Genomic DNA, 144,179 nt, shown 5'->3' with positions numbered 1-144,179 from the left:
TTGGGGAATACTTGCTTTAAATGATGGACTTTGGTAATGTCAAGATATTAGGAGACACCCTGTTTTCCAGTGCTAAGGACCAGCAAGCAAGCTGTGTCCTGACCTTGGCATAACAACAATCCATTGCACTTACCCTCTGGATGATCTCACCCTCTGGCAAAATCACATAATTATTGTATTGTTTTGACCAGCACCAGATGTTCTCTGAGCTTGAACAAGCACTGGACAAGCTCAGACAAATACCCATGTTCTGGTCATGAAGTCCTGCAATGAATCAAACTTGTCTCATTATTACTGTTACCCCTCATTGTCAGGCCTACAGCTCACTGCATGGCCATTGGTATAAGTATTGAGATCTTCCCACACTGCCTCAGGTTCCCCTACTAAGGGCAGTGCCCTTGCACATGTGCCTATAGTCCCTTCTTGCTTGCAAGCTGTTTCCCTCACTTTGAAATTAAACTTCTGTTTTGACCCTCCTATCTCTAGCCTGCCCTGTTCCGTTCCAGCCATCCACAGGTGAGAGGCCGAATTGGTCCAGTTGGCAATAATGACAACATCTAGGGATCACTAATTTCCCAATGCTGATTCAGCATGCTCACCTCCTGTTATTCATTTCTATGTGTTGTTTTCTGAGGGAACATGACCATAAGAAACTGATGAAACAAAAATATCTCAGTAAATCACAACTTCTTTCCTGGTTCTTCACTCCAAATTCCTTTCTTGGAATTCAGGGTTAACTCTCCTCAATAGCCCCATGAGTTTCTCATCTTTTTTCCCACCTTGTTTGTTTGTTCATAGATTACTATAGATTTTAATCTGGAAGGAGCCTTAGAAATAATCTAGTCCAATTCCATTTTACAGATGAGGAAACTGAGTAAGACAAAAGATTTGCTCAGGCTCACACAGCTGGTAAGTGTCTGAACTTGAATTCAAGTCTTCCTGAGCATAGGTTCAGTCCTCTATCCACTGTATCACCTAATTGCTTTTGTGTCTATATCATAATAGTTTACATTCTTATAGTGCTTTAAAGTTTACAGAGGAATAAGACAATAACTCTGGGTGGCATAAATATTATTATTCTCATTTTGTATTGGGGAAACAGACACAGAGAAGCAAAAGGACTTTTCAGGATCACAAAATTATTAAATGTTTGAGTCAGGATTAAATCCATATCTTTTGATTATATACTACGTGTCTATATCACATACTACATTACATGGCCTCTCAATCAGAGAGTAAAAATTTTAGTATATATGTGTACTACATATAATACACATATATGTATACTATATATACTATATGAGAAAATAATTATTAATAATGAGTTTTGGAGGACCTAGTTTTTTCAACCTATTCCCAATTTAGAGGTAAATTTTTAGGAGAGAAAAATTCTAATCTTTTTCAGGGTCTAATCCTGTGCAGGGTGCACAAAAAATGGAGATAGAAACCACGCATATCAGAATGCACCTTTGCTCTCAGGGAGTCTGTCTCCCACTAGACCTTGATGTCATCATTCTAGAGCTCATTTTAATATGGACCACTCTCAAGTCACATCAATCAATGGAATTGAATGATACTGACCAATTAGCTTTGATCAGTGTGTAAGAGCCACCTCTATCAGAAGATAAAAGACACTGAGATAATGAGGTGAACACCATTCTGGGTCACACTCTAGGCATGGAAGGTTCAGTTGGTGAGCACTCTCCTCTTAGTACTGAATAGGTAATGTAGAGATAAATATGGCACTGGGGGTTTTTGGCTTGCTTTAAATGCCACATGGTCAACTCTTTACTAACATTTACTAAGATTTAATAATAAATGCTTAATGCCCAAAATAGGTGCAATAGTTATTAATTTATAAGTATATATATATATATATATATATACATACACACATACATATATAAGCTAGTCTGGTCCCCAATAATTTAGCTAGAAGTAAATAATAATTTTGGTTTCTGGGGCAAGTTGCACAAAATACTTCTAAGGTAAGTAGCATGAAACTGTCCTAAAATCATCCTTGTAAGTCATTATTTAAAGATACTAAAAGAAGTAATGAAGACAAATTCAATTGAACAGGAGAGGGGAATTCATTACTGTAGAGGTTTCTTTTTACAATAGATGAGTCAAGTGTTAAATTTTTGCACCCTCTAAATCAGTGCCTGGGAAAACTTCAGGTTGCCTTGGCCTAGTTATGACTCTTGCTTTGAGTAGTTTCTTTAAATTCATTCATTCATTCATTCATTCATTCATTCATTCATTCATTCATTCATTCATTCATTCATTCATTCACATTTACTGAGTGTCTACTATGGGTCCAGCCAGTCCTGTGCTAGGGGATACAGAACCCTGTCCTCAAAAAGCTTATAGTCTGGTTGAGGTAACAAATCTAATCAACATGAACAGAGGGAAAATTAAGTACCTAAAATATAAAGTACTGACTATAAACTGTAATAAGAATTTTGAGAAGGGCTGGGATTAAGTAATCAGGGAAGTCTTCTTGGAGGATGTAGGACTTAAGTTGAACCTTGAAGGATGGATAAAATTTATTTCAGAGGAGGTTGGGGGGAGGAGGGAAGGCAGTGCAGGCAGGGGAAATGGCATGACTAGTGTAATAGACAACTTCTCTGGCCTAGGAGTGAAGGGAACACAGCTGCAGGGTCTGACAGACCAGGAAGCATCGATGGGAAGATTCAGGTTAGCTGAGGACTTAGGCAAACATTTTCTCTCCACTCCCTGGAAAAGTCAGCAAATTCTGACTCACAGCTCTTTATATGGTAACTAAATATTTCTGCCTTAGTCAGAAATTCATGGATTGTTAGGTGGGTGGGAGGGAGTCAGTGTAATATCACAGATTCAAAGACTGCTACAGCATTGTCAACTTTAAAAAACCCAACCTCACTGTATTATTCATTTATTCAAACTTAAAAACAGTTGGAAAGAAGCTCAGTTTGTTGAGGACCTCTGGAGGGGTAGCATGGGGTTGCCGACTATTGCAATGTCACATTTCAAACTTAAACTTCTTTTACATAAGGTGATGTCACAAGTAACTGTTATTCGTGTGAGTGCCAAGGGAGAAAGGTTGGCACTCCAGTTGATGGAGATAGAAGAAGTCCTGATAGTTCTAAAAATGTTGCAAGGTGTCTGACCAATTCTTTTTTCCTCTCACTTTTTTTGGTACTTCCTATAATACTTAATTGTCAGTACCTCTCACTTTGTTACTTATTCAGATACCATTTTGTTGGATGAAAACCTTTGCGATGGCATTTGTCTCTATCAAATCTAGTGTTTTTTAAAATAGTCAACAAATGATAAATTCAGTGAGATTTTTTTCATTCCAGTTTATTGCATGACTATAAAGATGTGGTCTCTTGGCTAACTGTTTTCAAAAGCCTGTCCATGTCCCTTTCAAACTTTTATCAAGGGTGCTCTGGATGTGTGTATAGATTATTTTTATAGATTTCTTAGATATAGTAAAGTAGATATGTAGATTAGACCATCTGATACAATAAAATTAAACAAACAATTATTAAATACTTAGTGTATCACAGGTATTGTGCTAGATGTTGGGCACAAAAAGATGAAAAACAACATAAACCTTGTCTGTCTTCAAGGAGTCTACAGTCTGATAGGGAAGGGGTGGAATAGGGGAATGACATTCACAAATAGGTATGATATAAGGTAGACTGTGATAGGGCAAAGGAAAGGCAATGATGACTCTGTGAAAAATTTAATGCGGGAGAGATCACTTTCACCTAGGGCATGTGGATGAGGTGGCATTCAATTGAGTCTTGAAGGAATGAAGGGATTACAGAATGCTGTGGGGTACATCTTTAACAAAGGCACAGAGATGGGAAATGGCAGGACAAGAATAGAGAATGGAGGGTGAGAAATATCAGATAAAGCTGGGCAGGTGTGTTAGGTCCATATTGTAATGGATCTTGAATACCAGTGTCAGGAATTTAAGTTAAATTATTTATGTGGCCAATGGAGAGCCACTGAAGGGTTTTTTTTTTTTTTTAGTAGAAGAGTGATGTGTTAATAGCAATGCATTAGACAAATAGATTAATGTGGAAAACTGATTGGAGAAGGGATAGATTGGAGGCTAAAAGACCAGTTAGGAGGCTATTATGGTAGTCTAGGTAAGAAGAGATGACTGAACAAGGGCAATTGCTGTAGAGATGGAGAGGAGAGCCTGTATTTAAGAGGTATTGTAGAGGTAGAAACATAGGTTTTAGCACTTGCTTGGATGAATGGGGTGAGAGGCCAAAAAGAGTTTCACAGATGACTTCCAGGAATTGGAAGGAGGTACCATTAACAAATATAGAGAAATGAATTGCTATCTATTGCTCAGTTGTTGTTCAGTTATGTCCAACTCTTGGTGATCCCGTTGGGGTTTTCTTGGCAAAAACATTGAAGTGACTTGCCATTTCCTTCCCCAGTAGATTAAGGCAAACAGAGGTTAAGTGACTTGCTTAGGATCACATAGGCCAAATTTGAACTCAGGTCTTCTTGACTCTAGGCCCAGCGCTTTATCCACTGAGCTATCTAGCTGCTTAATTTTCTTACCCCCTTCCATCAATGTCTAATGTTGTGCTGAACATAGTAGGTACTCAATAAAATTTTAATACATTGAATTATTTACTAAGCATCTATGTGTGCTGTAGTTAGCTTCAGACCCAATAGAAAGACATCTCTCTCTCTCTCTCTCTCTCTTTTTGCTGGGCAATGAAGGTTAAGTTACTTGCCCAGGGTCACACAGCTAGTAAGTGTCAAGTGTCTGAGGCCAGATTTGAGCTCAGATCCTCCTGATTCCAGGGCTGGTGCTTTATCCATTGTGCCACATAGCTACCTCCCCTAACCAATATCTCTATTTTTTTTTAGTGAGGCAATTGGGGTTAAGTGACTTGCTGAGGGTCACACAGCTAGTAAGTGTTAAGTGTCTAAGGCCGGATTTGAACTCAGGTACTCCTGACTCCAGGGCCGGTGCTCTATCCACTGCGCCACCTAGCTGTCCTGCAACCAATATCTCTTAATTTAACAATAGAGTATATTGGTTTCCATGAAGCCATCCACATTGTCAGGAATTTAGGGTGTCATAGAACTCAGAAGGAGAAAGTGCATGCAAGTGTAACACAGAACATCATAGGGAGCTCTTTCTCCCTAGAGAGGTGCTGATATGAAGCAGGACTTCTTCTTTTTAATAATAAACATCTTTATTTATAGTTTTGGGTTCCAATTTTTATCTTTCTTTCCCTCCCTTCCCTCCTCCTGAGGAGGCAAACAATCGGATATAGGTTATACATGTATGATTATGCAAAACATTACCATATTTGTCATTTTGTATAAGGAAACTTGATTAAAAGAAAAAAAATGAAAGAAAGTGAAAAATAGCATGCTTCAGTCTGTTCCATTAATATCAGTTCTTTCTTTGGAGGTAGATGGTATGTTTCATCAATAGTACTATCTTTTCCCTCTTGTGATGCAAATCATGATTTGCAAAGTGATCTGGGGCTAGAACTGAAGTTTGTATCTTTAAAAAAAATTTCCTCATTGCAACATTAACACATCTGGATGTAAGTCAAGCATAGGTCTTAGAGATAGGAGTTAGGGTAGACATCTGTCTAGGAAACAACATGGATGGGAGTGAGGATGGAGGTAGCAAAAGCACTTTTTATAAATGTGCATATTTTCATTCCAGGGAATTACTCTCTAAATAGTTTGTGTATGTGTGTGTGTATTTATGTATGTATATTTATGGGTATGTATGTATGCATATACACACATATATGTCTAGTTGTACAGCAAAGTCTCAAAGTAACCAGTGTATAAAAACATACAGGGGATCAATTTTAGAATCTTGCTTAGGGCACAAAATGCTTTCTTCAGGACTCTACCAGGATCTTGATCTGATCAGCACTGAGCTAACTCCATCAAACTCAATGACAATGTTTGTCCATGCTGGCTGTTGGAGACCAGAGGGGTGATGCATATTGTTTTAGTGGACTAAACCTTTGCTTCTGGTACTCTTGACACAATCCAAAACAAAAGATCATTAATAAGAATTTTAGTACTGGTATTCTTTGCCTTTGTGACTTTAGGCAAGTTTAGAAATTTCTGTGTATTTTAATTTCCTCATCTGTCAAATGGGGATAGTGATACTTGCCCTGCTTGTTGTGGAGATCAAATGAACTAACGGATAAGAAAGCACATTGAAAAAAATGGAAAAGATGTATTAATTGCCAATGAAAATTAATTGCCATTCATTTGCTGTTTTAGAGACAATGGTAGGAAAAAATGAATGGTTCAGACTTTTCTGAGAATAGGAATTAGAATCTTGGAGGAAGTCCTAACATCTATCTCATGGTTAGAGTTTTTAGCTTGGCTATTTGAGTCTTCCCTAGAGAAGATCTATAATTCCCTCTATTGGCAAAGAAAAGAAGAGAGTTAATGTTTCCCTTCTCAGATTTTCCTCCTTTTCTGAACTCACAGCCATTATTGGAGGGAATGAGCTAGTCTTTCCTATCTGCAGACTTGCTGTATACACTAAGCATATGGAAATACATTCTCACCTTTCTCCCACTACCACTTTGATAGAGGCATGCAAGGATAACTACAGACAGCTGTCTCTGCAGCTTTCCCCAAATTCCCATTGCTACCACAGAACAGTACTTGTTGCTTTTTGGATTAGTTCTCAGGCTGTGATTTTACTTTAGCTTTCTTCTAGAACAGTGACTTTTGGTCTTTTCTCCTTGTGACACCAAATGGGAAACTAAGCAGATTTTCAAATTTTGTGTTCTAAAAGGACTTGGAAATAGTTCATATCTAAACTGATGAAATTCACAAATAACAGTGACAATCAAGATAAAGAAATACCTTCAAATAGCTCTTTGGGCTTCTCCCCCAAACCCACTCCATTCACTGATGGTCCTGGATTCCCTGAAAGGTAGATAAGAAATAAAGATGATGGTTAACATTTACTTTTTTTTGTGAGGCAATGAGGGTTAAGTGACTTGCCCAGGGTCACACAGCTAGTAAGTGTCAAGTGTCTGAGGCCAGATTTGAACTCAGGTCCTCCTGAATCCAAGACCGGTGCTTTATCCACTGTACCACCTAGCTACCCCCTGGACCATTTACTTTTTTTTTTTTTTTCAGTGAGGCAATTGGGGTTAAGTGACTTGTCCAGGGTCACACAGCTAGCAAGTGTGTGTTAAGTGTCTGAGGCGGGATTTGAACTCAGGTACTCCTGATTCCAGGGCCGGTGCTCTATCCACTGTGCCACCTAGCTGCCCCTGGAACATTTACTTTTGAAGAGCTGGTACATCTCTTGGGCCGTATTGTTGGTAGGAGACTCTGCCTTGTTCTTACTGTGCGAGCTACTTATGTCCAAAAAGAACTCCTTTAACTATCCCTTTGTTTAACTGGAAGGTTGGGGAGCAGGATTTTTTTCTAGATCTGTAGCTCTTCTAATTCAGAACCAAAGTGATAGAGATTTATCATCAAAGGCTAACAGAGGGGCAGCTAGGTGGTGCAGTGGATAGAGCACTGGCCCTGGAGTCAGGAGTAGCTGAATTCAAATCCGGCCTCAGACACTTAACACTTACTAGCTGTGTGACCCTGGGCAAGTCACTTAATCCCAATTGCTTCACTTAAAAAAAAAAGACTAACAGAATTCTAGCTTGCTTTTTACTTTAGTTTACTGTCTAAGGACTAAATCCCTCACCAACATATATAGAGTGTGTCCCAAAAGTTTTAGTTCAGTGTTAAACTTTAGTAGCATCTTTCTGGTGTCTCAGTGATAATACCTTTCTAGTGTCTCAGAAATAAATTTTTAAAAATTAGTTTATTTGGGGGCAGCTAGGTGGCTCAGTGGCTAAAGCACCAGTCATAGATTCAGGAGGGCTTGAGTTCAAATCTGGCCTCAGACACTTGTGTGACCCAGGGTAAGTCATTTAACCCTCATTGCCCTGCAAACAAACAAACAAAAAACAACAAACAAAACAAAAACAAAAAAAATTAGTTTCATTGTCGCCTTTTATTTTTATAGCACTCTCATTTCCCTTAATTTTTGTGTGCCTCCCCCTTTGCTCCCATCCCTCTTCCCCTCTGTATTGGACCCTTCCTGTTTGCAGTATAGATCAATACCACATGCCTTATACCAAGAGCTCAAAATATATATATGACCTAGATATAAAGGGTGATGTCATAAATAAATTAGAAAAACATAGAAAAAATTAGTTATCAAATTTATGAAGAGAAGAAAAGATCATGACTAAATAAGGGATAGAGATTACAGAAAATAAAATGGATAATTTTTATTATATAAAATTAAAAAGGTTTCATACAAATAAATCTAATAAAGCTAAAATTAAAAGGGAAACAATTAATTGGGAAAAATCTTTGCATCAAGCTTTTTTGATAGAAGTCTTATTACCAATATATATGACATATGTATAATATAATAATATATATTATTTATGAAAATAAGAGTCAGAGGTACCACCTGACACCTATCAGATTGGCTAATATGACAAAAAAGGAAAATAATAAATGTTGGAGAAGCTGTGGAAAAATTGGAACACTAATGCATTGTTGATGGAGCTGTGAACGGAACCAACCATTCTGGAGAGCAGTTTGGAACTATGCCCAAAGGGCTATAAAGCTGTGCATACCCTTTGACCCAGCAACACCACTATTGGGTCTTTTACCCAAAGGGATCATAAAAAAGGGAAAAGGACCCACATGTACAAAAATATTTATAGCTACTCTTTTTATGGTGGCAAGGAATTGGAAATTGAGGGGCTGCCCATCAATTGGGGAATGGCTGAACAAGTTGTGGTTTATAAATGTAATGGGATACTATTATGCTGTAAGAAACGATGAGCAGGCAGATTTCAGAGAAACCGGGAAGGACTTGCATGAACTGATGATGAGTGAGATGAGCAGAACCAGGAGAACATTGTACACAGTATCAACAACATTATGTATTGATCAAATGTGATAAACTTGATTATTCTCTGTAATACAATGGCCCAAGATAGTTCCAAAGGACTATGATGGAAAATGCTCTCTAAATCCAGAAAAAAAAAAGAATTGTTGAATCTGGATGCAGATCAAATTATACTGTTTCTATTTTTTTTTTTTGCTGTTGTTTTTCTTTTTTGAGGTTTTTCCTTTTTTGCTCTGATTCTTCTCTCATAACATGACTAATGCAGAAATATGTTTAATGTGATTGTATATATATATATATAACCTATATAAGATTACTTGCTGTCTTGGGGAGGGGGCGAGGGAGGGGACGGTGGGAGAAAAATTTGAAACTAGAAATCTTATAAAAACAAGTGTTGAAAACTATCTCTAAATGTAACTGGAAAATAATAAAATATTTATATAAAAAATAAAAATAAGAGTCATACTCTACAGACATTAACAGGAAGTTCTCAAGGGAAAAAACCCAGGCTATCTAGAGCCATATGAAAAATAATGCTCCAAATAACTAATAATTAGAGAAATGCAAATAAAACAATCCTGAGGTTCCCCCTTATACTCACTAGGGAATTTGTTTTGCTTGACTATACATATTCATTATAAGGAACAAGTTTTGTTATTGGAATGTTTTTCATTTTTTTTAATGGGATGATGGGTGCTAGGGAGAGAAAATAGATTTCTGTTAATTAAAAAAACACATTAATAAACAGGACATAGGGGATGGAGAGTAAAGCCAACCAACTCAGCAACCAAATCTGACAGTGTTTACTATACTCTAAATCCATAGTCTTTAACTTTCTATTGATAGGAAGAAGGTATATTTTCTTATCAATTCTCCAAGACTGAAATTGTTCATTGTGATTTATCATACTTCAATTATTTTTTAGAGTTGTTGTAATTTAAATTATTGAAATCATTGTATATGTTGTTTTTTAGAGATAATATTTTGCTATGATGGCTACCTACCTCACAGGGCTATTGTGAAGAAAGTGCTCTGTAAACCAGTAAATCTGTGAACTATTATTATTATCGTGATTGGTAAGATCCCAGGGCCCATTCATCTTCCTTATGGTCAAGGCTTCTGAAAGTCTGTGGAGAGGTTATTGAAAACAAATATCATAGGTTTATTGAGAACCTTGATGACAGTATAATTTTATGAGTAGAATCTTGGATGGACTGTTGGCTTGAAAATTGGTTTTCCTTTCCTTCTGCCTCTTCCTCCAACCACCATGATGTATTTAAATCTATAATGAGTGTTTTGGATAAATAACAAGGTTAGGGATGGATTGATAGACAAAGCTGACTAAAGCAATGACTACAATGGTCAAACATCTAGGTGAAAATAAATCACTTTCAGGCCACCATGTACTTGGTTTGTATGATAGGTTCATGGAGTTAGAGATGGAAATGATGTTTGAGGTAATTTTATAGCCAAGGAAACAGATATACAAAGGGGTTAAGTGACTTACCCCAGGTTACACAGCTAGGAGGTAGCAGACCATGGTCCTCTGAGTCTCATGATTTCAAGTCTGGTGTTCTTTCCGCCATGCCTTTTGCCCTGGATATTTGAATAGTATTTTTTTGGTGGGGCAATGGGGGTTAAGTGACTTGCCCAGGGTCACCCAGCTAGTAAGTATCAGGTGTCTGAGGCTGGATTTGAACTCAGGTCCTCCTGAATCCAGGGCCTGTGCTTTATCCACTGAGCCACCTAGCTGTCCCGACCCCTGGATATTTGAAAAAAAAAATCAGATTTTTCCCTAAACTCTGAGAGGAAAGAACACTGGACTTAGAGGGTGTGGGTTCAAGGCCTGGTTCTGTTACTTATAATCTGCATGATCCTAAGGAAATCTCAACTTCTTTGGATCTAAGGATCCTCATATGTCAGAGATCATAATTCTAGACCTCTCTACTTGGCAGGGTTGTAGTGAGGGTCAGGCAGGGTAATCTAAAATACTTTGTCAAGTACTATATAAATATACCCTATTGTTAGTAGTAAGCATTTTAGCATTTTTCTGGATATTTGTTTCACACACCCACAGGTCCAACTTTATACATAGGCAGAGGACACAGTTGCTTATTTAATGTGATAGAAATGGTATCACCAATCCTCTGATAGAGTTGTAAAGTCATAGAATGATAGAGCTAGAAAGTACTTTTGTTGAGGGGAAAGGAGGCAGAGTTGGGGACTGGGAACCCAGGTCACTCAGTTCCTATATTAGTGTTTTTTCCACTGTGTCAACAATGTATCCCTCCCTGTATCCCTCCTCCTATGCCCCTCTTGAACATAAACACCACAAAAGTCCCTTGACACAGAATGATCTTGGAGGTTGTAAATTACATTTCCATATGGCCTGACCATGACCTCACTCCCTCCTGTTCCAGCAGATGCTAAGCCCGTTAGCACATATGGCAAGAGGAATCTATATTCTAAATGTAGAGGCTCAGCTCCGTAATAATAGAGAAGAAAGTCTTTTTCCTTTGGGAATCTGTTTTAAGTGCACACTGCAATGAATATTTGCACATGCCACTTTCCCCCCTTTGTTCCTATCCCTCCTTGGTCAATTAAGATAAAAAAAACCCTAACAGATTTATTTAGCTTTCTACATACATTATCTCATTTGATCTGTGATAGTAGCTCCAGTGTTCCTCACCATTTTTCAGGTGAGGAAACAGGCTCAGAGAGGTTATGTCTTGTCTGTGGTCATATAACAACTCCAACTCCAGTCTAGATCTCTTCACTTTAGGTCCAGAGAACTTTCAAGTAGTATGAAAGGAAAGACAAATTTAGACTAAAAATGCACTGACGTTTAAGGCTAGTGGTCCAAGGCACTAGAATTTTCACCAAAGATCAGAAATAGATCATAAATATGGTCAAGTAGTCCAGATTAGTGGATTGTGATGTTATAGAGAGTTCAAGATAGGATAGAAGTAGACAGTCTAAGGTCTGAGTGGTTTAAGGTAGTGTTTGGAATTGGAATTGTCCAAGATTTATATTAAGTAACTCCATGATTAAATTGGTGTTGGTGGGGATGAGATACTATTCTCTGCCCTTCTGGGCTCCTTATCTTCCTGAATTCTTAGATCTTCTTCATCCTGCCAACAACTCAAGACCCATAGGATGGGAAAACTCCCTTTGACTCTTTCTGTGTCAGACTTCCAGTCCTGTAGCTGTTCTCAATCGATTGAGCTTACTATGTGCCAGGCACTGTGGTAATTTCTGGGAATACAAATACAAATAGAAAGACTGTTCCTGCCCTCAAGGAGCTTACATTTTAATGGGGGAAGACAACACATGAAAGGAAGGTGAAAGAGGGAATGGGGGTGGGGGAGGAAGACAAGGGTACCCAGTGGGGTATGGTAGAGGAAGTCTGAAGTTCAGAGTGAAAAGAAATGAGACAGAGCTAGCTTGAGGGTCCTTCTTAAATGGAGGTTCACAGAGGAGCCATACAATTAGAGGGAGAAGTCTGCAATGAGGAATACTTCCAATGTATGGATTCCAATGAAGCTTCAGGATGTATAGCTGGGACATGGTAGAGGAAGTCAGCAGTGTGATCCAAAGAGGAATGAGATAGTGCCAGTGTCTGTCACCCCTCTGTGTCTGCCAAATGCAATACATATAGACACTAATGAAGTGTGGCACACATCTGTGTTTTTGTTTTGTTTTGTGGGGCAATGAGGATTAAGTGACTTGCCCGGGGTCACACAGCTAGTAAGTGTCAAGTGTCTGAGGCCGAATTTGAACTCAGGTCCTCCTGAATTCAGGGCTGGTGCTTTATCCACTGTGCCACCTAGCTGCCCCCCACACACCTGTTTTTACTTCTGATGGTGGATAGGTTAGGGTACTCAGATATGTACTACTGAAAAACGACTTGCATTGGTCCCATTTCTAATACTTTCTTTTTCAGATTCAGGACTTGTCGGGACAATAAGGTCATTGGACTTAGTCGAAACACCTCATTTTATATTTGAAGTCACAGGCCCAGAGATATGAACTAATTATCCTAGGGTAGAAAGTAGAACAACCTGTGTTTGAACTCAGGTCCATTCTATTTATTATACCACCATTCTGGCCTTTCTGACATGGGCCAGTCATTGGGTCTTCATCGTATTCCCCCCGCTCCCCACTTTCTCATTCAACACTAGACTCTGTCCTCGTCATCATACCCCGGATGGCTAATTCTGCTATTTACCATTTTCTCTTTCTCTAGCCTTCTCTTCTATTCAGATTCTCAGGCCTAATCTTTCCTGTCCCTCCAATATTGGTTCTTCATCTTTTTGATCCAGTCCTGGTCTTCTCTTTTGATGGACTCTATCCACTGTGGCTCAAGTTTGTAGTAGAGTCTGAATATGGTTTCATTTGTTGTTGTTCCATTATTTCAGTTGAGTCTGACTGTGACCACATTTGGCATTTTCTTAGTAGAGATACTGGAGTGGTTTCCTTCTCCAGCTCATTTTATAGATGAGGAAACTGAGGCAAACAGGGTTAAGTGACTTGCCCAAGGTCACACAACCAGTAAGTGTCTGAGACCAGATTTGAACTTTAGGAGATGTGTTTTCCTGACTTCAGTCTCAGTGCTCTACCTAGTGTACCATCTTGCTGCCCTAAACATGACATCTGTTCAATGTCAGATGATAAGCTCTTTACCTTGCAGTACAAATGACTCCAGACTATGGAGGAGGAGAAGGGCATTTCCTTTTATTGTCTAGCTCTCCTACTTCCCCAAAGTGCTCATCCTGACAAGCAGAATATGTTCTAACACTCCTTGATTCCTTTTACAATGTGTGGGACAATGAAAAAAAGCGCCACTCTTCAACTGGTTGTCCTGTATATATATAATGACAGATAATTGATTCAACTTATTTCCTTTTTCCTCCCCATCACTGTCAAGACTGACTGAATTTTAAATTGAAGTGACTGAATTGAGTGGATGGTTTGACATTGTTTAGACACAGCCTTAAGGATCTATACCTGCCCCTTGGGAAGTGAAATATTTATAAAATGAAGGAATAAAGACTTAAACACCTGATCCCCCAATCTTCTTTTCTTCCTGATCCAAAGCCTTCTCTCCCATCTTCTGCCTGTAGCTGTTTTCTTTCCTGGTCCAATGTCCAATTATAGATATCCAGGTTATTTTTATTATCAGTATTTTAAACTTCCACTATATAAGTATTTGTGTATATAAGAAGATAAAAAAAATAATGAATAGAAATATGATTATAAACAATTACATGCTTTTTCTAAACTTTCATTATGTGACTATAACATGATAATAACCAAATAGTTCTGTTTGTCTCCAGGTTTCCTTTTAAAATGCTTTTTTGGTGTGTATTTAATGTGGCTTTGTTACTATTATTATTTTCTGTAATTACATAACCGTTGTCCTGCTACCTTCTTGTTCCTTTTGTTCCATAGCAGTTCATGTGAGCCTTCCTAGGTTGCTGTTCTATATTCACTATTTCTTATGTTGCAATAATGTTTTTTTTTTTTTTTTTTTAGTGAGGCAATTGGGGTTAAGTGACTTGCCCAGGGTCACACAGCTAGTAAGTGTTAAGTGTCTGAGGCCGGATTTGAACTCAGGTACTCCTGAATCCAGGGCCGGTGCTTTATCCACTGCGCCACCTAGCCGCCCCTCAATAATGTTTTATTACATTCATATGACAACATTTATTTTCCCATTCCTCAGTCATTGAATACATCCTTTATTTTTAGGTTTCTTTCTGTACTTGCTATTACAAATATTATTTCTAGGAATTTTGGGGGAGTATATTTTGTCCACATTAATAGACTTTCTAAGGGTAGAATCTCAGTACTGGGACCAGTGGGTAACACATTTTATAACTCATTGTAAAATTCTACATTGCTTTCTAAGATGTTGAACCAATTCACCTGTTTTAACACAACTGTGCCTGCATTGAATTTTTTCATCTTTTGTTATCTTTGCCAATTTGATGGTAGAATCTTGAAGTTGTTATAATTTGCATTTCTCTGTTAATTAGAGATTTCATTGACAATACATGGTTCTTTCCAGAAGTGTCTTTCATATCCCTTAACCCTATTGGAGAATAGTCCTTGAACTTTTGTCAGCTCCTTATAGACATTGGGTATCAAGCTTTTATCAGAAATCTATCTTCTAGTTCTGATGGGTTTATTTTTTCCCATTTCAAAACATTCTTTCTAGAAGGTAAGTAAAATATGTGACTTTGCAACTGGTTCATTCTGTCCTTAGCAAACTTGTCCTAACTCCTCTCTTTTCTTCCCTACACCCCTCCCCCCTTATCCCCTATCAACTCTTCCTGTGGTCGTTTATATGGCCTATCCCTGAAGATGCAGCTCAGTCCTTCTTCTGAGGCTGCTCCCCCCAACATGTGCAGCTGCCTTTGATGTAATATTAATAATCTTCCCTAAATCCATTTCTGTTTCTGTTTCTCTACTCTGGGTCTATTTCAGTTTAAGGCTCCTGTTCCTTTTCAGCATTTAATCCAAGGGCTCTTCTCTAATCCTTCTGCCACCTTCCTTTTTTGAAGTCCTCCACTCAATTACAAGAAGGCTAAGCCTCACACAAACCCCTGCCATTTGTCTAGATGTTGTCATTTCTGTTTCAGTGTTTGTTTTCCTTCTGACTCTAATTAGTCTGTGCAGATTTACCTTCTATTTGATGAGTTATATATAGATGACAGATAACAACATCTGTCACTGTTACAATGTCATTGAATCCCCTTACCTTTTTTTTTTTAATGAGGCAATTGGGGTTAAGTGACTTGCCCAGGGTCACACAACTAGTAAGTGTTAAGTGGCTGAAGTCGGATTTGAACTCAGGTACTCCTGACTCCAGGGCTGGCGCTCTATCCACTATGCCACCTAGCTGCCCCTATTTTTTTCCCTTACCTTTTTAAAAAGAGTTTTTATTCTAAACATAATAACCATCAATAAAAACAAATATTACTTCTTACAAATACTTGACTGGATCTATGATTTCATCATCATGAGTTACATTCTGCAACCATGTGGCTCACATTCCATCCATGTCCTCTCATCTTGTGCCATTCTCATCCATCTTCTCCCATAAATCTTCCATAGGAGATCCACCCAGTGTGTTGGGGGTCATCCTCTAGTTCTCTTTAACATGGTATAGCTACTAAGAAAGGTGTGAGAGCTGCCCACCAGTCGTCTCCTTCTTGCCATAAGACTATGGTGATCACCATCTTTTCCAGTCATCTATCCCACTAAGTAGAGGATCTAAGCCTCTAGTCCATGAACTAGTTTTTTAAAAAATATTTTGATAACTATTTTAATATAACTGGTTTCCATTTTTATCTGGTGTATTTTATTTTATGCATTTGAAACCATTATTCTGAGAAGGAGCCATAAGCTTCACTAATGTACCAAAGGGGGTCAATGACACACAAAAAGATAAGAATCCCTCCTTTAATGCAATCCTTTATGCTGTCTCTCTTCTGCAATCCTTGGTTGATAATGTGTTGCAGACTATTTATTTGTAGTAAGTTTAGGGACCATTCTCCAATTATTTGAATCAATAATACTTGGATATGGAATTTCCCAAAAGTCTTAGTGTAGTTTTAAGCTTTAATAACCGTAGAAGTATAACTATTATAGACTTACAAAAGCAACATTTGAAAGGTCATTTAAATTGTTTTTTTTGTTGTTGTTGTTGGGTTTTTTTTTTTTTTTGCGGGGCAATGGGGGTTAAGTGACTTGCCCAGGGTCACACAGCCAGTAAGTGTCAAGTGTCTGAGGCCGGATTTGAACTCAGGAACTCCTGAATCCAGGGCCAGTGCTTTATCCACTGCGCCACCTAGTTGCCCCCAGGTCATTTAAATTAACATTTAAAAATATTATGTTTCTTATTAAAATTCAACATAATCACTATCTTGTCTTATACATCACTTTCCTTGATTTTTGAACTTTGTAAAAAACTTTCACTAGTTGCTGCTCAGTTACAGAAACTCTAGCCTTAAGGTTTTGATGCATATAAGACAGTTTCAACTTGTTGTTAGCTGTTTTTTGGTTGTGTCTAATTCTTCATGACCCCATTTAGGGTTTTCTTGGCAAAGATACTAGAATGGTTTGCCATTTCCTTTCCTAGCTCATTTTACAGATGAGGAAATGGAGGCAAACAGGATTAAGTTGCTTGCCCAGGGTCACATAGTTAGTAGAGTCTGAGGCCAGATTTGAACTCAGGAAGATGAGTCTTCCTGACTCCAGGCCCAGAACTCTATCCACTGAGCCACCTAGCAGTGACTCCATATGAAAAAGTCTACTGGAGATAGGTTAGGTGACCTAGTTGGCTAAGCAAGAGGACCTCCTCTACTGATCCCTTGGTCTGAAGAAGTGTCATACAGAAATTGTAGAACTAATAATGCATAATAACAAAGTGCCCCCATCTTGTTAAAATTCAAAAAAAAGAATTTATTATTTAAAATTTACAAAGCTAAATAAGGGTAAAGGAAATTTCAGTACTAAAACTTTTGAGGTTTTTTTTTTATAACATTTGTACTTTTGAAATCATAAAAACTTAAAACCACACTGAGACTTTTGGGAGACTCTGTATGAGGAACCTAAGTGTGAATTTTCAAGTGTTTCTGGGGTGGGATTAATGGATCCCGTTTGTGTGTTCTGGCTCTTGAAGGAGCTGTAAGCATATGGCAAATGCTTAAAATAGTGTGGTTTATTTTCTTTACATCATCTAGGTGGTGCAATGCATAGAACGCTGGGCCTGGAGTAAAGAAGACCTGAGTTCAAGTTTGGCTTAGCCTGTGACTCTGGGCAAGTCCCTTAACCTTGTTTGCCTCAGTTTCCTCATCTGTAAAATGGGTTGAAGAAAGAAATGGCAGACCACTCCAGCATTTTTGCCAAGAAAACCCTAAAAAGGGTCACAAGGAGTTAGACACAACTGAACAATAAAATGTTTTCTTTATGCAGATCACGTCTTCCTTTGGTCAGGTTATCCAGGTAACCAGTTCCTCCCTCTACAAGTGTTTGCTTTGGCTATGGTATTCCTGACTGAGATCAGAGAAAGGGGATGGTGGGAATTCAGTGTAGGACAGTGGAAAGACCCCTGGCTCTAGAGACAGAAGAATTGGCTTCAAAACTTGAATCTGGCATGTTCTTCCTGTCTGGTTTTGGGCATATTCCAAACTCCCTGAGCCCCAGATTCATCAGCTGTAAAATGAAGGACTTGGACTGAAACTGTTTCTGAGGTCCTTTCTAGATCTAACTCTATTAGTCTTTTATTATTGAAGAAAACACCATCTTTCTTGTCCCTCCTTAAAAAACACCAAACTAGAATATGGGGAAAGAGGAGCATATTCTCTGCATTTGTGAAAATAACAAGCCTAATGGTTTACAGGGGCAGCTAGGTGGCACAGAGGAGAGTATTGGACCTGGAGTCAGGAAGACCTGAGTTCAAATCTGGATTCAGACATGAGCTGTGTGATCCTGGGCAAGTCACTTAGTCCTGTTTGCCTCAGTTTCCTCATCTGTAAAATGAACTGGAGAAAGAAACGGCAAACCACTCCAGTATCTTTGCCAAGAAAACTCCAAATGGAGTCACAAAGAGTTAGACCACCTGATTAACAACAACCACCAGCACCACAACTGTTTTACAGAGATACACTGGCCAGTAGGGGACAGCTGCGGAAGGTTTGCCTGAGGGAGAAACACAGGGAATTTTTGGCTCTCGTACCTTTGGACAAAGACCTTGGTGAGATGGCACTCTTGCAGTCCTATAAAAGGAGGAAGTGTCAGGACCCTTGACGTCAAAGTAAACTTCCTGCTTCATAAAGAGCAGGAAGTTTGTTTATATAAGTTTAAAAAAGTCCTGAAACAAAATAAATGAAGGAAAGATGAAACACTAAAGAACAGTCTGAGTCTTTCTTGTGCAAGGTCTTATTTCTTGGCACAAAACCCTGAAGAAAGTGATCTTTTAAAAGTAATTGATTTGATGAAATCACAGGCGTGACTTCCAGCCTGGGAAGAATCTTTGGTGAACGATGGATAAGTTGGACTGGTGTTGGTGGTAATAGGAAGAGAAGGAAAGGAACAAAGATAAACTGCCTATGAGCAGCCAAACACAATGCCAGAAAATCCATGCACATGAGCCTGTGTACTTTAATCAGGTCCTCATTTAGAACCTATTTACTTTTATTTTTCATACAATTCTAAAAAGTCTGGCTTTTTAAGTTCATAGCAAATTAGAAGAGAGTTTGGAGGTTGCTAGAGGTTACCACACTTACTTCAGGGAGATGGTATAATTTAGTTTGATAGTAAAAGAGGCAGAAAGCAAATATAAGAACTCAAAAAGCAGAACAGTATAAGACCATTTATTATGGAGTCAAACAGTTCAACATACCCTTTATGGTTTCTGTTCATTCTATGACAGTACAATGCAATGATTTATGTTCATAATGATCTCATGTCAACTAGGGAAGCTTAAATTATTCTCAGTATGTTGTATTTGAGAAAGCAGGGAAGCATGAGAGCATTTTTTAAAAAAAGATTTTCATCCATAATATTTAAAATTTGAAAGTTTTTAAGGGCTAATTTCTCACTTTTTGAGAAAACTACTGTCTAGAATAATTAATAGGAGACGTTATGATAGATGAGATTTTGAGTTAGAGGACTTGGATTTCATTCATAACCTCTCTAGGTCTCAGTTTTCTCAGACGTAAAATTAAAGATGTTGAGTAAAAGTATCTCTAGTTTCCTTCTGGCTTTAAATCTCATGATTGGGGGGCAGCTAGGTAGCACAGTGGATAAAGCATCAGTCCTAGATTCAGGAGGACCTGAGTTTAAATCTAGCCTCAGACACTTGACACTTATTAGCTATGTAACCCCAGGCAAGTCATTGCCCCTCAAATAAATGAATAAATAAGTCAATCAATAAATCTCATGATTGGCCTCTTCTAACATAGCAGGTTGGTCCTTTGAAAAAGACACAGGTCGGGGGCAGCTAGGTGGCTCAGTGGATAGAGCACTGGCCCTGGATTCAGGTGGACCTGAGTTCAAATCCGGCCTCAGACACTTGACACTTACTAGCTGTATGACCCTGGGCAAGTCACTTAACCCTCAATGCCCTGCAAAAATTAAAAAAAAAACTGGATAAAGAAAAAGACACAGGTCAGACCCCAGCCTGTCCTTTATTCTAAAGCTTTCTAGTTTAGTAGGGCTTTCTAGATCCTGGGCATCTGGGTGGCACCACAGTGCATGGAGTGGTGGGCCTGGAATCAGGAAGTTTTGTGGTTGTTCAGTCTTTTTATTTTTATTTTTATTTATTTATTTATTTATTTTTGCAGGGCAATGGGGGTTAAGTGACTTGCCCAGGGTCACACAGCTAGTAAGTATCAGGTGTCTGAGGCTGGATTTGAACTCAGGTCCTCCTGAATCCAGGGCCGGTCCTTTACCTACTGTGCCACCTAGCTGCCCCTCATTCAGTCTTTTTAAAAATGTTGTGTCCAACTCTTCACAACCTCTTTTTGGGGTTGGCTTGGCTAAGATACTGAAGTGGTTTGCCATTTCCTTCTCTAGATCATTTTACAGATGAGAAAACTGAGGCAAACGATGTTAAGTGACGTGCAGTTTCACACAGCTAGTAAATGTCTGAGGCCAGATTTGAACTCATGAAGATGAATCTTCCTGACTCCAGACCCAGCCCTCTATTCACTGGACCACTTACTTATACTTGATTGAGGTAGAGAACCTAAAAATACATTTAAAAAGAAAGCATAAAGAGCTATACAAATATAAAGTAGGTATTTCAGTGAATCAAATATTGGGCACTTGAGTATTGAGGTTTCCTCTGTCCATGCTAATTATAGTCCCCTAGAACTTAATAGGTGGTCTTTATGAGTTGCTGTAGCCCAAAATGTTCATCCTCCTGCAGTTCACTAACCTAGCTCCAGACTGAGCTAGGCTGGTACTTGATTGATAGACATATAACCTGCCACCAGACTCATCCCCCCTTTTAAAAATAAACACTTTTATTTAAAATTTTGAATTTCAAATTCTATCCCTCCCTTCTTCCTCACCCTCCTCCCTGATGTAGTAAGCAGATATAAATTATACATGTACAATTATGTAAAACATTACCATATTAGTCATTTTGTATAAGAAAAATCGAATAAAAGAAAAAAATGGAAGTAAGTAAAAAATATTATGCTTTAGTCTGTGTTCAATCAACATCAGTTCTTTCTCTGGACATGGGTAGTATGTTTCATCATTAGTCCTTCAGGATTATCTTGGATGCTGAGAACAGTCAAGTCATTCACAGTTCTTCATTGACCAATATTGGTGTTACTGTGCACAGTGTTCTTATCAGGCCCATTCTTGAAGTTTATCCAACTGGATGGGACATTCCAGGGCTGGTATCCCACTGGCATGACCTTCAAGAACCCAAGGGCATGCCTCCACCATAACTGAAGTAGGGACGTTAGCAGAAATAAGATACAGGCATGCAGCTATGATTTTGTCAGTGTGGGAACTCCTTTTACCCATGAAGTGGGTTGATAACCTAGTACATACATCCTAGGGAGTACCCCCAACTTACTAGGAAGTTAAGTGACTTGTCTAGGGTTTTGCAGCTGGGAGATGACAGGGGTAGGATTTGAACCCAGGGCTGCCAGACTCCAAGCCTCTGTAGTATAATCTATTATGCCATGCTGCCTCTATGAAGGTACACTAAATAAATATGATAAAAACACTTAGGTTCTAGAAATCTGAGAGAAATCCCACAAGGTCTTTATCAAAGAAATTTAGAGAGTAATGGGGGCAGCTAGGCAGTGCAGTGGATAGAGTGGTGGGCCTGGAGTCAGGAAGACTTTTATTCCTGAGTTCAGATCTGAACTCAGACTCAGCTAGATAGTAAGCTAGCTGTGTGACCCTGGACAGATCACTTAACCCTGTTGCCTCGGTTTCCTCATCTGTAAAATGAGATGGAGAAGGACATAGCAAACCACTTCAGTAACTCTTCTAAGAAAACCCTAAATGGGGTCATGACTGAAAAATGACTGATAAAAATAGAGTAATGGGAGAATCTTAGACTTGAAACTCCATATTCTGAAGATCTTGGTTTAAATTACAGCTTTGCCACATATTACCTGTTTGACTTTTGGCAGTCTCCTCTAGGGCAGGCCACAAATATTAATTAAGCATTTACTATGTGCCAGGCACTGTGCTAAGGATAAAAAAACAAGCAAAAAAGAGAAAAAAAGATAGTCCCTTCCTTAAAGAAGTTTACATTTTAATGGGGGGGATACAAAAAAAAGGAGGTGAAAACTGGAGGGGTGGGGTGAGGGGTAAAAGATATTGCAGGGTGAGGAGGCAAAGCCTGGTGAGTCAGGAGAAAGGACACCGGGACTCCCATCTGTTAAATCAAAGGGTTAGACTAGGCAATTACCCTCAGGTCCTGTCCAATTGACACATTCTTTGATTCCATGCATCATCCCATCATTTATTTATCCAGAGATAAACAGGATGGATAGTCTGGGTTCTGCCATGGTAACAGTGCCCTGATCACCTGCTGGGAGAGTCAGGATTATATGACTCCCATGCCTCTTGGGCTCCTTTAGATCCCCCCCACTCCCCTGCCCTTGTCTAGCCAGGGCTGCTTTGTAATCTCTGAGCTCTCCACACTGGCAGCTTCCTATCCCCTTGGGGCACTACTTTCCCAAATCCAGATTTTAATTAATTGGAGTTGGGAGCAATGATAGGTTTTCATGACTCCAATTTCCCACTGTGGATTAGCAGTAATACCTTTTCCCCCTTCTCCTTGCCTCCCCCCACTTCTTGTGGCTTTGATAGTTTCTTCCCTCCTGCTAAAACCATTTATCTTAATTATCACCATCCCGATCACTACTATTAACATATGATGATGACTAGAATGTTGCTGCTGCTGCTTGTCACTGACACTAGGAGCTTTTCCTAAGTCTTCTAGATGAACTTGTCTTTTCAGTGACCTGCTCTGAGTCTTCTCACCTCGTTTTTGTTTTTTTTTTCTCCATGGCTGCCAATCAGGGCTTTGCTTCATACGGGCTTTCTTATCTGACCACATACTGCATCTGACTATAGACATACATTGCTGCATTTAAATTTCATGTCAATATCTTTAAGTCCCACTTCCTCCATGAAGCCTTACTTGGCAACTCCTATCTAGCTGAGTTCTTTCTCTTTTTCTTAGCATTTACTGTTGAAATGAAGCATTCTGATACTTTGTGTTGGTCATTAGCTGTTTTAGGTATGTCCCTGTTTTGTTTCCCACTGAAATTGCAAACTACCTGTGATAAAACAATGGAATTTGGCGGACACCCAGGGGTCCCACCTGATCAATCTAGTATTGTTTGAGAAACTGACTAAGTACCTACTTGAGATGATTAGATATAGGCCACACCTGGCCTGCCCTGAGTGACTATACTACTGACATCACTAGGGGGACCACTCTTGGCCAAGCAACTTGAAGGACCTCCCTTTTGGGGGAGGGAGAGAAAAAGGAGAAAAGGGAATGCTCACTCAAAGGAGCCCCCTTTTCCTGTTGGTGAGCTTCTGAGAGCAGACTGGAGAGGGGCTGCACAGCTGAAACTATGGACCCCAGGTGGTGAGTTAATGGAAATGAGGCCAGCTTTTCGAATTAGCTGAGCTGGAAACAAGTTTGGGGATTGAGTCAATCTTTGCTAGAGCCAGGGAGCTTATCCATTTTTCTCTTCCCCTATTCCCTTGTCACTGGCTTTATTAAGTTCACCTTTGTTATATATTTTATTCCCATTAATAAAACCTGATTTGTTTGTGGAAAAGAGGCTGTTAATTTCCTTTCTTATTGGCCTGGGAGAAATAACTAAAAAGGCAGTTTGGAAGGGAGGAAACTTTGGACCTAGAGGTCCCTCATTATTTTCTGAACCCCAATATTATGGTGAGCCACCCAGTTAATTCTCTTCATATTAAAATTGGCCCCTACATACCGGAGGACAAGGTCTCATGTCATTGCAGAGAACCTATCACTGAATAAATGCTTAGTAAATATTTGTTGAAAATTGACTTCACTTTGGTTTCCACATCTTCCAGTATTATCTGGCAGTCAGATCTGCAGAATGCATAGGCAGAGGACGCCTTTTGGGCTTGCTAAGTCACACACCCTCTGGGAAAGCTCAGAGAGTTGCCTTGGACCAGTGGACTAATTTCTGTTCCGAATGTGGTTGATGCTTACTAGGAAATTGTTTCCAGATTGGAGGCACACTGACTCAGGTAATTTCATAAATAACCCTTTCCATTAGGCTCAGAGAAACTATGTTGGACTGTTCTGGAATTGGATAAAATTTAATTCAACAAATGCCTATTATGTGTAAGGAACATAGGTGCTGGGGGTGGAAAAACAAAATGGAAAATAGTTCTTGTTCTTGTTATTTTCTAATAGCACAACTGAATGAGTGTGACTGCCCTAAATAAAACCATTTCTTTTTTTTTTTTTGCTGCCTTGACTGGTCTCATAAAATGCTGATGAATGGAGCCATTTCTTTTCCCTCAGTTGTACAGAGGTAGGAAGAACATTGGATTTAGGACCAGAGGACTTGGGTTTGAATTCTGGCTCTGCTTAAACTATATGAAATTGGGCAAGTCATTTAGATTACTCAAATGTATTTAACCACTTGGTATCACTGATTGCCACTCTCCACAGAAAGATAAGCACATGTTTAACTATCCATTACTTTTACTCAGAATAGGGGAAGGAGAAGCAAGGAATAAGCATTTATTAAACATCTACTAAATGTGCTGGGCATGGTGCTAAGAACTTTACAAATATTATCTCATTTTATTCTTGCAATAGTCCTAAAAGGGAGGTATTGTTATTATCCCTATTTTATAGTTGAGGAAACTGAGGCAGGTAGAGGTTAAATAACTTGTCCAGGGTTCCATAGCTACTTAGTGTCTGAGGCTAGATCTGAACTTAGATCTGACTCCAAGTCCAGTGTTCTATCCACTGTACCACCTCTCTGCCCCATGACCCATAAGCCATGCATAGACTGAATAAACAAATAAATAGTAGATGTTATCATTAAAACAATTCATTATAAGACATCTACTAAGTGGCTACACAGCCACAAATCTTGAAGAATTACAGAAACTTTTTCAAACCCAGGAGTTCTGGGAAATTTGTCCTTTGGTTTAGCCTTCCCTCTTTCCTTCCTACCAAAAGCCATTGGATAAATGAGAATGCACAATAAAGTACATTTCTCATTCAGTGTTTCACTCATAGATTCAATAGGAGGCATCCTCAGATGGAGACTCAGAAATTATGGGCCATAGACCTTAACATGGAATGTAGACTTGGGAGAAGACAGAGACTCCCTTGTACAGGGCTATTCTCAGCTATCTTACCATGGTAGGAAAGTCCAATGCTTGCCATCTCAGCTTGTTCATCTCTGAAGAGGAAGGTGAGGTGAGGGGATCCAGTGTCTGGCTCTGACAAGGAAGCCTAAAGCAGCCAAGCTTTCCCCAAGTCCCTTATTTACTTTCACTGAAGCACTCTTCTGTCACAGCCACATCTCATCTCCTCCTGTGACAAGTTCTTTCATTCCTCAGTCCCAAAGCAATAGTGGGTGGGTGGGGAGGAGGGGAAGTGGAGGGATGTTTACAAAAATAAAAGGTAGAACAAGTAAAAGTAGGGATTTCTAAGCTATCTTCTTATTCATGATCTTTATTTCTTAATTTAGGTGTTGGCAGCACAATATAAATACCTGAAGTTGGTCGCTGAGTCCTTATATATGGCAATAATGTCAGATTTTTTTTTTCTGATAAAGAAGAGATCATGGATAGCATGAGGGAACTATAGTGGCATTTGGAAGGAGAGTTGGAGAATATTGAAATGGGGTCAGAGAAAGAAAACTAAAAGTAAAGGGCCATACACACATACATACAAATATACATGCACACACATGTGCACACACAAATGCACTCACATACACAGACCTTCATACAAACACACACATATACAAACTCATCTCTCTTAGAAGAAGAGAATCAGGTATCTAAACTGGACTTAATTTGTGAATTTCCTATTTTTCCACACTGAAAAATCTACCTGGATTTTCCTCAAGCCATTTCATATACATCTATCAAACTATCAAAGGATTTGTCATAATAATGGCAGTCATCCTTCATATATGTGGTTAAGAATCTGGTTCTGTGCTTTGGAGCAGTCATCCTCTAGGTTTGACTGAGACATGGGGCAGACCTTGTGACACAGGACCAACAGTGCTACAGTGAAGTGTAATGTAATTAAAGAATTTCATTGTTCCTAATTGACCTTAAATAATATATTTGCTATTTAAGATAGAGCCATTAAGTTGAGCCATTTCCTCATGAAGTAGATCAGCAGAGAATCATAGAAGAAAAGCCATCCTGTATTGTGTCCTTTCATTACATAATGCTTCTAGCTCCTAAGTACTTTTCCTGATGGTGCTTTAGGCAATAAGGCCACTAACTTTCAAAGCACACTTCATTCCTCTCAATGACTTCCTTCCCCCTGAAATGAGGTAAGGAAGTATTATTGCTCTTTTTTTTTCTTTTCTTTCTTTTTTTTTTTAGTGAGGCAATTGGGGTTAAGCGACTTGCCCAGGGTCACACAGCTAGTAAGTGTTAAGTGTCTGAGGCCGGATTTGAACTCAGGTACTCCTGACTCCAGGGCCGGTACTCTATCCACTGCGCCACCTAGCTGCCCCTGCTCTTTTTTTTTAAAGAAATGGAAGCAATGAATTAGACAATCACAGAATCTGAGGAACTTTTAGAGGTCACTTAGTTCAGCCACTCTTGGCATGCAGGAATTTCCTCTACGAGTTACAGAGAGGGGAAGAAACCTACCTAGCCCCTCACTGTGATGTGGGGAAAGTTTACCTAGGGCAGGATAATCAGGGCTCTGCCCTGGAGTGAAAACAACTATGGGGGTGTAGGGGTGGGGACATTTTGTTTTGGAGATATGTGAAATCCAGAATCTTCAACTTGTACATATTACTTGAACCTAGAAACATGCCTGGTTTCCAAACCTAAGGTAGAGAATACACTACCAGATGAACACCACTTAGACTGCATTGAGTTTTGGCCAACTCTTCTTTTAGATCAGGTGTTTGTTTTTTTCAGGGCAATGATGGTTAAGTTAGATCAGGTATTCTTAACCAGGGGTCTGTGAATTAAAAAAAAACAATTTCAATATAATTGGTTTTCTTTGTAATCTTATCTATCTAATTTTTAAGAATTTAAAGACATTATTCCAAGAAGGGTTCCATTATACTTCACCAGACTGTCAAAGGTGTTCATGATAAATAAAAAGTTAAGAATACCTGTTCTAGATCCTTTATTTGGAGTCCCAATTTAGCCACAAACCTCTCTATAAGACTCTTCAGCTCTAATAGAAGTTGGGACTTGTGTGGCACAAACTCTTGGCACCAACCATCCTCAGGAGGATCCTAGGGCTAAGAGGACCATGTGGAGCAGTTATGACTATCTTTTTTTTTTTTTAAGTGAGGCAATTGGGGTTAAGTGACTTGCCCAGGGTCACACAGCTAGTAAGTGTTAAGTGTTAAGTGTCTGAGGCCGGATTTGAAGTCAGGTACTCCTGACTGCGCCACCTAGTTGCCCCAGTTATGACTATCTAGGATCCTCTTAAGACAGCTAACTTTTCCCTCTACATATCCTTAAATAGAATCTATGCAAATCTATCAGTTACTTTTAAGGTTAGTTCAGATCAAGACACACTTTCTCCCCTTAGCAGTTTTTGCGTCCACTGTCTCCACATCTTTTGGTCAATTTCTGGTTCATTTTACATAGCAACCCCTCCCAATCCTGTTTTCTTACCTAGTCCATTACCTCTAGAATTCTGTTACCTATGCCTGTTCTGAATGGGAGTTGGAGAATATCCTTTATGTTATGGAGGGAAGGGGCCAAACTCTTTGAATTCTGTACTTCTCCCTCTTCTAGTATAATTGTACCCCGGGCTGATAGTCATGCCCTACCCCTTCAACTGAATTTTCCCTGGGTATAAGAATTTCTATTATTCCTTCCCTCTATTAATTATTCCCTATTTATCCTATGCATAGCTTGTTTTGTATATATTTGCTTGCATGCTGTCTCCCCCCCAGTAGATTGTAAGCTCCTTGAGGCCAGGGACTGTCTTTTGCCTCTTTTTGTAGCCCCAGAGCTTAGCATAATTCCCGGTACATAGTATGCACTTAACAAATGTTCGTTGATTGATTGCTTGGTAGGGGGAAGTCAAGATAGGGCTGATGATTCCTAAGCCCTTGCTAAAGGAAGACAAAGTCATTGCAATAAAGGCATGCCTATTGTTTTTTTTTTTTTTTTTTTAGTGAGGCAATTGGGGTTAAGTGACTTGCCCAGGGTCACACAGCTAGTAAGTGTTAAGTATCTGAGGCCGGATTTGAACTCAGGTCCTCCTGACTCCAGGGCCGGTGCTCTATCCACTGCGCCACCTAGCTGCCCCAAGGCATGCCTCTTGTACACACAGAATCATAAACTCAGTGGTAGATGGAACCTCAGAAGTGAACTAGCTCAACTTTTGCTTGAAGTATGAATCCTTCCTACAAATTTCACAAATGACACCTGCCCAGTCAATCTTATAGTCTGCTAATTTTTGGCTATGTGATCATGGACAAATTGCATCACTTTTCTGGACCCCTGTTTCTTAGCTATAAAATTAGGGGCCTAGGCTGGATGATCTATAAGGTCAAGTCACTTTCAGCTCAAAATTTATGGTCCTATGAAATAAAATTGAAATCCCGGAATTTGGGTTTTTTTGTTAGTAATTATGAAGACTCCACCCTAGCCAAGAAAGGAGATGAAAGAAATGCACATTTCAGAAAACCCCAACAAGCTATCTACAGCCTCCAATATATAATCATTAGTTATGGAAAAAATTACAATGATTATCTTGAAAAACAAACTACACTGCAAGTAACTCTAAACACAGCTATGTAAGAAAGTATGATCTGAAAATTTCACCCACAAGTAGATGGGTGGTTGGAGGTGGAGGGGTGAGGGGATAGAGAAAAGAATGTATTTAGTCTGAATTTTATTTTCTCTAGGACAATGCAGAGGAGTATCAGGGATATGATCTAGGCAGACAAAAGTCTTAAGATGATTGCATTGAGTGTTTCCTGAAACAACATCTATCCAAACCTCTCTCCTTCCTCCCCTACCAGGTAGTTTCTTCTCAGGGAGCTCAGCTAGAATTCCACATTCCCTGTAATTTTCCAAATTCTCTCATTCCAGCTAAGTCCCTTCATAGAAGACCCAGATGGCTTAATGAAATCTCAGCTAAATGGGACAGACCTTATTTCTAGCATCATTTTACTTCATTAAATGACTTTCAAAGACTTTTTTCCCCACTTTGTCTAAGGTCTTCTGAATCGATTGAGCTGTCTTCTCAACTAGTTAAAGTATGAGGCTAAAATGGGGTGGAATGGTTTCAACTCTATCATTACAAGTATATACATTATTAAGTGGTAGTTTAGAAAATCTCTCTGGTTTTCTTGGCCTATACTTTTCTGGGACAACATGCTTCTGCTCTAGATATGCTCACTGCTCCTGTCTGGCACTTCTTTAAAATTTTTTTGAATAGAAACTTCTTTTCCTGGATTCTTCTGTTCCGCCTTCACCAATTAGTGCATCTTTGTGACATCAGAAGTACCCAAAGAAGGGGCAGCTAGGTGGCACAGTGGATAGAGCACCGGCCCTGGAGTCAGGAGTACCTGAGTTCAAATCCAGCCTCAGACACACACTTACTAGCTGTGTAACCCTGGGCAAGTCACTTAACCCCAATTGCCTCACTAAAAAAAAACACAAAACAATAGGCATGCCTTTATTGCAATGACTTTGTCTTCCTTTAGCAAGGGCTTAGGAATCATCAGCCCTATCTTTTGCCCCCTATCCTAAAGCCCCTTGCCCTTGTTCAAGTTACTGAGCTGTCCTATTGTATGAGAAAGGATATAGGCACTTCCTGACAAAAGTAGGAAGGTGTTTCCTGAAAGATCACCTTTCCAGTTCTTTCTATTACTATTGTCTGAAGATTGTCTCAGCTGCCAAGATTTAATAAGGGATCTCTCAGGTTCCTTCCAGATTTAAATCTATGATCCTTCCTCCACTCCCCCACCCCCAACAAACATATCTTCTTTTTTTTTTTTTTTTTAGTGAGGCAATTGGGGTTAAGTGACTTGCCTAGGGTCACACAGCTAGTAAGTGTGTGTTAAGTGTCTGAGGCGGGATTTGAACTCAGGTACTCCTGACTCCAGGGCCGGTGCTCTATCCACTGTGCTACCTAGCTGCCCCCCAAACATATCTTCTTAAGACTTTAATCTATCTTTGTATGGAATGACCTTCTGCTCCAACTTGTCAATATCTTTTCAATGATGTGGCACTGAGAACTGAACATAATATTTCATATGTGTTCTGACTTGGGTAGAATTCAGGACAGAAAGACAAACACCTTCTTCCTTGGAGCGATTTCAGTTTTTCAATGCATAAAGTCTCACTGATGTGGGCATTCCTTCTAATAATGACCCCAGTCTTCCTGTTCTGTTGGATTCTTATCCATGTCTTTATCTTAAATTTTTAGAAAGAAAGAGAAGGGAAGGAAACAAGCATTTTGGAAGCACCTACTATATTCCGGGCACTGTGCTAAGCTCTTTACAAATATGATCTCATTTGATCCTCACAACAACCCTGGGAGGAAGGTGCTGTTATTATCTCCATTTTACAGTTAAAGAAACTGAGGCACACAAGGCAGACTAGTGGCTTGCCCAGGATCGCATAGCTAATAAACTGAGTCCAGATTTGAATTAAGATCTTTATGACTGCAGGCCCAGCATTCTATCCACTGCACTACCTAGATGTCTCTTAAAAGATGCCTGTAGAAAATGGGAACAAGGGCAGATAACAGAGGGTGAATAGGAAAGCATAGCCTTGTAAGACTAGTATCAGGAATGCTGAAACAGAGTGAGCTGAGGTTATTGAGGAAAACCAAGGATAAAACAAGACTTTCTTCTTGTCGTTTTGTTTTTGTTTTGCTCTGTTGGGAAAAGAGGTATAATCAAAGAAGTGATAAGTCCTTTCTGCTCAAGGTGATAGGATGATGATAACTGACTAGAGAGAGAAATCAGAGCTGCCAAAGTATTATTTTTACTTTATTTTATTTTTTGGTGAGGCAATTGGGGTTAGGTGACTTGCCCAGGGTCACACAGCTAGTAAGTGTCAAGTGTCTGAAGCTGCATTTGAGCTCAGGTCCTCCTGAATCCAGGGCTAGGGCTCTATATACTGTGTCACCTAGCTGCCCCCCAAAGTATTATTTTTGCAATTGTTTTTTCTGCTAAGAGAATGACCTTTGGGCTGGAGAGGACAGAACAGAAAAGACCATAGAGAATATAAAAATATGTTATGGAGAAAGGAAAAGGGAACCTGGCTGCTCAGGATAAGTTTAAATTCTTAAGCTCCCATGAACTACATTCCTTGTTGAACAAAGAAGTGGGACATGTGATAGCTTAGCCTCTGTGGGTGATCTTTGAAAGATCATAGAGAATGGGGTAGGTGCCATAGAACTGAAGATAGCTGTCTGTCTCCATTTTTTAAGATGAAAAAGAATGGAATATGTAAACCATAGGCCACTGAGCTTGATTTGAATTCTAGGAAAGATTCTGGAATGGAATATTAAAGAGATGGTTGGAGAACATTGAGCAAAGGAAACAGGGCTCCTAAAGAGCCAACCTTGCTTTCATGAAGAACAGATCACGCCACACTAACTTAATTTCCTTTTTTGACAGACAGATTAAGGCAATGCTGTAGATATAGTTCTTCTAGATTTTTACAAAGCAGTTGACAAAGTCTTGGGCTATTTTTGTGGAGAAGATGGAAAGCTATGGGCTAGATCAGAGGTATGAAATTACCATATATGGTCCGCAACACTCCAGAGTGCAGCCCAAACTAGATTAAAATATAATTGGGAAATGTTTACTAAAGTAAATCAAAATGCAGTAAAACATAATGTTAATAGATAGTTTTCTAAGTCAATATGCACCTTCAGGGATCCTTACATATGGTTTAATGGACCCCATTTTATACCTGGGTTTGACACCTCTGGGATCTGTTCTTGACCCTGTGCTATTTGTCATTTTTTTCAGTGATGTATAGAGTCATAGCTAGAATGCTCATTATAGGTACTGATGACATAAAGCTGTGAGGCATATCTAACACAGAAGATGGCAGTCAGGATTCAAAAAGCTCTTGACAGGCTAGAACATTGAGCCTAGTTAAATAAGATGAAATTTAATAGGGATAAAAATGAAATTCTTACACTTTGATCTTTTTTTTTTTCTTATTTTTTTTTTAATTTTTTTTTTTTTTTTTGGTGAGGCAATTGGGGCCAAGTGACCTGCCCAAGGTCACACAGCCAGTAAGTGTCAAGTGTCTGAGGCCGGCCCTGAACTCAGGTCCTCCTGACTCCAGGGCCAGCGCTCCATCCACTGCGCCACCTAGCTGCCACACTTTGATCTTAAAAAGTCAATTTCATAAGTATGAGATGGGGATGTGTGGCTAGATGATGGTTTACCTGAAAGAAGCCTCTTGGGGGTATAAGCCACCTACAAAAGAACGACATAAAATAACAGCCAAGAAAGCGAATGTGATCTTACATGGTGTTAGAGATGGATAGGTTCTAGGAATAAGGAAATTCTTTGCTGGTCAGACCCCATTTGGAGTATTAGGTTCAGTTCTGGAACCACATTTTAGGGAGATTGGCTTCAGTTCTGGGGACTATTTTTTTAGAAAGGACATTGGTAAGATGGAGGGTATCAAGAAAAAGGCAATCAGCATTGTGAAAGGACCTAAATTTATGCTCTGTGAAGGTCTGTTGAAGGAACTAGAGATGTCTAGTCTGGCAAAGAGAACATTTAGGGGGTACAAGAAGAAGAGGAATTAGATATTTTCTATGTAGTTTCTGAATAGTTTTCTATAGATTCACTTTTCCTTCTACCATTCTTTGATATTTTTGACATAATTTCTTTGATATATGAGGTGATACTATTCATAATGTATTAGTCTATTTATATATTCTAAGTCTATATATTTATATATCATTAAGCTATTTTTTCTATTACATCTTTTAGATGTAATAACCATTTCCTAATTATATTCCCCATCTTATACTTCTACAGTTGTTTTTGAACCTATCTTGAAATTTATATTTGTCCTTTAAATCTCTTTTATCTTTATAAATGTCACTTGCTTTCTTAGTGATCTCACCAACTACTAAGGGTCCAATGATTATCGCTATGCAGATGATTCCCAATTCTGTATATTCAGCTCCAATCACATCCCTAAACTTCAGGGTTCTTTTACCAATTACTGATAAGTATGGGCATCCTAAAGGCATGCCAGATTCTGCACATCCAAAAAAAGAACTAATTTCCTGTGAGTCTTCTGAACTTCCCTCTTTCTGGTGAGGATGAAAATCATTCTTTTTGCCACTCAGATTCACAACTTTGGAGTCACCCTTCACTTTTCTTCTCCCTGAACACTCATATTCAGTCATGTGCCAAGTCTTGTCACCTCAAGCTTCACTACATCTCTCACGTTCAGCCCCCATATTTTCCATTTAGATAAGCTCTACCCAAATTTGGGCCCACATCACCTCTCACCTAGACTATTATAACAACCTCTTATTTCGCATTTCTGCTTTAGTATCTCCTCTTTCCAGTCCATCCTCCCCACAGTGATTAAATTGATATTTCTAAAATGTATATCTGACAGTGTCATTCTCCAACTCAAACATTTTTTAATGGCCCTCTGTTGCTTCTGGGATAATATAAAAAAATCTTTTCATATCTTATTTCATATTAATCCCTTCACACCTTCTCTGTTCCAGTTTACCCAGCCCATTATCTGTTCCACATCCTCAGTATTCCATCTTCTATACCTGGGCCTTTCTCTAGGTTTTCCTCTGGGTCTTGAATGCATTTCTGGCTCACTTTTGCTTTTAGAATCCTGGGCTTCCAATGAAACATAGCTCAGGTATTACTGCCTTCCATACAAGGCCTTTTTTGATCCTTTCCAGTTGATGGTATTCTCCTTTTCTTAAAATTACCTTGTGTGTATTCTGTATTTACTTTTCTATGTAAATGTTGTATCCTCCAGTGTATTGTTACCTCTTATGAGGGCAGGGTCTGCTTTGTTTTTGTTTTTTAGCTCCAGCACCTAGCGCTGTGCTTTGCACAGGGTATGTACTGAAGAATTGATCAACTTTGGGCTTTTGATCTAGGTTGTTCACAGTGGGACACCGCCTTTCTCTGGGTGGTTGCACTTCCTCCCTACATGACTGCTCTCCTGTTCTACTACTTGGCATAATGGTCTTTGGGCTGCCACCTTTGATGTCCCATAACTAGGGTGGTACCCTTCTCTTAGGAAGGCTCACCTCCTAGACCCAACTCCTTTAGTGGCATGGAAAAGATTCTCTGAAAGATAGTTTACCTCTTCTTTCAGGGCAATTTCCCACATGGTTGATCAGTTTTATGTGCCAACATCACCCTCCTATTCAAACCAAGCTGACAATTTCCAGGTAAAATAAGTCCAAGTTATAACTCTGGGTGGGAGTAGGTGAGAAGGGGAAGGGAAACACCCAGAGACACACTAGAAGCATGAGTATAAAACAAAGCAACATTCCTGAATATAAACATATTCTCGCTGGGGAATCAGCCTCTACATTTTATAACTACAGCTTACACAATGACCCTTGCTGTTCTTTACCTGCTTTTATAAGGATTTTTTTCCTGAGGTATCCAATGTAAGACTTCATTGAGCATATGGAAAGCTTAGTGTTTCCAAATCTCTTCATGTGTTTGTGCATCAGTCTCCAAATAGAAACTGTTTGAAGTTTTGATGAAGTTTCATAAAAATGTCAAACTAAAATCCCTTACTGAATATTGAGGACCATCCAGTGGGAAGTGCCATCATGGTTCATAGCCTGAAAATTCATAGCCCACCCTAAGGCAGCTAGGTGGAATAGTGGATAGAAATCTGGACTTGAAGTTAAGAAGACCTTGAGTTCAAATCCAGCCTCAGACAATTACTAGCTGTATGACCTTGGGCGAGTTTCTTTTTCTGCCTCTGTTTCCTCATTTGTAAAATGAAGCTAATAATAGCACCTACCTCCCAGAGTTGTGAGGATCAAATGCGATGATATTTGTAAAGCACCTAGCACAGTGCCTGGCACATAGTAAGTGCTATATAAATGCTAGTTCTTCTTCTTCTTCTTCTTCTTCTTCTTCTTCTTCTTCTTTTTCTTCTTCTTCTTCTTCTTCTTCTTCTTCTTCTTCTTCTTCTTCTTCTTCTCCTTCTTCTCCTCCTCCTCCTCCTCCTCCTCCTCCTCCTCCTCCTCCTCCTCCTCCTCCTCCTCCTCCTTCTTCTTCTCCTCCTCCTCCTCCTTCTCCTTCTTCTCCTCCTCCTCCTCCTCCTCCTTCTCCTTCTCCTTCTCCTTCTCCTCCTCCTTCTCCTTCTCCTTCTCCTTCTCCTTCTCCTTCTCCTTCTCCTTCTCCTTCTCCTTCTCCTTCTCCTCCTTCTCCTTCTCCTTCTCCTTCTCCTCCTCCTTCTCCTCCTCCCCCTCCTCCCCTCCTCCTCCCCCTCCTCCTCCTCCTTGATTGAGTACATACTCTATTCTGAAACATGATTGAATGGTGTCCTTTAGCCAGTAGTTCAGTGTGGATATGTATTTTCCTCTTTTCTATCTCTCTCTCCTCCAGCCCAGGGGCCCAGCATGAAGCTGAGATATTCTAATGAAATTTGCCTCACTTCCATAAAGCAACTATTTAGCAGTGATCTGTGGAACTGAATGGTGTTATTTCCTCAGTTGAATGACTTCTTAGGAGTGGATCAGCTCATAATAAGGTATGTCTCCAATGTACTTCCACTTATAAGATAGTCCCAGGGAGGCTTTTGGGGTAGCCAGCTTTGACAAATAGATTGGCTTGGTGGGGAGAACACAGGGCTAGCAATTCAGGACAGTTGAGTTCTATTCCTGATCACCACTAATTATTTGACCTTTACAAACTTATTTCATCTCATTCATTCCATAACTTTTTTTGTTGTTTATTGAGTGCCTATGAAAGTACTGCCATGAATATGAAGCTGTGTGATCCAGGACACTTATTCTCAAGGAACTTAGAATCCAGCAGAGGAGATGAGACATGTCAGGATCAGACACAGGAACAAACTTTATGCTAATGAGATTACAAACACTAGTAATGGGGGAACAAAAGGCATATCCAGTGGGGAGATACTGTCATTTAGAAATTCAGGCACTTCCAAAGAGGCCAATATCTGAAAACTCCCCAGTGTGGTTTTTATTGTGACTTGTAAACACAAGTATCTAAAATAGACAATGACTGATTGAACCAAACATCCCTGAGCCTCACTTCCTCAAATGTACATTGAGAATAATATGTCTATTTATCTCCTGGGGTGGTTGTACTGATGAAATGAGAGGATATTTGTGAAGATTCTCAGAGAAAGTTAAAACAAAAAACTACCCTGTTTACTCCCAGGGAGTGTGTCTATGAGAGTTTGGGAGGCTATCTGTTGGCAAGGCAAGAGAGTTTGGAGGAGAACATTCATGTTGTGGAATAATGGAAAGAATAATGAATAAGGATTGGGGAGGCCTGAATTCTACTACTGTTCTGCCATAAATTAACTGTGTGACTACTAGTAAAGCACTTAACCTGCCTGAGTCTTCACTTCCTCTCTGTAAAATTGGGATAATGTTCCTTGCCTTTTACATAATAAATATTATGAGTATGGCTGTATGGTTTTTAACAGATGAATGAAGGCTATAGAATGAAGAAGCAGTGTATAGTGGGTAGTATGCTAGATTTGGAAGGAAGACTTGGATTAAAATTCTACCCTTGGAATTTACTAGTTGTGTGATCATGGAAAGTCACTTAACCTTTATAGACAGACCTGTGTCTTCATCTATAAAATGGCCTGTAAGGTCCCTTCCAGCTCTAAATATGTGACCCTATGATCCATGTGTCTGCCTATGAAGGTAATAGAGCTAGGCAAATCAACCCCAAATTTCAATATTTTTGAACGTCAATAATAAGATGGCAGAAGAAGACTACAACTAGAGGGCAAATTCAAGTTTCATTTATTTATGTTGAAAGACTTATAGATGCTAGGCTTTGACCAAGGAGACAAAAGACAGAAAAAAAAACTCCTAAACATGCATAACAGCATTTTTTGGGGGGGAGGGGCATAGCAAAGAACTGAAAATAAAGCCCATTGAATGGAGAATAGCTAAACAAATTGGTGCATATATAATAGTATATTAAAATACCATAAAATGGATTTGAAGAATTCATAAAAAGCAATGGAAAACTTATTTGAACTGAAACTGAGTGAAGTAAGCAGAACCAGAAAACAATATAGTCACAATATATGTTGTGACTACAACACAAATGTAAATGACATCAATAAAAAGTTAATGTTATATAAATATAATGACCAAACTTGGCTTTAAGAAGAGTTGAGAAATTAAAAATGAAACTGGGAAAATCACATGCTACTTTCTGTGTGACCTTGCACAAGTAATTTACTTTTCTGGGCATCAGTGTCCTTGTCTTCAAAAACAGGTTATTTCTGGGGATAACATTTCATAGCTTTATGTTCCAGTTATTAAAGGATGCTAATTCTCCTAAATGAGAAATTGATGGGTTAGAATATGAAGATATTTAAAAAGATTCTTGAGATGCTGCAGACAGGAAAGAATGTTGGCTCTGGAGTCAGAGGACCTGGCTTCAGATCCCTCTTCTATCACTGTATGACTTTGGGCAAATTGTTTCACCTTTCTAGGCCTCAGTTTCCTTTTCTATGAAATGAGGTAATTGGACAAGTTGACTTCTAAGTTCACTTCTAGCCCTTACTCTATGATTCTCTGTTACTATGATTACCCAATATGAAGGATCACTTGGGAGAGGGAGAGGGCAGAGAGGATGGGAGAAAGAGATACATGGAGGACCTGGAGAAAGGCCTGTGCATCCACTTGGCTCCTCTATGGAACTACATGCATTCAGGAGCCAGTGCCAGATGGGTATGTTTAAGTGATACCAGAATCATAACAGAGAAAACAAACCTGCATTTGGACCTTCCTTTTGCTAAGGAAGAGAGGTTGTTGTGGAAGCGAATTTTAAGGAGCAACAAAGCACAGATCATGACAGGGAGAAATAAGGCCCTAGACTTTACCCTTATTGACTTCTCTGGCTTCCTTCAAGTTCCAATTGTGTGTTATGAGAGAAGCAGAATTGCAGTAGCTCAAAAGAAATATGAGATGCAAAAATTTAGAGGCCTCTCCACTACAAATGTTCGTAAGGACTATCTGTGTCCAACCTGCGATAGAGCCTTCTGACCTTGCATTGGTCTGATCAGCTACAGTCAGATATATTGTACCTTGGCCTCAACATAGTGATGACATTTTTGGTCCTCTTCTAGCACAAAGGACAACAACCAAGGTCCAACTAAAATTTCATTTTTTACAGGAAGACTTTTCCCACTCCTCTTATTTCTATTTCATCCCTCCTTAATTATTTCCTATTTATCCTATATATAGCTCATATATGTATGTGTGTATATATATCTATAAACATGCACACATATGTATATATAAATACATACACCCACACACATATATGTTTTCTCCCTCATTAGATTAGGAGCTCCTTGAGGGCAGGAACTGTATTTTTTCTCTTCTTGTTTTTGCCTGGCACATAATAGGCACTTAATAAGCATTTACTGATTGATTGCTATTAGAAAGATTAGCACAGCAGGAAAACAGGCACTCTGACATGAAACCTGGAACTATCCTTTTGTTGGCAATTTGAATCTTGTATGTTTCCCCAAAGGGGAAGATGGCACTTACTAGGAAAATGATTACTTGATACTCTCTGAAAAAAGGGAGATTTCCTTATGATTAAAGGGCTAAAGTTAGATCCTGCTCTTTCTTTTCTTTTTTTTTTTTTTTGTGTGTGTGGGGAATCACTTTAAATATAACTTGTACTATAGCCAATGATGTTAGTCTGTGTGATTCCATAAATTTGGTTTTGGAGATAGCAAAGTAAGCCAGTTAGAGACATTACTTGGGTTTACCTTGTAGTAGGTAGTACAAATATGATTCTCTCCATGATTCTTAGACTGAGAGATGTCATGTGACCTTTCCTCAGTGACATAGCTATTAAATATTACAGCCATGATTTGAAGCCAGGTCTTCTTACTCCAAGAACTTTTAAAATAGATATTTATTTAAATCTTTCAGAAACCCAAACATCCTTCAGTTTCAGAAGTTTATTCTCCTTTGTGGGAGGAGGATTTCTTGCTATTGGTTCTTAAATTATCTTCTTCAAGCTCAAATGAATAACTTGAGACAAAGAATCACTAAATGATATATACACCTATAGGCAGGTAGGTGATACAATGGATAGAGTGCTGGGCCCGGAGTCAGGAAGACCTGAGTTCAAATCCAACCTCAGACACTTACCACAGGGCACATAGTAGATACTTGATAAATGCATGTTTGCTTCCTTCCTTCTTTCTCACATTCAATCAGTGGATCATGAAGCAATTAATGTCCCTATCCCCTTCTGGGTATAATCTGTAGTCACAAAGTCCACCAAAGTTCATTAAATTGAGTTTTTTCAAGTAAATAATCATTTATATTTTAAAACAAGACAGTAAATCTAATATTCTAGAATTCAGAGATAGAAGGGGCTTTAGAGCTTATCTAGCCCAACACTTTCTTTCTTTCTTTTTTTTTTGGTGAGGCAATTGGGGTTAAGTGACTTGCCCAGGGTCACACAGCTAGTAAGTGTCAATGGTCTGAGGCTGGATTTGAACTTAGGTACTCTTGACTCCAGGGCCAGTGCTCTATCCACTGTATCACCTAGCTGCCCTTAGCCCAATGCTTTCAATTTACAGATGGGGAAACTGAGGCACTGAGAGGGAAAGTAACTTGCTGCATGACACATGGTTGAATAAGTAGCACAATTTAGATTTGAATTCAATTACTTCATCTAGTGTTTTTGTACTATGTCATGTTCCCTTTTCATTTACCCAGGGTTGTTGAGTAAATTCCCCCTTTTTATATGCTGGGGATTTGATGAGCATTACTAGGTTTTCTCTCCACATACACTTTAGGATTCGGTAAAATTCATCTTGGTCTCTGTTTTCCCAAAGTAAAGAGGCCTAATTCCAGTAGGTTAGACTAGGGAGCAATTTAACCTTGCTACCAGGGGTCATATATTCATAAATATGCCTTCATTTTCTTTTCATGGAGGATATGATCCATGCACTGTGAGCTGTGGGAGTTAAAATGAAGGTGCCTTATTTAATGAAGATTGGGTCATGGGTGTGCCAAAAGAGAGGTGGAGATAAATTCCAGCCTGTTTCCCTTCCTCTCTGGAGGTCTGCTCAGAAGTCTACTAATGACCTCCTATCATTGGACCATAATTCCACCTTAGAGAGCACTCATTTATAACTGCCCCAGGAATGCTGATGAAGCAGAAACTAGGGCAAAGGGAAAGATTGTACAACAGCAAATATATACTGGGAAAATAAAGTGGGTCTGTGCCTTTGGTTTCTTTATTTGTGAATTTAGGAGAATAACACTGATGCTGTGAGTAGCCCTGGGATTTGGTCAAGAAAGAGCATGATTTTTTAAACTTTGAATGTACTTTACAATCCTTGAAGGAAGACTGATTAAATTGGAATAGGAAAAGTAACTTGAGATAGCGACCTACAAAGCAGTTAAAAGCTAGACATAGGATACTCTGCAAGGGGAAGGAAAAGTGGGAGGAGGGGGGGAGAAATCAAGGGAAAAAACCCTGAGGTGAAGAGTTATTGAACCAAAAGCAAAATTCAGAGTGTTACCAGAGGCAATGTGACCTAGGGCAGGGCTTCTTAAACTTTTTCCACTTGCCACTCCTTTTTGCCCAAGAAACTTTTATGTGACCCCAGGTATAGAGGTATATAAAATAGGTATACATAACCTTTTACATTGCCAAATTTTTCACAACTCCCACATTCAGTTACATGACCCCCATATGGAGCCACAACCCACAGTTTAAGAAACTAGGGTCTGGGAGAAAGAGCTCTGTATCTAGGTTTAAATCCTAGCTTTAAATACCATGATTATGAAGTCAGAATAAGAGGTCAGTCATGGAAAGGCCTCGACGTTAATGACAAATAGATTAATCAAAACTCATTACTGCCTTTTGTCACCTAACCAAGAGAAGTAGGACAACAGGGGAAACCTTTTTTAATGTGTGGAATTTATTATATACTTAAAAACTTTGATTATTTAATATTTTATTTCCTCCATTAACATATAAAAAATTTTAACATTCATTTAAAAAAATTTGAGTTACAAATTCTTTCCCACCCTCCTATTGCCTCATTTAGAAGGCAAGCAATTTGATTTAGGTTATAAATGAGTAGTCATGCAAAATGTATTTCCATATTAGTCATGTTGTGAAAGAAGAAAGACCAAAAAAACCCCACTCCCCCAAAAAAAACCCCACTCCCCCCAAAAAAACACCACTCCCCCAAACAAAACCCAACAACAAGAAAATGAAAGTTTAAAAAAGTGTGCTTAAATTTGGAACTATGCTCAAAGGGCTATAGAACTGTGCATACCCTTTATCCAGCAATACCACTGCTAGGTTTATGTCCCAAAGACATCCCCCAAAAGAGAAAAAGACCTATTTGTACAAAAATATTTAGAGCAGCTCTTTTTTGTGGTGGCTAAGAATTAGAAATTAAAGGAATGCCCATCAATTGGGGAATGGATAAACAAGCTGTGGTACATGATGGTATTGGAATATTATTGTGTTCTAAGAAATGACAAGCAGGATGATTTCAGAAAGACTTGGAAAGACTTGTATGAACTGATGTATAATGAAATGAGAAGAACCAAAAGAACATTGTGCACAGAGACAGCAATATTGTTTGATGAAGAACTGTGAAAGACTTTATTCTTAGCAATACAATGATCCAAGACAATCTCAAAGGACTAATGATGAAACATACTACCCACCTCCAAAGAAAGAACTGATATTGATTGAACACAGACTAAAGCATGCTCTTTTTGGAAGTCTTTTTTTTTTCTTTGTAGTCCTCCTTCCATTTTCATCCTTGAATGTTTTTAGGATGCCTTTGCTTAGTTGGCTATCTTGTGAAGCTTTCTTTAAACTTGTTTTACCCTTCACTCCTTCTCTCTGCTTTAAAGATGATAGTGCTAATTATATATTATTCTTCTTTGTAAGATTGTACATATTAGTTTATTTTTTTTTTAACTCAGCGTTGCCTTTGCAGTCACCTCTCCATTTGGCAGGTAAGTCAAATCATAAGATCACAAGATTATAGACTAAAAGTAGAAGTGACCATAAAGGTCATTTATGTTAGCTGATTAAGTTGCTTTCTGTATTCTTTTGGTCTCCTTATTTTGAAAATTAATAGATATTTGTTCAAGTTCTGGTTGAAATAAAGTAGTTGCTTTTAATGTTATTTGGGTATCCATTTCCCATTAAAAAATTTCAATAACTTTTTAAATTCAGGTTTAAATAATTTTAATTGTTCACCATATATTTTTCATGATTATTTCTTTTTTGGGTGGCAAATTATGATACTAGTTCAAATTGCACACAGACAGTTAACTCAGGAATAATTCCCAAACCAATAACAGTTTTTTCCCTGTATGTTAAAATATAGTTAATTTCTTTTTGTGTGTGATTTTATTAAGTGTTTACCATGTCTAGAAATTACCAATTCTTCTTCTTCTTCTTTTTGTTTGTTTGTTTGTTTGTTTTTCGGGGTAATGGGGGTTAAGTGACTTGCCCAGGGTCACACAGCTAGTAAGTATCAAGTGTCTGAGGCCGGATTTGATCTCAGGTACTCCTGAATCCAGGGCCGGTGCTTTATCCACTGCACCACCTAGCTGCCCCCAATTCTTCTTCTTTTTAATAAAGAAAGTGGCCATATTAAGAGGCATGAGGCTTCAGTATCATCTTTGGTCACTCTCATTTCTTTCTCCTGAACCGAACTTTTTCATAATGTTTGTGTTTGTGTATTACACATATATGTATATGTATATATGCATATGTATATGCATATTTCCCCATCCTCACCTTTCCCCACCTTTGTACTAGGGTTATGAAACATCAGAATTATGTTGATTTTATTTGGAAGATCTTATCAAGTCCTTCATTGAATTTCTCTACAACTTCTCGGCAACTGATGTTGGTGTATAAGCTTCAATCATTTACATGATAATGTTTTCCCAAATACTTTTCATTAGTACTGTGTAGTAAGTGGTAGGTGTTTAATAAATGCTTATTGAAATGGGAGTGAAAAAACATTAAATACAACTTTATAATTTTGCTAACATAAGTATGAGTCAGCCAGCTACTCTCTCCTCATAAGTCTGGCATTTGGATCTAATAATTAGGCTGTTCTAGATAAATTCTCACTGAAGGACACTGTTGGAGAACACATTTGTCTGGACATTAGGAGGATTGATTTCTGGTCTCAGCTCTGGCACTAACTTTACATACAATCATGATCAAGTCACTTCCCCACAGTTTCCTCATCTATAAAATTAGTTGTATGTGTGAATTTGATTATTTCTGAGGTCCCTTTCAGTTTTAATATTTTGCTAAATTCTTGCTGCAACAGTAGTAGTGAAATCTAGTGAATAGAATAAGAAAATCCATCTCATCTCAACTTGGAATTCATAGTTTAACATAATTGGGCCATACTTTGCCTCTCCAACTATTCTCCTATTCATGTAATCTGTCAAACCAAATAGCTCCCAAGTCCTCCATGAAGCCTAGGAGGACTACTCCAACCCCTATTCATCACTGTATTTCCATAATGCCTCTTGCCCTGGTTGTTTCAATCACTCCCTTGGACATTTATATCTTATTCAAGTATGTCATCCCTTTCCAGCTAGATTTTTCAGGTTCTCTAGGACAGAGATCATTTGTTACTTTTCTTCTGTCTTCTACCAGTTTGCCTAACACAAGGCTAGGCACTTGGTAGATGCTCAGTAGACTTTTGCTGGAGGGATAGCCTCATTTGTGTTAACAAGCATGCCTCAGGATAGGAAAGGGAAGCAAAGAAAAATCCTGGCAGGATTTCTTTTTCTTTGGGGAAAACAGTTCCTTTTCTCAAAAGAGTGGGGTCTTTTTCACTTTCCCTACTCTTCACTCTTTCCTCTAGCCTAGGAAGGAAATAAATAAGTAAGTTTTATCACTGTTCAAACAACCATTTAAAGAGTTTGCTGATCGAGTTCCTGAGTCTGAATCGGGGACAAACATTTTTTTTTTTTTGGGGGGGTAATAATACAGTGATCACGCAGGCAACCTGTTCTGACTACCCAGTCTCCTTAGAAGATTTGTGTACTGACTGGAAGCAGTAGTCTCGATCCCCTCTCAAGGGGTTCTTGGCAATCAAACAGAGTGGGGACACCATGCATTGTCCCCACAGCAAATTCCTTCTCCAAACTGAAACTTAGGTCTGGTGTTGGAGATCGACAAGCTGGTGGAAGAGGGAGGGGGAGAGAGGGAGCAAAAGAAGAGGAGGAGGAAGGGAAATAGGAGAGCAGCTGTAGTTGACACAGATCTATTAGAGTCTAAAAGTCGCCACAAGAACCTGGAACCAAAACGACTCCAAACCACAGCAGTTCTGCATAAAGAGAGAAGAGTAAATAGAGCACTCATTTTATTTCCCCAAATGACCACCGAACGGTGAGTTGGATTTCTGGTTTGCTGTAAAGGAATTCCACTGAATGGAAATTTATCTATGGCAAAAGACTGCATCACTTCGTTTATTATTGTTAGTGCAGAATTATTTACTTCCACGAAAAGACAGCATTTCTCCTTTTCCCTCTCATCCTCCCCCTCCCCAATACCCTCCCCCAGCTCTACCCTACTCCACCATCTGATTGGATGTGGAGGCTCCTCTGACAGCAAAACCAGCGAGAAGAGCCCCTGTGCTTAACCCTTCCCTGTCTGCCACAAGAGATTACTGCAGGTCCCAGCCCTCATCCACCACTCGTTGCCTATCGTCCACAGAAGCAGTGTCCGTCCCAGTTTAGCTGGATGTCAGAAGAAGGAGCTCCCGCCAGGGAAAAGACCTAAAAGGCTTAAGGCTGGCTCTTCCCTTGGGAGGGAAAAGTGGTCCAGGCAGGGTGGGCACTGGACAGGTTTTCCTGTTCATGGAGTTCTTTTTCAGCAATAAAGCCTTCTTTCCTCCACATCCCCTCGTTGGCTGCAGAGCTGCCTGGAATTCTGGGGGCTGAGGGGATGGCGAATCACTCAGGCGAGGACCTGGGGCTAGGAGCTGGCCGTTGTGCTGAACTGAAGGGCTCGCTGGGGGAAACGTCGTTGTCTGCGTCCTTTTGCCTGGCGGCCTGCCTGCCATTGCCCGGGCTACCCCAGCGCTGTAAGTAACCAGTTTCTCCATTTCTTTCCTCCCCCACGCCCGGCGAGGCACTGACACTAGCAGGCGTGCTGGAAGAGGCAATTATACCTGCCGAACAGCTGGACGGGTTTTGTTTAAGAATCAGCCCACAGCTAGGGAGAGGAAGCATTTAGATCTCCAGTGCTGTGCCTTCTGGCACTCTCCATTCCCTTTGGGATGACTTGTTCCTTACTCTCATCCCCGCCCCGACACTCCTTCACTTCCCCCCACTCCAGGCCCAATTTCCCAAACCCTTTTCTCTGTGCATGTGTTACATACTTGGAGAATGGTTAGCATTGTTTCTTTGGTATGTCCAATGTGGCCACAATAGTTTGTTAGTAGGGGCAGTAACCCAATGTGTGTGTGTAAATCATCAGAAGCAGCTGTCTGGGGAAATTGAATAAGGCAACCTTGGCCAGGCTGCTGTTTCTTAGCCCTCTAAACTCTCCTCATATCCTACAGGTTAGTAAATCAGGAAATATATCCTATGGCTTTCATATTCCTCTCTGAGGTAAGTCAGTGACATAGAGGTTTCCTTTTTAAATAGATCCATACTCCCCAAATGAGTCCTTTGTCTCCATTCTGCTCATTTTGCTTTAAGAAATGGAACCGTGTCTCATCATTCTGCAGGCAGGGCTGGCCATACTCCCAAGATTTGGGGGTGAGAGAGGGAAGGGAGTCATTATTGACTTATACATTAAGGGTTTTAGAGGCTTTATTGACATTATGAGATTTCTGCCCCTCCTCAAAACTGACCCTCGCCCTACCCGGTGTGTTTTGGAAGCCTATGAATAAGATGGGGGGAATTGAAAGCTTTTGTTCTTAGTGTAGCCCTACTTTTGAAGGCAGTGGGTTGTGTTCTCTGCTCTCTGACAAGTAATTTCAACTAATTCATTTTCCTCAGTTTTTCCTCATTTAATGTCATTCATTATAATTATCTTACATAAAACATGAACTAAAAAGATAAAGCCTTCCTTGTTCAATATGTCTGTGTCTGAAACAGTTTCTGTTGAATTACCAATAGAAAAATGTGGTTATTTTGTGGGTTTACTTTAGAAAGGTATTCCTTGAGAGGGTTTTTTGGTTTGTTTTTCATACCACTTGATTTGGGCCCATATGAAACCAAAACATTCAGTTAGTTGATTTGGTCATCGTATGGTGGTGGTGTTGGTAGAGAGGAAGAACGAAAAACTCTTTAAATGGTGGGAAATGAATTAGTTGATCTGGAGTTTGAAATTAAGTAGACAAAAACACTTGCTCAAAACAAGCTGACAGAATGATGAAATTTATGTCTTTGTTAAGCAACCAGCAAGTTTTACGTGTAAAATACTGTGCTAGCTGGTCAGGAATGTGGTGGGATACAAAAAAATAAATAACATATTTCCTACTCTTACAGAGTTTATGGGTATAGCTACATCACAATGTTTTAGCATCATAAAGACATAGATCTAAATTGTGTCCATGGTTTTAAAAGTTTCACAATCCCAAATCTTGTGCAGGAATCTCAGGATCATTGACATCTGGCAAGACTGTCCCAAAATAAAGATACTTCAGCTCAACTCAGAAAGGATTTAAAGTGTGTCCACTGAGTGCTCAACCCTCTGCTAGGCACTAGAAGGGATTCAGAAGAAGACAGTTTCTGCCCTGATGAAATTTATAATCTTGTCAGGGAAACAAGGCTTACATACATGGAATGGTTAACTAAATCAAACCAAACAAAACAAGGCAGCGTATGATAAATGCAAACATGTGTGGAACAGACAATAAGTGCTAAAGGAATTCAGAGGAAGAAGAAACACACACACACACACACACATATATAGTTTATAGTTGGTGAGATCAGCTTCCCTATTTCATGCAGGGCTGTTTTTTGGGTGTCTTTGTCCATGAGGGACATAGGGACTAATACTAGTAACTAAAAGATATGGGGATTTTGGTGTCTCTTCTTAGAGATAGAAACATTGTAACCATTGGATGGTCATAGAAGAGATAATGGCATAGAACATGAATAAATTCTGCTTTTTCCCTTGAGATCTCATCTTGTATTGTGAATTCTTAGTCATCTGGTACGGCCAGGCAATAGGGGTTTCTGTGTAATCAAAGAGTTTGATTAATAGATTTATCACATATATCCTAAAGAGATCTAATTTAAAAATAATTATAATATAATAAAGTCTATTAAATTTAAACCCAACTAAACATAACTTAATCTGTAATTAAGACCCCTGGAAGCAGTTCAGAGCCTTTCAGGGACTCAGGGTCAGCATCTTGAACATCAGTTATCATTCTGCTAGAGGTATGGGATGGGGAAGTGCCTGATTAATTTGGAATTCCAGTTAACTGGTTGATAGAATGCCAGACAACCAAGCCCAGAAGTAAAATGCCTTCCCCAAGATCATACATCTAGAAAGCAATAGTTGGGACTAGAATTTAAGTTTCATAACTCTTGGGTGAGTTTCTTTAGAATATTCTGTTTGCAGAGGATATTGTGTTGATTACATCAAGCCCTAAGACATTGCAGAGCCTCTCTACCCACACAGGACAGAACAAATGGATGAATACTATCTACTGCCCATTTTTCAACATGCATCTGAATGGACACCCTTTAGAACTAGTCCAATATCCTATGGATCACTGGTACTGTCATCTGACCTACTGATGTAGCTTAAAGATCCCTGGGTCTTCTGTAGCTTCACTTTTTTATGTGTTATCTTTCTCAATTATAGTGTGAACTTCCTTAAGAGCCAGGACTATATTGCTGTTTCTATTTGAATCCCCAGTGCTTAGGATTCCCTAGTGTTTGGCACATAAATGCTTAATAAATGCCTTTTCACAATTCGTTATGTGTATTTGGGACAGACAGTACAGTAAAACACAGTATAATGTATTTGGGGCAGTCTTGAAAAGGAGAAGAGCAGACTGGATTGCTTTTGGGAAGTTGCAATGCATTTTTAATGACATCAAATTTCTTGTAACAACAAAGGCCTTTCTCTTCAATACAAACATTGTGCTAATGTTGCTGTTTGCCAGCAAGACCTGCAATAGACCTTTGAAGAACTGAAGATGAGCATTACACAGAGGGAAACAGGAAAGAGAATAATGGGTTTGAGCTGGCTGCAATATGTAACTAAAGAAGATCTCCAAATAAGAATAGTAACAAAGGATGTCATCAAAGAATTGTATGATAGGAAGAGAAGATGGATTGGTCATGTGAGGGTGAGAGATGACAAATAGAAAACCAGAGTGATCCACTGGTGCCTTTATGATGTCAGGTGGAAGTAAGAAAGGCCTTTAACATATTGGACCCCATGTTGTAACTTGGGAGGACACTGATAGGAGGGCATGGATGGTTTTCTATCTGTATCTTTGGACGGAACTCCAAATTGATGAGATCACAAATCCATTTGAATATTTCAGTAACTTTCAGGCAGATGCTTCCCCCACATTATGTTTCAAACAGTCTAATTCACCACAAAAAAGAAATGAATTCTCCTAATATCCAAGTGAAATAGACAGACTAACCACAAATATCATTCTTCTTCTTTTACTATGTGCAAACTGAGTCCAAATAAATTGTTCATAGTGTCAGAGTGTGCAATGGGAGAAGCTTGCCTTAGGACCAAGCTTTCCTGCCAATGCTTACTTTCTTATGTTTGGAAGGGAGAGGTGAATGGATTTAATCACTAGGAATGGCAAGGAGATGGCTCTCACTGTGTCTAAAGGACAATCTGGGGTTTTAAATTGCTAGGTTTTAGAAAACCTCCTTCTTGAGTAGTTACATTTCTGAGCTCAGAGGTATCATGTATTTTCCTATAACACTCTTGATTTTATGTTCCATTGAATAGGAGAGTAAAAGCAGTAATAGAATTTTTAAAAGGTGACATTTATATAGTGCTTTAGAATTGGCAAAGCACTTTATATACATTATCTCATTTGATATTCAGGCAACTGTGAGGTAGCTGCATGTATTGTTATCTCCATTGTACAGATGAGGAAATATAGGTGCAGAGAAGTATGTGCCAGACAGGTACCATATAAATGCCAGATTAGGGGCTAAGTGCTTTGCAAATATCAATTCATTTGCTCCTCACAGGGAGATCTTGCTTGATCCTCAATGTATGAAATAAAGTGGGAGCACAATCCTCAGGAAGGAAAAGGAGTGAGGTGATTATCTGTGATATTACAGGAAGGAGAGTAGGTTGGCATTGTTGGACAGAAAAGAAATTTGTAAAAGAGTTTCAAATCATGCCACAGGGAAGCAGGTAGAATCTTTTTGCTCAGATTTAGTGTTTTTCCCTTAATTTTTCAGTGTTTTTTTTTTTTTGGTCATATATTCCTCTCTCAGTTTTCCAAGCCAAGATTTCCAGGTGTACTGCTATTTGTGAGGGTGGGGGAGGGGAAGGCATATGCCCATGCCAGTCCTCAAGGAAAAGGCTATGCCCAATTGCTCCATGTGGCCCCTTGCATCCCTTATACCTCCAAGTCCTTTGAATTTAACTTAAATGCTGCTTTCACCTGGGAGCTGACTGTGCTCAGACTTGGCGCTTGAGAGATTCCAGAGAATGTGGTACCTATAGTGAGCAGATGTGAATGGAAGATAATTTCAGATGGGCCTGGGAGACATCTGAGGGGATTATTCTTGGATAACTTCCAGATTGACAGGTGCCACCTGCCTGAGAATAGGGCTTGCCTTTGCCTGAACACATGCCCACTTCCTGTCTCACAGTATGGGGTTGTGGTGAAGGGGAATGCTGGCCAATGGAAATGATTAGAAATTCCTTCTGAGGATAACTTCATAATCATTGCCCAAAGGGCTGCCTTATACCTAGGCAGACAAGGCAGTCATGGTGTAATATTGAGGGATGATGCCAAAAGACCTCCTTGCTCCCAACTCTCCTGATAGCCTAACTCAGTGCCAGGAATTCCTCCCTTGTTCCTTTGGTTTCAGGCACAATTTACTGCCAGATTCCCAGCCCCCCTCTCTCTCCTCTGTAAGTATGGGGTGTTCTCAGTGAGAAAACTTTCTCTATCAATACGTATTAGTATTTTGCCTGCAATTTGGAGTCTTATAGATTTGCCTGGGACACTGAGGAGTTAAGTGACTTGCCTAGGGCCACATTTTCCTTTTTTCCAAGGTGAGTATAACCTTGAAGATATAACCCTTAAAAAAAGTACCAGCACATTAATGTGCTGAAGTTGTGAACTTATCCAACCATTCTGGAGAGCAATTCGGAACTATGCCCAAAGAGATATAAAACTGTGCATACCCTTTGATCCAGCAATAAGGTCTCTATCCCAAAGAGATCAAAAAAGGGAAAAGGACCCTATTTGTACATTTACTTATAGCAGCTCTTTTTGTGGTGGCTAAGAATTAGAAATCAATTGGGGAATGGTTAAGTAAGCTGTGATATGTGATTATGATGGAACATTATTGTGCTATAAGAAGTGACAAGCAGGATTATATCAGAAAAACCTGGAAAGACTTGCATGAACTGATGATGCAAAGTAAAGTGAGCAGAACCAGGAGAATATTGTACATAGTAACATCAACATTGTACAATTAAAGGACTATGTATGACTTAGCTATTCTAAGCAATATGATGATCTAAAGACAATCTCAAAGGACTCAGGATGAAACATGCTATCCACTTTCAGAGAAAGAACTGATATTGCCTGAATACAGACCAAAGCATACTATTTCTCTCCTCTCTCTCTCTCTCTCTCTCTCTCTCTCTCTCTCTCTCTCTCTCTCTCTCTCTCTCATTTATTTTTGTTTGAATCTTCTTGTACAAAATGACTAACATGGAAGTGTTTTACATTATTGCACATGTTAACCTATGTCAGATTGCTTATCATCTCAGGGAGGGAGAAAGGGAGGAAAGGAGGGAGGTATAGACATTGTAACTCAAAACTTAAAAAAAAAACAAATGTTAAAAATTGTTTTAACATGTAATTGGGGAAAATATTCAAGCAAACAAACAAAACTATCAGCATTTTGCCATACATTCATTTATCAGAGATTGCAATAACAGATACTTAGCAAGACCCTGAAGGGTTGGGACATAGTTCATAGACAAAGGATTGCAGAATTTGAGAATTAGAAGGTACCTCAGCCACTATCTAGTCCAACCCAAACATGAAATGACTCCCTCCTCTAATATACACCACAAGTTATCATCTAGCTTATGCTTGAAGATCTCTCCAGGCAGCCAACTCTACTTTTGGATAGTTCTACTTATTAAGAAGTTTTTCCTGACATCAAGGCTAAATTCATCTTTTTGTTACTTCTACCCATCACTCCTGATTTTTCCTCCTGGGGAAAAACAAAACAAACCATCTCTCTTCCACATGACAGACCTTCTACCTCTTGAATATAGCTTTCATGCCCCTCTTGGGTATTCTCCAAGCTAAATATGCCCAGTTCCTTCAACCTGCTTTGATGTCCGACCAATCTCTAAGCCCTCCACAATGCCTGTTTCAGCTGCTTTCATGGCCATTGGAACAAATTGTTTTCATATGTTCATTCTGTCTGGGGGGTTGTCTTCACATACTTTGCATAGATATTTTTCTAACTCACTAATGGGTTTGTGGCTTGTTGGTTACCCTCAATCTAGTTTAGCCTGTCTGCCAAGATGGTTTCCCAGGTTTTGGCTGATGTTCACATTACAACTTCTTGGATCCACAGGTGACAGTTAGGTGATGGTGGACACCAAAAGTAGATGAGTAGTCCTGAAAAAGGGCTTGGCAAGCTCTCATACCAGAATTGCTAGTCCTATATACCACAAGTAGAATACAGTGGGACAATCACCTCCTGTTCCTGTTGGCTATGGTCCTCTTAATGTAGCTAAAGCCTCCTGGGGGATATTTATCCTTAGATACACATCACTGCCAACCCTAAGGAAAGGCTCTTTAATAGTAGAATTTTAGGCATCAGCTTCAGGCTGGCGGGGAAGCTGTTTTGGGTCAGGAGAATGTTTGAGGTGCTCCTTAAATACCACACAAGCAGTATCCTACTCTACTTATGACTGTGGCTGGCTCTGTCAGAAGATGATGCAATTAGTCCAGCTTTATTGGCCTAAGTCTTAGGGCCAACTCTCTCTCTAATGATGCTGCACCTGATGATTCTCAGTCTGAGAAGCAGGCCCTTTTCTGGATCCTTTCCCACCTTCCTATGAAATCTAAGAGTCAGGAAACCATATCTGACTTGTCCTTAATAGAAATCAATTCTGGAGGGAAAGCAATTCTTCCTGATACTCAGGCATGTTGATGCTGCTCAGTAGCAATCCATTGTTCTTGACATCTGCCAGTAGTTATTACCAAAGCTAAACCTGTTTTTTCATGCTCTTCTGTCTGTCAGCAATAGCCTCTCATTCTTTCTGACAATTCAAACAATATACATACTTAAAGACCCAGCTCTTGGACCTCTTTGAGAATGATGGACAAACAACAATAACAAGGCCAACCTCCTCCATGAAGCCTTCCCTGACAACTCTAACTGCCTCTACCTTATCCCTTCTTTGACCTTCAAAAGTACTTACTGACTGGTCCATAGCACTTATCATTCATGGTTTCTTGCCAAGTTGTTTCAAAAATATTAGCCTTATCTTTTTAGCTAGACTGAGGCCACAAGGGCAAGAACTATTGTTAAAAAATAGTGTTTTTTCATGAAATTAATTTTTTATTAACAAAGATGTATTCACTCTTCTTCCCTCCTTTTCCTCCATTGGAAAATTAAAGATAAAACAAGCTTCTCATAATAGATATGTAAAATAAATTCCTGTAATGGCCACATCAAAAACAGATTTTTTCAATAGGTACCTTAAGTCTATCATCTCTCTATCAGGAGGTGGGTATCATGCTTCCTCATAAGTTTCCTTTGGAATTGTGGTTAGTTATTGTATTGGTTAGAGTTCTTAAGTCTTTCAAAGGTGTTTGTCTTTAGAATGTTCTTATTGTATACATTGTTCTCGTTCTGTTCTTTTCAGTAAGTTCATACTGAAGTTCAAGTCTTCACAGATCTCTCCAAGACAATTCCTTTCATGATTTTTATAGTCCTATAGAATTATTTTATTTTCATATACCATAACTTGTCCAGCAATTCCCCAATTGTTAGGTACCCATTTGATTTCTAGTACTTTGCCATCACACAAAAGGATTGCTATAAATATTTCTGTACAGTTAGTTCTTTTTCTTTGGTCACCTTGGTGGTATAATCCTGGTAGTGGTGTTGCTGTGTCAAATGTTATTCACAATTTAATGACTTTTTGGGCATAGTTCCAAATTGTTTTTTCTGGAAAGGCTGGATCAGTTCATAGCTCCACGAATAATGCTTTAATGTGCCTGTTCTCTCACAAGCTCTACAACAGTTATTTTCCTTTTTTGTTAACTTTGCTCGTCTGATCAGGTAGAGCCTCAGAATTATTTCAATGCATATATCTTTCATCACTGGTGATTAGTAGCATTTTTTTCACATGCCTATCAATAGCTTGAATTTCTTCCCTGGAGAACTTATCTATTCATATTGTTCAATCATTTACCAGTTGGGGGAGGAGCAAGGACCATTTCTTATCCTTCTTTTGTATTTCCCATAGTATAGCTTTGCACAGGTCTGGGCACACAGTTGGCACTTGTGACTGGAACATATTGGTTGCTGAATGTATAGATTGCTTGGAAAAATGAGAAAATGCCTTTCCTTTTGCAGCAGAGATTTTCCCCTCATTAAATACCATTTTGACCATCCAAAGAAGATCTCAATGTTTAATAAGGAAGGAAAGACTATTTATACTGCCTTTTCTCTAGGTGACTCCCTTCTTTCACTCCCTATTGGTTGATATAGCCCAAGTACACCCAGAGAGTATTAGAAAACTCTCTCTTCGATGGGTACATGGTGAGGATATACCAGGGAGCCCCACTCTTTTGCAAATTGGGATAATGCATGAGTCTGCAAAATTTGTTTTTGTGGTCTGGAATTCAGTGTGGCAAGGTAGAAATGGTATCAATAAAGAGGACCTCGTTTCTTGTCACACCTCTCTGCATCATCATTAACTAGCTTAGGCAAGTTACTTTACTTTTAAGAGCTCTCTAATTATTAGCAATTTATTTTATTGAGATGAAACCTACCTCCCTTTATTTTCTACTTGATGCATTTGTCATATGCTTTGCCCTTTGAAGCCACACAGAGTAATTCTAATACCTCATTCACATGACAACTCTTTAAATATTAAAAGACAGCTATCACATTTCTTATGGGGGTCCTTCATGCTAGGTATTTGCACCAAATAGCACCAAAATTTACCAATTTTGCAACTATTTCACTAATTTCAGTACACCAATGGCCTCCTAATTGTCTATTCTAATGTAATTTTGTCAGTCTATCTTTCTCCTTGACCTTTAAGCATCATCTGGAACTATTGATCACAGCTTCCTTCTTGGTAATCTCTTCATTTTTGGTTTAGAATCATAGATGCTTACAGTTAGAAGGAACCTTAGTAGTCATGTAATCTAATATCCCACATTATTTTAAATTACTTCTATGACATCCTTGACCTGTTGCTATTTGGCCACTGTTTCAATGCTTCTGTTGATGGAGAACTATCTCAAAAGGCAATCCATTCCATTGTTGAGGAGCTCTAATTGTTAGAAAGTTCTTTTATCGAACTCAAATCCATTTGCCCATTGTTTCTACCCATTGGTCCTAGTTCTTTTTTCTGTAGCCATACAACATGAATTTAATCTCTTTCTCTTCTGATAGCTCCTTCGATTAGAAGAAAGCTAAGTTATTCTCTAAGTTATTCTCATCTGTGCTAAATATTTCCAGTTTTCCTTTAATTGATCCTTATATGACAGTTTCTATCTCAATGAGCTTCCTCTGTGAGTGATCCATTTGTAAATGTCCTTAAAATATAGCAATCAGAACTGAATATAATGCAATATGCCAGAGGTTATCTAACCTGGACAGAGGACAGTGGGATTATCAGCATCCTTACTCTGTACTTCTTTTAGTGAAGTCTGAAATCATATCCCTTCTCCCTTTTAAAGAGCAATTTTCTCACACTCTTATGGCTAGCTAAATTTCTCAGTATTTTTTTTTCAGGGCAATGAGGGTTAAGTGACTTGCCCAGGATCACACAGTTATTAAGTGTGTCAAATGTCTGAGGCCGGATTTGAACTCAGGTCCTCCTGAATCCAGGGCTGGTGCTTTATCCACTGTGCCACCTAGCTGCCCTCAATTTCTTAGTATTTTTGCACAAAGTACTGTTAAATTAGGCACTTCTCATTCCAACCCACTGACCTATGAAATTAATGCTCCCCTCTGATCATGTCACTTCTCTTCTGTAAAACCCTAATTAACTTCTTGATTCTGGCATTCAAGACCCTCTACAACATGGTTCTCATCTTCCTAATACTTCATTCATTCATGTGCCCTGTGCCTTAGTCAAACTCAACTATTACCTATTTTCTGTTCTTCTGTCTTCTCCTACTGTTGTGCACGTTGTCCATCATTCTTCCTCCTTCCTCCTTCCCCACCATCTTTTGTTTAGGTCCCATTCTTCCTTCTTCAGAACCCAACTCAGTGTCACCTCCTCTGTGATGCCTTTACTGACACCCTGCCCCACCACTGCCCAGTCCAGATATAACTGATCTCTTCAGATTCCAATTTCTCATTAGAAGACATTGTGTGGATACAGAGAAGGCATATTGTTTTGTCATTGGTTTGTAAAATCTTTGAGGTTGGTGTCTGTGCTATATTTATCTTTCTCCAAACCCTATTACAGTTTCTCACACATAGCAAGCTCAATAAAATGTTTTAATGAATGCTCTTTCCATCTACAAGTAGCTTGTATTTCTTCATGTGTATATTTGTATACCTCCAGTAAAATATAAGTTCCTTGAAGGACTCATTTTTGTCTCTTTATCTCTCATGCCTAGAACAATGTCATATGCATAGTAGGAGCTCAGTAAAATTTGTTAAATTGAAGTGATTGAATGAAATTTTAAAAATCTAGATACAATTTATTTATCCCAGTTGTATATCTTCCTGTAAACATTAATATATTATTCCCCCATATTGAGATATTTTGAGATCTCCCATTCATTATCTAATATATTGGCCATTCACCCCAGCTTTGTATCACCTGTGAATTTTATATTCACTTTAAAATGCAAATCATTGATAAATATGCTCAGTACTATAGACTGGAGGAAATATTAAGAAAATACCTACTAACTTCAATTCTCCTGGCCTAGACAAATCACAATACAAGCTACTGAAAAAATCCCAAACAAACTTGTAGGTATGATTACAGAAGACTGTCAGTAATGTTGAAATAATGGAGAATGAGATGGGACACTAGAGATCTGCAAATGTTCTGGTTTTCAATTAGAGAAAAAAAAAGATACGCAACAGACACAGGAAATTGGTAGTCTTGATATTGGTCCCTTGAAAAATTCTAGTTAAATTGGTGGTCTACGAGCACTCATAAAAAATTGTTGATACTGAGAAACCAGCATGAATTCACTAAGAACAAGCCATTCAGAGCAAACTTTTTTTTTTTTTTTTGGTATCATAGAGTTGCTATACTGGTGGATCAGTGGAATGCTATAGTCATAGCACATTTTAATTTGAATAAAACGTTTGTCAGTCTTTCATGATGTCCTTGTGGACTTTTGTATTACCTCAAAATGTATTATTTAATTGATGTGGTTACTCTTTTGATCAATGTTAGACTGTAGCACCTTAATAGATGGTTTAATAAGTAGTTATGGGGGCAGCTAGGTGGTGCAGTGGATAGAGCACCGGCCCTGGATTCAGGAGGACCTGAGTTCAAATCCGGCATCAGACACTTGATACTAGCTGTGTGATCCTAGGCAAGTCACTTAACCCCAATTGCCTCACCAAAAAAAAAGTAGTTATGGCAAAAAGCATATCATTTGGTAGTGAGATGAATATCTCTGATATTGGATGGTCTTGTCTTTGGATGATAGAGTCCATTGCCAAGCCAGTATTTAGCATAGGTTAAATTTGAATGATCATATAGTTATAGACTCATCCTTCCAGGCTGGTACCAAACATTGTACATAAAGTACTTGGAAAGTGGAAAGGGGACACTCCATGTGAGGGTCAGTGCCCCAGGGGATCACATATAATACCAATAGGAGGGAAGATAGTCACCTCCACAACTAGTACTATGTCCTTCCTGACATATCAAAGATTTATCTAGGAAAGTTTTTTTTTTTCATTGCTAATTTGAATATCTCCAAAGGCAACAGAGTTATGGCCAGCCCAAATATAATGATGCTGTTTGTTAATTTCTCTTTCTTTAAATACCTTAGCTAAATACTGCCTCTGTATGTTGGAAATGGTGGTGCAGTTATTTGTGAAAATTTTCATCTTTTCTTTTCCCTTTGTTGCTCTATTAGGTTTCTCTTGTTACCTCACAACACTGGTGTTTAGACATCTTGTTTGTTTGAAGCTAGCATGGTGCTATTACATTGGCTTTCCTTGCATCTTCTCATAGGTCCCTCTCTTTTTCTTTGTCAGGCTCCTTTTCTTTCTCTTGTTTTCTTGTGTTTGACCCTCTACTATTTTCGTTATAATCTCCTCTTTGAAAATCTTATTCATTCTCTTTAGTCCTTTTATGCAGAAAACACTCAAATTTACATATTTAGGACTGTATGCTTATCCTTTTAAAGACCAGGGAAAACCCACTATTCTCAACTCTCTAGATCCTTCTGCCATGAGGAAATTAGACCCTTAGGAATCTTTCTCATTATCTTGGTGAACATTCAGGTACTTACAATCCTCTAGCTTTTGATAGTCCATTAGAATTTCAGGCAACTCATTCAACACACCAAAATCTATCATGCAGAGTTGAAAAATCCAGTCTGTTAAGTATTTGTTAAATACCTAACAAATGTAAGGTAGAGTGATAAGCACAAGGAACATAAATACAACCTCAAGGAACCCATCCCCATTGTCCAGAGTATATCCTATTGTTCTCCAATTTGGACTTGGAAAAGACCTTCCTTCAAAACAGATCTGCTCTCTATAGGATAGAACTGTGACAGTTTTTCAAAGGATTGCACTTGACAGCAGAACTCTATTGGTGTCATTTGAATATCTGGATACCTTCTGTCTTGATTTGGGTTTTGCTCCTGTCTCACACTCTTCCAGTCTTGGAATTCTTGATACTGACTTTGGTATCTTCCCACAATCATCCTGTCTTCCCTGTGACCTATCTCCCTCAGTTTCCTTTCCACTTGAATATGTGGTATGAGAGTTTACTCAATTCATCACTGCTATTCTCTTGCTAGTTTCTCCAGAAAGGCTTGGAAAGACATGTATGAAATGATGTATCGTGAAGTGAGCAGAAGCAAGAGAACATTGCACACAGAGAAAGCAATATTGTTTGATGAAGAACTGTTAATGACTTGAATATTCTCGACAGTACAATGATCCAAGATGATCCCAAAGGACTATTGATGAAACATACTATCCACCTCCAAAGAAAGAACTGATATTGATGGAACAGACTGAAGCATGCTATTTTTCACATTCTTTCATTTTTTCTTTTAATCAAGTTTTTTTATACAAAATGACAAATATGGTAATGTTTTACATAATCATACATGTATAACCCATATATGATTGTTTGCTGGAACCCCAAACTATAAACAAAAATGTTTATTATTAAGAAATATACTAGTTACTTGGAGCCCTTAGAAACAAAAGTACTAAATTTTTTCCCAGACTTTTGGTAAAACCCACTTCTCTTAGTCCAAGTGGTTTAGCTATACTACCTTTTCAATGATACAAATACTTTTGTTATCCCTTTTATGTGTCAACATCCTATTTATATTTTTTTTGTGGGGGGCAATGAGGGTTAAATGACTTGCCCAAGGTCACACAACTAGTAAGTGTCAAGTGTCTGAGGCTAGATTTGAACTCAGGTACTCCTGAATCCAGGGCCTGTGCTTTATCCATTGTGTCACCTAGCTGCCCCCAAAATACTATTTATCTTTCAAGGCCCATGTCAAGTCCCATGGAGACTTGCTTCACCAAATCAACTCTCTTACCTCCTAATGCACTTGGGGTCTGAACCATACCACTTAGGTGTTTGTTTGTTTTTTTTTTACTATGTACTGTCTTATGCTGTTCCATGGGTTGTTTCATTTCTCTCCAATTAAGCTTCTTGAGAATAGGAACTATATCATCCCTTTCTCTTGTATCTCTGGTAGTACTTAGCAATAGGTACTTTATAATAGGTACTTAATGAATACTCCTTGAATTGAATTAAAATGACTCTAAACAAAATAGTGGTTCAGGAATGAGTAGACCTGAGTTCTAGTCCTAGCCCTTCCATTAACTCACAGTGTGGTCAAAGGTAACTCATTTAACATGTCTGGGTCTCACTTTACTCATCTGTTTTGTCTTAGAAGATCTCCAGGGTCCCTTCCAGCGCTAAGATTCTATAAGTTTTGTTGTTGTTGTTTTTGAGGCCATTGGGGTTAAATGACTTGCCCAGGGTCACACAGTTAGTAAATGTCAAGTGTCTGAGGCTGGATTTGAACTCAGGTCCTCCTGACTCCAGGGCTAGTGCTCTATCCACTGCACCACTTAGCTGCCCCTGAGATTCTATAACTTTTTGATTGTGATGTTTTGTTTTAAAACAACTATCAGACCCATCTTACTCTCTCTTGTAATTTCCTTCCACAGAAGCAGTTCTTAAGGGGAAACATGGAACTCAGAAGGGGAAAGACCTTCATAAAATCCAGTCTGCAGATTTCCAATGAAAAACCAACAGTGGGAGAGGCTGCCTTCCGAAGTAAGGAAGTTGGGGCTCTCAGGCCAAGGCTAGAAGGAACTGATGGAAGGCCCTTAGAAGAGGAGAGTCAGAAAGCAGGTTTGGCCTCCCAAAAACATTACAGGCTTTCCAGCAAGGTGACCCGTTTGACACCTGATGAAGACCTTGGGGCCTCTTGTGGGTCTTCCTATAAACTGGTGCGGAAGAGCAAGACTCATGACTGTGTGATGGGAGCAGACAAGCCTATAGGGAGGCTGGTCAACAGTATTAGCTTTTCTGGTCTAGGAAGTCACCCAGGAGCCCATGGTAGGAGAGCACCAGTGGGCAGCCCTAGCCCATCCAGTTGTAGTGGTCAGCAAATGATTGATTACCGTCACTTTGTACCCCAAATGCCCTTTGTGCCAGCTGTAGCCAAGAGCATCCCCAGAAAGAGAATTTCTCTGAAGAGATCCAAGAAGGGGTTCCGGGATATATTCCACATTAAGAAGAATAAGTCAGAGAGTCTGGCTATGCTGATGGGGAAAGGCAAAAACCTTCCATCTCCAGGATGTGAGGGGGAAATACCTGAAAGACTAAGTAAGTCCTTCTTCAAACCTGGGGAAACATTGGCTGCTGATAGCTTGGCTCAGGACTTGTCTGACAGTGAGATACAGTCTGATTCTTCCTATGACTACTGTGGGGCCTTATGTGAAGATGTAGCTTCCCTTAAAAGCTTTGATTCTCTTACTGGCTGTGGGGAGATTTTTGCTGATGAGGTATCAGCCTCACTAGAGCTGGAGGGCAGCCAGGAGATTTTGACCCGGAGACCAAGAGCCAGAGAGAACACATCTGCCATGGGCTCTTTCCAGGGTGGGGTAGAACAACTGGCCTCACCAGCTCAGAATGAGGCTACTGACTTTGCCAAGTTCTGGGACAACATCAACTGGTCAGTGAGGCAACACCAAAGTGCGTTGTTTGATCGCAAACTAGAGGGCTCCAAGGGTAGTGATGCTGGAAGACCCAAATATGAGCCAGCCATGCTGGCTGATCTTCCACTGTCTCCTGGTGGTGGCCCTGACAGTTCCAAAGATAGCTCCATAGACACTGGAACTCCAAAGAGTGAGCATCAGGAATCCACCTCCACCAGTGATGAAGGCTATTATGATTCTTTTTCCCCAGGTCTAGAGGATGATGGAAAGGAGATCCAAAGCCCAGGGGTGCCCAATGGCCGGTTCCCTCGGGATAGCTATAGTGGCGATGCCCTTTATGAGCTCTTCTATGACCCCAGTGAGGCCAAGATCAGCCCCATCATAGATGATGATTTGTGTGTGTCAGAGAGCCTTTCTGAGCAGGCTGTTGAAATTCCCCTGTCTATCTACAGTTTCCACGTAGGGGCTGAGGAGAACCTGGCTCCTCAGCCAGCCCTGGACATCATCAGCCAGAGTTTTCTGCACAGCACTTGGAAAGGGAAGGAGTGCCTCTTGAAGCTATGTGACACAGAGCTCTCCCTCACCATGGGCATCATCAACTGGCTCCGCAGAAACCCAGAGCTTGTTTCTCCCTCAGATCGGGCCCAGACCCTGCCATCACCAGTAAAGGAAAGTGGTGACCCTTCTGTCTGCTTGGGCCTCCCATTAGGCCAAGAAGCAGGAGGAGCAACTATTAGCATGGGATCTGGGAATGAGGGTTCAAGTGAGAAGGAAACTGACAACCAAGAACCACTGTCTTGCCCAGAGCAAGTAATCAACAGGAGACATTCTAACCATGAGACAGTAGAAAAACATAAAGAAGTACCTCAAAGGGAAGATCATTCTCCTGGGACCCCAGATGAAGGGAATACATGTGCCTCAGATGTGGTCAGGTCCTGGATGTCTACTATGCCTCATTTAGCAGCTGGAGGATGGCAGATGTACATGCCTGAGAAGGATCTGGGTTCCAATGAGAGCAGGACTCTGGGTGAGGCCCCTCTAGCCACTGGAGATCCATTGAAAGAGCTTCTCCATCACCCCTCACAGGTATCCACAGAGAAAGGAAAAGGTCAGTCTTCATTAGAGACTTCCTCTTGGCCAGTAGAGGCAGGAGAAGTCACTCTGGCAGATGCCTTGGATGAACACAAAGCCCTGAGTCCCTCTTCCTGCCCTAGTGCCCATGAAAAGCCAAGTCCACCCTTGAGCCTAAGATGCTTCCAAAGGCAGACCAGTCCTGTCCTTAAGAGGGGTGAGCCAGACATAATGCCTGTCCTGGAAAGCTGCATGACACAGGTGGCATCCCTGAAGATAAGCTATGAAAACAACCCCCTAGCTGAGTGGTGCCTCCGGAAGGAAGAGGGCAGTACTCTGTGTAAGAGACAGAAGGTAGGGAGCCACTGTGTCTTGCTACAAAATGAATGCAATTGTAACCCCGCTGGCTCTGGATATCCCCTTCTCTCTCCAACCAGAAAGCTTCAAGAAGTGCCCACGAGCCCAGATGAAGGGCTAAGTCCCTGGCATAATCAGAAATGCCAGGCAAGCTTCTTAAAACACATGAGACAAGTCTCATCAAATAAGATCAACTTTGAATATGCTCAGCTGAATGGTCAAACCCTTTCCTACATCCAGGATCTTCACCTCCCCCTCAGCCCTGGAGACCCCTCTGGGGTCACACAGGAGGACCAAACAAAATTCATACCTCTCTTTGCCTCCAGTGGCTCAGTTAGGCCAGGAGCAGCCTTCCCTCAGGCCTCATGTGCAGGTAGCAGCAGCTCCCCACAAAACTTGTGCCCATGTTCAGACATAAAGATACCTGGTCCTACCTCTGGGAGCTCCCTGGAATGTCATCACAACCTTCTAGCCCGTGTGGGGGCCCTCCCCTGTCATGCTGAGGTGATGGCTGCAAGCCCAGCCATGGCCGAGACCAACCTATAAGAGCCTCTCTAGCGAAAGGAGGTGAGTTTTGGTAACTAAGTTAAGTAAGCAACCTAAAGATAATAAAGGAGCCACTGAGCACTACTGTCTCTTGTCTCTGAAGGCTGAACTAGGCAGAAGATGTGGCTGTTCTGTCCATTGCCTTGGGATGAATTTAATAGTTTGAGAGTTTGCTGGGAACTTTTAAATGTGTGAATGGATCTACTTTCTCATGTGAAGACATTTACAATGAGTTGGGAAGGAAACAAGTTGTGTGTGTGTGTGTGTGTGTGTGTGTGTGTGTGTATGGGTGTGTGCAGCAATTGGGGTTAAATGACTTGCCCAGGGTCACCCAGCTAGTAAGTGTTAAGTATCTGAGGCCGGATTTGAACTCAGGTACTCCTGACTCCAGGGCCGGTGCTCTATCCACTGCGCCACCTAGCTGCCCCAAAACAAGTTTTTTTTTAAAAAAGTATTTATTATATGCTAGGTATGGTACTAAGTGCTTTACAAATATTATCTTCTCTGATCCTCACAACAACCCTGTGAGATAGGTGCTACTATCATCCCCATTTTACAGATGAGGAAACTGAGGCAAATAGAGGTTGAGCAATTTGCCCATTTGAGGGTGGGGAATATATGGGAACATTATATGTGGTATGAGCCTTTGGTAGTATTTTTTTTTTTTTAGCACCAACTGTCATATCCATCTTCTCTCAGTTGCCACCTTGGATCACTGTGAAGTCACCAGCAATCATGCAACAGCCCCCAAAAGAACCAGGTCCTATATGATTGCCTCAGTTTACCATCTATTGGTGTTGTGCATGTCTCTCCCTGACAGGCAGTATTCAGGGCAGCATGTGGGCACTGGGTGCGAGGGGGTAGCATAAAAAGGAAATGAACAGAGCACAGAAAAGAGAGCCTGGGACTGTTTAGAGACAAATTTCATCAACTTTCCAGAGTCCTGGCCCTGCTTCAACGTGTGAATTTGCAAAACAAATTCAGTTCAGATGATGTCATTGCAGACTACTGTTTGAAAGAAGCCAGATATAGAGACAGAGAAATCAGGGGGTGGGGATTATTTGCATTTTAGAAGCTGGCTTTATTATGTCATAGCTGGGTTCCTTTAAACAGAAATCTCTCTCATGCCTTTAAAGCGAGATTCAGCTGAAATCAAATTAGAATTCAGGTCAGCCTCACTTTAGGCAATAGGCACACATGTTTTGCCTAAATCGAGACTTGACTGCATTTGTTTAAGCTCCTCTGCAGTTGTCTGGAGCTGCCACCCTCAGTCTACCAGCCCTAGCAGAGTGATGTGCTGTAAGAGGACATTGTTTGCCTTTAGACAATTCCCACTGATTGACCTCCACTCACAGCTGCCTCCCTGAATCCTGCAGGGTCCTAGGCATGATGGGGAACAGCTGTTTGGGTGCTGGTAGCAGGTGAGAGGGCATCCAAGTGAATCCATCTGAGGCCTGGGGGAAAGAGACAGAAACAGGGAGGGGTTGTGTGTATGAAGGAAAACAGCTAAAGGAAATGGAGAACCAGCCAGTATGTGAGTGGCTTCTAGCCAGCATTTCCTTTATCCTTTCTCTGGTTGGTAGGAATACAATTTAAATAGCTCCTAGACATCAGGGATCTATTCCAGTGCTAGTAGCAAAAGGTTAAAGGGGCCCTAATGGAATGTTTAGGATTTAGCTTGAAAGGGTCATAAAGGTTATCTGGTTCAATCCTCACATATTATAGATAAGAAAATTACTAGAGGGAAAATGACTTGAAAGAGCTGGGATTCAGCCCATGGCAAGGTGTCATAGTACCTAGCATACAGCTGATTAGCAGCTAGGTAAATTTATATTGAATAGAATTGAATTTGATAGTCTCCAAAACTCTCACATTGGTCAATGATATCCTACAGAGACTTACTGTAGTCTAAATGGAAATGAATCTGTTAGGTGGCATCTCTGGGGGGGTACAAGTTCTGAGCTGAATTCTATACTTCATTGGGTTTATATCAGGATTCTTTGACTTTACAATTAAAAGTATGATTTATAGCAAGTTTGTCCCTACACATAGAAAGGAGAAGTGGTTGCCTACCTGCAGTGATTTGAGGGACACCCAAAGGTCTCCCAAATATCATGGAAGGGCAGTCCTTAGCAAAACTGTCTTATCATAGAACCATAGACATAGGAGGGAAGAGGGATTGACTTAGACTTTGAATACTGACTGATCCCTGCTAGGTGTGTCAACAAGTCAAGTCATTAAGCATTTGTTAAGGGCCTATGTGCCAGGCATTGTGCTAAGCACTGTGGATACAAAGAGAAACAAAAGACAGTCTCAATTTTTGAGTGGCTTATGGTCTAAGGAGAGAGACAATTATGTACAAAGAAGGTATAGACAGGATAACCTGGAGATAATCAACAGAGGGAAGATTCTAGGAAAGTCATGTTTTTCTAAGCTCAGTTTCCTCATTCATAAAATAGACATTACTTGTACTGTTGAGAAAAGAGTTGTGTAAATGACTATGTCCCATTTTTAAATTTCTTTTCAAGTTTACAAAACCTTTTCTTCACAACAGCCTGAGGTAGGTAATGTATGTTGTATAGGATGATTCATAGTTTAGAGCTAGAAGGGACCTTAGAATCATAGAATGTAAATTTTTCATTTTATAGATGAGGGACCTGAAGTTCAGGGATGAAGTGATTTACCCAAGGTCACACAGGTATTTTGTGGCAGAACCACTGTCCCCATTTTTCAAAGGAGGAAACTGAGGTACAGGGAGTTTTAAATGAATTGCCTGCTCTGCTTATAAGTAGGAGGAAAAGAATTGGAGCCTGGATCTCTCACTGCAAATCCAGGATTCTTTCTCTTAACTGTCCCTACCCATTAATTTTATATAGCATTTCATAGCTCTCTGTGTAGCTCTCTTATTCCTACACTAGCCTGGAAGTTCTCTGACAGCAGAGACTGTCTGTGTTTTATCTAAACTTTGCTTCTCTTTGATTACCAGTCACAGTCCTCTGTACACAGTAGGGCTGAATAAATATTGATGGTAGTCTGTTCACTGGGGAGCATCAGCCAGGCACAGTGGATAGAATTATGGGATTGGAATCATGAAAACATCAAGTTAAATGATATTTTGGACACCATCTGTGTGATTCTGGGCAACTTTTTGTGTCTCAGGCCATTCCTGAGGGTGAATCTCCTAAGTCAAGCACATGCCCTGGGCCCTGCAGGATTCACTGCACCAGGAGCACATACCTCTGGCCCAAGAGACTTGGAATTTTAGGTTAACAATACAGAATCACAGCATTGGAGCAGCCCAAGAAGTTGGAGTTTATTTCATTTTTGTCTTCATATGCCCAGTACCTAGCACTGTGCCTTGCACACAAGGAAACATTTGTTTGGTAAGTTGAATTGAATCTAGTTCCTCCTCCCTGCCGACTGCTATAACTAGTGCTACAGCCTCTGTTGAGACACTTTCCAGCAACAGTGAGCTCACTGCTTCATGAAGATGCCCATCCCTCTTTTTGAGAGTTTTACTTTTTCTATAGTTTGTTCCCATTGATCTGAAATCTGCCTACCTTGGGCTTAGTTATGTCCTCTGGAGCCACATAAAAATAAATGTAATCCCTCTTCCACATGACAGACCCTTCAAATATCCGAAGATACTTGTATTATTCTTTTTTTGTTGTTGTTGAGGCAATTGGGGTTAAGTGACTTGCCCAGGGTCACACAGCTAGTAAGTGTCAAGTGTCTGAGGTCCTCTTGACTTCAGGCCGGTGGTCTATCCACTGCGCCACTCTATCCACTGTGCCACCTAGCTGCCCCTACTTGTATTATTCTTACTAATATTGTGCCTCCTAATTCTTCTCTATTTTAAATACCCCGACTTGTTCCTTCAACAGTACTGATACTTTCAGAAATCACCTAAACCAGGTATAGAAAAGAACATAGGCCAGGTACCTCATGGCCCCCAAATAAATCAGAGTGGATCTATTGTGTTATCCCTTAACTATACCTTCTTCCCTCAGAGGCCAAGAATTTTCCTGGTCTGAGGACCCAGGGCCTGATCATGGACTTGGTTTTTATTGATAGGAATGTAAGAAGTAAAAAAAAAAAGTATCAGTAACTTACATTTAAAGAAACCAAATTTGTCTGTATAGTCTTCCTGTTGTTTAGTGTTGTCTCTTGGTGGATGAAGTTTCCATTGTTTTACAGTTCCTCCAGGACCTAACTTCTGATGTCAAGTTTGTGTATATATACAGGATGTTTTTCACCTTTAAATTCAGTTTAGTTTTAAGCTATTAGAAATTTTCAACCACTAAAGTTTGAGATTTTTTAACATCCTTTAAAGGTAGCTTAAAGTGAAATTACTCCCAGGGATATTTTCATTTGAAATAAGATTCATAGCAATTAAAGCTTCTGGGAGATAATTTAATCAGACCTCAATTTTATAGATAAGAAACTGAATAATGCCCAGAGCATTTAAACGAGGCAATCTCTTATAGCAGAAAGAGTGCTGGTCTTAGAATTTGGAGACCTGTGTTTGAATCTTGCCTTGTCTGCTTTTTCGCTTTGTGAGTATAAATGAACCACTTAACCAGTTTCCTCATTTGTAAAATGAAGATGATAGTCTTATTACCTCCTCCTCAGGGATTGTTTTGAGAAAATATTTTGAAAATCTTAAAGTGTTATAAAAATTGTGAAGGATTATTAACTGAACAATTTGCTAAAAGTCATACAGGGGCAACTAGATGGTGTAGTTGATAGAGGGCCAGACCTGGAGTCAGGAAGACTCATCTTGAGTTCAAATCTGGCCTCAGACACTTACTAGCTGTGTGACCCTGGGCAAGTCACTTAACCCTGTTTGCCTCAGTTTCCTCATCTGTAAAATGAGCTGGAGAAGGAAATATTAAAATACTCTAGTGTCTTTATCAAGAAAACCCCAAATGGGGCCACAAAGAGCCAGACACAATTGAAATGACTGAAGAACAACAAAAAGATAATATAAGTAGTTAAGTCTCAGAGCCAGGAAGAAAGCTGGTTCTTTGATCCCCAAATCTGGTGATCTTTTGATTAGACCAAGCTTTATTTCTGTAAGATGAAAAACTTTCCAGACCTAGAGAAATAACTCTTTTATCATAGAACTTCAAGCACAGTCCAGACTAGTGGAGGACGTTGTCTGTATGTGTATCTCTTAACTTAATTAGATTTCACTTTCCTGATCTGTAAAATAAAGAATTTTAATCCTTTTATCCTAAATTACCTCTGAGGTCAGCTTTATATCTATGATTCTGGCATAGCTTGGATCACAAAATATACAAGAAGACCTACTCAGCCTCTCTGTGATCTGAATCTTATCCTGTTTGGGTTTTGACAAGTTGTAGCTGTTGCAAAGCCTGGCACTGGTCATCATCTTCTGACCTGGGATGATAGCAGTTACTTTTTGCCTCTGGGGAAGCCTAGCCCACCTAACCTACCACTTCTCTTTGGTGGCCAAGTAATAGTCAATACATGGCTACAGTCTTGACCCTGCTCTACAGGAGGAGAAAATAATCATCAGACAAATAGCAATAATGGGGTTGCAATCAATATCTGGTCTCTGAGATCCAAATTATGTACTGTATGCTAAGACTATACTGTAGTCCCTTAGAGAACACTGTCTTGAAAATTTCTAAGTCCCGATGTTAGACAAAGAAAAAAACCAGTCTCTAAGTCAAAGAAAATAGGTTTATTGAGAGAGGGATCCTGTCTCACAATAAAGCCAGCATCAGGTCTAGGACCCAAAGACTCCAGCCCTCAGGATCCTTAAGAATTTATATCCTAAGTCTTTTATAGACATCTAAAGATAGATACAAGAAGTACAATGTTTGTTATAATGACATTTGTTTGCATGTATATTCTTATAGCACCATACTTTTTTTTTTAAGACATAAAGGAGGGGGCAGTTAGGTGGCACAGTGGTTAAAGGACTGGCCCTGTATTCAGGAGGACCTGAGTTCAAATCCGGCCTCAGACACTTAACACTTACTAGCCGTGTGACCCTGGGCAAGTCACTTAACCCCAATTGCCTCACCAAAAAAAAAAAGACATAAGGGATAAACATTTGCATCAGATATGCCTCAAATATGAAGAAATAGCATGCATTTACTCCCTTAATGGCATACATGGCACCATCATTTGTGATAACCACTTTTCACATACTTTTGTATTTTTTTTTGTTTTTAGTGAGAGTCCTGCGCCACCTAGCTGCCCCTCATACTTTTGTATTAACTTTAACAATTCTGATTGGTTAATTCCATCTATTTTTAGTAAGTTGACCTTTAATTTGATTACACATTTTTAACTAACAAGATGTAACTTGTATAAGTATGTTTCTAACATCATTAACTATTATGCATCTTGTCCCTAGTTAAAGCAAACTAGATCTACACTTAATTCTTCATTATCTAATGAAACTTCTAGAGTGTACTATATAATATAATGAAGCTATAAAATGGCTTTGTAAATTACATACATACAACAGAAGTAGATCAAAGTTTACTTTTACATCTTTTCCAATAGTCTATCACTCAAAGCATTATTAGTTACTAAAGTAAAGTCTAAAATCACTAAGAAACTTAGGACTGGGGAACAATTTCACTCACAACATAGAATTCAATTCAGCAATTATTATGTGCCTACTGTATGTATAATACTGTGCTGGACTGAGGATTGAGGAGGACATAGCCAAAGTTATGGTCTACCAGGGACTGGGCTGGTTTAAATACTAGTGAATTCTCATCACATTTCTGATATGTTAGCATCTATGATTGTTTATGGGTAGCTAGGTGATGCAAAAGATAGAATGCCAGGCCTGGAGTTCAAATCTAGCTATGTGAACCTGGGTAAGTCACTTAACCCTGTTTGCCTCAGTTTCCTCATCTGTAAAATGAGCTGGAGAAGGAAATGGCAAAACCACTCCAGTATTTTTGCTAAGAGAATCTCAAATGGGGTCACAAAGAGTCAGACATGACTAAAAATGACTGAACAACAAATGACTGTTTAAGTTAGATCATAATGCTCATGAGACCAGGTCCTATTTTCCTTTCTAGAAATATTATTTTTATTATAAAATTTAACAGAGGCAGCTTGGTTTGGTGGATAGAGTGGAGACTTGTAGTCAAGATGACCTGAGTTCAAATCTCACTTCTGATATTTAGTAATTATGAGACCCTGCTCATCAGATGATATATATATATATATATATATATATATATATATATATATATATATCAGGGGAACCCTTTATAATAGGAGTTATTACCTTTTTTGTTTTGTTTTGTTTTATAGACAGCTTTGGTGGTGTACACTCTTTTACAGAATAATGTTTGTAGTCTACATTCATAATTAAAGGAAATGGCAAACTTATTAAAAATATGTATTTTTTTCATCTAAGTTTATAGACCCCTTTATAACTATCCATGGATGGTTAAGAACCCTTTCCCTCTAGACTTTATCCATAGCAGTTACCTACTAAACCCATACACTTCCCTTGATATCTAAAAAACATGCAAACCCAACAACAAATCAACTCCATTGCACATTGACTTATAAGCTTACTGCTCAACAAATACTAAAAAAGAAATAGGGGGCAGCTAGGTGGCGCAGTGGATAAAGCACTGGGCTTGGATTCAGGAGGACCTAAGTTCAAATCTGGCCTCAGATACTTGACACTTACTAGCTGTGTGACCCTGGGCAAGTCACTTAACCCTTGTTGCCCTGCAAAAGAAAAATAAAAAAACAACAAAAAAAGAAATAAATATGGAATTAATCTCCCAATATATGTCTAGAATTCAAACTAAAGTCTAATCAATATTTTTATTAAGAAAATATCCCTTTTGATGAAACAAGTACAATAAATGTACATATATGCCATGTCCCTTTCTTCATCTGTTTGTATACTTTCTATTCCCATGTAGGTTTGTTAGCTTAGTTCTATGTGACAGGTCCAGATCAAGTCTTCCACACTGGCTAGATAAATTGTACACCAAAGGATCATTGATTTTAGTGTTTGAAGGGACCTTAGATTTCATCCAGTCCAATTCCCTTATTTTATTTATTTATTTTGCAGGGCAATGGGAGTTAAGTGACTTGCCCAGGGTCACACAGCTAGTAAGTGTCAAGTGTCTGAGGCTGGATTTGAACTCAGGTACTCCTGAATCCAGGGCTGGTACTTTATCCACTGCGCCACCTAGCTGCCCCCCAATTCCCTTATTTTAAAGATGAGAAAACTAGACTCAGAGAAGTGTGAGATTTTCTCCCAAGGTCACATGGGTAATGATAGAGCCAAGATTTGAGCCTCTGATTCCAACTCTAGCACTTTTCTACTACATCATACTTCTTGAGGTGTCATTAGTCACAAGAAAGGCTGCTTAAGAGTAGATATTTTTAGTAAATTCATCCTGACTACTAACCACACAAGTAACTACACATACTCAACTAATGAGTAGCACATCCTGCAGTTGAAGATAAAAATATGTTTAGGTTTTATTTAAAGATTCCATTTTTATTTAAGATGAAAGAGGTCCAGATCTTCTTTATGATAAGTGAAGTAGATAGGTACAGGAGGGAAATATTGAGAATTCTCTCCAACTAACCTGTCACTGACCCATTAGAAATTCATTACTTAGTTTTTGGTATAATGGAAAGAGGGTAAGACTTTGAATCAGGAAAACTGTCTTCCAGTACCAGTTTTTCACTAACCTAACGTGAAACACCAAGTCTTTAAATCTCTCTTGGCCTCAGTCTTGACTGTAAAATGAGATTGTTGGATCATGTGATCTTTCAAGTTTCTGCTAGCTCTGCTGTTCTATCTAGGATCCTTTTTCTTTAAAGAGGTTGATATACTAAGTCTGTAATAGCACAGTGTGAATGAATTTGAGTGCTTCCTTAGACTACAGGAAGGATGGGGTGAGGAAATAGGAGGTCTCTTAAGTCATGGACAGAACAGGTTGGGCAGCAGAAGGCAGGGAAGAGAGGCACCTGAAGGGGGGCTCAAAAATTAGAAACTGGAAACACAGAAGCTGAAATTTTCCAATTTTACACTTTGAACCATGACTGGCCCTGATTTCTTCCTTTGAGTTTAAGAAGCCATGCATGGATTTCCCATAAAGAAAAGCTTTATATGGGGAAAAAGGGGGTTTAGAGGAAATAGATTGTCCCGCCTCTGCTCATAGAGACCAATGTCAAACAACACCCTCCCAGATGCAAGGTCTGGATGCTAAATTAAACAATTTTCTTCTTCATTTAACACAGTTCCGGAGGACTCATGATGATGTTTTCCCTATTTCTGCTTCTCCGTGTCCATACAAATCATTGTCAATGAAAGATACAGGAAAGAGATGCCCTCCTTCTGACAAGGGCCCCACAATGCATAGTCTGCCTGGAGAGATCAGCAGTTGCATTCCCCCTAAGGAGTCTGATATATCCAATATTCCATATGAATAGGGACAAAAAGGTTTGCCACTTGGAGTGGGAATGTCTTGTATTTGCAATTTATGTGACTACAAGGGCCAGGAACTTAGTTATATTTAGGGGAGAAAAGCCTTAGCAGCCCCAAATAAATGAAGTTTTGCCCCAATAAGAGTGTTAAGTCCAGCCACTGTTCATTATTTGGGACAAGAGCTACCATTTATATAGCACTTCAAGGCTGGCAAAATGCTTTGCATATATTTTCTCATTTGATTATCATAACAATTCTCTGAAGTAGGTGCTATTATTACCCCCATTTTATAGATGAGGAAACTGAGGCTTATTAAAGTTAAGCGGCTCATCCACAGTCACAGAGATAATAAGCACTTTAGGTAGGTTTCAAACCCAAATCTTCCCAACTTCTAGTCTAAAACTCCATCCACCCTGCCATGTTGCCTCTCATTGGGGGACCACACCATTACTAGGACAAATGACATTTACAGATAAATTCTAAATCTCTTTAGACACTAAATTAAACACTAATTCAATTCATCAAGGATTTATTGAGAGCCTTTTGTGGATTCAGATTTAGGCCAGGTCCTTTGAGAGCTTCAAGGATTACAGAATTGTACAGCTCAAGGGTACCTGAGAATTGGTATCCTTACTTATAGATTAAGAAAGTGAGAATGATGGAATGACTTGTTCATGGTGACATAGAAAGTCAATAGTGGAGATAAAATTTAGCCCAGATCCGTTGATTCCTAGTCCAGTTTTCTTTCCACTAAACTATGCTGCCTCTATAAGAAAGAGGAAGAAGTCATGTCCCTGACCTTGAGAAATTTGTAGTCTAGGTGAGGAGACAAGATTCACATTATGTTCCTGCCAAACTGGACTGTTCATTGTAGAGACCCTGTCCTGTCCAAAAATATCTTCTTCATTTAATTCCAACTTCAGAATTAATTAATTCCTAATTAAATTGATCCCCAAGAGATAAGGAATGCTCTTATGACATTTTCTTTTTCAAGGAGACTTCTCCCTCTCCTAGTAGGGGTTTTAAATTTTAAGTCAGAATACATCAGAATAATTCCTGATTTCTTTGTATGCGAATATACATTGGTAAGAGATCTACCTCTCCACACAGAGTCCTGTGTGCCAAGAATGAGCTGCCCCTATACATCCACTGCTCCCTTTCATTCAAACCTTTCTCTTCCTTTTAGGCTCAGTTCATGTGCCACCTCTTCCATGAAGCATTTCTTGAATGTCCCAATAAGAAGTAACCTTTCTCTCTTTGATGCTCTTATAACCCTTTTATCTGGTCAATGCACTTACCCATATTCTAACTTGTATTCTAATTATGTGCATACATTTCTCTTCAGTTCCTTACCTTAAGCTCCTTGAAGACAGGGACTCTTCTTTTTCATTTTTGTATCTCCAGTCTATGCCACCATTTTGCAGTCAATCGATAAGTATTTATTAAGCACTTATTAGGCTCCAAATATATGAAATATTAAGTTAAGAATAATAATGCCTTAAATTCAACAAATGTTTGTTAAGTTTCTATTGTGGTCAAATCCAGCTTAATATAGCTTTGTGACCCTGGGCAAGTCACTTAACCTCTGCCTCAGTTTCCTAATTTTTTTCTGGAGCAATGAGGGTTAAGTGACTTCCCTAGGGTCACACAGTAGTAAGTTTCAAGTGTCTGAGTTCATATTTGAACTCAGGTCCTCCTGAATCCAGGACACCACTGCACCACCTAGCTGCCCACAAGTTTCCTCATTTATAAAATGGGGATAATAATAACACTTACCTCTCAGAGTTGTTATGAGGATCAAATGAAATAATATTCATAAAGTGCTTAGCACAGTGCCTGGCACATAGTAGGTGCTATGTAAATGTTAGCTATTATTTTTATTATTTTTGAGGGCCTATGCTAGGGATAGAAAGACAATAACAAAGTGGTCCCTGGCCTCAAGGACCTTAAGTTCTATTGGTTAGATAACCATCTGTAGGTGACTAAGTAAATAGGAAGTAAAGTAATACAAAATAATTTCAAGAGGGAGAAAGTGCTAAAGAGGTGGGGGAGCAGGAAAGGTTTTATTTTGGAGGTGGCCCTTGGGATGTGCTCTGAAGGAAGCTGAGAGTGCTTTGAGGTGGAGGTGAGAAAGGAATGCATCTGACCCTTGTGCAAAGGAATGGGGGCAAAAGAGTGAATGTCATGAGCCGGGAATAGCTAGAGGGCCAATGTCACTGGAGCAGAGAGTGAATGAAATGGAATAAAATGAATTATTCATATGTAATATATATTGTAATATGAAAGGTAGGAGGGAGCCAGGTTCTAGAGGGCTTTAAATGCCAGACTGAGGATTTTGTGTTTTATCTGAAAGGAAATTATATTTGATTCTATAGGCAAGAGAACCATTGGTGATTTTTGTAAGGTGATGATATGATTAGTATTTTAGGAATATCAATTTGTTAGCTGTGTGTGTGTGTGTGTGTGTGTGTGTGTGTGTTGAATTGGAGAAAGAAGAGATGAGAAGCAGAGGACCAGTTAGGAAGCTATTGGGATAACCTAGGTGGCAATAATGTAGGTGAGAGGTGATGAATTTGAATTAGGGTTGAGACTATATAAATGGAGGAATGGGGAATGGATGCAAGAGATGTTATGGAGATGTTATATTATCCTTGGATTTGATATGTGGGTTGAGAGAGAAGAAGGAGTTAAGGATGACTCTGAGGTTGTATATATGGGTGATTAGACAGATAATGCTATCAGTGCAAATTGGGAAGTTTTTTTTTGGGGGGGGTGGGTAAAATAAATTCCATTTTGAATGTGTTGAAGGTGAGATGCCAATGGAACATCTTGGAGGAGATGTCCAGTAGGTAGCTGATAATATGGAACTAGAATTCAGAAGGCAGTTGGTAAAATGGAAATAAAGTTCAGAAGAAAGATTAGGGTTGAATATACTTGATTTGGGAATTATTTACATAACGATGATAATTGTGCCTATGGAACTGATGAGATCATCAAGGGAGAGAATGTAGAAAGAGAAGAAAAAAAGGGTATGGGGCAGAATCTTTGGGGATGCCCAGGCTAAGTGGGAGAAAGGTAATGATTGAGGGGAGGAACTAGGAAGAATAGTTAGACAATCCTGTAGGAGAAGCAATAGAGAGTAGTGTCACAAAGCTAAGGGGAAGAAAGCATCCCAAAGGGAAGGAGCATCTAATGGTGTCAAATGCTGCAGAAAGATCAAGAAAGATAAGGACTGGGAAAACACCCTTTGATTTAGAAGCTGAGATCATTGATATCCTCAGAGAGAATAGTTTTGAGCAAATGCTGGTATTGAAAAATGGGTTGCAAGGAATTGAGAAGTAAGGCAAGGGAAATAAGGACTGTATTTCATACTTTCTAAGAATTTGGCTGTGAAAAGAAAAAGGAAAGGGCTTAATGTTTATATAGTATGTTATGGTTATAAAGTCCATTTACATACATTTTTAATTCTCACAAAGACATTTTGAGGGAGGTAGAAAAAACATTATTTTCCCTACAAGGAAACAAACTGAGTGGGGAAATCTCTTGCCTGAGGCAAATAGCAAGGCTGGAATTCAAACGTGATTAAAAAAAAATTCCAAGTCCTCTTTTTCCTTAAACTATTCTTGCCCATTAGAAGACAATGTAAGAGACCATAAAGTCATAGAATCAGGGAGTTGGAGGTCATCTAGTAAATTTCCTCTTCTAGGATATCTATTAGCATGTGGCCATCCATCCCCTGCTTGAGCATGTGTAGTTATTGGCAGCTAGTTACCTTTTTTTTTTTTTTGTGGGGCAATGGGGGTTAAGTGACTTGCCCAGGGTCACACAGTTAGTAAGTGTCAAGTGTCTGAGGCTAGATTTGAACTCAGGTACTCCTGAATCCTGGTGCTTTATCCACTGTGCCACCTAGCTGCCCCCAGCCTTTTGAGGCAACCTACTCTGTTTTTGAACAGTTCTTGTTAGATTATTTCCTTTTAGGTAAAGCAGAAATCTGCCTCCCTGTAATTTCCATCCATTGGTTCTCATTCTGCCTTCTAAAGTCACACAGGCTAAGTTTAATTGCTTGACTACACAATGGACTTTGAAATATTTGAACAAAGCTATCATATTTCCCCAGATCACGTCTGGGCTAACCATTGCCTATTCCTTCAATATATCATTGTATGAATTTCCACATCTTTTACTAACCTTGATTTCTCTCATATGGATAGCCTTCAGTTCAATAATCACCCTTTTAAAAGTGATGCCCATAACTGATCACCTGGGTCTAGAAAATTAGAGATTAAATGGGGATAGGATTGTGCTTCAAGTGAAGCAAATAGGAATTGTAAAGACATGGAGGTAGAATTGAGCATGTTTTGAACTGAGGATAGAGAGGAAAGGTGGGTAGAGCTGGAGTAGAGAGTTCTTGTTATGGGGTTGTGACAGATATATTGAATAGTTTTTTTGTTTGTTTTTTTATTTTTTAAACATTAAAAAAATTATGTTGAATAATTAGGGTGGAGTTAGATTATAGGTGGTCTTTGGTTCCAGGATGAGGAACTTGAAATCATTTTATTAGGAAATAGGGAGACTTTGTAGGCTTTTGAATAATGGAGTGATCAAATACTACCAACATACAGCAGGGTTTATTGGGATTGAATCTACAGAGCGGGAATATGGGAATTTATTAGTCACATCATATGCATTCTTATAATACCTAGATAAAAGATTGTTAGTCATCCAGATGTGTTGACTATGTGAAACTAAAATGTCTAGATCCAGTGGAGTGAATTTATGATCCTGGTGTCAGAGGTTAAGACTGATGTTTACCTTACCTTATAGGCTAACATATCAGGATGATATCATATTACATTGTCAGTTTTTGTAGAAGTATGGGAGGAGTGAAATTGACTACAGTATGTCCAAAGCCATTGTCACACAGCTAGTAAATGGCAGAGTTAATATTCAAATTCAGATATTTTTTCTTTTTCAATCTTAATATTATTTTATTTTTTCCAGTTTCATGTAAATATTTTTCAACAGTTTTTTTAAAATTTTTGCAGGGCAATGAGGGTTAAGTGACTTACCCAGGGTCACACAGCTAGTAAGTGTCAAATGTCTGAGGTGGGATTTGAACTCAGGTCCTCCTGAATCCAGGGCTGGTGCTTTATCCACTGTGCCACCTAGCCGCCCCCTGAATTCTTTTTATTTCTTTTTATTCTATTTTGTTTTGTTTTGTTTTGTTTTGTTTTGTGAGGCAATTGGGGTTAAGTGACTTGCCCAGGGTCACTCAGCTAGTAAGTGTTAAGTGTCTGAGGCTGGATTTGAACTCAGGTCCTTCTGACTCCAGGGCCAGTGCTCTATCTACTGCACCATCTAGCTGCCCCTCAACATCTTTTTAAATAAGATTTTGAGTTCCAAAATTTTCTCCCTCTTTCCCCTCTCACCTCCCCAAGACAGAAAGCAATCTGATATAGGTTATATATATGTACATATATGATCACATTAAACATATTTTCACATTAATCATGTTATGAAAAAAGAATCGGAATAAAAGGAAAAAACCTCAAAAAAGAAAAAAAGAAAAAAGTAGAAATTCAGATTCCACAGTTCTTTTTTTCTGGATGTGGATAACATTTTCCATCATGAGTCCTTTGAAATTGTCCTGTATTATTGTATTGCTGAGAACAGCTAAGTTTATCATAGTTGATCATTGCACAATGTTCTGCTGGTTCTGCTCATTTCACTTAGCATCAATCCATGTAAGTCTTTTCAGGTTTTTCTGAAATCTGGCTGTTCATCATTTCTTATAGTACAATAGCATTTCATTACATTCATATACTACAATTTGTTCAGCCATTCCCCAATTGATGGGTATCTCCTTGATTTCCAATTCTTTGCCGCCACAAAGAGAGTTGCTATAAATATTTGTGTACATGTGGGTCCTTTCCCTTTTTTATGATCTTTTTGAGATAGTAGTGGTATTACCAGGTCAAAGGGTATACACAGCCTCATAGCTCTTTGGGCATAGTTCCAAATTGCTCTTCAGACTGATTGGATCAGTTCATAACTCCACCAACAATGCATTAGTGTTCCAAATTTTCCACAGCTTCTCCAACATTTATTATTTCCTTTTTTGTCATATTAGCCAATCTGATATGTGTCAGGTGGTACCTCAGAGTTATTTTAATTCACATTTCTAAAATTAATAGTGATTTAGAGGGGCAGTTAGGTGGCGCAGTGGATAGAGCACCGGCCCTGGATTCAGGAGTACCTGAGTTCAAATCCGGCCTCAGACACTTAACACTTACTAGCTGTGTGACCCTGGGCAAGTCACTTAACCCCAATTGCCTCACTAAACAAAACAAAAACAATAGTGATTTAGAGCATTTTTTCATATGGCAATAGATAATTTTGATTTCTTCATCTGAAAACTGCCTGTTCATATTCTTTGACTATTTCTCAATTGGGGAATGACTTGTATTCTTATAAGTTGATTTAGTTCCCTATATATTTTAGAAATGAGGCTTTTATCAGGAACACTGCCTATAAAAATTGGTTCCCAGCTTTCTGCCTCTCTTCTAATTTTGACTGCATTGCTTCTGTTTGTACAAACCCTTTTTAATTTAATGTAATCAAAATGCAAATCCAGATTTTCTGACTCCAAGTCTAGTATCCTTTCCACTAATACCAAGCTGCCTGTAGGATTTAGGTTTACCTCAGGACCCTAATAATTTAGAATTGTATGTAAATGATCTTCTGATCATCAGGACATTTCATACAGGAGCAGAGAAGCCATCCTGTTCAGAAGATAGAGAGGCTAGCTCTTCTCCTGCAACACCCCTCTATGATTTCCTGGCCTCAGTTCCAGAGCATGTAGAAGTCTCTGACTTCCTTGCTTTATACAGTCAAATTGGGTTTGGCTCCTGAAGGCCTAAGCAAAATGTTGTTATAGCAACCAACTCTCTGAAACCTTGTTTATTATAATTAATGCTTGTCTGGGCACAGCAAAAAATAGACCTAGGAGAAACCATGATATTTAGGACTAGGAGTTTCTGCCTTATTTTTTAAATTCAATTCACAAGATTTTGTTTGATTACTTTTGATCTGACTATGGCAGATCTCTGCACTTTTTTTAGGGATTAAAAAAAAGATATTTTGTTTCAATGAATTTTATTATAAGAAGTCAATATTATAGCACCTTGCTCCTCCTTTGCCATCTATAAAGGGGTGGGAAAAACACTCATTCAATGGGCTGGACTTGGGCTGTCCTTTCTGTGTCTCCTATGAGAATTAGGCCTTGGAGGTGCTACTCAGATGCTCAGAAGTATAAGCATTGCTTTGGACAGAAAGCCGGGCTCATCCCTGAGGGCTTCAAAATACTTGGCAGACTTATTTATTCATTTAGTGCATTTTCTCAGCTTCTCTTGAAAGTCAAAGAGTGCATGAATTATATTTCATAGCTTGGGAGAGAAGGGCATGGAGCCAGGCCTAAGTGAAATGATCTCTCTAGGGTTCCATGGAGAATTAAATTCAATAGTGGTTTAGTCATTTAACTCAATTCAATTTGCTGAATTAAACCATTTATTAAGTGCCTAGCACTATACACCAAGCACTGTTATGAATAGTGGAGAGAGAAGGGACTCCTTCCCTCACGGAGCTTACATTCCAGTCATGGGAATATGTTGTACATACTTAATATCTTTCCATTCTTCAAGTTCCTGTGATTTCATCAATGTGTATTGCAACCTCTCTGTATCTTACTAGGCTATCTTTAACACTTTCATACACAAATGAATATAATACAAAATAATACATGAGAAGAACATAAGAAAGGTACAGATAAAGGGCTATGTTAGTGGGGTATGTGTTATTAGTTGGAGGATGGGGAAGAATTCATGGAGTAGGTGACATTTTAGTTAGGTTTTAAAGAGTGGGTTGTCATTCTATAGGAGTGCATGCCATGGAGAGTGGAGAAAACAAAGAGCGGCTTTCTAAGCACAGGCAATGGTATGAATAAAGGTGGAGAAAGCAAGAAAGTGGAGGTCTAAACCTAGAGTGAGAATATGGGAGGAGTAGAATGGACTAATGAAAAACACTCATCTTTGAGCGTTTAACTAAAGTCTAGCTCAGGATTATTTCTCCTTCCCCTAAACTATCATAGATAACACTTCCTGTCTTTCTCATTCAATTTGTCACCAATCATACTAAAATAGCTGTTGAAAGATCTCATAGCATTTTACCTTATCTCTCATATTGATACAAGGCAGATACAAATTCATGTTATCTCTCATATTGATAAAAATATAAGGCAGAGACCTTGCCTTAAGTTTTTTAATATACCCCAGCCTATGTAAAATAAAGCACTGTAGGTATTCAATTGATAACTATAGAACACATGATTGAATCTACTGATTATCACCCTAAGTTAGCCCTATGGTCCATTCAGCACTGCAACCCAAATAAGACTTCTTATTGGTTCTGAATTTTCCATTTTTCCATTCAAAAAGGGCCTCTTAGTTTTAATCAACAAACCCATTCTCTAAGTCAGCCTGGTATAGGGAATACTACTTGGAGAGAGACAGAGAGAGAGGGGGTGGAGAAAGAGACAGAGAGAGTCAGAGACAGACACACAAAGAGACACTTCAAGTTAGACTTGGAATAAGGAGGACCTGGGTTCAAATTCTGCCTCAAACCCTTTATTAGGTGTGTGATGCTGGATAAGTTAGTCTCAGCTTCCTGTAGCAATCATTTCACAGGTTAAGTGGGAGAATTTATTTTGCTCAGACCTCTGATTTCATTGGGATAGGAAACCAGAAAGGAATTTTCTCTACCAACCTGCTCTGTAATTTATGGTCTTGGTTTTCTGGGTCACTGAGAGGTAAAGTTACTTGTCCAGTCATGACATCATGTATCAGAGGTGGAACTTCAACCCAGGTTTTCCTGACTTTTGAGGCTGGTTCTATCTGGTCTCCCTTAAGTAGGGAGATTGGGAGACTTAAGTGAGATAAAATATATCTATATTACACACAGACACAAATTATTTATCTGTCTCTCTGTCTTTCTCCTTTTTCTCATGCTTAAAGACCTGGATAAATATCAGTTATTATTTCAGTCACTGAGTCAGTCTCAGTACATTGCCTTCTCACCCTCAACTTCGCCTCCCCTGCAAGCTCCCAACACAAATCTCTTTTTCCTTTGATTATTTGGAGAAGTAACATGACTGAGAGGAAAGAAGACTGGGTTTGGCATCAAGAGTGAACCATGTGGGGCAGCTAGGTGGCGCAGTGGATAGAGCACCAGCCCTGGAGTCAGGAGTACCTGAGTTCAAATCTGGCCTCAGACACTTAACACTTACTAGCTGTGTGACCCTGGGCAAGTCACTTAACCCCAATTGCCTCACCTAAGAAAAAAAAAAAAAGAGTGAACCATGTTTGAATCCTACCTCCCATTCGTACTTGTTAGTCCTGGGGAACTCACTCTTCAGGTTTCCTACTCTAAAAATGAAGAGAATAATACTTGAAATACTAACTTTACAGAGGTGGTGTAAGGAAAGCGCTTTGTAAACCTTAAAGCATCATATAACTATGACTGATGATGCTGATGCTGATGTTTGGAGAGTTAACAAAGTATAATGAATAGAGAGCCCCTTGGAGTCAGGAAGACCAAAGTTCAAATTACCTCTCTGACCCCATACTGATGATGGTTCATCTGCGCAAGTTGCTTAACCTCTTGGTGACCGAGTCAACTATCTAAGACTAGAAGTGGAAAAAAGCTGCTAATCTGTATTGGCAGAGGGAGTGTCCTCCCTGGAAATCTGCAGTCAGTGGCATGTTATAACTAGTACCTACCCATGAAACTTTACACTGCTTTGAAAATAACCGGACTCACCTAAGTGCAAACTATGAAGGCTGTTTATCCACATGGGGGCCTCCCCAAGGTCAAAGCATTCCGAAGAACACTCCCCTCCCCTCCTCTTGCTTCTGCAGCTATCCTATTCTCTCTTTTTTTCTCTTCTCTAGCTTCCTGCTACCACATTGCAATTTAATCCCCCTATTTAAACTCAAGCTCCTGAGCCCCTCTCCTGAAAATCCTGTGCCAACTAAAGATACATAAACTCCAATCCCCATTCCTTTGGAACCTATATTGCCTTTGTTTCTTAGCAATAGCTAGAATTCATCATTATTATCCTTTTCCAAGGCTCATTTCCTCTCCATTGTAACCTTACCTTCACCAGGCCAGTCCCAGATAAATCACTCCCTAGTATGTTGCCACATTCTCTATCAAGCAAATACTAGGGAGGGAATGGGATTATGCCCTTCACAGTGTACTTTAAGCCTCCAGATATGTTATCAGACTTTACATCCTTGTTTGTGAGTCAGTTCCTGTCCCAGCCCTTTAATGATATTAATACCAATAACACCGTTAATACTACTACTAATAATACTAATAATCACTAATATGTATATGGCGATTACTATGTAACAAGCACTATGCTAAATACTTTACAATTATCTCATTTCATCCTTGCAACAATCCCGGGAAGAAGGTTCTATTATTATCCCCATTTTACAGATGAGGAACTGGAGGCAAACAGAGGTTAAATGACTTGCCCTAGCTTACAGTTTGTAGCATCTACAGCTGCATTTGAACTCATGTGTCTCCCTGACTCCAGGTGGCATCCTACATCCACTGTACCACATAACTGCCCCACTACTAGGCCACTATAATACATTGTGTTATCTTATCTCCTGGTTTATCATACTCGCTGTATAGGGTCTAAACCTGCACATCTCATTCCAGGTGCATTTCTAAACAACTATAGTTTAAAACATTTTTTTAAACATTTAAGTTTATTATTTATTTTAAACATCCTTTTCTTTTTAAATTTTGAGTTTCAAATTGTCCTTTCCTCCCAACCCTCCCCCACCCAACCGAGAAGAAAGCAATATATCTATTATCATGCGAAATCATGTAAAATGTATTTCCATATTTTTAAAAAAAGTAAATAAAGTGAGAAAGTTATATGTTGATTTATACTTGGAGTTCATCAGTTCTCTCAGGAGGTAAGTAGCATTTTTTCATCATGAGTCCTGTGGAATTGTCTTGGATCATTGTATTGATCAGAGTAGACAAGTCTTTCTTAGTTGATCATCATTACAACATTACTGTTATTGTGCACAATGATCCTTGGGTTCTTCTCACTTCACTTTGTAGTGAAGTTTATATAGGTCATATCATGTTTTTCTGAAGCTACCTGCCTTGTCTTATAGCACAATAGTACCCTATCATAATAACGTGCTACAACTTGTTTAACTATTCTCCAATTGATAAGCGTCCCCTAAATTTCCAATTCTTTGCTACCTCAAGAAAGAGCTGTTACAAATATTTTTGTATATATAGGTCCTTTTCATTTTTTTCTTTGATCCTTTTGGGATACAGACTTGGTAGTGTATTGCTGGGTCAAAGAGTATACACAGTTTTCTAGTCCTTTGGGCACTTCACAATTGTTTTAATTTGTATTTCTCTAATAAATAATGGTTTAGAGCATTTTTTCATATGACAATAGCTAGGTTTGATTTCTTCGGAAAACTGTTTATATTCTTTGATAGAGATAGGGCTGGCTTTTGTTTTGTTAATTTGGCTCAGTTCTATACTCAACATATATTTGAGAAATGAGGCCTTTATCAGAGAAATTTGCTATAAAAGTTTTTGATATTACTTTATTGTCTACAATACCTTTTAGCATGATGCAGTTTCCTGATTATCTCTTTAAATTAGATGTGTTTTTGCTTTTGCTCTGAGATTATAATTGCTACCCTTGCCTTTTTATGTCAGCTGAAGCAGATTAGATTCTGCTCCAGGCTTTTATTTTAACTCTGTATGTGTCTTTCTGTTTCAAGGGAGTCACTTGTAAACAACATATCACTGGATTCTGGTTTCTAATTCATTGTGCTATTCACTTTTCCATTCACACTTTCAGTTATGATGATTGCATATTTCCCTTCATCTCATTTTTTTCTATTTCTTCCCTCCTCTTTTTATCCTGTCCTCCTCAAAAGTTTATTTTGCTTTTATCCACTGCCTCCCTTAATCTTCCTTCCCTTTTAGCACCTCTCTTTCTTTTATATCGTTCCCCTTCTATTTCTCTGGGCTGTTACATTTCTATATACAACTGAGTACACACACACACATACACACATATTCTTCTCTCTTTGAACTAATTCAGTTTCTAATGAGTTTCAAGCATTGCCCCTCCATTTTCCCTTCCATTGTAAAAAGCTCTTCCATGTGTGCCTCTTATGTGAGAAAATTTTCTCCATTTTCCTTTCCCTTCCCCTTTCTCCCAGTGCATCCTTCCTTCCTTCCCATCTGTCTCCCTCTTTCTCCCTTTCTCTTTCTCTAATTCTCTTTCCCTCTCTCCTTTCCTCCTTCTTTTCCCTCCTTCCTTCTCCTGCCTCCTCTCTTTCTCCTCTTCTCTTCTCTTCTCTTCTCTTCTCTTCTCTTCTCTTCTCTTCTCTTCTCTTCTCTTCTCTTCTCTTCTCTTCTCTTCTCTTCTCTTCTCTTCTCTTCTCTTCTCTTCTCTTCTCTTCTCTTCTCTTCTCCCTCTTACTCTTTTCCATCTTTCTTTCTTTCCCCTTTCTCTCCATCTATCTTTCCCTCCATTTCTCTCTCTCCTGTCTCCTTTTCTCTTTCTCCCTCTTTTTCCCTACATCCCTTCTTGTTCTCTCTCCTTTCTTCTCTCCCTCCCTCTCCCCTCTATCTTCTTCTTTCCCTCTCCCCTCCTCCCACAATCTCCCTCTCTGTATTTCATTGTGGTATGGGTAGTTTTGTCCCAGATGAAGGAATTTATGACTCAGTAAGCTGGCTGGGCCTCAACTGATCCTACCTAGTCAGTCACTACCTTACCTATGGGAAAGCTTACCTTGGCAGAGAATAGCATCTGGCTGACATTGGAATCAGCTTGCTCTAAGAGAAATCTGACTATGAATTGTAGAGCACTGTGATTCAGGATACAGAATAATACAACATAAGGCTATACCCCTCCTTTGTTCCTAATATCAGGAAGATCAGGCAATCATCTGGCTTGCTCTCTAACATTTTATCTGTTTTTAATTATTAATGAAAAGCCTTGGAAAAAGCAATCAAGACATTATTTTATAATATACAAAGATTATTCTGTAGACAAGCACATCAGAGGTCTTTGGCATTATAGCTAAAGTATATGATGGAGCATGGGTCTCAGACTCAGCTTCCTTTGGTAAACCTTTTGAAAGCCAAGCAGCGGGGATGGGTTTGGCTATTTTGTTCCTATTAGGATGCAGTGCCACATATCCTTCCTGATAGACATGTGGTGGCCAATGATTGATTGTCTGAGGAGAAGAATGGGGTCTCCATGGGCACTGATTTATAATGTCTGTATGTCTGAGGGAGCAGGCTGGCATGCACATATGGGGGGCGATCAAGCTGCATTTTAGCTTCCCCCAGGAATTCCCTATTGGGTGGAAGGGACCAGGAGATTTATTTGCAGTGTCTTTGTACCTTAAGGGTACAAAGTATTGATGCTACAAGAGCTGGGATGAAGCTGTTGGGAGAAGTGGAGGAAGGGAAATAGATTGGAAAATCTCTTTTGGAAATATCTTTATGGCCCAGTGGCCTAAAGATAGCTTTGCCTGATGCTTTAATCACAGGGACCAAGATATCCTTTACTTTCATTTAGTTTTACTCCAAACAATTGCACATGGTAAACATATTGGCCAGATGACAGGACACTAATTATGACTGCTGTTATTTACCAAATCATTACAGATTACTTAATTATCTCATGAAATATCATACAATAATAACCCACAGAACATATTTGTAAATTCCAACAAACAGAAACTCAGCACTTTCTGTTATCTGAATTTTTAGTATTGTAATCCATGACTGGAGTGAACATGACATAATAAAAACACCTGCAATATAAACCTAATATAAAATTAGAATCTTCTGATTAGACACAGGCACAACCCACAGAAGGAACCAGCCATTTTGATCAATTTTATCAGGGTGATTTCCAAGTCAATATTAAAACAGGAGTAAAATGGAAGATTTCACACTTAAGATTGTTCCTGAAATAGAATATGTGGTTATCATTTCACCATATTATGTTTTTTTTCTCTGGGGAAGATAATCTTCCCATTAATTTAACACTCTTGGACTTCATTCTGCGTGATGAATAATTCCCATTGTGAAGACTTTTGCCTTTGCTTGAAATGCTTGGAGCATTGAAAAAAAGAAAATTTATGTAGGTATTTACTTCTCTGCTCTGCCTGTATACACAAGCATAATTCACCTGTTAATTCTGAACTTTCTTCTTTTCTTGGGGCCAAACAGACCTGACTTTTGACTATCACCTATTTTCTGACTTGAGAAAAAATTGCCTTTTTATCCTATAGTCCTTGAAGTCTGTATTACATAGTTCATATCTTAAGTGTTCTCGAACTGTTGTACATGTCAGCTCTGTCTCTTGAACTAGACAGTGAACTTCTTATAGGGTCCCTATCTACTATATTGCCTGTCCCACAGCACCTTGCTGGGCACACAGTATTTAGAATGTTAGTTCCAATATATCACCAGTAGAAAGGAAGCTTTTCTAACAGAATGTAAGCTTCTTGAGTGCAGGGCTTTCTTCTCCCTGCCTTTATAACTCCAAGGCACAGTGCTTACTTACTCTCTTCTACTCCTTGTTGCTTTGTGAAAGTATTTTGTGCCCTATATCTGTCGAAGGGGATAATTTAAAGATAATTTTAAAAAGATGACATTTCAAAAATGTCTTGTAGTTTATACGGTGCTTTACATAACATTATCTTATTTGATCCTCCAACAACACTGTGTAGAAACAGTGTTAGTTATTGTTTATTTTACAAAAGAGGAAACTGAAGCTCAGATTGATTTACTTCAACCCTCAGCTAAATAAATGGGATGGAAGTGGCATGACCTTTGTGTTTCATGTACCCCTTTGGCAGTCAGAAGAATGTTTTTATGTGCATAAATTAAAATATGTAGGATTACAAAGGAAACCAAAGATTTGTTAGCGAAAATGAGGTTGTAATTTTTTTTTCCATGCAAGTTCACAGACCCTCTGAAATATATCTATGGATTTGTGGGGGGAGGGTGTCCTGTGAAATTGAGCTTCAGAACCTCTGGTGTAGGGGAATAAGCTTTGGATTTTTAATCAGGAGAACTGGTTCTAGTCTTGTCTTTGTTGTTCCCTGTTGATGTGATGTTGCATATGTCCTTTAATCTCTCAGAGTTTTGGTTTTCTTATGAGAGACTTGAACTCCATGATTTCTAAAATCCCTTTCATCATTAACTTTCTATGGGTACCTTGCTCTAATACAAGATGAAAATTTAATGATGCATAATTGATTTATGTACTTAGCCAAAAATACAAACGGCTTGGAACAGATGTTTTTGTCATCTACTTGGGTCAATGAAAGCTTTTTTGATCATCTTGCCGCTACCTATTTGACTCTTGCCTATTGTGTGGAAAGAAGATAATCCCACTTAGAGTGTGGTCTCAGGGGAGTAAGTGACCATTTTAGGATGTCTATTGAGCTGCATCTGCAATAGTAGCAGTCTTGCTGAAAGATTACTGTCAATCTGGCATTTTAGATGATCTTGCCATTTAAACAACAAAAAAACCCCTAAGAGAATGGGAACTGAAAAGTATAGTCTTACTGTCACTTATATACATTATCTAATTTTATACTTAAAACAGCTCTGTGAGATAAATAGTGCATGAATTATTATTTCCACTTGATAGTTGAGGCAGTTATTGGTCACAAGGTTAGTAAAGTGTTAAAGGTAGAAGTTGACTCAAATTCTTTGGCTTCTAAACCCAGTGTTCTTTCCATGTTGCCATATTGTGATGGAAACTGTACCTACTGCTGAGGAATAGGAAGGCCTTTGTCAACATCAACAGAGTAGTTGGCTATCTGCTGGGTGTGGTTCTTTTTTTTTTGGCAGTAAGCATTTCTTATTAATTAAGATCACATATTAATAAAGTATTGACCACATGTCTCCCTGACTTCTCCATTAGTTATAGGCCTAAGCAATTACATACCCAGCATGGAGAGTAGGAGTCTAATAGATGTGGTTCTTTAGAAGAGTAGGAAGGTTCCCCATGCATCTCCCCATCTTTCCTTGTAGAATGTCTGTATTGCCAGCATGATCAGATTTCTAACCTTTAGGTTGAGCATTGATTTCTCTAGGTTCCTCTTTTTTTTAAATGCTGCACTGGTACCTCTTGTTTTCACAAAGCATTTCCATATGTATCACCTCATTCCTCATTTACATCTTTGAATGTGACAAAGGAAAATCAAGTGACACACATCAACCCCATTTGTTAGGGTGGGCACCATTCTGCAAATGCAGCCCTAGATTGATTCAAAGAAAGAAAGGCAATATGCTGATTCCTTAACATCTCTAAGTGAACTAAGTACCTCCTCCATGAGAGACTTAGGTAAGAGAGTATGGGGGACCAGGATACCTGAAGGGTGTGTATGTGTGTGTATGTGTGTGTGTATGTGTAGCACAAGAGAGGGAGAAACTAGAAAGAATGAGTTAGGTTTGGACTGAAAGGGAGAGCAAGGGCATTGAAAAGGGAGGTGGGGAAGCACTCTTCATTTTGGAGTCTGACCCTGCTAGTGGTTAACAAGCTGCAGCCAAGGAATTGGTGCTAGAAAGCAGATGGAAGTTAAAGGAGCTCTCCAGGCACAAAGTTGCCTGACTCCTAAGGATGCTGTAACTCAGCTTGGATTCCATTTCTTTTTGTTGATCTCACCCCTAGCCTTGGGTCCTTTGTGTAGCTGATGAAGGGACACATGGATGGTGCAGAATTTGATCTATAATTCAGCATCCAAGAGATAAAGGGATGAAAAAATCCCTTGGGTGATGCCCGGACCAATGATGACTGCCCCTTGTGGTGTGGTTCCAGCTGTAGCTCTTCAGGAGGGAATCTGCCTTCTAACACACTCATTTGTAATTCACAGTCTAGCTCTTACTAAAAGAGATCACACATTCAAGCCAGGGCTAAAAATAGGATTGTTGAGGTGAAAGAAAAGTCATCTCAGGATCATTTCCCATTCAGCAGTATTTAGCAATCATAAAGCAAGGCCAGGAGGCTCTTAGCAAGTCTAAGAAGGTGTCTACAGGGAGTGGACTAAAGATCATGAACAAAAGACACAGGTCTTTTTTCTTTCCTTTAAGCTTCCTTTTTGTGTCTAAACAATAAGATGGGTATACAGATGAACCCTGCTTTAAACAAACTACTCTGATATGAACAGAGATGAAAGTAGGGATTTTTTTTTATACCTGGGGTAAAATTTTTATAGAAAGTTGAGTGGGGAGGAAGCTTGGGGGACATTCATATGGTGATGAAACCACGATCATACTGAACTGGGAGATGGCTGGGACACGGTGACAAAAGACTTCAAGGTGAAGTTTGGGAACAGTGGTTTGCCATTGGAGGGAATGCCTATTTCCCCCCAACACCCCCCCCCCTCACACACAGTATGCCCTTCCTCTTGGGGGAAAATTCCTGTTCACCCCATGCTACTTTTGATCTGGTAAGAGTGAGTCCCAAATAAGTAGGTAGAGTCCAATTTCTAAGAGGACCTGCCATTTCCAGTTTCTGAGAGGACCTGCCATTTTGCCTAGGTAATGTATTGGATAGAATCACAGTATGTTAAGAGCTGAAAGAGGCCATAGGATCATAGGTGTAGGCCTGGAAGGGCACTCAGAGACCATCTAGTCTAACTCTTTATGTTACTTATGAGGGAACCAAGATGCAGAGAGGTTGTGACCTCTTCCAAGGTCATGCAGCCCGGCCACTGACAAAACTGGAGCTAGAACCTTGATTTATTCATTCCAATGGGAAGAGTATGTAAGGTAGTTAGAATTTCCCCTACTTTTGGCTCTCATCTTACAATGTGAGCAAGGTTTTAAGGGGTGTTGAGGAAGTAAAAGGATGATATCATTTTATTGTACTTCAGGATTTTGTGTACTCTTGATTATAGTTGGATATATTGACCATCCCTTTGGCCTAATTCACCCTGTAAGCATATTAAGACAGATCATTAATGAATTTTTAAAGCGACCTGGCATGACTATAATCTTTGAGAACTATATGTAAGAGGATAGCCACGACTTCTTCAAGTCAAGTCTTGTGACTTTTTCTTCCATATACATCTCATGCATCTGTCATTTTCTGTTTGCTCATATCACCCCTAGTATAGCTCAGGGCTTCATCACCTCTCACCTGAACCACTGCAATAGGCTCCTGGTTAATCTCCCTGCCTCTAGCCTCTTCCATACAGCAGTCTATCTCTTTCCTCCATCCTTATCATTGCTTGTTCCCCATGTCTGGAATGCTTTCCCTCTTCATTTCATCCTCTTGGAATTCCTAACTTTCTTCAAGGCTAAACACAGGTACCTCATGAAGACTTTTACAATTCCCCCAGGTTTTATCAATATACCCCCAAACTGAAATTGCTTTATGATTACTTATCTGTTTATATATTTTATTCCCCTCTCCCATTAGAATGTAACCTCATTGAGGTCAGAGACTTTAATTTTTTTCTCTATGTCCCATTATCTATCTATCTATCTATCTATCTATCTATCTATCTATCTATCTATCTATCTATCTATCTATCTATCTAATCACATGGCTGTGCATTCAGTAGGTGCTTAATACATGCTCTTTGAATTGAATTGAATCCTTCAGTCCTCCAAGTAAGACTGCCTGAAATGATCTCTCCTGTACTTGACATTACACTGGTTTCCGAGGAGATAAAATAATGCTAGAAACAAGATTATGGTGGGGACATCAGGACATCCTGTACCTGACCAAACCTAGTCAAGCCTAGGGAAGGATTTTATAGTTTACATAGGGCTGATAGATGTTTCAGAGAAGGTACTGAAACCTCAGTTTGTTTGCTTTGAATCTGAATAATGTTTCAACAGTTGCTTATCTGAAGGAAAAAAAAATCTCTAGGTTGTTTGTAGAAGGAACTTTTTTCAATGTCGCTGTGTTCTGACAGGGGTACTTTGTACAATGGAAAACAAGAGGGACTTTGTATCTTCCTAAAAAGCTGCTTGTCCCATGTGGTAATGCATTGCTCTACTAGAATGGCTTTCATCTAGAGATCTCTAAGTGCCTTGCAAACATCAATTAAGTCTATTAGCCAACACCCTTTCTAGCAGATAAGTATCAATATACCCTAGGGTGCCTGAACAGCTGTCAGATGGTAACAACTTGTCAGGCAACTGACTGGAAGAAAAGGGCGAAATCATAAGGAAATTGGCAGACTCCTGAACCAGCAACTAGAAACAGAACACTTTCAGCTTTATTAGACCAATGGGCCCTTTGGAAAAATGCCAGCAGCAAGTGAACACCATGGTGAAAGGGGCAGTTGCATCAGGGCTCCTACTTTTCAAGGGCATCAAACTTCAATTTTGCATTAAAAATAAAGTTAAGCTGTGCACAATTCATTGCTATGCTTCATTATGAAGAATTGTGAAACTATGCTTCTTTATGAACACTGGAGTTAAACTGCTTGTTTGTTTGTTTGTTTTTTGGTGAGGCAATTGGGGTTAAGTGACTTGTCCAGGGTCACACAGCTGGTAAGTGTTAAGTGTCTGAGGTCGGATTTGAACTCAGGTCCTCCTGAATCCAGAGCCGGTGCTCTATCCACTGTGCTACCTAGCTGCCCCCAACTTTTGGTATTTTAATAAAGGGAGTCTCTTGTTATTGAATTGTCCCAGGGCCCTTCCTGACTTTAATGAATGTCAGTCCATTCCTCTGTTGATATCACACAGAGTAAGCTTGATCTGGGAGAAGGAGCCTAGTGACAGAATCATATGATGATAGAATTTTAGATCTATATCTTTCAGAGTCTTGGGAAATAAAAAAGCTCATTTATAACCAGTGGTATCTACGAGGAGGCCAACTACATTTTGTGTGTTATTGTTTGCTTTGCTTCATCCCACTTACCAAATCAATTAAAAAATTTTTTTTAAAATTCTGGTGCCAAGATATCAAGACAATTTCTCCTCAGGCTCCATTCTCCTTATCAATTAGTGGATCAATAAATATATTAGGGCTTACTGTGAGCCAGGAACTGTAGTAACGTCTAAATTAATCTTATTTCTCGCTGTCCTCCAACAATCATAAGTTGGGCAGCTAGGACAGTTAAGTGGAACAGTGAATAGAGTACTGGACCCGGAATCAGGAAAACTCATCTTCCCAACTTCATATTTGGCCTCAGACACTTACTAGCTGGGCAAGTCACTTAACACTTTTTGCCTCAGTTTCCTAATCTGTACAGTGAGCTGGAAAAGGAAATGACAAGCCACTCCAGTATCTTTGCCATGAAAACCCCAAAATGGGGTCACGAAGGGTCAGACGTGATAGAAACAACGACAACAAAATTGCCAATTAACATTATTGTCTTAAATGCTTCTTTTTAGGGATGGCACATAGAAGTGAAGAAATTAATGTGTAGCCATGGATGCAATGATGGCTAACACTTATGTAGCACTTGCTATGTGCCAGATACTGCTAAATGCTTAGCAATCATTATCTCATTTGATCCTCCCAACAATTCTGGAAGGTAGGTACTCTTATTATCCTCATTTTTCAGAGTTAAACAGAGGTTAAATGACTTGCCCAAAGTCACACAGCTGGTAAGAGGTTAGATTTGAACTCTGATCTTCCTGACTTCCAGGCCCAGCTTCCTATCCACTGAGTCACCTAGCTGCCCAAGCTCTGCATTTATGTAGATTGGTCCTATCTTGGTGGCTATCCCCTAAATACCACTTTTTCTTCTTCTTGTTATGCCAAGAAGTTATTGTAGGAAAATCTTTAAATACAGCTAATATCTAATTCTTTACATGTACGGGTTAAAGGGCCCCCCAGATTCCTATATAGCATTCAAAGTAACAATGAATTTATTAGGTATAGGAGAGCTTTTATTCCATTCCAAAGAAAATACAGGTATATCTTGGAGACGTTGTGGGTTCAGTCTTATATGGGCATGGTTTGTGGTACTCAAAACAATTATGATAGTAATATCAATGATCACTGATCACAGATCCCCATAATAGATATAATAATAATGAAAAAGTTTGAAATATTGTGAGAATTACCAAAATGTGACACACAGCTAAGATATGAACATGTGCTGCTGGAAAAATGGCACTGATTGACTTGCTGAATGCAGGGATGCCACAAACCTTCAACTTGTAAAAAATGCAGTATTTTCAAAGTACAATAAAACAAAGCACAATAAAAATAAGGTATGTCTGTGCAGGAAAATGGGGACAGAAGCCCATAAATGAAATATAGAAAACAAATAATGATCTCACAGTAATTATTCTCTCTTGACAAGGGAGGGGCACATATGGAACAGTGTCCTACTTTTCCTGGAATCCTAAAGTCGTCCAGATTGAGTACTACTCCATGGTTTACATTTCCTTCAGAATGGAAATGAACGTGGAATTTCCTGAAAGGCATTCCAGTTAGTAATTTTTTTTCCCTTCAGAACTACATCGAGACATTAAGCTTAATGCCTAAGGACTTAGACTTCCTGGGTAGGGAAGAACACTTTGGGCTGCTAGACAAGCCTTCCTTCTTCCATGACACCAATACCATAAATAATTCACTGTAGTAGCAGTGTGCTAAGCCTAGTTGCTTTCCTCCTCCATATTGTGGTTTCAGTCTTTTTCTGCTTCTCTTCAAAACTTGGAGAGAAGTGGGAAATGAGTGATCCTTTTTTTCTTTTTTTTTCTGTGGGGCAATGAGGGTTAAGTGACTTGCCCAGGGTCACACAGCTAGTAAGTGTCAAGTGTCTGAAGTCAGATCTGAACTCAGGTTCTCCTGAATCCAGGGTTGATGCTTTATCCACTGTGCCACCTAGTTTCCCCTGTGATCCTCTTTTTTTTTTTTTTTTTGCTGAGGCAATTGGGGTTAAGTGACTTGCCCAGAGTCACACAGCTGGTAAGTGTTAACTGTCTGAGGCCAGATTTGAACTCAGGTCCTCCTGACTCCAGGGCTGGTGCTCTATCCACTGCACCACATAGCTGCCCCTGTGATCCTCTTTTCTTAACAAGATATGTGCTATTTAGGAAATTCTTTTCTGGATAAGAAGCCAGTTCCCCAAACTCTTGAATATGGTTGTATTTATGATGCAATTGGTCTTTCTATGCCTAGAAGGATGGATTATGGGATCATGCTGATTTAGAAAATTTCCTTCTTTAGCTAGAAGGCTAAATTCCAGAACTCTTATACCTTTGGGGCTGCTAGAGAGGCATCTCTCACTAACTCTTGTCATTTGTCCATGGGTCTTCTCCCTTCATGTGATCTTGACTTGTGAGTGAATTGGATTTGAGTGAGGCAGAGATGTGCAAAGTCATCAGCCTGTCCTCCAAAGTCATTGGAGTCTACTGGCAAGACATAGGTCAGGACAACTCTCAGATATAGTGGGAGACTTTGTTCTATGTGTTTCTGTGGGCATCAGGGCCACTTAGCCTAAGTGACTCCGTATTGGAGTCATATCATTATAAATATAATATTATATAATACCTATATCATCAAACAATAACTGTAACATAAAACAATAATCACAACATAAAAAATACAAAGTTTACAATGATCCCACTGGCCCTTGGTCATTGGCAATGGGGGAAATATAAGACATGGTCCCTGCCTTCAAGGACCTTGCAGTGTTGGTGTGGACACTAATGGCAGAGGGGTAGGTGGAAAAAGCACAAGATTAGAATTAGGTGACCCTCATGTCTGCTATTTATCAGCTGTGGAACTATGCCTCCGTTTTCCCAGGAGTAAAATGAGGGAGTTGGATTAGATGATCTTTAATACCCTCTTCATCTCTAAAAGAGTCCTATGATCTTTTTTTTTTTTAACAGTTTACATTTCTAGACTGATTCTGTTGTTGTTTATTCATTTTAGTCATGTGCGACTCTTGGTGAAATTGATTTGGGGTTTTCTTGACAAAGATACTGGAGTGGTTTGTCATTTCTTTCTCCAGGCCATTTTACATATGGCAAACAGGGTTAAGTGACTTGCCTATGGTCACACAGCTAGTAAATGTCTGAGGCCAGATTTGAATTCAGAAAGACGAGTCTTTCTGAATTCAGGCCTAGCACTCTGTTGTGCTACCTAGCTACTGTCTTAAAAGTACTATGATCTTAAGGGAGCCATAAATGAAAAGCTAATGCAAATCAATGTAATGAAATCATCATACAGATTTACTTAGATGCTCGATAATCAAATGAATCTGTGACATCATTGATGTTGCTTTTCTCTCCAGTGTATTAGTTCATCCCCTGCCAACCCTGGGGGTCTTTCACCCATGCTATTTTATGAATATTCCATAGGTAGTCCACCTAACATGCTAAGGTCCTGCCTCATTTTTTTCCTTGATATTGTGAGGATACCAGTGGAGCAGTCAAGCAGTTGACTAGTTACCCTTGTTTTTGCTATATGAACAATTTTTTTTTTTTTTAGTAAGGCAGTTGGGGTTAAGTGACTTGCCCAGGGTCACACAGCTAGTAAGTGTTAAGTGTCTAAGGCCGGATTTGAACTCAGGTACTCCTGAGTCCAGGGCCAGTGCTCTATCCACTGCACCATCTAGCTGCCCCAACAATTCATTTTTTAAACAAGATGTTGCTCAGTCTGTGACCCCTGGACCATAGCACACCAGGCCTTTCTATCATCCACTATTTCTTGAAGTCTGTCCAAGTTCATGTTTGTTGTTTCCATGACACTATCTATACCCTTTTCCTTTTGCCTTCAATCTTTCCCAGTGGCAGGATCTTTTCCAATAAGTCTTGTCTTCTCATTATTTGGCCAAAATATTTAAGCTTAAGCTTTCATATTGGGCCTTCCAGTGCCAAGTCAATTAATTTCTTCAAGTATTGACTGACTTGATCTCCTTGTTGTCCAAAGGGCTCTCAGAAGTCTTCTCCAGCACCACAATTCAAAAGCATGAATTCTATAGTGCTCAGCTTTCCTTATAGTCTAACTCTCATAGCCATACAGTGCTCCTGGAAAAACCATAACGTTGACTATATGGACCTTTGTCAGCAAGGTGATATCTCTGCTTTGTAGTATGCTGTCCAAATTTGCTATAAATTCCCTTCCAAGGAGCAAGCATTTTTTAAATTTCATGGCTGTAGTCAGTGTTTGCTTTGATCTGTGAGCTTAAGAATATAAAATCTGACACTGCTTCCATTTCTTCTTCCTCTATTTGCCAGGAAGTGATGGGACAACTTACCAAGATATTAGGGCTTTTTTATGTGAAGCTTTAAAGCCAGCTTTTACACTCTTCTCTTACCCTCATCAAAAAGTTTCTTAATTCTTCTTCACTTTCTGCCATCAAAATGATATCACCTGTATATCTAAAATTGTTGATATTTTTCCTGATAACCTTAATTCTGGCTTTTGATTTATCCAGCCTGGAATTTTGCATGATGTACTCTGTGTATGAAATAAAGAAATAAGGTGACAAAATATAGCCTTGTATGTCTTTTCCAATCTTAAAACAATCAGTTGTTCCATGTTTGGTTCTAACCGTTGCTTCTTGGCCCTCATACAGAATTCCTCAGGAGATAAGTAAGAAGGTCTGGTACTCCTATATCTTTGGGGACTTGCCACATTTTGTTGTGATTCACACAGTAAAAGGCTTTAGTGTAGTCAATGAAGTAGTAGATGTTTTTCTAGAACTCCTTTGCTTTCTCCATAATCAAGTGAATGTTGGAAATTTGGTCTTTAGTCTTCAGCCTCTTCAAAAACCAGCCAGCTCTTCTGGTAGTTCTTGATTCTTGCTGAAGCCTAGTTTGTAGAATCTTAAACATAACCTTTCAGGTATGTGAAATGAGCACAGTGGTTTGGCAATTTGGACATTCTTTGACATTTCCCTTCTTTAGGATTGAGATGTATACTGATCTTTTCCAGTCCAGTGGCCGCTGTTGAGTTCTCCAAATTTGCTGGCATATTGAGTGCAGCATTTTAACAGCATCATTGTTTAGGATTTTAAATAGATAAGTAGGAATTCCATCACTTCCACTAGCTTTATTGTTAGCAATGCTTCCTATGGCCCACTTTATTCTCCAGGACGTCTGTCTCTGGATCAGTAACCATGCCATTGCGGTTATTGATGATGTTAAGATCTTTCTTGTATAGTTCTTCTATAGTATAGTGTATTGTTGCCACCTCTTAGTATTTTATACTTCTGTTAAGTCCTTACCATTTTTGTCTTTTATCATGTCCATTTTTGCATGAAATATTCCCTTGATATCTCTAATTTTCTTGAAGAGAGCTCTTGTCTTTCCCATTCTGTTATTTTCTTCTATTTCTTTTCATTGTTCATTTAAGAAAAGCTTATCTCTCCTTGTTATTCTCTGGAATTCTATATTCAGTTGGGTATAGCTTTCACTTTCTCCTTTCCCTGTCCCTTTTCTTTCTTCTTCAGTTATTTGTAAATCCTCATCAGATAGCTATTTTGCTTTCTTGGTCTTTTTATTTGGATTTTGTTGTTGTTGTTATTGCCTCGTGTACAGTATTGTGAACCTCTGTTCATAGTTTTTCAGGCACTCTATCAGAAATAATCCTTTAAATTTATTAATCACTTCCACTTCATAGTGAATAGCTAGGGAGTGTAATTGGAGTTCAGAGGTGGGAAAGATTGCTGAGGGCTGTGTTGTCACCAAAGGTGTCCTGGAAGAAATGATATCTGAGACAAACCTTAAAGCATTAGTAGAAACTGAATGGAATGGGGAAGGGAAAAACTTTTTAAGTGGGGAGAGCAATAACATAAGAAAATGCTCACAGAATATAAGTATGGTTATAGGATACTAAAGAGAATAGCCTGGTCAGAGTAGAGGATTGTGACATTTAAAATTGAATGTATGACCACCTATTCCTGTCCCAAGAGTAGGGAAAATTAGCTGGGGTTTCTAATATATTTGTTACTTAGAAATTAGAGGCTACTGCACCAGTTTTGGGCATTGAGCATTTATTAAAGTATATTAGAGGGGCAGCTAGATGGTGCAGTGGATAGAGCACCGGCCCTGGAGTCAGGAGTACCTGAGTTCAAATCCGGCCTCAGACACTTAACACTTACTAGCTGTGTAACCCTGGGCAAGTCACTTAACCCCAATTGCCTCACTAAAAACAAAAACAAAAAAAACAAATAAAGTATATTAGATATTAGTAAAGAGAGAACCCATGCTTCTGAAAGATAGGAAAGCCTAGAGAAGAGAGAAAACAGGGAACCCTAGAGGGCTGCATCCGCACTCACCCTGTTCCCCAGCCAAAGAGAGTGAGAGTCTGTGCAAGCTCTATGAGGGCAGGAGCAGAACCCGCCCATAAACATTGTTCAAAGCTCATTGGTTAGCATCACTCAAATCTATTGGTTCACTGGATTTCAGGGCAGTTTAGTGCAGTCATGCTGATGATAGAGCCCAGAGAACAGGTCCTCTGGTAGGAACAAGGCTTTCAGGTAGGCTTGGTTTTGGGGGCCCCAGGAAGTCCCAAAACCCATATTATTTTCTCACAGGATCTGAATAAGAATGTGTGGGAGGGCAGAATTTGTTCTCTGGTTGGGATGAGTTAGTTGTATCTGGCCTGATAAGAGGAGATGAGTGTTAGGAATGAATAAAATGAATAAAAATGCATTGTTTTCTTATTAACATTTACTTTGTGCTAGGTATTGTGCTAATCACTGGGGATATAAATACAAAAACAAGATAGTCTCTGCCCTTAAGGACCTTATATTCTAATAGGGGAAGAATGATGAATGATGGTCAAGGAGGGGTGCTTTGTTTTGAGAAGTTACAGGGATAGAGAAATGGAGGGAGAGTCACAGATGGAGATCCCTGGAGAGGAAAAATAATTGACAATCCTTTCTAGAACAGATAATATTGATTTGGTTGCTGTTGTTAGGACTAGAGATAGAAAGCAAGGGACAGGGCATGTACATAGTGGTCTGGCAAGTGGATGGGTGGAGAGTAGCCATCTGGGTCTGAGTTGAATTAGACATGGTGAACTCTCACCCATCAGAAGCCTAAAACCCCTTGACAGAAGCTGGAGAAATAGGTGGAAAGCTACCTTTCCAAGTTCATCCTCTAACAACTGGAAAGTCAGTTTCCAACCCTACCTACCAAGTTATCCTTTAGGATTATCTAATAAAATAAGTGTTGGGCAGCTGGATGGTACAATAGATAGAATGCTGGGCCTGGAGTCAGAGAAACCAGAGTTCAAATCCAACCTCAGACATTTGACCCTGGGCAAATCACAACCTCTGTTTGCCTCAGTTTCCTCATCTGTAAAATGGGGATAATAATAACATCTGTCTCCTAAGATTGCTGTGAGGATCAGATGAACTAATAATTGTAAAGCACTTAGCACAATGCCTGGCACTATGTGAATGTTAGCTATTACAATTATTATTATTTTTTAACTCATTCTTGAGGCTGTCTAGTAGAGGCATTTTCTTTAGCTTGTAACAGGACAAAATGGCAAGCTTACGTTCCTTCTCATTTCTAATGGTGTCTAAATTCTCAATGCCTACTTCTAGGCCTGTGAGCATAGCCCTGTTCCCCTTTCTCTATGCCCATTTCCCTCCTCAGTGGTATGATGTTTAAAATCTAAATTGTGGTCGCCTTAAATTAGAAGCTTCAGCACCAGTCTTTGGGCATTAAACATTTATTAAAGCATACAGGTATTAACATAGAGTTCAGAAAGTTAAGAAAAGGTCTATCTAGCCTAGATTTCCAGCCTGGTTGGGTTCTTCCTCAAGTCCTCCTCCACGGGCCTGCTTTAATCAGGAACTCTCCAGCAAGCTGATTGTGGAAGCATTTTATAGGTCCTTACACACTGCTTCAAGCTGATTGGTTGGCGTCATCCAAATCCATTGGTTTTGAAGGTGTTCTCAAGTTGAGTTCACAGTCTAGCTTCTGAGAACAATACCTTCTTAAGGGCTAGCCAGGTGTGATTACAATCCAGTTAACTTGAAGTAGGCTAATCAGCAGTCAATTACTCTCACTTGATTCAATCAGTCTAGATTAATCTCCAGGTGGGTCTTTGAGTGTCTGCTAAATCTCATTATTTCATCACAGTGGTAAGGCATTAATATAGCAACACACTGGAGGGTTGGATAGAGCACCACAGTGGATAGAGCACCGGCCCTGGAGTCAGGAGGATCTGAGTTCAAGTCCAGCTTCAGACACTTAACACTTACTAGCTGTGTGACCCTGGGCAAGTCACTTAACTCCAATTGCCTCATTAAAAAAACCCAAAAACCCCAAACCCCCAAAACCCCAACAATATAGCAACACACATTCAGGCCAGGGTATGAAGGCAATATTGTCTGAAATGACAGCTATTGTCCTATCAATTTGTAATACTTTTGTTGTTGTTCAGTTATTTTTCAGTTGTGTCTGACTTTTTGTGACCCCTTTTTGTGATTTTCTTGGCAAAGATACTAGAGTGATTTGGCATTTCCTTCTTTTAGCTCATTTTACAGATGAGGAAACTGTGGCAAACAGGATTAAGTGACTTGCCTAGTGTCTGGGGGTAGATTTGAACTCAGGAATAGTCTTCCTTATTCTGGGCCCAGCACTCTATCTACTGTGCCACATAGTTACTACTTAGAATTTTTCATCTAGTTCAACACATCCCACCCCATTTTATAGTTAAGGAAACTAAGGCAGAAAAAGGTTATATGATCTTTTTTTTTTTTTTGCTTTGTTTTTGTTTTTTGGTGAGGCGATTGGGGTTAAGTAACTTGCCCAGGGTCACACAGCTATTAAGTGTCAAGTGTCTGAGGCCGGATTTGAACTCAAGTCCTCCAGAATCCAGGGCTGATGCTCTATCCACTGTGCCACCTAGCTGCCCCAAAAGGTTATATGATCTTGAGTCACACAGGTAATAGTAGAGTTTTGGCAGAGAGGATCATAGATTTATAAGTGAAGAGATCTTATAGCAATCATATAGCACAACTCTCTCATTTTACAGAGGAGGCTCAGAGAAATTCAGTGCTTTGCTTGAGGGCACACAGGTAATATGTGACAGCGTAGGAATTCAAAAGCAAGTTCTTCCACTCCAAATCCATGCATCTAGGGTACAATTTTCACTCAAACATCTTTTAGACATTTCTCCTATGGTCCTAAAATTCTTTTACTATAAAATGAAGGGTTAGACTAGATGATTACTAAGGGACTTTCCCAACTCTATAGTCTATGACTCAGGGCTCAGTTCTGGGTTCTTTGGCTGATTAAGTAGAAACGACTCCTCAGAGTCACTGGTGTGCTTTTTTTTTTTTTTTTTAAAGTGAGGCAATTGGGGTTAAGTGACTTGCCCAGGGTCACACAGCCAGTAAGTGTTAAGTGTCTGAGGCCGGATTTGAACTCAGGTACTCCTGACTCCAGGACCGGTGCTCTATCCACTGCGCCACCTAGCTGCCCCGGTGTGCTTTTTTACATGCAGAAATTTTGAGTTTTGATTGGTCCCTGAAATATAGTACCCAGAAAAGTGTTGAGCATGTAGTCCATGTTCAGCAAATGTTAGTTAAGGGATTGTTGGATCATGTATTGGAGGAAAATGACTCTAAGTGGGATGGGGTTTGGAGAGCCATGGTGGTTTGCCAGAGTTAACTCCTGGGACAGTTGGCAAGAATGCTCTGAGGGATTACTGGGGGAACAGAATACCTTTTTATAGCGTGAGACTGAATGATTAAATTGATTTTGTCAGAAATAGAGAAGAAATCCAATGTGAGTAGGAAAAGCCAGTCGTTTTGTACTCCAGACAACTGAAGTTTTGATGGGGTCATTCAGGAAAGGGCGTTATTGAAAGGATTTTTTTCTCTTTCAATTGGAATGTGGTCATGGTTTAGTAGAGCCGAAAATGTCAGCATCTAGTGGTCAAAATGCTGAAAGACCTCTTCATTCTTATAGGCTGGTCCTCAAGCAATGCACAGGTCCTGTTGCCAGAAAATTACTCCAAGTCTTTGTAGCTTAGTAGACTCAGACAGAACTTGTACTGTGCTATTTGAGGGGATCAGATGAAGTTGCTGATTTCAGCTCAGCCTGGAGGCAATAATACTGGAAAGTGCTGAGGAAGGTCTAGTCACAGAATTATATATTGAGAGCTGGAAAAGACTTTAGAGATGATTAAGTTTACCTTTTTTATTTTACAGATGAGGAAGTCATGCCTTAGGGAGGGATTGTGATTTGTGGGAGGTCACAGGCAGTAAGCAGCAGAGCTGGGATTTGAACCCATATCCTCTAACTTGAAATCCATTACTTTTGCCTCTAAGCCAATTATTAGAGACCCTGAGGGATGGGTTGGACTTTTGGTGGTAATCATATATCCCCACTTCATAAAATTCTCATTTCCTACAGGATTCAAGGTTTACAAAGCACTTTCTTCACCACATCCCTCAGGTAGGTAGTACAAGTATTATTTGCAGACCAATACACTGATTTGCAGAGAGAGAGTAAGGGGTAACTACTGGTAATAAGGGATGAGGATGATAATTAAGATCTACAAAGTACCTTCCTCACAACAACCTTGTAAGGATGGTATTATAAGTTTTATTATTCCTATTGTACAGATAAAGAAACTGAGGGTCAGAGAATTTAAGTGGTCCATCTAGTTTCACACAGTTAACAGTAACTAAGCTAAGCCAGAGTTGGAACCTAGATCTTCTATTTCCAAGGCCAGCACTCTTTCTACTATATACCATTTTTCCTTTTGTTTTTTTGTTGTTGTTTAGTTGTATCTAATTTTCCATGACTCCATTTGGGGCAATGATGCTGGAGTGGTTTGCCATTTCCTTCTCCAGATCATTTTACAGATGAGGTATTCAGGCAAAAAGAATTAGGTGACTTGCCCAGGGTCACACAGCTAGTAAGTGTCTGAAGCCAGATTTGAATTTAAGAAGCTGAGTCTTCCTGACTTGAGGCCCAGCACTCTATCTACTATACCACCTAGCTGGGTCCCCACTCCTTTTGTTGTTATCATGAGCCTATTAAAACAATACACTTAACAGAGTCTATCTTATGTTAGCTCTATACTATCCCAGGATTTCCTTTTAGAAAATGAAAAATTCAGTCTATACTGAGAAGGTTCACAAAGTAGACTACATTTTAAAAGTTTAAGATGAAGGTTAGGCTTTGTCTGGATACAGCTTCAACTTTCCCTTCTTTTTAAAAAAAGTCAATTTCTGTCCAAATAGTGAAAATCCCATGTTTATCCCATCAACAACTTAGAGAAAGGTTTTCTACCAGCATAAAATATGATGAAGATAATTAAAACTGTACAGAAAGATATTAATCAAAAAACCAAAACTAAAACCTCAACCCAAAAGCAGCTTAAGCTAAAAGAGGTACAAAAAGAAATAGTGAAACTGTCTAAATGACTTAAATTTTAAATTCCAAATGTCTTTTGGTTTGTAGCACTTGTTTTGTTCCCTCAATGTAACTACTCTGGCCCACTACACTTCATAGATTTTATTCCAAAAGTTTCGGTATTCCCAGTCCGACAACGATGCTGGAGTTCACAGTACTTTTGGACTAATCATTAATTGTGAGCAAATTGCTGAAACAGAGGGAACCTCCTAGGTGTGGGACCTGGTGATTTACAACTCTGTTAGTTGAGGGAGTCCTAGCAAGTGTATGTGAGATGTCTGGGGGCATGGCTTATTGACTTTGTTGCTTGGCCAGCTATCTTTCTGCAGACTCTTTCTTCCCTTTGGTTTCTCTCTTTCAAGGCACCTCACAAAAAATCCCTGTTGCTTAGACTCTTTCTCCTTACCATGTCTTTTCCACTCTTCAATATACTGTTTTCCAAAATGAATATCACCTTTTCACCATCAAAAACGAAACAACCAACCCGACACAAAAGACAACCAAAACACATAACAACCAACTCCAATATGCCCATATCTTCAGTTTGGTTATCTCAGATAGGTATCTAAGGAGGACAGTAATTCTAATAGATCAATTAACATTTATTAAGTACTCACTGTGGGCCAGGTGCTGGGAATAGTAACAAATTAAATAGCCCTCAAAAAACTTACATTCTATGATATATGTACACGGCAATTTTGGGCATGGAGACACCAGCAGCTGGGGGAGGAATGAGGAAAGGCCTCATGGAGGAAGTGATGTTGGAGCTGAGTTTTGAAGGAACAGTCATAGTAAGTTGTAAAAGTGATGAAAATTCAATCCTCAGTGAAATCTGGATTATAAAATATGAACTTCTTAGCACAAGAAATATCTAGCTGGCTAAATTTTAGGCAGTGTGACAAAGCTGACTGAAGAATTTTATTTTATTTCTATTTCTATTTTAATTTTATTTTTTTGGTGAGGCAATGAGGATTAAGTGACTTGCCCAGGGTCACATAGCTAGTAAGTGTCAAGTGTCTGAGGCCAGATTTGAACTCAGGTCCTCCTGAATCCAGGGCTGGTGCTTTATCCATTGCACCACCTAGCTGTCCTGACTGAAGAATTTTAGTCAGGGTAGGATATATATCCTTAATATATTTAACTCCGAACAACTAAACCTTCTAAAGGACAGGACCTTAATGGTAGGATCAGGTGGTTGCTTACATAATGATTTAACAGGTTTGGGAGCCCTTTATACCACCGATCTCTCTCTGTCTCTCTGCCTCTCTGTCTCTCTCTCTGTCTCTCTCTCTCTCCCTCCCTCAATATACATCAGCTAATATATTCAGAGCAAGATGTAGATACATACATAGGATCAGTTATGTAGGGCAGTGGATAGAGTGCTGGGACTGCAGTCAGGAAGACCAGAGTTTAAATATGGCCTCAGACACTTACTACCTATGTGACCTTGGGCAAGTCACTTAACCTTTGTTTGCCTCAGTTTCCTTATCTGTAAAATATGGATGATAATAGCATCTACCTCCCAGGGTAGTTGTAAAGATCAAATGAGATAATAATTGTAAAGTACTTAGCATAGTGCCTGGAATAGAGTAAGTGAGATATACATGTACACACAAACATATATAGCTGTTATTACTATATAAAACTATATATGATATATAAAACTATCATGGCTACTATTAGTATGTGCTATCATTAATAGATATATACATGTACATTTGTGTATGTGTCTATTGCATATATGTGCATATACATGCAGAGTACCCAAAAGTATTAGTGAAGATTTAAGCTTCAAAAGATTAATACTGCTCTAAGACTTTTAGAACACGTATGTGTATACATATATAAATACATACACACACACCACATATATAAAATCATATGTGGAATAGATGTATATGCATACAGTGTTCCTAATAAACATATATGCAGGTATTGGAACATGGTGTGTGAATTTATTTGTATTTAGTCATGGAGAGAGATACCAACCCCCTTAAATTACTGTGCAAGTGACCACCAGAGCCTGGAGTCACCCTGTCATTTTGAGAGTTCAGACCCTAGGAGCTGGATGAAGCTGTTATTCATATTGTAGTGGACCTGTATTATTTCATTTCTCAAATGAAATGGTTGGAAAAGAGGCTTCTAAGGTCCCTTCTGGGAGCATCAAGGTGGTGCAGTTGATAAAGAGCTGGGCCTGAAATCAGGAAGACTCATTGTTCTGAGTTCAAATCTGATCTCAGACACTTGTTAGCTGTGTGACCTTGGGCGAGTCACTTAACCCTGTTTGCCTCAGTTTTCTCATCTGTAAAATGAGTTGGAGAAGGTAATGGCAACTCACTCCAATATCTCTGCCAAGAAAACCCCAAATGAGATCACGAAGAGTGGGACGCAACTGAATAACAACAAAAGATTATATGAATAACAACGAGTTTCCTTCCAGTTCTAAGTTCTACTACCATAACCCTAAAGATGAAGATCTCAAACTGTGCAACCCTTTGATCCAGCGATACCACTACGAGGTCTGTATCTCAAAGAGATCATAAAAATATTGATACAAAAATATTGATAGCAGCTCTTTTTGTGGTAGCAAAGAATTGGAAATTGAGGGAATGCCCATCAATTGAAGAATGGCTGAAGAAATTGTGGTATATGAATGTAATGGAATACTATTGTGCTATAAGAAATAATGGGCAGGACAGCTAGGTGGCACAGTGGATAGAGCACCGGCCCTGGAGTCAGGAGTACCTGAGTTCAAATCTGGCCTCAGACACTTAACACTTAATAGTTGTGTGACCCTGGGCAAGTCACTTAACCCCAATTGCCTCACTAAAAAAAAAAAAAAAGAAGAAGAAGAAGAAGAAATAATGGGCAGGCAGATTTCAGGAAAACCTAGACTTACGTGAACTGATGCTGAACTAAGTGAGCAGAACCAGGAGAACATTGTACACAGTAACAGCAATATTGTGCGATGATCAGCTGTGATAGATTTAGCTCTTCTCAGCAATAGAATGATCCAAGACAATTTCAAAAGACTCATGATGGCTGTGTGACCCTGGGCAAGTCATTTAACCCTGCCTGCCTCAGTTTCCTCATCTGTAAAATGGGCTGGAGAAGGAAATGGGAAACCACTCTAGAATCTTTTCCAAGAGAACCCCAATTGGGGTAAGGAAGAGTTTGACGCGACTGAAACAACAATAACAACATTTCTCACAGCAATTCTTTTATTTCCATTTCACAGATAAAGAAACTAAGGCTGTGTGGTTAAGTTAATTGTGTTTGGTCACACAGTTAGTAAGGCTTGGTTCAGAATTTAAACCCAGTTCTTCTAACTCCAAGTCCAGCAATATTTCAAGTATCCCATCCTGTCTTTAAGATGTAAATAACCAATGAGTTTTAAAGGACAGATAAAAACCACACTAAGTATAAGAAGATGGGGAAGCTTAGGTGAAAAGTGATTGCCTACTATGAGTAAGATTACAAGTCCGTGAAACTAATAAATCAACAAGTATCAGAGACCCATAAAAGTCCGACTTTCATTTAGAAAGCCAATATTCTTCAAATACAAATGCTGCTGTGTCGTCTCCTTTCCCTATCCCATCCCTGCCCATATTCTCCTGAGAAAGCAGAGCCTCATTGCTAACCTAGTTAATACAGAAACTGTCTATTTTTTATTTGCCCAGAATGCAACATCTCTGGAAATTGAACAAAATGGAATGAAAATGACAGAAGCTATGAGTACAGCCAATAACTTACTGTTGCTGTTGTTGTTTTCCCCAAAGACATAGAGTACAATACTTTGGAGAGGCTGTGTCTTGAAAGAGTGACATTAATTAACGCCAGTGTGATGGGATTGTTTTTTTATAGTTTAACTAAGCCACAGGAAGGTGACAAGAATGATGAAGCCACATATAAGCAAAAAAGAGGCAGAGTGGTGTAGTAGAGTGTTGAATCTTGAGTTTGAGAACCAGGTCTCAAATCTAGGATTTGCTGATCCCAAGCTGTGTGACCATGAGCAAGTCTAATCTTCATTTTTAGCTTCGTTTCCCTCTGTAAAAATAAAAAGATTGGATTACTTGATTTCTAAAGTCTATTCCAGTTCTCAAACTATGATCCCATGAAAGATAAATTTTATATGTATATATGCATACATGTAGATGTGGATTTATATTTGTGTGTATTCACACACATATACAGTACTTATCTAAATATATATGGCAGCTAGGTGGTTTAATGGATAAAACATTGGGCCTAGAGTCAGGAAGACTTAAATTCAATTCAAACCTTAGGGATTTATTAGCTGTATAACACTGGGCAAATCATTTAACCTCTGTTTGCCTCCATTTAGAATGAGGACAGAATAAAGTCATCTTTCCTTTTTACAGTCATTCTGGAGAACACATGCACTCTGTGTAGGGATAGCTCCCTTTAAACCTTAACTGACTCATAAGAGCGGCCTTCCCATTGGTCAGCTGGGGTAAGACAGGTGTTAGCCCTCACAGTAACCCAGCTTGTTGACATTCTCTAAGGTTGGGCTTTATTAAACTTCCTTTTAGGTTACTGATTAACCCTGGCACTAGTCATTAGTGCAGCTGTGAATACAGTGGGAGGAGGACGCCTAATATTGTCTTCTAAACGATCATCCAGGGGCAAAAACTGGGATTTCAAAGAGGGCCAAGCTTTCAGGGATGGTTTGAAAGCCTTTTGAAAGGTTTTATTCTGTTGAGTCACCCAGAGTTAATTCTAAAATCCTTCTAGGATATTCTCTGGAGCTGACTGTATTTGTGTATGTAGAGAGGAGAAAAAGCAAATGAGATTTTAGAGGTTTGGCCAACTCATCTCCCCACTAGATATACTTAATAATAATCATGATAATGAACTTACATGCCAATACTTTTATTCATTACAAAAACAGTTTTTTAAAAAATTACCTGTACAAAAGTCTGAAAACTATCGAATATTAAAAGAATGATATCAGTATGGTTAAGTGGATAGAGTGCTGGCCTCAGATTTCAGAAGTCAGGTTCAATTGCTGCCTTTGATATATATGGGTATATAACCTTGGGTAAATCTCTTAACTTCTCAGTGCCCCAGGCAACTAACTCTCTAAGACTATAAGTGTCACAGAAAGTTTTGATGTGCATAGGTAGGGGAAGTTCTGCATTAGATCTCTCCTACACTAATCAGGTCATATTAAAAAAAATGGAATAGGGGCGGCTAGGTGGCATAGTGGATAGAGCACCAGCCCTGGAGTCAGGAGTACCTGAGTTCAAATCCGGCCTCAGACGGACACTTAACACTTACTAGCTGTGTGACCCTGGGCAAGTCACTTAACCCCAATTGCCTCACTAAAAAAAAAAAAATAGAATAGCAACTTCTGGTGGGATTGTTTTCATCTGCACGACATAAAAAAGTGAGTAGAATAAGATTAATAATAACATAAGAACAATAATCATATCTTGTATTTGCTTGTCAGCTTATCTTTGACAAAACCACTTCATTTCCATGATCTTCCTTGATTTTGTAAAAATATTTTGACTTGCTTGCCTAATTTGGGGGGCTAATCTGACTGGAGGACTAATCTGGGACTTTTGACTAACTGGCTATCTGACTGCTATGAATTTAGTATGGGCATTTATAAAGTTCCACCACACTGCTCCACTCCCAAAATTGATAATCAAAAGATAAAGAAGCCTCTTAACTAAATAATCCAAAGCAGAGTTTATTTATGAGATACCATTTAAACATAAAAATACAGGGAAATAAAATGTGCAACCTGACTGCATTTCGGGGAGTCTCTTTCCACCTGCTGGGCCTGGAACTTTTTTAATACAATAAGGGCCATTGCTGCCTCTTTCCTTAGGGTATGTTCCACTTTCACTGCTCAGCTCCTTTCACTAACTCTGCCTGTACCCTGTGCTGACTGCTTCTGTGCTCTCTGCTGCCTCCTGTTCTGTCTGTCTGTCTGTCTGCCCTCTGCCGCCTTTGCCGTCCCTCTCCTTCTCTGTTCTTCTAACCTTGTCAGCCTCCCCTTAATCTTGTCCACAGGTCTCCCTTGCCATCTAACTCCCAGGCCTCTATATATCTTACTTCTCTCCACTCAAATCTCGAAGCTTTTTGCACCCCCATATACACCAAGCTAATCCACCAGCCAGGGCTGTGGCTGGGGGGATGGGGACGCTCAAGTGTCTTGTGCATACCACACCCAGGGCTCCAGGGGCCCCTGCCCCCTGATGCACACCTGGGACCTCAGCACAGGCTATGCCAGAGCCCAGCCTGGACAAGCTCGGGATCTCTCGGATAGATCCACTCAGGGTGGAGGGAGCTGGGGCTTTTTGGCTCAGCTGAAGCAGAGGGGGAGGGGCACCAGCACCTCCCACACAGAAGAGACCCTGAGGGCCTAAGGTTTTCTAATCTCAGCCTAAAGGTAGGGTCCCCAAATCAAAATAAATTTCCACAATTTTTAGGACAGCTATTCAAGGTAGGTAAGGCAAGGATGGCTTTTCCATTACTAATTTGGAAACTGAGACTCAGAAAGTATAGAATGTTGAAACTGAAAACTACCATAGAGATAATTTAGTCTAACCCCCTCATTTTCCAGAGACAATGAAGTGACTTATCCAAGGTCTCTCAGATAATGAGTGGTAGAGAAAAGATTCAAAATCAGATCTGACTCATTGTCTCATGAAGCCTTAGGAGGGCACATTTTATCAGACTGGATGCAGGATGGCTTTGTGGCAGCAAAGCTGTGCATGACTCATATAGGTGCTGAGATTAGCTCTAAGATTCTGTGATGCTATGATTTTGAATTAGATCAATTCCTTCCCATTGCTGAATTTCCACTTTTTATCCTTAATTTCTTTTAGAAGGAAATGAATAAGAACGTGCATGTTATCTGGCAAATATTTTGTATATTTGGGCATTATTTTTATAAGAAATGAATTACCGTATGGGACATAATTGACCTTTTTGTGGTTTCTATTCTAATGTTGAAGTTACTAGTTAAGAAGCAGCACTTTTCCTGATAAATGCTATGTTTTCCACTTCTGTGCATATCTTTCAATCAGTTTATATTAAAGACTTATTTTTGGCTTAATTGTGTTTATTCCATCCTCCTCGCCTCAACCATGTCCTCTCTTATGTGCTTCCCTGTCCCCAATTAATTTTGTTTGATTAAAGTAGGAACTCTATTTTTGGAAATGTGTAACTCTTTTTCAGAGATCAGGAGGGATTTATGTGGCAGCTATTTTTGCTGCAAAAAAGATCACAGGAAAATTAATTTGTAAGAAAGTTTATTTTTATCTTAGCTTCATGTAACGTTTTTGTTTGTTTTTTTTTTTTTTGGTGGGCAAAGAGGGTTAAGTGATTTGCCCAGGGACACACAAGTAGTAAGTGTCAAGTGTCTGAGGCCAGATTTGAACTCATGTCCTCCTGAATCCAGGGCTGATGCTTTATCCACTGTGCCACCTAGTTGCCCAGCTTCATGTAAAGTTAAATGTATTATATTATACAAAGCAAGAAGTTCCTGAAAATCAAATCTTTATTAAAACCTCTTGGGCGGCTAGGTGGCGCAATGGATAGAGCACCGGCCCTGGAGTCAGGACTACCTGAGTTCAAATCCGGCCTCAGACACATAACACTTACTAGCTGTGTGACCCTGGGCAAGTCACTTAACCCCAATTGCCTCACTAAAAAAATAAAAAAAAATAAATTAAAAAAAACACAACCTCTTGAACATTCAAAATGCATCTTTACCATATTTCCTTCTGTTTATATTTCAGGAGCAGCATCAAGGAATTGGCATAGAAATCATCCTGACTCCTCAGCTGGGCCCTTCCCAAGGTTGTCATGCTTACACTAGAGTGGATCCAACATCCAACATAACAAACCTTCTTTTCCTGGACACAAAGAAGCAGAATATTTTTCTGTGAATTCAAATCCTCTTGCTACCCCTGGTGAAACAAGTCCAGGGCTGTCAGATCAGGTCTTCTCAAAATCTGTGCATCCATGAGGCCAGAATGACTCATGGCCAGGTTTGAAAATTGACTTTGGCATCTGTGGAGGTTTTACAATCAGTTGTCCTGTTTGGGATTTAACTATCTTCCAGTTGTTTGGTTACGTTGCAGACTCATAGTCATATAAAATGTCATTTTTGTTCAAAATTGTAAATATGGGGCAGGTAAGCACTGATGTTTTTTTAATGGACATGTCAGTCAATCTGTTTTTTTCCCCACTGGATTCTGTATACTTTGTATATTTCCACTGAAAGTCTACATGTGACTTGTCTAAAAATGATATGATGAACAGCATTTTGATAACAGCTCTTTTATGGTTTGATTTTATAATAGAGACAGTATTTGTATGTTGATTTACCTCCTGGTGCCTGCCCCCAACCACCCAATTCTTTGGAAATGTGTAGTGGAAATGTAAAAACCAAAAGGTTTTTTTACCAGCATCTCGGGGAGATCAGCTACCATGTTTTCATTTACAGGGTAAAACATATTACAAAAGAAAAATAAATCTAAGGGAATGTTCAGATTTCTTATTATATACAGATTTGCTTGCTTCAAGTATTGCTTGGAATATTCAAGTCATAGGCAGAGTCTTACAAATCTGTGGAAGCCTAGCTGACTGGGCCATAAGATCACTGCCCAGTGACCATCTGTTGCTAACTGAGGGCAGCTGACCTAAATTGTACATATAGTGCCTAGGAGGAAATAGCCTCTGAAATGCAAGTCTTGCATATCGAAACCTATGACAATGACAAGTCATCGGTTATTCAGAACTCTTTGTTGTAATAGAATTTCATCCAGGATAGTAGCCAAGGCTTGGAGTATTGCCATCTAATATGATTCCTGAGTACCTATAATAAATATGGGGCTGGTGGAGACAAGAGGAGTAGTTGTCTGACCTATTGCTGGGGCATATCTTCTCCTTCTATTTCTCCTCTCTCTTCTCTTTCTCTCCTCCCCACTCAAGAAAACTCTAACTCTGAAGCTGATCTCAACCAGGTAGATATTTGACTAAAGCAACTGACACTAAGAAATCAGTCAGTCAGTCAACAAGCATTTATTAAGCACTATGTGCCAGGCATTATGATAAGTTCAGGGGATACAAAGAAAGTCAGAAACAGTGAATGAATATGTTTAACTCTTGTCGAGGTCTGCATGCCCCCAAAATATAAGCTCTAGCTTATAAATCTAGAGTTGGTAGTACGTGATTGGGGGGTGGTAGTGGAGATTTCTTTTTGGTCTTGCAAGTATAAGGGGAAAAAGGGTCCTGGTATTCCTTGCTCAATCTCCCTGTCCTTCAAAGAAGTCTTTTATAAAGTGAGAAAGTTGGACTAGAAGATATCTAAGATTTCTTTTATCTCTAAGTCTGATTATCCTATGATCTTTTGTAAGAAACTATAGGAAGGATGGAATTTAAATACAAATTAAGCAGTTATTGGAGAGAGTGTGTATTAGCTGGAAAAATTCTTTTTTTTTGTGGGGCAATAAAGATTAAGTGACTTGCTCAGGGTCACACAGCTACTAAGTGTCAAGTGTCTGAGACTGGATTTTTGAACTCAGGCCTTCCTGAATCCAGGGCCAGTGCTTTATCCACTGCATCACCTAGCTGTCCCAAAAATTCCAATTGAGCAATAGAGAGAATCCAGGAATAGGGAAGAGAATTATGTACCGTGAGTGACTTTTGGTCTCTGGTTGACCCTATAGGTCTAAGATGATTGTAAGAATTCAATTTTTGAATACTATTCAGTTTGGAGAACATTCAACAGAGTAGTCTTTTCACATTGTGATCTCATCCAAGTAAAGAATCATTCTATCATTCTGTTGGTGATTAGGCTCAGTATAAAGGGACCCCAGAAGGCCAATTTGGCCAAAGTTTGAAATGAAAATGGTTCTAGAGTAGCCTTAGCCAAGTGAGTGGTGTCATGGTCTCATATGAGTACTTGAACACCTCTTTGTTTTCTCTGGTCTTGTCCTTGAAGATGGTTCCTAAGATCAAGAGAAGTTTTTGCATTGTGTTAAATTTGCATGTCTGAACTTGGGACCACTCCATTCAACAGAGCCTGTTACATGGAACTTTTATTTATGATAGAAAATCCAACAAGTTTTGGCCCTTTTGGTAGTATTCCCAGGTAGGGTATGGGGTTAGATGAGAAGATGAAATAGCATCAAAAGACAAATGGATTTCTTTCACAAGCTCTGTGTCTTTCAAGGCACATGATCTACTGTTCTCATTAGCATCCTAGATGATAATTAAATTAAACAGGTTAATGATGATGGGTCTACCTTCCAACTGCTCATCAAAACATGGCCTCTTTTTTTTGACTTGACTCACTGACTTTGATGACTCTGTAAATGCTCTAAACGCAGACTGGGATGCATTGAGAATAAGTTTCTTTTGAAGAAAAAGGCTGCTTTCTTCTAATGATGACATGAAAAAGACTTGCTTTGGAGAGAGTACAGGCCATTGGAACTGTTCAGGCCAGGGAAGCCCTTCTGTTGGCCTCCTTAATCTGTTGGACCCCTGGGGACTCTTCAGTCCCAGTGCATTAGCATTACTTAAGATACATGCATGGGAAGAATATAAATGAGAAGTGTGTACATACAGTTTCTTTGTGTCCCCTTGAAGAATTCAGTAGTTATACTGTTCTTTATTATGCCCCAACAGTGCACACCTATTGCATGTTTAGAAGTAAAAACATAGTAACTACAGCTTATAAAATGACTCCTTGTGTTAGGTAAATACTGCCAGAATCTTTAACTGTCTCCAACTTGGTTCCTATCTAAAGACAGGAACTGCATGTCTTCTAATTCTGTCTCCAATATTTTATTCACTCCCCAGACATGATGGACACTAATGCATGTTCTAGGAATGCTGGGTAAGTGTGATGTGATGACTTAGAGTCATTTGTAATAGATTTTCATTAATAAGACATCAGTATCAAATATCCTTGGGGAATAGACATGTTTTGCTTTTGCTTGCAAGTGGTTTTCAAAATTGTGTGATTAAAAATAAAAGTGATTTATAAGTTGCCAAGGTTCTTGGGTAAATGGAAAATCAAGCACTCTTTTATTGGTTGAAAAGACAGGGTAGTGTAGCAGACAGAGAACACTGCATCTAGAGTCAGAGGACCCAAGATTGATGTCTATTTGCTCTGATTGTGGGAAAGATGCTTGACCTCTGACCCCAGTTTCCTCCATTATAAAACATGGATAATGGAAATTTACATTTTGTACATCTCAGTATTATTGTTAACAACATACTACATAAAACTGAGTTTATTATTTACCCCCTTGGCTCTGATCACCAGATTGTGTAGCGGTATTTTCAATGACAATGGTGTTGGGGAGAGGACTAATATCTGATTTGTGGATTAGCTATGTTATGGCTGGGTTTTTTGAGCATAATTGATATATTTCAAGAATAAGGGTGTTTTGAAGGAGAAAGGGGGATGCAAGGGGAGGAAGGTCAGATGAGCTAGAATCTGACCAAGAGTGATGTATATCTTCTCATTTCCACCCAATAAAACTCAAATTCTCTCAGAGCAAGATATGAGATTAAATGAATCAGCATAAAAGTAGAAGAAATGACATCTAGACTTAAGCCTCGCTGTTATGGTGCCCCTGAAATAAGAACTTGAGCTTGCACCCCTGAAGGATAGAATGTGTTTGGCAAGATGGCTATGGTGGTTGTGAAGATACTGATGTTCCTTGTTTAGCCTTCCTGCACCATTAATGAGCCCAAGAGGAAAGCAAATACCATTGTATCAGTCTTGTTGTACACATACACCTCTTGTACCCTTGAAGTCACCACAGGAAGGGAAGAGGCTCAGTAAAAATGAAATATCCCATTACTGGGAAAGGTGAGTTTTTTCTGGGTTTAGTTAGTATATTTAAGGGGTGTGTTGCTCCTATCTAATACATTTATCATATATTATATTTATCTATCTATGTATTTTATTACCCTATTGGAATATAAGCTCCATGAAGAAAGTGTGTTTTATCTAAACTTCCCTTCCCTCCAGCACCTACTACAGTCTTATGTACACAATAGGTGTTTAAAAAGTGTTTGTTGAATTGAGTTGATTTATTATATCCGAAGCTTAGTAATAATGAATCAAGTCATAAGGGTTTTTTCTCAAACATACTTTTGCTGCTTGGAAGAGTGAAAGGACTTAGAAATGAAAATGAAAATTTAAGTTTAATTAATAATGATGATGACCACAAATATTATAATAAACCCCTTTTAAATTGGCACTTTAGGGTTTACAAAGCCCTTTTTCTCACACCAGTCTGAGAGGCAGGGTGTAATTCTATAGCAGTTAATAAAATCCTAGTTATTCTTTCTTCAGGTACAATTTATTTATTCCTCCATTCAATATATATTCAACAAAAGATGTCCAAGACTCTATTCTTGGTGCCAGAAAAGATACAAAGGTATATAAGAATCCCTTCCACTCCCCCCAAGGAATTTATAGCTTAGTATTTTTTCATTTGGGACTTTTGACTCAAGAAGAATGGGGACACGTGGTATAGTAGAAAGAACATGTGATTTAGAGTAAGAAGACTTTAGGTCCTAGCCCAGCCACTTATTGGCTAAGGGACCTTGAATAAGTCATTGCAGAGAATCACCTAAGTGGAAAGTACCTCATTTTATAAATACAAACTATTATTATTCATACTTTGGGCTTTAATAACTGGTTGGTGTGGAAAGCTTTTTGTTTTTTAATGACAATGTTGGTGATAGGACTAATATCTGCTACATAGATTAACTGTTATAACTGTTTTTTTTTTCTGAAGACAGTTGGATATTTCAAGGGTAAAGTGTTTTGTAGAAGGAAAAAGGGGAGAATGTAGAGGGGGGTGGTCAAGGGTCACAAGAGGGAATATTATTTAGTACAGCTTGTACCTGAGAAACATTCCTTTCTACCATATACGTGACAAAGGGTCATAGATCTTTTGCTTGAAGAATCCTGTGAGGGATAACTCAGTACCTTCCAAGGTCTTCCACATCTGGAGAGCTCTAATTATTAGAATTTCTCCCCCCTTCACCTCCTAGATAGTCTAAGATCTCCCCAACCATAATAATGTATGATTCTGTAACATGACTGACGTTACTCATTGTGTTGATATTGCGATTAAAAGCAATGTTGTACCCATTGAAAGTCCTAACACTCCCCCGTTGTGTTGTGGAAACAGTCTACAAAGCATTTGAATCAACCAGCAATAAAGAAAACCAGTTTCATTAAATACTGTTTTTGGATAAAAAAAAATAAATGCAGCCTTATGTTGATGCCTTTGGTGAATTCTTGCTTTCACGATTAGTTATAATAGTCATGCTTATCCTAAGTGTGGGGATAGGTATTACAGAGTGGAGATGTTTACTTTTGCTCAAACGTTTCTGGAAGAAAATGTTCTCTCCAATAATGTAGTCATCTCTGGGGAGGAACCTATCAATTTAATAGTCACACATGATAGAGCCTTTCAAGAGAGGAATCATGGAGTAATGAATAGAGAATCAGTGTTGGAATCAGACTGACCTGGGTTTAAAACTTTCATCTGACACTTGCTAGCTGTGCTATCATGGATAAATCACTTAACCTAAGTGCCACAAGCAACTATAGCTCTAAGTTAAAGATGAATTGCTGATCTGCATTGGCAAAGGGGGTCTTAACACTGGGAGTGTTAAATTAACCCAATGAAATCACAGCTATCTTCTCTTACTGCCTGCATATCCCTCATTCCCCACTCCCCTGCCACCAATCCTGCCAAGATGCAGTAATTCAAGGCCTGTAAAAACACAGTGGTTCACAAAATATTAGCAGAACACTAATTTTCTTTAATCTTCAATATAGTAGTAAGCATACTGACCATGGAATCAGGAATACAGAGATTAAAATCCTACCTCCAGGGCAGCTAGGTGGCACAGTGGATAAAGCACCGGCCCTGGATTCAGGAGGACCTGAGTTCAAGTCTGGCCTCAGACACTTGACACTTAACTAGCTGTGTGACCCTGGGCAAGTCACTTAACCCTCATTGCCCTGCAAAAAAAATCCTACCTCCAACACTGCTATCTGGTTAAAGACAGAGCCTTACTTTCCTCATCTTTGAAAATGAAGTAAATAATTTCAGCAGTATTTACTTGATAGGGTTGTTGTGAGGCAAATGAGATAATGTATATAAAACACTTTGCAAAGTGCTCTATGTTGGTTATGATCATCATTTAGAAGTATTATTATAAATGGATGGGAATTTGGACTGCTGGCCAGTGAGTAGTATCAGAAATTCCAAGGAAGCTCAGGACAGTACTTGGCACATAGTAGGTGCTTAATACATGTTTACTTGTTTGATAGAGGGAAGCTAATCTGAATAATGAGGTCAGAATGTGAATTGCAAGATTAGGTTGAACATGGTGATTAGACTAACTACCCTGGCACAGTAGCATGTCCTCAATGTTGTGGAAATGATTGTTAGCATTAAGACCTTGAAGTAGAAATCAATTCTTCAGATTATAAAGGAGCTATAGACCCATAGAATTTCAGAACTGGAAGGGACCTGGAGATAATCTAGTCCATTCCCTTATTTGCAGATGAAGAAACCAAGAACCAGGGAATGCAGGACCCTTTCCAAGGCTATACAACTAGTGTCAGAGCCAGGATTTGAATCTGAGTTCTGGCTGCTGGTTTATAGTTCTTTTTACTCTACCAAAATGCCTCTTAAAATCTAAAATATCTTTGTAAGGGAATATGTCCAGATGGTAAGGGATTAGTGAGCATAACTCTTTTTTTTGTTACCTTGTTTTCCTCTTCTTCATCCCATTTGTATTGAATTTGAGCTGCTGTTGGAGATCTTCAAAAACATGGAGAATGGAAAAAGCCCTAAAAGACTGGAAATCAGTAAATGTTATCCTGATTTAAAAAAAATAGAGGGTAAAAATTTCAAAATGCAGAAGGCAGGCAGAAGGATATATTTAGCTATGCTGAGGGCATAGGAAGATCAAAGAAAGGATAGGACCTTTAGGTCATAGGTTTCTGTGATGCAATAAAGATAATGGAGAGAAAAGGAAGACCTGCTTGATATGCACTCATGAAAGATGCATAGTGCTTGACTTTGGCACAAGATAGACCAATGTCCTTTTAACCTCACTGGTAGGTGGGGCTGGAATAGGTCTTCATGGTGCAATCTCTATATTAGCCAGAAGGAGGAGCTCTGAGCTAGAGCTTCTCTAGTTCATAGGCTCATCAGTTTAAAGCTGTAAGGGATTTTAGAGGTCATTGAGTCTAAACACCTCATTTTGCCAGTAAGGCAGCAGGACCAGAGAAATTAAGTGATTTGTCCAGGGTCATGTAGCTAGTATGTGTCTAAGGTGGGATTTAAACTTTGGTCTTCCTGTCTCCAAAACCAACAGTCCATACACTATGTCATGCTCTTTCTTTTGATCCTTCTTACATATGGGAAGACAGCATCTTGTTTGAAAGCAGATCTCAAGGCTCTTTGCACATGCACAGACACATTGCCTTCCTGGGTTCCCATAGTTCCCATTGGGTTCATTAACCCAAGTTTGTACTAGTCTAGTAGGTGAATATAGAAATTATAATTTATTTGATTCATATGACCTCATTACCCTTAATACTCTAATCTCTTTCCTAATAGAATGTGACCTGAAAGGACTACTCATTTACATTATAGATTAGAACATATTTATTGAATTGAATTAAAAATTAAAAGTACAAAATTAAAACTGCTAAGTGGCTGAGACCATTGAGCACTCTGAGAAAAGCTGGAAAACTCAACTCAACTTGCCCAGATTTCAGGACTCATAGCTATACCCTAATGATCTTGCTAGAGGATTGAGTACTTTAAACCCAAAGTTAAAACCTCTAGGGAAAAAAGAAGGGGTCATCTCCCCAGTATATACGCTCTCTCTCTCTTTTTTTTTTGCTGGGTGATGAGGGTTAAGTGACTTGTCCAGGGTCACACAGCTAGTAAGTGTCAAGTGTCTGAGGCCAAATTTGAACTCAGGTCCTTCTGAATCCAGGGCCAGTGCTTTAACCATTGTGCCACCTCGCTGCCGCCAGTATATATTATTTAGGTGAAGTGTCAAGTAGTAGTTTTCTGCTTCTAACGATTCATGAAGTCCTAGAACATGGGAGACTCTAGGATTTGGGTAGTTTTGAACTTCTCCCAGGGACTGCTACTATTTCCCTACTGAAGTGCCCCCCAGCTTCCATTCAGGACACTGCTGAGAACGATTTCTTTCTTCTCTTGCTGCTCTGTGATGTGTCTCTCAGTTGTATCCAGGTAGCTATGAACTCACTGACAATTTGCAAGCTTCCAACTGAGATTTTCTCATACCCTGAAGGTGGGGAATATTCCCTACTTGATGGGAAGGGCAATGCCCACACTGCACCACACTGCAAGCTCACTATACACACTGCATTTCACACTAATTTGTTTGGTGTATTTCTTATGGGTCCTCCTCTGGCTTTTTCTGGTGTTTCCTATAAAAGTACCAAAGTTTTATTTTTCTTTAAAAATGTTCCACTGCAGCATGCCATTGAATACATTTAAGCAGCTTCCCTTATATTATTTCCCTGTGGCTAAAAAACAACCATTGTCTTTTTTTGGTAGCTTCAGAATGGGGGTAGTACAGGGAAGTGCAAAAGAAAAGAAAACCGAAATTGTTCCAAACAGGTTTTGCATTCTCCATTTAGTGAAAGATTTTGCAGTCTTTGTAAGATTATATAGGGTATTTTTAAACATCTGCACAAATACATCATAAACATCCTGATAAGCATCAAAATTCAATATTTTTAACATAACAAATCAATATTCCATCTGTATTAATATTGCATGCATTCAACAAAATTCAAAGCATCACCTGAGCAAGGTGCTTTAGTGAGTAACTAAATGTTTAGATTACATGTTGAACATATATGCACAAGATAGCAATGACAGTATATGCATAGAATTGGCACAAAATAAAACATTAAAAAGCAAAGAACATACTTTCATACTTAATACATAAGTCAATACATCAGGTTATAATTTATATTCATGCATACAATATATATGCATGCATTAGTGATGTTGAGTGATACATGTATATATACATACATATACATACACACATATATAATCAGCAGGAATTTAAAAAAAACTCCATTGCCTAGCACAGTGCCTGGCACATAGTGGGTTAATTCTACTACTTCTGCAACATTCTAAGTGATGCTGATCACTGGTTAGGTGGTTTTAGCTTTTCTGTGACCTACTGACCATTCGTTACCAATATCTCAGCTGGTCAGTGACTTGGGCTAACCATCAGATTTTTCTGATTTATAAGTGTGTATTCCCAAACCTGAGTTGGATGGTGGCTTAGGCTTGTTATTATCATTCTAAGACACTACTGATTGGTAATAAATCCTAGAGATCTTCACATCTGAAATAATAGGGAGAAAAAGAGCTACCTCTGCATTTAGCCTTCTCCCATCTCTTTGCCACAGCCCCATCTGAACCAGGATCCCTCTCATACTGAGCCAGAGTTTATGGATTTCCCCATAGATAATGGAAGACCTTTATCTGAATTCTTATTTTTTGAACTATTATCTAGCTTAGATAGTCTCTTGACAACTGGTGAATAGTCAATTTTCCTCAGATTCTGCTGGGCTCACTGTCCATCAGTCCTTTTCTCCAGTTTACAGAAGAGTCCAACTGACTCACCTATGGGAAAAAATGTTTGTGATGAATTATTTTCATAGAACTCTCGCTATTCTAGGCAGTATTTTGTAAACAGGCAAGTTGCTCAGTTTCTTAGCTACTTTACATGCGTTCTCCATTGGCCTGCTACCTGATGGTGTTTCTTGAACACCAATGTTCCCAACAGGACTCATCACCTTGCTGCAGTTCTTGATGCTGAACTGGAGAATTGTACCATTCTTTGTTTTCATAGGACTCTTCTGCTGAGACAGTAGGTTTCTTCCAGTTGATGTCTCTGCTGAGAAATGTAAAAATGTACCTGGTATGAATCTCTACCTCCTCTTCACCTTCTGATACTCCAAAGCACAAGTCATTCAGTAGGTGGGACTCTCACCCATACATCAGCAAGCATTCTGGAAAGCTTATGCTATCATTCTTGGTAGCAGTGGCAGAAATGCTACATTTTGACTCCACTGAGGTTCAGGTCTTGGGATTCTCAGCATGGACAACAACATATAATTAAAACTTTCCAGCTGCAAGAGGGTTATTTTAGGATTAGTAAGATGTAATGATAGATTTCTTGATGAATTCCAAAGCCATTGCTTCCTTGAGAAATTTACTACCTTGATCAGAATGGATCTTGGTAGGGAATGCATGTATAGAAAATATTTCTTCCTTAATACTTTAGCAACAGTAGAAGGTTTTTTTTGTTTTTGTTTTTTGCGGGGCAATGAAGGCTAAGTGACTTGCCCAGGGTCACATGGCTAGTAAGTGTCAAGTGTCTGAGGTAAAATTTGAACTCAGGTCCTCCTGCTCCACCTAGCTGCCCCTCAGAAGTTTCTTTTTTTTTTTTTAAATTATAGATTGAAAGTTTTCTTATACAAAATGGCTAATATGGTAGTTTTACATAATTGCACATGTATAACCTATATCTGATTGCTTACTGCCTTAGGGAAGGGAGAGAGGGAAGGAGGGATAAAATTTGGAACTCAAAACTTCAAATAAAAATGTTTATTGTTTTAAAAAATGCAAAAAATTAAAGATTGAGTATGTTTGTCCATAAAGGGCGAAGTGATCAGTTACTACTAAGATATGACTTATGTATTTTCTTTACAGACAGAAAGTCAATGCACATAGTCTCTAAAGGATTACTTGTGCTTATATTTAAATAAGCATCATGAATTGGTAATATTTTCCTTTGAATACAATGAACCCTGGTTAATAATTATTGGTGATATCCATCGTGGGCAGGTAAAATTGGTTTCTTACCAGTTCTATGGTATTCTATTGGTAGGAAAGTCAAAGTCATCATGTAATGCCTTTTAGGTCACAGAAGGAAATGCCTTGGGTAGCATCAATTGTTTTGGTACCATATCTTAGATCAGTAACAGTCCAGTTCAGCACACCATTGCACAGCTCCAAATTCTGCCATTGTTTCTATTAAAGGTACTCTCTAGGAAATGAAAATTGAATCTTGTAGGTTCATCCTTTCTTGGTCTATATTATTTTTAAATGTCATTCACCAGCAATTGGTTTTTGCTCATGTCATCCAAAGACAACTGAGGTGTAAAGAATTAATTGTTATTTGAGGTTTTTATGCCTCAGTGAGCACTGGCCTGGGGCTCTGCAAACAGCATGGTGCTCCACCAACTGGTTGTAGCCTTTGCCAGGGCTCTGGCACCTTACGTCATCACCACTCGCCAACGCCTACATGAGCCTGGGAAAATTATAATGATTGGAAGCCTAGTGAGGGCAGTCATGTGACTGTCAGAGCGGCCATCCCATTGGCTAGGGCTATGTGGGGTGTTTCTAGGTTTGGGGGAGGAGAATTGGGCATTCGAGGTGGAAGCTGGAAAGCGACAGGCGTTCTGCTGCATATTTTCAGCTGATTCCTGGGCGGTGGTATTTTTTCAGGTATTATAATTTCCCTTTCCCCATTTTATTTCCTTTCCCTTGATCCTACTGATCCTGTTTGTGTGTGTGTTTTTTAAGTTCGTTCTTGTTAAAATAAATCTTGTTCTGTTTTGAGGGAGGCTGCTGGTCTTCTTCCTTGCCCCAATATTGCGGGGAGCCCTTAGCTAGCACTCCCCAGTTAAAAATTGGTCCCCACAGAGGCAAAGATTTGTTTAGTGACTAAAATTTACAAATGCTAATGGCATGCCCTTGGAGAGACATTTCTATTTTACTGAAGTCCAATTGTTTGAGTATCATAAGTATCCTTTACCCCTTCTAGGAATATTACCCTAACTCTTAAATATAAAATACTTAACAATGTGACAAAAGCAAATATAATCAGTATCTCACAATTACCCAATATAAGGTAAACATAGGCATCATCAACACAACACAGTTAACACATGAGCCTGGCTCACCTCCCATCAATGCATATAAAACCTGGGGGAGAGTGTAATGTACTTAAAGAAACCTGGAAAGAAGACACATGAGTGAGGACAACTTATGTTTTCAGGGCAATTCATAATTCTTGACTTCAGGCTTTAAGATTCTTGGTCCATGCATGAACAGTCTTATCTGATAATTGCTCCCCTTTTGATTCCCACTGTTCTCTTTCTGGCCAAATCCACTCCTCTTTTACTCTCATTCTGATGAAGCAGTGACAAGCTTTTAAAATCATCCTTAAAGAATCACCGAATTAGCATTATGTTCTTTTCTCTTAAGCTAGTTCACTGCAAAGCTCCTCAGGTTATGCCAACAATAATATCCAGCTCTTTACTTATTAGGATGCTGATTTGTCCAATTAACTCCAACCTATACTTCCGGTAAGGCAGCTGAAAAGCTTGTCTTTCCTCTCTTCTTTTCCCTCTCAAACCAGAGGATTGTGCAGAAATCAACTAGGCATTGAGAGGTTTCACTTTTCTCAAACAGTAAACATTGCTAAAGGACAGTGGCTGGGTTTGAGGAAAAATTCATATCTCTTTCAATTGGAAAGTCCTCAGGTCTTGCTGTTTTCTTAACTGATTATGCTCTCACTCCTGTTCTGGATGGGTTCTTTAATACCCTGTTGAGTTTTTCACTATTCTGAGTGACTCAAACCAATCTCTTGGTGCTCCATTAATCATCTTTCTCTCATGAAATAAAATTTACAAAATCTATCTTTTTGCTGATTATGAAATTAACAGTCCTTATTTATTTACCTCATAGACTCCAAAGAGTTATTTTATTTATCACTTTGGGAGTTTTAACCCGTAAAGCTCTAAAAACAGTTAGATGTAGGACCACAATGCTGTGTATCTTTAGTCATTTTTCTGTCCTCTAAGTTCTCTACTCAGTCTTCCTATGTGAGCTTTAAACTAAAAATGATGAGGACAGAAAACTGTATATCTTCACATTTAGATATCATGGAGAGTAGCCACAAAGAAGGAAGAAGAATAGCAGATGAAACACCCTGAAATTTAAAGGATACGAAGTCCAAGAAAACTATTTCTTCTCACTTGAATTTTATCAATTTTTCATGACCAAAGTTTATTTTCCTGCCCCCTTTTGTAACCAAATTGCTCAAATACAAAAGGGACAAGATCATAAATGTTTTCCAGACAACTCACAGTTGGCTTGTGCTGCTAACCATTTCTGGAAGGCAGCATTCAAATTGGCACTAGATAAAGTATGAGTGGATCAGTTGTTATCTGTATACACTGTAAATATAGTTCCATATGTGCGGTCCTTGAACTTCTCAGTGATAGCCAACTTCAAAGCCAACAATTACAATTGGTGTAAGTGATAATTAGACTCATTGTCAAGTTCTTTACCGGAAAATAAGTTGGTTTCTGATGACCATGGTCCTCTTGGTATGGGACTTTCCCAAAGCTTTCTGGGATAGCCTTAGTATTCAAGTCAAAAGGCTTGTTTAAGTCCACATAGGGTAATACTGGTGTATGTGTGAGGAAGCTGACCAAGTTCTTGAAAGCTTGTCGGAATCTCTCACTCTAGGGAAGTCAAACTGACATGACTTGCCCTTAGGGTACTCATTTTAGGGATATAAGAGTCAGCAAAGTCAAACTTTCCTGGATATACTCCTGTATTGGAGGAATCAGCATTCTTGTGACATTTTCTGACATTATTTGCTTATATACTCAAGCAGCTTCTGTACAGATATTCAGGTACTGATTCTCAGCTTGTTAATTGCAGTATTCTATTAATAGCTTGAATAGGTCAGAGTCAGTCCTAGTCATTGCCGACATACCAGAAATATTCTCTGGGTTTAAACATAATAGAACCATGGTAAAGTCTATCTTTCTCCTCTCTTTTACACTTGTTTCTGACACCAATGACTTTCTGAAGCAAACTTCAAATTTACTTTGATGTGCTCCATATATGGATAGTTCTTGTCACTCAGTCCACAGGGGTTTCCTCCTTCCATAGGCTATTGTGAGAAAATAATTATTAATAATGGATTTCTTGGGGGAACCCAGAGATCAGTTTCTCAGTCCTTTCCTCCCCACACTCCAGAAAGTCCTGTTCTCCTTGATCTGCAACAAACCTAAGGTGACAAAAGAAATGGAGATATATTCTTTTGTCTAGCTCAGTGAAGGACTGATGGGATCAAACCAAACCTAGATAATGGATTTTGCCTTTGCCCTTCATTGTGTCTTTTACATTCTTCTCTCTGATGTCATCTGTAGAGTTTATTTTAATGTAGACTACCTTCAAGTCATGTCCACCAACGGAATTGAATGATGCTAACCAATTAGCTTTTAATCAATGTATAATGACTCACCTTTATCAAAAGGATAAAAACTCTTGGAAAAGGCCATGAGCTCTCTCTCTCAGTGCTCACTCTTAGCTCTCTGGCTTGTAGGTCTTCTCTTGGGTCTCCTTGAGACCATGTGCTGTCTCCCTGAGAGACAGCATGGGTCTTCTGGAGTTTTTCTCCTGCTTGGCACTGACTGCCATGCTTAAGTTCTCTCTCTGCTTTCTCTACTACAGGGTCTGAGATCATGAAAAGTTAGGGAGACTCGTAGTCAATCCTTTACTGGTATATAATATTAATAAAATTAAAATATCCTCACCATCGAAACTGATCTATAGCAATAGCAATTAATTGAAAAAAAAAACCTACACACTATACAGGTATTTTTCTTAAATGTTTCTCATACAAGGACTAGAATACAATGGTCACTAGGGATCCACTATCTAGCAAAGCAAGATACTCTGCATCTTTGGAGTTCCAGGGGAATGGACCCATAAAATAGGTGATGAGGTTAGGCTTAATGTTTTGGGTGTTCAGGGCAACTTCTCTTCCTGGAGATATCCTCATTTCCTAAAGCCCATTATTTGGAATTTACCTTCTGACCCAACAGTTCCTTATTTTTCTCTCAAGTGTTTTCATCATAGGATCACAGCATCTTCACTCAAGTGTCTGTCCAGACACCAACTAAGGGGAAAGAAAATTCTGATTCTTTATTTGCTTGTACCTGATGGCATTCTTACTTCATGCTGTTGTGATCACTAGTGCCCTTTCCCTTTGCTTCTCCAAGTGGAACATTTTTGTCCTCTGTTATCAGCAAGCCTTCTATGAGCTCTTGCCTTCAGGTGGGCAACTAGTGGTGCTCTCATGTTTGTTGCATTCCTTTTAATTTATTTGAAAATAGATTTTATTGATATATTTTGTTTGTATATTTCTTGTTGTCTCCTTTCTCTTTCCCCTCCCAGAGCTATCTTTTATAACAAATATTTTTTTGGGGGGGTGAGGCAATTGGGGTTAAGTGACTTGCCCAAGGTCACACAGCCAGTAAGTATTAAGTGTCTGAGGCTGGATTTGAACTCAGGTCCTCCTGACTCCAGGGCTGGTGCTCTATCCACTGCTCCATCTAGCTGCCCTAACAAATAATTTTTTAAGAAAAGAAACAGAAGAAGAAAAAAAATTCAGCAAAATCAATCAATACATAAAAAATTTGATTACATAAGAAATGTTCCACACCTATGGAAACACCTCCCCCTAACCCTGACCTCTTCCAAGGAGTGAAGAAATATATATATTTTCATATCTCTTTTTTGGGCCAAGCTTGTTCTTTGTAATTTTGCAACATATTTTGCAATATAATTTTTATTATTTTGTGGTTGTTCTTTCCATTATTCTCTTGAAAATATTGTGTATATATTTTTTCCTTGGCTTTGCTTAATTTTTTTCCTAACAGTTCATGTAAGTCTCCTTTGTATTCATCATATCTGTCATGTCTTACAGCCTAGTAATATTCTATTTTATTCATGCATCAAAATTTACCCATTCTCACATTGGTGGGCATGTCCTTTGTTTTTAGTCCTTTATTATATTGGTGGTCTTTTGTCTTTCTTCTGTGGCCTATACAGGAGAAGATGTTTTTAGTATTTGTCTTGGTATCCTGAGCACCCAGAAAGTGCCTTACAAGTGGTAGACAATAAATAAATATAAATGTTAGTTGATTGAGATCAATCTGTAGTGGAATTTGGAATTTTCCTTTGTTAGGTTCTGTTTTGCAAACCCAGTCTATTTCTCATATAATTTTACTATAACAACTCATTATAACCCATCCATTTATTTTCTTCCTCTCTAATAATTAGTTGTGCTATCATCTTGCAATAATGGCTTAGACTTCCCCCCCTTGCTGTTTAACATCATCAGCTCCCTTTAGCAGCCTTCATAAGACTGTAGAATCCTGTAAATTCAGAGGGATTTTTACCTTTGTGCTGAATGTTAGTTATGAGAAACATGTACTTCTTGTGCTTAATGGCCACAGTCACATTGCCTCTGGCCTTTCAAAGTGTTGATATTATGTGATTTCAGAATTTGCATCCTTTAGACTCCACACAGATGTTACAGATATCCCTTTAATAATAACAGCTGGGGCAGCTGGGTAGCACAGTAGATAAAGCACTGGCCTTGGATTCAGGAAGACCTGAGTTCAAATCTGGCCTCAGACACTTGACACTTACTAGTTGTGTGACCCTGGGCAAGTCACTTAATCCTCATTGCCCCACAAAAAAATAATAACAGCTGATATTTATATAAAGCTTTAAGGTTTGAAAGTACGAATATTATTTTATCCTTACAATAACTCTGGGAAGTAGCTATTATTTTTATCCTCTTATATATGGGGAATCTGAGGCTTAGAGTGATCAAGTGACTTGCCCATGGTCATACTTGGTTAAGTGTCTCAGGCTGGTTTGGGACTTAGGACTTCCTGACTTTAAGACCAACACTTTCTCTACTGCACCATCTATCTACCTCATGAAATTCTGTAGTTCTGTGGTAATTTAGTTGCATTACTGATTCATGTATCTACTGGTTCTTCCCCAAAGAAATGAGTCCTTTCCAGAAAACGTTCCTCACTTGGGTTTATGATTGCCCTGTGGTATGGAATATCTAGAGGCAACATAATCTGTGGATATAGTATCCTTTTCAAGCTTAATTAGGCATTTCATTGTGTTCACTGGCAATCTTCAGCTTATTATTATAGTTTAAAATTGTCTAAGGAAATCTTTCTCTCTAGAGGAAGGCTTAATGACTAATTTCCAAATACATTCTCCTGCTTTGACCGCATCAGTAATTTTTGAATAATCACACATTTTGGGCAATTTAAAGAAAACAGACTAAATCTCTCCTGCCTTCCTCATACCTGTTAGTACTTGTTTATATTCCTACATTTTTCCCGTTCAATTTTTTTTTTTTACAATTTTCTTATTTCTACATTCAAGGTCTATTCTTAGAATTTAAGGTTGTCTATGTGTTTCTATGCACATCACTGCACACCATAGTACCTCTATTGTATTCAAGTTTGATTTAAAATTTTGTTCAACAAAGCATGTGCAGAAATAGCATATAGTATCTTGCAATAATGATATATTAAAGCATAAACCAACAGCTAGCAAGGATAAGATAGATAATAGTAATAATCTCAACTCCATATTCAATTAAAATCCAACATAATCAATGGTACATAATTTCAAGTGGTATTGATTAGTGAGAGTCAATATCACATTAGGCCACACTACATTGGCTCTCACAATATACAATGCATTTGGAATCCTATGGGACATGCTCAGTTGTTTAGAAAAGGGCATCTATGGGAAAAACAAATGTCAGATCCTAAGCTGGAAAGAAAATGCTTCCAATTAAATGGGGAAAAGGGTAAAAAAAAGGAAAATTTAAAAAATCAACAAAATTACAATGGTAGCAATCCTAGCAGAAAAACATACATTAAATCTTTTTAAAATTTATTTTTATTTTATTTTTTTACATTAAATCTTAAACTAGAAAAAATAATTCTAGTAAAGAAAGAATGGGAAAAATTGAAAATGAAATAAAATATTTTTTGAAACAATTTAGGTAAAAGGAAATATTCCCAAGGTCAAAACTCATAAAGCTTCTAAATTAAAAAAATATTCTTGAGGACTTCCTATGTGAAACATGCACATGATATTCTTTGTTTCACTTTGATGTTGGCAGGAGTTGGATTTCATCTATTCACATCACTAGGGTGTACAACTGGAATAGATGATCAGAGCACCATGAGCCAAAAGGAGGAACTCTGGGGTCAAGTTGCTCCAGCCCCCAGCTCCCCTTCAGCCAGTTTCCTACACATGCAGGCAAATACAGAACTTCTGACCCTTTGCTCATGAATGGGGGGACATTCATGGATTTTTTCCCTGGGTTTCCACAACTTCCACTTCTCCATTCTCCTAAGTTCGGTTTAGTCTAGAGTGACAAGGAATTGTAATTTAATTTGGCTTATTTACCTCTATTCCCATTAAGATTCTGATCTTCCAAATGTCACTGAAAAATGTACTTACTGGAAGGACCACTCATTTGCACTATAGATTAGATAATTTGCTGTTTGCAGTTAAAAAAAATAAAGGACACAACATTAAAATTGCTGAGGGGCTAAATTCAACCATTCCTAGAGAGGTTATACATCCTAGTTTTCCCCCTGCCAGTCCTCAGTGCTCAGAGTTGTGCTAAAATGCACATTGCTCTGGGACTCCCCTGAAATGGTCTCAAGAAAAAGAGAATAACACTTTCTTGGTTCAAATGTAAGAGGAAGTTTTCTACTTCTAATGATTGTGTCCCCAATGCTTAGCACAGTGTCTAGCATATGGTAGGCACTTAATTTCTACTTCTAATGATTCAGCAGGATGGTCTCTAAAGGAGCTGAGGTTCATCTTTGACTATTTTCAGGGACCAACCTGTCTACTTTCCCCCTCTACATTCTTCTTGCTTCGTCCCCCAGCCATCCCCTCCTCTGCCCCTCTCCCAGAATACTACTGCAAGCCATAATATCTATCTTCTTGTCTTACTGGCCTTATCAGATGTCTCCAGCATCCAAGTGGTCACAGCCTCACTTGAGGTTTACTTATTGCAAGCTTTGACCTATGGATTGGAGGATGGCTGTTATTTAACAGGTAAAATGTCCCCATCCCTTGTTGCCAACTAACTTCTTATATTATGTCATGCTGATTCATTGGGTGTGGTTCTTATGAGTCTTCCTTGGAACTCTTCTAAGGTTTTTTTCCCCATAAAGTAGGATAATAAATTTAGAGCTTGAAGAATTCTTAAAGGTCATTTAGTCTATTATTTAATAGACAAGGAGACAATAGGTCAGAGAGGTTAAGTAACTTGCCAAAAGTCACAGAGTAGTGGTAGAGTTTCGATTCAAACCTAAATCCTCTGGTGGCAAATTTAGCACTCTTTCTACTGTTCCTTTTAGGCTCTTCCCCATTAGACTATAAGCTTGAGAGCAAGGACTGTCTTTTGCATTTCTTTATATCCCCAGAGTTTAGCACAGTGCCTGGTTCTAATATATGTTTATTGGCTGACTGATATCAATGATTTAAAATAAATGGGTATAGAAAAACTTGTTAAGTTACTGAAAGAACTGGAAGATGTGATTACGAAGCTGCTGTTCCTGATGGTGAAAGACTAGGAGAGGTATTTCAGGTGTGGGAAAGGGTAAATGTCATCCTAATTTTTTATAAGGGGAAAAAATGCAACTTTAACTGGGCTGGTGAGCTTGATTGATTCTCAAAAGCATTTTAGGATTCTTAAAGGGATGACTTCTGGATACTTAGAATATTCTTCCTCATCTCTACCTCCCGGTTTCCCTGGCTTCTTTCAAGTCCCTGCTAAAGTTCTACTTTCTGCAAGAAGCCTTTCCCAGTTCTCCTTCCCTCTGAGACCACCCCTCAATTTAGCCTGTATGCATCTTGTTTGTACATAGTTATTTGTATTTTGTCTCCTCCATTAGATTGTGACCTCCTTGAGAGCATGGGCTTTCTTTTGCCTTTCTTGCATCCTCAGTGCTTAGCACAGTATCTAGCATATGTCAGACACTTAATAAATATTTATTGATTGTTTGACTTAGTAAGAGAAATTATGATAACCATAGCCTAGTTATGTCAGACTTTTCCTTTTTAAAAAAATTTTTAATTAAGTGCTTACATTGTGCCAGGAATTGTAATAGGAGCTGAGAATAAAAGAACAAAGGATAAAGTAGTCTTTACTCTCAATGGGGTAGATTTCTAATGGGAGAGGCAACCAGTATGCTTAAAGATATATACTACAACAATATAAAGTTAATATATACAAAGTAATTAAATATAAGGTAGTTTGGGAGAGAGATCATGAAAGGCTTCATGATGGAGTGGCTTTGTCTTAAAGGAAGAAAAGGAGATGATACTTTGTCCACAAAATATTTCCTTCTATCATTGTTGACAAGATGGAGAGACGTAGGCTGTGCTGGTAGAATAGGTAGATTGGGATGCTGTAGGGCTGGCAGTCAGAAAGAAGCTCAGGTGATGTTGTGCTTAAGATAGGGGAGTCTTCACTCCAATATTTTTGCCAGTACAGCAAGCCATTGAAACAAGAAGCAGGGCTAACATTTCTTACTGGACTATTCAAGGATGTTGGAGATTGGGGTGGGAGCTGGTGGCCTATGTAAACAGTCTCAAAGTGGGTGTGAGGGAATGTGGTGGTGAGATAGAGTTCAGATGAAACTCAGTGGAGATACCAGCAAATGCTGTAAGGTTGCTTCTGGTAACTGGTTCTTGTTTTCTCCTTGTGATTTCTTTGTGGCACAAGGGAGTTCTTATGGGAATCTGTATCCATCTGTGTCTGTAGGTCTTGCTGCTCCAGTATCCTAGTGCAGGATGTACTAGAATAGTAGAAGCATTAAACTCCCCTTTAACCTTTCCCTTATATATCTCTCAGACCAATAAGTGAAAGAAGCCTCTGAGCTTTAGTTAGAGCTTTTATTGTTTGGGAATTACTTAGCCAACAAAACAAGGTGATGTTGATTAGAGAGATAGGAAAGTAGAAATACAAATAAGTAGTCTTAGATCTAAGCTTAGTCTACATTCCGTATAGAACTCACCAAAACCCCAAGGCCACCTCTGAGGTTGAGAACCGCGTCTAACACGTACTGTTACGGAGGACCAGGCCGAGCTGAACCTGAGTCAGTGTCTGTGTGTGCAGAGCAAGCCAGCGGGTGCTAGGAATTGCCGGCGCCAGAATGCTCTGTTTAGGGCGATCTGGACCTTCCTCACGTATCAGTAATAATGAAAGAGGTGCTCCAATCTTGCCCAGCGCTGCCTACTTGAATTATATTCCTAATTATATTTCTGGTTTCTATCCCTAAGGAAGAGTGCCAGCTGCAGTGACACCACTGTCTCCATTCAACAGTCTCTGTGTTGATATTGTTAGATGAACTCAGGACTAGCTAATTAATCAGATCTAAAGAATAGTGGCTAATGGATCAATGTCAGCTTAGCTGGGGGCCCTCTGCTGAAATGCCATAGAGATCTGTCCCTGGCTCTCTTTTATTCAACATTCTTACTAATGCTTTTGATAGAAGCATGGGTGGTATGCTTATCAGACTTTCAGATGGCACATAGCTGATACCTTGGACGGCATAATCATGATTCAGAATTGATCCTGATAAGCTGGAATGATGGACTGAATCTACTTGGATGACATTAAGGAGGGATAAATATGGAGTCTTTCTTTCACTTAGGAGAGTGGGAAAGGAATATGTATTTATATGGTGCTTACTATGTGCCAGGTACTGTGCTAAGCGCTTGAAAGATATTGTATGTGTTGTTTGAACCTCACAACAACCTTGGGAAACAAGGTGCTGCTGTTGTTACCATTTTACAGTTCCTCAGTTTGAGGAAATTGAGGTAAACAGAGGCTAAATGACTTGCCTCAGGTCTCAGAGTTCATAAGTACATGAACTTAGGTTTTTTTTGTTTTTTTGGGGGGCAATGGGGGTTAAGTGACTTGCCCAGGGTCACACAGCTAGTAAGTGTTAAGTGTCTGAGGCTGGATTTGAACTCAGATACTCCTGAATCCAGGGCCAGCGCTTTAACCACTGCGCCATCTAGCTGCCCCCTGAACTTAGGTTTTAAAAGTTCCCCTGCAGGACAGTATCAAAGAGATGTGCTTAGACAATTGTGAGTTTTAGGCATTAGTTTTAGTAGACTGCAAGATATAAGCAAGAATAACCAAAAGCTCCGTGATCTTAAGCATAATATTCAGAAATATGAGGTGATAGTACTCGACCTTGGTCTGACTTGAAGTACTCTATTCAGTTTTGGGGAGCTACATTTTTGGAAGGAAACCAATCTGTTGGAATACCTCTATAGGTAATAGGGAGGTGATTAGTTTGGTGAAAAGGCTCAGGCACACGTCTTATGAGGATGATTTGAAGGAAATATGGATATTTAACCTGAAGAAGAGTAGACTTGGAGGACACTGAGTGAAGTGCTTTCATGAGGAAGAGACATTGGCTTTGGTCTTCTTGGGTGCAGAAAAGCAATGGGTGCAATTGTGCAGGGAGGCAAACTTTGATTTAATGTGAGGAAAAACTTCCTAACAATTAGAGTTATACAGAAGTGGAGGAGGATGCCTTAGAACAGAGTAAGGTACTCCTTTATTGCAAGTCTTTACACTAAGGAAGAAAGAAACAAGCATTTATTTTAACATGCTTTTATTTATTATTATTATTTTTTTGGTGGGACAATGAGGGTTAAGTGACTTGTCCAAGGTCACACAGCTAGTGTCAAGTGTCTGAGGCTGGATTTGAACTCAGGTCCTTCTGAATCCAGGGCTGGTGCTTTATCCACTGAACCACCTAGCTGCCCCAACAAGCATTTATTAAGCACTGCCTACATGCCAGAGATTGTGCCAAGCACTTTATAAATGTTATCTCATTTGATACTCAAAACAACACTGTGAGGTAGGTGCTATTATTGTCCTCATTTTGCAGTTGGGGAAACTGAGGTTTTTAAAAAGCTATTTGGGGGCAGCTAGATGATGCAGTGGATAAAACACCGGCCCTGGATTCAGGAAGACCTGAGTTCAAATCCAGCCTTAGACACTTGACATTTCCTAGCTGTGCGACCCTGGGCAAGTCATTTAACCCCCATTGCCCTGCCAAAAAAACCCTTTTTGTCCAAGGTCACACAGCTAGTGTCTGAGCCTAGATTGGATCCCAGATCTTCCTGATTCCAGGCCCAGAGCTCTATCCACTGAGCCACATAATTGCTGAGATTGGATAACTACTTTTCATGGAGATTTTAGAGGGGATTCTTATTTAGGTATGAAATTGCTGGCTTGGACTAGATCATCTTTACATCTCTTCCAACTCTAAGATTTTATGATTCTAGAAACAGAATTTTATAATTTCTCTTGCAGCACCTAGCAAATTGTTGACAACTTACTGCATATTTGTGATATTGTAAAATGCCACTGAGATTGTAAAAATCCTCCTTCATCTCTTTCTCTTTCACCTTATCAGAAAAGAGATATTTTCTTACTTTATTTTTCCTAGTTTCCCTTCCATAGTTCTCCAAATTTAGCTTTCTCCAGGGGAGTTGCTGGTTTAATCTGTGTACAATAGATTATACTTCTACAACAGCCTGTTGCTAGTAGCAATGGCTTGGACAAATGGCCTCATTTTAAAAATATGCCTCAGCCAGTTCTTTCAAAAATGCATTCTTAAAGGGCCAACAATCCATTCAACTGAACATAACTTTTAAGCAGATTTTAAAAAAATTAAATAAAACAAGATTTCCATAGATTCAGTTTTAGTTTCTCTCTCCCCATTTTCACAACATCATTAATATTTTCTTGGAAAAAAATTTTCTTGGGAGAAGGGAGCATGTAAGTCAGGTTTATGTTTGCTGGAATGGAGAGAGAGAGAGAAGAGAGAGAAAGAGAAAACAAGGATGAGAGGAAACAGATAGATATAGAAGATGACTACACAACCCATGTGTCCACTGGTATGCATCATGTTTGTTGCCTTCCAGAAGTATCTCAATGAACTCCTAAATTTGGCTTATTTTTAACTCTCATCTAGGACCAGTCAGTCCTCCATACCCACCCAGGGTAAGAAAAAAAACTCCTAATAAACATTTGAATATAAGGTTTGTTATTTCAAAGCATGTATAGAACAGAATGGGATTTGTACCTTAGTTCAGATTTTAAGGGAAAAGGCTGTTTCCTGCTCTTTATCCCAGAGGGTCAGTAATTATCCTAAAAGAAACAGAACTTACTAATACTAGAGGAAAGTTCCCAGTAGCATGAGTGGCATGAAAGCCTTAATGAAGTCAAATTCTGTCTCATGGAATCTCTAGGATCTCAGTTTGTTTCCTTTCCTACTCTGATATCTGTATGTCTGGTCTGCCCCCATCATACCATCTGTCATCTTCAGCATCACCAGATTGTGGTAGTTTTCAGGCTCTGCTTGACCCAAGTGTTCATGGCCACTTGGCTGGCAGTCTGCTTGCCTTGTCTATCCTGTTACAAATTTCTTATCTGTGTACCCTGATCCTTCGAAAGCCCCTGTTATCCCTGAGCATAGCTTCCCTTTTCTCAGAAGTCCTTCTCATTTAGGCTTATGATATTAGGGGGAAACTAGTCCATTTCTTTTATTTTTTACTTTTTAAAAAAATTTTGTTGAGGCAATTGGGGTTAAGTGACTTGCCCAGGGTCACACTGCTAGTAAGTGTCAAGTGTCTGAGGCCGGATTTGAACTCAGGTACTCCTGAATCCAGGGCTGGTGCTCTATCCACTGTGCCATCTAGCTGCCCCAAACTAGTCCATTTCTAACAACATATGCTGAAATGTGTTGATGAAATGAAATACTCCCTCAGTTAAAAAATTTGCAGTGCCTGCAAATTACACAGAACATAGGTATTAATGTGCATGTGTTAAGTTGTCATGTATCATGTGATATATACATATAATTTATAGGTAACTATTATACAACATTGATCAGCTTACATATATAGCTGCATGCATATAGATCACATGTACATAATGTATGGCAGAATTATTGCACAAGTAGAATTACATATGAATTACAATTTACATATACTCTTACCTATATGCTATCCTTCCCTGAAGGTAATATATGTACCAACAGACTAGCAGGCCTACAAGAGTGGCATCCTCACCCTTCACAACTGGTATGTTGGCATGTCAGCCTTGTTGTTGGTCAATATACCAGTTATAAAGGCATGTTTTTAGTGATCAATTGCCACTTTTGTAGTCTTGGACTCTGCTTCTTCTGTTTCTGAGCCATTATAGTTGGTCCTACTGATCCCAGAATGAAAGCTGACTCCAGTCCCTAAGGAGTCAGCTCTTACAAGTATTCCCTTGGAAGCACCACATCTTGAGAATACTGGGCAGGCAGGAATAACCTCTGTATTTAGTTACTCTTCTCTTCCTGGGCAGAGGTCCCTTTTAGGCTGGGTCAGTATAGGGACCTCTCCCCAACAGCAAACCTTTAGTTTCCTCTTAATCTGGCTTTTGACATGGATCCTCTCCATAAGGGTCTTTGTCTGTTACCAACTGTCTATCTTGCATCTGGTATATGGACAGTGTGATGTAATGAATAGAGTTACTTGGAATCAAAGGAACTGAGTTCAAATGCCAGCTGTGCCACTGGCTACCTGTGTAGTCTTAGGCAAGTCACAATCTTTCTGGGTCTCGGTTGCCTCATCTGCAAAATGAAGGGGTTTGGCCTAGACCCTAGCTTCTTAAACTGTGGGTTGAGACCCCATATGGGGTCATATAATTGAATGTGGGGGTTGCAAAAAAATCTGGTAGTAGTAAAAGGTCATGTATACCTATTGAATATACGTACAGACCCAGGGTCACATAAAAAATTTTCCTGTGAAAAGTGGAGTGAAAAAACTTTAAGAAGTCCTGGCTTAGGGGCAGCTAGGTGGCGCAGTGGATAGAGCACCGGCCCTGGAGTCAGGAGTACCTGAGTTCAAATCCGGCCTCAGACACTTAACACACTGACTAGCTGTGTGACCCTGGGCAAGTCAATTAACCCCAATTGCCTCACTTAAAAAAAAAATTAAAAAAAAAAAAAAAGAAGTCCTGGCTTAGATCACCTCTAAGGTCCTTTCCTTATCTAGATATATTATCCTGTGATCTCTCCTTGGGGCCTGGTTCCTTGACTCCTCCATATTCCTATTCTACTTTTCAGGGAGGTCAGCTAATATCTTTATGGATAATGAATGTTAATAATAAGTCATCTTTGAAGAGCTCTGACCTTTCTCTGCAGTTATTTTGTAGACTGGGGCAGCTAGGTGGTACAGTAGATAGAATGTTGGGTCTGAAGTCAGGAAGACCTGAGTTTGAATTTGGCCTCAGACATTTACTAGCTGTGTGACCTTGGGCAAGTCACTTAACCCTGTTTCCCTCAGTTTTCTCATCTGTAAAATGAGCTGGAGAAAGAAATGGCAAAGCACTCTGGCCTCTTTGCCAAGAGAATGAGAAACAGGGTCAAAGAGTCAGACGTGACTAAACAACAACAAATTTTGTAGACTGGAAGATGACCTAAAATTTCTACTAATTGTCATCTTGTGGCTCTCTACCATTGAGTTTTTCTAGAATAAAAAGATTTTATAGTAGGATTCTATCTCTTGGCTAGAGTTCTTTTTTTTTTTTTAAACTGCGTTAGTGATGTTATGAAAGAAGAATCAAAACAAAAGGGAAAAACCTCAACCCCCTCCCCCCCCTAGAAACAGTATGGGTCAATCTGCATTCAGATTCCACAGTTCTTTTTTTCTAGGTGTGGAGAGCATTTTCCATAATGAGTCTTTTGGAATTATCTTGGATCATTGTATTGGTGAGAAGAGCTAAGTCTATCACAGTTGATCATCCTTACAATATTGCTGTTACTGTGTACAGTGTTCTCCTGGTTCTGCTCACTTTACTCACCATCAGTCCACTTAAGTTTTTCCAGGTTTTTTTGCCAAGAGAACTTCAGATGGTGTCATGAAGAGACAGACATGACTAAACAACATGAGATCAAACCTATATTGGCAGTTCTAGTGTCTCTTATGCAAGTACTAGAAAGGCTAATTCTAGGGAGCTTCTTGTTTAGACCCTAATATCCTTAACAGGTTCAGCCAGATGTGATTAAAACGTTCTGGGCATAGGTCTCCTTGAGGATGACACAATATAATCTCAGACAATTTGATTGCTGCCAACTCAAGCATCTCCTTGAGTAAATTTCTCTCAAAATCTTGACCCTGATCAGGATGGATACTGGCAGAGAAGTCACAAGGAGAAAAATACTTCTTCCAGAACACATTAGCTACTGTGGAAGCCTGGTTTCTGATTGGGTAGACCTATGTGCATCCCCACTAGAAGGTTGCTTCTATTCTTCTTACCCTTATCCAGAGACAAGAAGTCTATTTACATAAGACTCAGTGGCTTGCTGTTGCTCATGCTCTCTAGGTTAGCGGTTCATGCCACTTTCCTTTTGTGATGGGTAAAACTAAATGTGTGTGGTCACCCTATCTGTCCCCTTGTAGGGAAGCTAACTAGGACAACAGTTTAACAATTTAGGTATTAAACATTTATTACAAATATATTAGAGGTTAACAAAGAGAGAACAAGTGTCTCTGAAAGAATAGGAAAACCCTAACTATCTCAACCACTCCTGGTTTAGTTGACAACCCCACGAGGTTCCACCAACTCCCAAAACCAACTGACAAAACCAATTGACAAAACCAACTCACAAACACACACAGACACAGACACACACAGACACACAGACACAGACACACACAGTTTCAAGCTGATTGGTTGAGCATGGTCACCTGCTCACACAGCACGGGGCCCCTGTAATATTTAATACTATTCTCACACTTTGGTTACAACTAGCATAGGTTTTAAAGTTCTACAATTCTCCACCATCCTGGGCCAGCAGAACTTTTTCTGCACTAGGTTCAGTTTTCTCTTTGTTCAGGTATTCAAAATCATCATGAATAAATGAATGAAAAACCATTTATTAAGTACTTACTATGTTCTAAGCACTGTATTAAGTACTAGATATACAAACATAAAAGCAAAGACAGCCTCTGCCCTCAAAGAATTTACCTTTTAATGGGAGAGACAACATATAAAGGGAAGTGGTGGCCAGGGAGAGGCACTCCAAGATTTAGGGACTGTAATTGAGGTTTTGGGAAAGTAGACTGATATAATTTATCAAGAAACAATGGTTGAGCTGATTTGATCTTGGTTCCAGAAATCCTGGAGATGTTTTTTTTTTAGGTTTGAACATACCAGGACCACTGTACCCACCTTCTTGTGGTTGCCTATGACTTTCCTGGAAAAATGAAAACTATCATATAACTTAAACATGGGTAGTCCTTTCTTGGTCCACAGAGGTTGAGTGTTTGCAATGGTTTTATAGGATTCATATATTCCTCACAAAATGACTGTGATATAATTGTTACTTGGTATACACTGTCCTTCAAAATAGGACATAACACATTTTCAACCCTTGCTATCAGAATTTCAGAGTTCTATGAGTCTAGGTAGAAAGGACTCAGGAAAGGTTGATGAGGCAGAAACCAACTCTTTAGGGATCTGTGGCAGCCACTCTCCCTGATCGTGTCTGATCCCTTATGCCAATCCAGTCGATTGCAACTTCTATTAAACCACTTGTTGAGTTCACAGTCCATATTTGCCCTTCACCCATTGCAGTGACGAAATACTGCTTGGCTTCTTTGGATGCCATTCCTGAAGTGTGAATCCTTGACCTTTCCTCTAAACCTTTTTGGCTTTCTGGGAGGGGAGGACCTTGGCATAATGGCCTGGTTTTCAATAGGCTTGGTTCTTATCTTCTTTAGTGTGGACTGTCTGTTCTGAGTTGGCCTCTTTTTTGTTCTTAGTGCCTGAGTCAGTCTTCTTTGGACAAAGCAAAACCTGTTTTTTGTTACTATCTTAATACTGCCCATATGTTTTGACTAGACTTGCTTGATCAATCAGATCATTCCTGAGTAACTATGAGTACTTCTTGGTTCCCCTACAGCTGTGAATAGCAACTGCTCAACAACAGACCTTTGAGAAATCTAGTCAGCTCAGTGTAGTTCTTATACTTCCTAGCCACTATCCCTTTGATTTTTGCCCTCTGTAATAGTCTCTGCAATTGAAGAACAGACCTGGTGACCCCCTCCTCCACCTTTGGGAAGGTAGCTGAGAATTTCACATAGACATTCTCTCTTTTTTTGTGCCACTAAATCAGTTATGTAGTGTCCACAAACATTTGAGATCTGGGACCTCAGGACATTGCATCTTTGAGGTGCACATGATGTGGAAAGACATAGAACTCTTCTCTCCATCCATGGCCACCCCTAATCTGCTTTGACCACAGACGCAGAAAGGCAACTTTTTGGATTGGCGATGTTCATGTGCTCTCTTAGGGGCAAGATTGTTACTCAGAGTATAATCTTTGTGTATGCCACTAGGTGGTGCTCCAAGGCAAGGCTACCATTCCAAACTTGGCTACTGAGAACTGGAAAACAACTTGAGTACCTTTAGAATTTGTGCAAAGGGATTTACCTGGGTTCCCCGTCTCTCAGGTTTTAGTACCTCATCTACATTCTATGTTGTCTGTTAGTTTAAGGTGGAAAATATACAACTTATCAGAATTTATTTGGCTCATATTCCCTTTCTTATTAAGGTTTTCATCTCCTTGCCAACTTCATGTGACCCAAAAGGAGTACATACACACACTATAGTTTATTTTTGAGTATATTTGCTCAAAGAAATTTTAAAAATACAGTACTGAAATTCCTGACATAGTCATTCCCAGAGAGGTCTGAAATTTCAGCTTTCCAGTGGTTATAGTCATTCCTTGTTGAGGTCTGAAATCTAAATTCCATTTCTGCCAAGGAAACTGATGCACTGAGGCCCCTTAGAGAAGGGGGATATTGAGCTTTCCCCAGTATAGAAAGTCACAAAGAGGGGAAGGGAAACCATTTCACCAAAGGGAGGCCTCACTCCAGTCCCAGTTGGAATGGCATTCAAGTCCTTACCAATCACCATGTGAAACCTGGAGTCTGATGATCAACAGAAAGTGTTACTGATGTGTTATATCAACCTGTGTTATCAATGCATTCTGATATGCAAGATCAACCACACCATGTTGCAATCTCACTGTCCATGACATGTCTCACTCTATAAAATTTTCTATCAAAATTTCAAGACCTGAATTGTCTCCTTGACTGGGAACTTCTACTATAGATCTTCTCACCCCTGCCCCCCCACTATTATTCTTTTGGCACATAAACAACAGAAATCAAGGAGAAAGGACTAAGCACTTTGGTAATTATGTGTTACATTCTCCTAGACAGTGAACAGTTTGGTAGTTCCTGAAAAATTATATAAGGTACATCTGAACATTTGCAGATATACATTATGATAAGTACCAGAATTCAATGCACTAAAGGCAATCGTCCCAACATCAAAGGCAATTAATTATCCCTTGGTAGCATGTTCTAAAAGTCTCTATTGAGATACTGACTCCTTCTACAGAACTATGTTTCTCCCCCAATACTTTAGCAACTTTGGAATCTTTCTATATGTTGGTTGGGTATCCTTGGCATTCCTGGTGAAATGGTCTCTCACCACTAGGATATGGTATATATTTTTACCATCTTCCTCCAGAGATACAAAGTCAATGGACATAACACTCCCCCCTCCCAACTTGGTATTTATACTCTCCAAATATTTAGCACAAGTTGGTAGTATTTCCCTCTGGATACACTGACCACAGGTCTCACACTTCTTAGTGATGTCTACTGACATCTTGGGCAACTAATTAGTTTCTTACCATGTCAAGTATTCTCCCTTGACACCAAAGCCCAAAGTCATCATGTAATGCCTCCAGGGTTACATGATAAAATGGCCTTCCTAGTGCCATGTGGGGAATCAGTTACATCCTGAGTCTAGCACTCTGGTGCAGCCAGAATGTAAGAGAAAGGGCTTTCTTGAGTCTGTCTAGGCCAACACTTATGTATGCATGAGGCCTCTGATTGTTTGACTTTCTCATTCCAGCGATCTCCTACTGGTTTCAGACGGTTCAGACCACACTGATTCTTCTTGTTCTTATGCTCCCTTGAAACATTTTTAGGCCTTAAAGGTTTTTTGGATGTGGCCAGTTGAGGAGCACGTCTATCTTTTTGAGGTCAACTCTCTTTGCTAATCCACATACTGTGTAACATCATTGACCAGGGGAGAAAACCAGGCACTTTCACAACCAATGTCAAAAGCAGATCCTCTGAGTTTCTCTAATTATCAACTACATTTCTCTGAATCAATTCCTTACTGATCCTGTATCCTATCAGTACCATTTTCTAACCAGGTATCAAAACCTTTCTCTCCAGTTAAATGTTCACAGTACATTTACTGTGTGCTGTTAGTGTTGGCAATCTAAAAGAGCAATGCTATGGGTGGTTAACTAGAGAAAAAAATCAAAGAGTTCAGATGAGTACTTCCAAATTCTTTCCTTTCCTAGCCAGTTCTGTGTTTCTAACAAGTTCCATGACCCTTGGAAGCCCCCACCACCCCTGCTTTTCACTTTCTAGCATCCTCTCTGCCTCTGAACAACATTATAGGAAATAAAGTCCTTTCCTATAGGTGCGCCTACCACAACATTATGAAGGGATCCTCTGTGTTTTGTTCTCCTTGTTCCTATGAACAATATTACTTTATTGGGAAACACTGTCCAGTCCAGTGTTAGTCAGTCACCAGATCAGGTCAGTGTCCAGCATCAGGAACTTATGGTATCAGCTAAGAGGTTGACTCATGAGAGGAGGTTTAGGAGCTGGAGCTCAGGCCCAGACTATGGACTTGGCATCAGGAAACAAAATGTGCACAGGTGGTACAATCAAGCACAGATACCAGACAACAAAGGATTAGTTCCTAAGTAAAATGTAATTAAGTACCAATGTGTTTTGTGCAGATATTCAATGTTATGGGTGTCCAGACAGGGGAAATCAGTGGGTACTGGAATTTTTAGGAAG

The 144,179-nt window shown here is 39.2% G+C and overlaps 1 protein-coding gene across 1 annotated transcript; it reads left to right on the top strand.

Annotated features, from left to right (window-relative positions):
* Positions 1–45,387: 45,387 nt before the first annotated feature.
* On the top strand, positions 45,388–117,453 carry AMER3 (APC membrane recruitment protein 3). Its single transcript, XM_043995956.1, has 3 exons — positions 45,388–45,526; positions 60,261–63,251; positions 111,933–117,453. The coding sequence occupies exon 2, from the start codon at positions 60,282–60,284 to the stop codon at positions 63,228–63,230; it is 2,949 nt and encodes a 982-aa protein (XP_043851891.1). The 5' UTR covers positions 45,388–45,526; positions 60,261–60,281; the 3' UTR covers positions 63,231–63,251; positions 111,933–117,453.
* Positions 117,454–144,179: the final 26,726 nt, after the last annotated feature.

The sequence above is a fragment of the Dromiciops gliroides genome, chromosome 3 (genome assembly GCF_019393635.1).
Source record: "Dromiciops gliroides isolate mDroGli1 chromosome 3, mDroGli1.pri, whole genome shotgun sequence".
NCBI lineage: Eukaryota > Metazoa > Chordata > Mammalia > Microbiotheria > Microbiotheriidae > Dromiciops > Dromiciops gliroides.
Note: the sequence above shows the minus strand (reverse complement) of the source record. Positions and strands in the feature narration are given on the sequence as shown.

Coding starts and splice junctions, on each gene's coding strand:
- AMER3 (XM_043995956.1), top strand. CDS start 60,282: ATGGAACTCAGAAGGGGAAAGACCTTCATAAAATCCAGTCTGCAGATT.